Source organism: Pyrus communis, chromosome 13 (genome assembly GCF_963583255.1).
Source record: "Pyrus communis chromosome 13, drPyrComm1.1, whole genome shotgun sequence".
NCBI lineage: Eukaryota > Viridiplantae > Streptophyta > Magnoliopsida > Rosales > Rosaceae > Pyrus > Pyrus communis.
The window spans coordinates 1,053,524-1,193,676 of NC_084815.1; the positions used below are offsets into that span (position 1 = coordinate 1,053,524).

At 37.3% G+C, this 140,153-nt stretch overlaps 15 protein-coding genes, 1 non-coding gene and 1 pseudogene across 24 annotated transcripts; 11 read left to right on the forward strand and 6 right to left on the reverse strand.

The window, feature by feature from the left end:
* The first annotated feature begins 559 nt into the window (after positions 1–559).
* On the forward strand, positions 560–7,316 carry LOC137712891 (glucomannan 4-beta-mannosyltransferase 9-like). The gene is made up of 9 exons (XM_068452076.1): positions 560–1,430; positions 1,560–1,658; positions 2,196–2,448; positions 4,883–4,993; positions 5,449–5,585; positions 5,995–6,108; positions 6,209–6,408; positions 6,510–6,707; positions 6,810–7,316. Exons 1-9 carry the CDS (start codon positions 1,101–1,103, stop codon positions 6,970–6,972), a joined length of 1,605 nt encoding a protein of 534 aa, XP_068308177.1. The 5' UTR covers positions 560–1,100; the 3' UTR covers positions 6,973–7,316.
* A 1,442-nt stretch (positions 7,317–8,758) lies between these two features.
* Positions 8,759–13,151, forward strand: LOC137713153 (pentatricopeptide repeat-containing protein At5g12100, mitochondrial-like). Its single transcript, XM_068452418.1, has 2 exons — positions 8,759–8,940; positions 9,486–13,151. Exon 2 carries the CDS (start codon positions 9,638–9,640, stop codon positions 12,116–12,118), a length of 2,481 nt encoding a protein of 826 aa, XP_068308519.1. The 5' UTR covers positions 8,759–8,940; positions 9,486–9,637; the 3' UTR covers positions 12,119–13,151.
* A 97-nt stretch (positions 13,152–13,248) lies between these two features.
* LOC137713155 (peroxiredoxin-2E-2, chloroplastic-like) lies at positions 13,249–14,362 on the reverse strand. Its single transcript, XM_068452419.1, has one exon. It carries the CDS (start codon positions 14,163–14,165, stop codon positions 13,464–13,466), a length of 702 nt encoding a protein of 233 aa, XP_068308520.1. The 5' UTR covers positions 14,166–14,362; the 3' UTR covers positions 13,249–13,463.
* A 5,038-nt stretch (positions 14,363–19,400) lies between these two features.
* Positions 19,401–23,109, forward strand: LOC137713724 (enolase-like). Its single transcript, XM_068453067.1, has 15 exons — positions 19,401–19,539; positions 19,879–19,942; positions 20,095–20,159; positions 20,263–20,310; positions 20,440–20,526; positions 20,624–20,704; positions 20,880–21,062; positions 21,323–21,397; positions 21,509–21,571; positions 21,666–21,743; positions 21,869–22,063; positions 22,196–22,246; positions 22,345–22,485; positions 22,573–22,629; positions 22,746–23,109. Exons 1-15 carry the CDS (start codon positions 19,474–19,476, stop codon positions 22,824–22,826), a joined length of 1,335 nt encoding a protein of 444 aa, XP_068309168.1. The 5' UTR covers positions 19,401–19,473; the 3' UTR covers positions 22,827–23,109.
* Positions 23,110–23,525: 416 nt separating this feature from the next.
* Positions 23,526–23,608, reverse strand: TRNAL-UAA (transfer RNA leucine (anticodon UAA)). Its single transcript has one exon. It is a non-coding gene; the product is annotated as a tRNA-Leu (tRNA).
* An 85-nt stretch (positions 23,609–23,693) lies between these two features.
* On the forward strand, positions 23,694–26,730 carry LOC137712491 (splicing factor U2af small subunit B-like). Its single transcript, XM_068451562.1, has 5 exons — positions 23,694–24,012; positions 24,122–24,208; positions 24,302–24,383; positions 25,678–25,804; positions 25,893–26,730. Exons 1-5 carry the CDS (start codon positions 23,773–23,775, stop codon positions 26,332–26,334), a joined length of 978 nt encoding a protein of 325 aa, XP_068307663.1. The 5' UTR covers positions 23,694–23,772; the 3' UTR covers positions 26,335–26,730.
* A 602-nt stretch (positions 26,731–27,332) lies between these two features.
* Positions 27,333–31,412, reverse strand: LOC137712492 (histone deacetylase HDT1-like). Its single transcript, XM_068451563.1, has 10 exons — positions 31,233–31,412; positions 29,978–30,045; positions 29,664–29,869; positions 29,527–29,540; positions 29,383–29,436; positions 29,167–29,282; positions 28,479–28,586; positions 28,264–28,351; positions 27,843–27,978; positions 27,333–27,748 (listed from the first exon to the last, which is right to left on the reverse strand). Exons 1-10 carry the CDS (start codon positions 31,243–31,245, stop codon positions 27,685–27,687), a joined length of 867 nt encoding a protein of 288 aa, XP_068307664.1. The 5' UTR covers positions 31,246–31,412; the 3' UTR covers positions 27,333–27,684.
* Positions 31,413–31,828: 416 nt separating this feature from the next.
* On the reverse strand, positions 31,829–34,023 carry LOC137713324 (protein CDI-like). The gene is made up of 2 exons (XM_068452607.1): positions 33,739–34,023; positions 31,829–32,958 (listed from the first exon to the last, which is right to left on the reverse strand). The coding sequence occupies exon 2, from the start codon at positions 32,932–32,934 to the stop codon at positions 32,164–32,166; it is 771 nt and encodes a 256-aa protein (XP_068308708.1). The 5' UTR covers positions 32,935–32,958; positions 33,739–34,023; the 3' UTR covers positions 31,829–32,163.
* Positions 34,024–35,304: 1,281 nt separating this feature from the next.
* LOC137713323 (gamma-tocopherol methyltransferase, chloroplastic) lies at positions 35,305–39,257 on the reverse strand. 2 transcript variants are annotated; one of them, XM_068452605.1, is made up of 7 exons: positions 39,105–39,257; positions 38,638–39,006; positions 38,363–38,535; positions 37,123–37,227; positions 36,613–36,816; positions 36,319–36,421; positions 35,305–36,120 (listed from the first exon to the last, which is right to left on the reverse strand). In XM_068452605.1, the coding sequence occupies exons 2-7, from the start codon at positions 38,999–39,001 to the stop codon at positions 36,017–36,019; spliced, it is 1,053 nt and encodes a 350-aa protein (XP_068308706.1). In that variant the 5' UTR covers positions 39,002–39,006; positions 39,105–39,257; the 3' UTR covers positions 35,305–36,016. The 2 variants fall into 2 exon arrangements, with proteins under 2 accessions (XP_068308706.1, XP_068308707.1); XM_068452606.1 differs by having other exon boundaries at positions 38,638–38,980; positions 39,105–39,245.
* Positions 39,258–40,974: 1,717 nt separating this feature from the next.
* On the forward strand, positions 40,975–46,180 carry LOC137713322 (delta(14)-sterol reductase-like). The gene is made up of 13 exons (XM_068452604.1): positions 40,975–41,131; positions 41,230–41,347; positions 41,473–41,543; positions 42,170–42,226; positions 42,798–42,889; positions 43,515–43,562; positions 43,957–44,077; positions 44,357–44,403; positions 44,818–44,899; positions 45,162–45,238; positions 45,335–45,454; positions 45,721–45,795; positions 45,879–46,180. Exons 1-13 carry the CDS (start codon positions 41,084–41,086, stop codon positions 46,030–46,032), a joined length of 1,110 nt encoding a protein of 369 aa, XP_068308705.1. The 5' UTR covers positions 40,975–41,083; the 3' UTR covers positions 46,033–46,180.
* A 30,734-nt stretch (positions 46,181–76,914) lies between these two features.
* LOC137713569 (DNA glycosylase/AP lyase ROS1-like) lies at positions 76,915–87,253 on the forward strand. Of its 3 annotated transcripts, XM_068452882.1 has the most exons (21): positions 76,915–77,269; positions 77,363–77,895; positions 78,954–80,615; positions 80,705–81,112; positions 81,364–81,454; positions 81,539–82,457; positions 82,530–82,889; positions 82,991–83,070; positions 83,215–83,299; positions 83,375–83,466; positions 83,549–83,617; positions 83,750–83,786; positions 83,869–83,951; positions 84,282–84,803; positions 85,090–85,126; positions 85,241–85,304; positions 85,645–85,784; positions 85,913–85,978; positions 86,075–86,189; positions 86,276–86,314; positions 86,869–87,253. In XM_068452882.1, exons 2-21 carry the CDS (start codon positions 77,520–77,522, stop codon positions 86,982–86,984), a joined length of 5,361 nt encoding a protein of 1,786 aa, XP_068308983.1. In that variant the 5' UTR covers positions 76,915–77,269; positions 77,363–77,519; the 3' UTR covers positions 86,985–87,253. The 3 variants fall into 3 exon arrangements, with proteins under 3 accessions (XP_068308983.1, XP_068308980.1, XP_068308981.1); XM_068452879.1 differs by having other exon boundaries at positions 76,916–77,269; positions 81,539–82,889; XM_068452880.1 differs by having other exon boundaries at positions 76,916–77,260; positions 81,539–82,889.
* Positions 87,254–95,038: 7,785 nt separating this feature from the next.
* LOC137713309 (acyltransferase Pun1-like) lies at positions 95,039–95,871 on the forward strand (annotated as a pseudogene).
* Positions 95,872–100,444: 4,573 nt separating this feature from the next.
* Positions 100,445–103,193, forward strand: LOC137713727 (uncharacterized). Its single transcript, XM_068453070.1, has 4 exons — positions 100,445–100,867; positions 101,496–101,877; positions 102,024–102,587; positions 102,714–103,193. The coding sequence occupies exons 2-4, from the start codon at positions 101,497–101,499 to the stop codon at positions 102,960–102,962; spliced, it is 1,194 nt and encodes a 397-aa protein (XP_068309171.1). The 5' UTR covers positions 100,445–100,867; position 101,496; the 3' UTR covers positions 102,963–103,193.
* Positions 103,194–106,206: 3,013 nt separating this feature from the next.
* Positions 106,207–113,566, forward strand: LOC137712709 (serine/threonine-protein kinase CTR1-like). Of its 4 annotated transcripts, none has more exons than XR_011065236.1 (16): positions 106,207–106,860; positions 107,971–108,272; positions 108,360–108,501; positions 108,966–109,069; positions 109,466–109,674; positions 110,786–111,172; positions 111,326–111,366; positions 111,455–111,523; positions 111,634–111,734; positions 111,883–111,967; positions 112,081–112,179; positions 112,438–112,506; positions 112,586–112,717; positions 112,819–112,913; positions 113,001–113,196; positions 113,310–113,566. XR_011065236.1 is itself a non-coding variant. In XM_068451844.1 (16 exons), exons 1-16 carry the CDS (start codon positions 106,354–106,356, stop codon positions 113,107–113,109), a joined length of 2,349 nt encoding a protein of 782 aa, XP_068307945.1. In that variant the 5' UTR covers positions 106,207–106,353; the 3' UTR covers positions 113,110–113,566. The 4 variants fall into 4 exon arrangements, 3 of the variants coding, with proteins under 3 accessions (XP_068307945.1, XP_068307944.1, XP_068307946.1); XM_068451844.1 differs by having other exon boundaries at positions 110,786–110,911; positions 111,014–111,172; positions 113,001–113,566; XM_068451843.1 differs by having other exon boundaries at positions 113,001–113,566.
* A 4,836-nt stretch (positions 113,567–118,402) lies between these two features.
* LOC137713606 (heat stress transcription factor A-3-like) lies at positions 118,403–122,414 on the forward strand. Its single transcript, XM_068452929.1, has 2 exons — positions 118,403–119,189; positions 120,140–122,414. Exons 1-2 carry the CDS (start codon positions 118,707–118,709, stop codon positions 121,247–121,249), a joined length of 1,593 nt encoding a protein of 530 aa, XP_068309030.1. The 5' UTR covers positions 118,403–118,706; the 3' UTR covers positions 121,250–122,414.
* A 294-nt stretch (positions 122,415–122,708) lies between these two features.
* Positions 122,709–125,678, reverse strand: LOC137713110 (ribosome production factor 2 homolog). The gene is made up of 6 exons (XM_068452366.1): positions 125,490–125,678; positions 125,142–125,345; positions 123,943–124,188; positions 123,615–123,854; positions 123,464–123,529; positions 122,709–123,269 (listed from the first exon to the last, which is right to left on the reverse strand). Exons 1-6 carry the CDS (start codon positions 125,622–125,624, stop codon positions 123,060–123,062), a joined length of 1,101 nt encoding a protein of 366 aa, XP_068308467.1. The 5' UTR covers positions 125,625–125,678; the 3' UTR covers positions 122,709–123,059.
* Positions 125,679–129,176: 3,498 nt separating this feature from the next.
* On the forward strand, positions 129,177–136,330 carry LOC137712766 (polyadenylation and cleavage factor homolog 4-like). Of its 3 annotated transcripts, XR_011065241.1 has the most exons (7): positions 129,178–129,915; positions 131,611–131,712; positions 131,957–132,214; positions 132,786–133,202; positions 133,550–135,481; positions 135,605–135,743; positions 135,911–136,330. XR_011065241.1 is itself a non-coding variant. In XM_068451922.1 (6 exons), the coding sequence occupies exons 1-6, from the start codon at positions 129,550–129,552 to the stop codon at positions 135,617–135,619; spliced, it is 3,081 nt and encodes a 1,026-aa protein (XP_068308023.1). In that variant the 5' UTR covers positions 129,177–129,549; the 3' UTR covers positions 135,620–135,847. The 3 variants fall into 3 exon arrangements, 2 of the variants coding, with proteins under 2 accessions (XP_068308023.1, XP_068308022.1); XM_068451922.1 differs by lacking the exon at positions 135,911–136,330 and having other exon boundaries at positions 129,177–129,915; positions 132,795–133,202; positions 135,605–135,847; XM_068451921.1 differs by lacking the exon at positions 135,911–136,330 and having other exon boundaries at positions 135,605–135,847.
* The last annotated feature ends 3,823 nt before the right edge of the window (positions 136,331–140,153 follow it).

A 140,153-nucleotide genomic window follows, 5' to 3' on the forward strand; every position in this document is an offset into this window, starting at 1 on the left:
ATGGTAGAAAAACCCCATTGTATTGTGTGTTTAGCTATATTTTCTCTATATCTAAAAGCAAAATCCCCATTCCCCATCCAATAGTAGATTGTAATTATGGAAATATAGTTGGAAACATCCCACCTTAAAAAATGATTACTCAAAATTAACTTTTTTAGTCATTTTTATTGGAATTTCTCCAAAAAGACTAACGATCATGAGTGTTAGGTGACAAATTTGGTAAACGGCTGTTGCCGTCATATGACGTCAGCCGCCGGTAAAACCCGCCACCGGCACGTTTGCATTTTTCTCTTTTCTACTTCGAAAAATGCTAAAAAAAAAAAATGAAAAAACTAATAAAAATAGATTGAAAATTTTGAATTTTAATGATAAGGATAAAATAAATAGTATCAGAATTGACTTTTTAGTATAAAAATGTAATTTTTTGTTAAAATGTACCGTACCGAAAACTTTTCTTTAAAGTTTAAAAACAAAAACCATATTTGGGAGGACTGAACTGGAGGCTTATAAAAGAGGTAGAGAGAGAGAGAGAGAGAGAGAGAGAGAGAGAGAGAGAGAGCTCAAAACTGCCAAAACACCCTAAAACCCCAAAGAAATTATAGAGCTTTTTATTTCCATTACATTTTGCAACTAGCCTTTGCCGTTCTGTTTCTGATTTTTCTGTTGCCACATTGTGTGTGTATACACACACGCGCGCGCGCATAGATGCGCTGTTCTTCCTCTGTTTTTTCCTTGTTTTCTGAAGCAGAAAAGCCTCTGTATTTTTAGAAAAAAGGGGGAAAAGAAAAGAAGAGGAGCCTTTTTTTCTTTCCAACACAAACAAATATTCAGGCGGTCGATTGTTTCTGTGTGTTTTCCGTGCATTTGAGCTTGAAATATCAAATGTGGTGGAGGTTGAACCACTGAAACTTCAGCTCTTCTTCCATTTCCATCGTTTTTCCGATCAAACAAGTAAGTTCTCGTGATTTTTTTCCTAAAAATTCACTTTTATCTTCTGGGTTTGTCTCAAAATCCCAAAAGTTTTGGTCTTTGCACTTTTTTTCTCTCCCATTTGCTCCTCCTCTGTTTTCTGCGACGAAAAATCAAAGAAAAACTCCCAAATGGAGCGACTGCCGACGGCGTCGATGCTCCCGGATTCATTTTACGGCGCCAGAGACGACATTTCCATGCAAATGGGGTTGATTTGGGACCAGATCAAGGCCCCATTGATCGTTCCTATGCTGCGACTCGCCGTCGTTCTGTGTCTGATCATGTCGGTGATGCTCTTCGTCGAGCGGCTGTACATGGCGGTCGTCATCGTTCTGATCAAGTTCTTCGGGCGGAAGCCGGAGAAGCGGTACAAATGGGAGCCCATGAAAGATGACGTGGAGCTCGGGAACTCGGCTTATCCAATGGTTCTGGTCCAAATCCCAATGTACAATGAGAGAGAGGTCCTTAACCTTAGTCTTTTCCTTAATTATTTTTTGAGGCGAAACGATAACGGTTTTATTTGCGGTTTTAGTTTTTGAGTTAATAAAATTGATTAAGTTTGTGTTTTGGCGATTTCATTGTTGTTGCAGGTTTATCAGATTTCAATCGGAGCTGCATGTGGGCTTTCATGGCCGTCCGATAGGATCATCGTCCAAGTACTTGATGATTCAACTGATACAACCATCAAGGTCACTAGCAAAAATCTTTTCTTTTTATACGTCTAAACAACCTAAATATTTGGAAAGAGAATTCGAGCTCGGGTTTATTCGGCCACCTAACCAACTGACTCAAACTACGCTTACAAACACTCAAAACATTTCATCAAATTTATACCAAATTTATATTTTCCTATGTTTTGGAATAATTCTCAAAGAAAATTTAGTTGGCTAAGTGAGTGCGTTGGTCCTTTGAATCCAAATTTGAGTCACTTTTTCATAAATTAAAGTATTTGAGTAGTTTAGAATATTTCTCGCAATACAAATTGACGGAAATGATCAGCCTACAAATCTTAAGAGTTGATATAATTATTTTTTTAGAATTGGTGGATATATCGTAAACATTCAATTGATATGTCATCTGCATTTGATTTTAATCAGTTCAGCAATCGAAATTTGTAAAATCATTTTAGTCAACTTCCCTGTAAAAACAACCCAAATGCTCAAATTTTAATTACCAAGTTAAATTTTGGAAATTTGGGTTGTACTAATTGTTATATTAAAATGCAGGAGATGGTGGAGCTGGAGTGCCAAAGATGGGCAAGCAAGGGGATAAACATAAAGTACGAAATAAGAGACAATAGAAATGGCTACAAAGCTGGGGCGCTCAAAGAAGGCATGAAGCGCAGTTACGTCAAAAGCTGCGATTTCGTCGCCATTTTTGACGCCGATTTCCAGCCGGAGCCCGACTTTCTCTGGCGGACCATCCCCTTCCTCCTCCACAACCCTGAGCTCGCCCTCGTCCAGACTCGCTGGAAGTTCGGTTAGTTCTTTAATCCCTCATTAATCTCAATTCTTTGGTTCGTTTGGCCGTTTTGGAATTGCTTTTGGATAAAACACTTATGTTCATACACACTTTTAATAATGGGAACTTTAACAAAAAGATTCTGGTACTGTTTACTTCAACAAAAAAAAATCACATTTTTACATTAAAAAATCAATTCTGATACTATTCACTTTACCCTTTAATTTGTCCTTATCATTAAAACTCAAAATTTTCAAGCTCTTTTAATTAGTTTTTCTTTTAATATAAGTGTTTGTGTAAAAGAAAACACTTTTAACATAAGTGTTTGTGTAAAAGCACGTTGAAATTTATAAATTTTAAGTGCATTCTAGAAAAACATATGATTGAAAATGCTTATTTGAAAAGCATTTTTACGACCTCAGTGATTTAAGTTTTTTTCACCGAAATTAATCAAAATCGCTTGTATAACCAAAAAAGTTTGTAATTATTTCAGAAGTAATTTTTTTAATGTAGTGTTTAATTTGATTTTGGTTTATTTTAGTTGGGTATTAAAATCAAAATAAGGATTTTTTTTATCTTCTTTGTAAGAATTTTAAGAATTTACATATCTTATTTATTTATTATATATTATGCGATCATAAATAATTTTAAATTTTATTATTTAAAATATAAATAATATTCGATGAAAATTATGGTAAACGAAAACGATTCTTAAATTCTGAGAATTGAGGATCCGAATTCCTAAAATCAGGAACTGTCTTGACCTAAAAACTGTCGGTGCCTCTATGCTTGTTTGAGAAGATTTCTCGGAAGTAGGTGGGCCCCCTCCTTGGGTTGTCCTTTTTCCAATTGCTGTGTTTGTCTTCTCGCTGGTTTTGTTTGCCACGTGTCCGAACCTTCTGTCTCTTCTCTTTGCTTTAGAGCTTTGATGTTTTCGAAACACAATCACGTGACATGATCATTTTACTAAAACTATAACACAAATAATTTATATATAGCTGATAAACTATAAAAACAGAACAGTTTGATCTTATTGTTCACATGTATTATAACATGTAAAAAAATATCACTCGTAACAGAGCATTTATGTTACTTGGGACCCACTGTCCAAACCAACCCACATGAAAAAATCGGTGTGGAAAATCAAAATCAATGGCATTGGTGCTATTTCCATCAATGCATGCAATTTTGAGGACCAGAAAACCTAGATGTTATTTTCAGCACTTTGTCTGTTTTAATCCGTCTAATACATTTGTGTTGCTATTAACAATTAATATATTGGTTGTTGGTGGGTTGTGCGCATCTGTGGTCACAAATGGAGAAATGGCACAAGCTCTTAGCTGGATGCATAATCCCCGAACTTTTTTTTTTTTTTGAAAGATACCACGACAGCCTTTTTTTTTTTTTTTTAGGCTAAGATACTAGCTAGTGGTTTTACCACGACAGTTCAATTTTTTTAGAAACTGAAAATACTTAAAAATGTATTTTAGCTTTCTCCTAACAATTATTATGTAATTCACCAAAATTTTGATTTATATTAAATTATTTGACACGTTTTGGCGCCAGTTAATTAGATATTGATAGGTTGACCGTAATTAAGTTTGAAATCATTTAAAGCAAAGCAACTTTTACAGAGGTTTGTTAGTGATAATTCAAAACATTTCAGCTTTGTGGCTGAAGGATTGGATGGACTATGATGAAGGGTAACCTATAAGTCCATGGAGATTAAATTCTAGGTCTTTTTGGGAATGTACTTGGAATTCGAGGTCTGTTTGGCAGAAATAATAAACAGTGCTTCTGAATAGTGTTTAGGGGTTTTTCCAAAAAGAAAGAGATTCTCTTTGGATCTTTTCCATCAAAATCTACTAATCAATTAATTTAGATATTTAAAATTTGATTCAACGATTAAAATTATTATAATTTTTAAAAAAACCCTCTGTTTATAATCGTCAAATCAAATTTTAAAAGTCTGGATTAATTAATTGGTAATCTTTGATGAAAAAGATCCGAAAGGGATCTCTTCCTTTTCCAAAAAAGTACTGGGATTTTCTGAAAAGCATATTGTATGAACACCTTTACCTTTGTCTCTCAAATCTAATCAGAAAAGCATATATCATTCTACAAGTGGAATAATACTTAAAAAAATATTTCTCTTCACTTATATTGCTTCTTGTACGTCGCGTACATTGAAAAATCTTTTTATGTTTGAACATAAAAATTTGCAAAGGCAAGCATTGTAGCATGGGATTCTTCTTCTTTGTTAACCAGGCAGCAGCATGTGGCCATCTTTAATGGTGGACCTCAATTCCTTATATACCCTAGTCACACTCTACCCTCTAACTTTTATACATATTTGACCTAACTTTCTGCTAGCTCATTACTTTTTGAAAACTCCAGCAGAATTTGCAGCAGCTGTTTTCAGACATCTTTTTTTACATATTTACTTTGGCAGTGAATTCAAATGAGTGCTTGATGACAAGAATGCAAGAAATGTCTCTGGATTATCATTTCACTGTCGAACAAGAAGTGGGCTCCTCCACTCACGCCTTCTTTGGATTCAATGGTAATTTCTGCAAATTTTGAGCGGTCAAGTGTTTGAATTGACGGCTAATTCTGTTTTGAAATACAATAATTATATTTAGACGCATAAAATTGACACATTGTCTAATAAAAGTGGCTCCACTATAGGATAATTGTACGTGGGATTCATTTGTATTAGAAAGGGTGTATGTCAGCAAGTGTGTCAGTTTGTCAACTAAGTAGAATTGCTCTTCAGTAGTCATTTAGTTACAGAATGAAAAAAACCAGCACACTCCCTAACAGTGGTGGACCCTATCGTTGTATGCAAAACTCATTTGTATTAAAGAGTGCGTCTAAATAATATTACTCTTCTTAATATATGTACTTTAACAGTCATTTTGTTTTGAAGTGGAAGAAAATTGTATTACCATAAGCTAAATGGGTTGAGGTAGTATTATTAGTATGTATATGCTCAGTTTTGTTGTTATAATGATTTAGGGACTGCTGGTGTATGGAGAATTACTGCAATCAATGAAGCCGGAGGATGGAAGGACCGGACGACAGTGGAAGATATGGATCTGGCCGTTCGAGCGAGTCTCAAGGGCTGGAAATTCGTATATCTTGGTAGTATACAGGTACCATTACTGTCCTGTGCTTGTATCTTTTTCTGCATTAACGTATTTTTGAGTGTTTAACCGATCGATCCAAATGTTGTGTTTTGCTCACTAGTAGGGTTTAGGGTTTAGGGAAGCCAAAAAAAAGTTAATTCTTTTGACTCAACGATGTTCCGACATGAAACCCAACTTGTAGAGAGGGACAGATCTCTTAGCATTTGTATTACGTGAGATGCAAGTCTCATCTGACCTTTGTACGTATAAAACCGATTGTTTTGAATGCATTTTTAAGTTACATTTCATCAACTTTTGATTATGCCTCCACTTTGTTCCTAAAATTGGTAGATTTCAACTCCAAATGTACCGTAAACTTTGGATTCATGACGGATTTTGAGTGAAACATCATATCCTCGTTTCGTTTGCTCTATAGGTGAAGAATGAATTGCCAAGCACTTTCAAGGCCTACCGATACCAACAGCACAGATGGTCTTGCGGTCCAGCTAATCTTTTCAGGAAAATGGTCATGGAAATTGTAAGAAACAAGGTGAGCGTTTTTCATAAATCGTATCAAATTTAACCAATGGTGGGAGGTGAAGTGGAAACGAGTGAATAGCTAACCCTCTACCTTGATATGTTGACTGCAGAAAGTAACGTTCTGGAAGAAGGTGCATGTGATTTACAGCTTCTTCTTTGTCAGGAAGATCATAGCGCATATCAATGCCTTTGTATTTTACTGCATTGTCTTGCCCTCAACTGTCATGGTTCCTGAGGTTGAGGTGCCAAAGTGGGGAGGGATTTATATTCCTTCCATGATTACCATTCTCAATGCAGTTGGCACTCCAAGGTCCGATTTCCTTCGAACTTCGCTTTTTCTTTTTTTCCATTTCAATTTGTTTTTGTCTTGTATTCGGTTCGCATCTGATATTCATATTCTACAATTTGCAGGTCAATCCATTTGCTGGTGTTCTGGATCCTATTTGAGAACGTCATGTCACTACACCGTACGAAGGCTACAATCATTGGTCTGCTAGAGGCTAGTCGAGTGAATGAGTGGATCGTCACTGAGAAACTTGGAGATGCTCTCAGGACTTTGAAGGCAGCCACGAAATTACCCAGAAAATCTCGATTCAGGATCGGAGAAAGGTACACATTCTCGCATATGCTACTTCCCTAAAATGAGAATTTGATGTTCGATAATGCCTGACCGCAATTTGCCATTTGTGTGTGCTGTTTACATGTTAACAGACTTCATGTGTTAGAGCTAGCTGTTGGATTGTACCTCTTCTTCTGTGGCTGCTACGATTTTGTCTTTGGGAAGAACTACTTCTTCATGTTCCTTTACATCCAAGCAACTGCCTTCTTCATCATTGGTTTTGGGTATGTTGGGACATTCGTTCCCAACTCTTAATCTGCAGAAACGCTACGAAATCATTCTCTTCTGCGAAGAACACCAGCGCGATTGTAAAGAGGGAGACCAACAACAAAAGGAAAAATGACGGCCAAATTTTTTACGTACAGCATAAGATATCGAGACTACTCGAAAAATTAGTTCTCTTGTGAATTGTCAAGAAAAGTAAGGAAATTACGTTTTACAGATTGTTGTTATGGGAATGCAACACAAAAGGGGAAATGGCTTTTAGGTTGTAATTGTGAGATTTTTCTTTGATCCTTTTTGTTTTCCATTTTTTGGTTTGATTTTGCTCAAATGAATAAACTCCATGGGAATGGAATATGTCACAATTGTTCTCTCTCTCTCTCTCTCTCTCAAAATATGTACAAGAAAATTTGTTGCTCGGTATGGCTGCATGACTAGGGCATCTGTCCTAACGTGAAGACAAACGAGATTAAAATACAAAGTTTTTTCTGTTACGAGAGATGCCTTATGGATGATGTGATCATATACTCGGTTCGGAATTTTTTCATGGTATTCAGATATAAAAAAAATGATTCACCATCCTCTATCCATTGCAGAAAACAAAGCAGATTGATAATTCCAAACAATTCAACACCCATTCTTCCATTTCTGGATATGATCATAGCAATCTTATTATCTTTCAGAGAAAATACAAAAATAGTAGAAAATGACACATTTCTGTAGCCCCACAAAAGTGGACCAGACATTGAATTACAAAATGTATGGTCTCCTCGCCTATGAGATTTTTAAGTATGCTCCAAAGTATTCTATACTATATAGTTTTTAGCCGTTAAATTCTTGATACAAAGACTAAGTTTTAACGAAATAAATCAATATAAGATACTTGGGAGCATGATACAAATTTATTATGTTGCATGCCTAGCCTGCATAATATTCAGACCAATTAGCTAAAGAACATTTTTGGTTGTAATTATGAAGATCCACCAAAGCGACTAATGACAGAGACAAGTATTTTTCTCAATTATGCAAACTTCAGAGGCTTCACTTTTACAATTTTTTTGTTGGTCCAGCCATAACTGCTGTCAGATGCAAGCATATATACCCTTGAATTAATGCTGGAAAATGGTTTTATGGTACCCACAACCTACTAAAATGCTTGGTTTGGCTGGTGAAGGGGCTGGTGCTATCCACATATTTCCTGTAAATTTTTGTTTGTTGATTATTTTTAATTTATTTGATTCGATGGTTTGAAAAATTAAGAAGTATGTGTGAAAGGTACAACGGGGTGTGTAGATAACACCGTCCTAACCAAGGGTGTTAGAAACATTTGTATTGTTCTTTGGAGGAAGATCTTGTTATTCTATATGCCTTGCCAATTACCATTGACACATTTTGTATTATGGGTAATGGATTTCTTTAAGAGAAATTGGAGTATTGGTCCCTGAACAATAACCGAATTTAAGTTTTAGTCTTTGAATTTAAAATCCAATAAAATTGGTATTTGCATTTGAAAAAAAAATATAGATCATTAATTCCTATGCCAACTCTAAGAATTTCCGTCAAAATTAAGCACTTGAAAAGCAGGTAATCCCCCTTTTAGGAAACAAATTGGAGAAAGAACGTGCTTATCAAGTGCATAAATTTGGCAGAAATCTCACTAGATTGACATCAAAATTTTGATTGAATACACCCTCTTAATTTGTGAATCCAAAATAAACATGGACAAAAAAAAATTAATGGCCCAATGAAAAAGCCCGTTAAAGAGCCTTCAAAGTTCAAAATCCAAAAAGAAATCTCCAATTTTCTTTTGGGTTTTAATTACAATGAGGGTTTTAGAAGGGTTTTACGATCAAATGAAGAACAACAAAAAAATAGGGATTTAGGGTTTTTGAAGGGCCAATCAAAATCCCGACTCCTCTTCCTCTGCGCTCTGGGGTGACTACACCTCTCCTCCACCTCCAGGCGGTGGCTACTCTGGACTGCTGCTAACTCCTTCCTCATGTAAGTGTTTCTTTTTCCTTTTGTTCTTGAATTTCAGGGTTAGCGATTTGTGGAATTGGGGAAATTAGGGACTGGAATTTTGAACCTGAATCACTGAATTCAGTAGTCTTCCTCTCTCTAGCTGCCTAAAAGTCGGAAAATTGACAAAATTAAATCATGAATTATATTGAAAGTAACAAATAAATAACAGATTGACCGAATTTTATGAGGTTTGAAGGAACGATTATTGAATTTGAGTTAAGAAATTTTCAAGTATGTTGTTTTTCTTGAGCATGCGTGTTGGATGCGTCGAATTTAGGTGTTGTGTAGCTCCCATTCGTGACGTTCCGATTTGTATATTTGGATTCTATCCCCTCATTGCAATAGTTGTAGGCTCTGTTTGGGTGAGGGATTTCCAAGTCCCAAGGGATTGATGCCGAGTTTGTAATAAAATGTTAGACAGGAGGGATTAGAAATGCACCATATGTTGACTTCTACGTACGGATTTGCAAATCATTCTCACAGCCTTTGTAATACATCTACACTTTTTTTTTTGTCATCAACAGGTGTGAACTTGGGGGAATGTCGTAGAAACAAAGGAGACTCTGTTGAAAGTTTGACAAACTCCTTCTGCTAATGAAATTTGGATTCGAAGTTCAGCCCTTTGCAGTTTTAATACCTGGGTCCTTGACTGGTTACAGGCTCTGAAAAGTTGAAAATGGAAAGACGTGTCTATCTCCTTCCCAAATCCGTATTGAATGCCATCAACAAACCTCAAAATCCAATCTCAGTCCCTCTATTTTTCAATCTCTGCACAGACTCTGCTGACAACCAAGCTCATCAACCACAGATTGAAGGCCCAACAGAGAACCACAACCCCACCAACATCCATGACCAACAACGCCATGAGCAAGTCCGAAAACTCCGAGTCCTTCTCCAGCAGGGTCGCTCTGAAACAGCACGGAGGCTCATCAAGTCTCTCATTCTCCCTGGTTCACCCTTCTCTTCCCCCATCGAACTCTACACCCTGTTTTCTCTTTCTGCACCCTCCATGAAACCCACATTCTGCGACATGCTTTTAGCAGCTTGTTCTGAGTCTAAGATGCCGAATGAAGCGGTAGAATTGTACGGTTTGATGAGGAAAAGTGGTACACGCCCTTGCTTAGCTTCTGTCAATGTGATACTTGAATCTTTGGTGACTTCAAAACAATTTGGTAAGAGCCTTGAATTGTTTTCGGAGATTTTCGAGTTGGGTCAGGGCATTCGACCTGATAAATTCACTTATGGGAAGGCAATACAAGCTTCTGTAAAGTTAGGGGACCTGGAAAGGGCTGGTCAACTAGTGAATTCAATGAAGATGAAGCGGATGAATCCAGGTGTGTTTGTGTATAATGTTTTACTCGGCGGGTTGTGTAAAGAGAAGAAAATGATGGACGCACAGAAGGTGTTTGATGAAATGATTGAGGGAAAGGTGACCCCGAATTTGGTTACATACAATACGATGATTGATGGGTATTCTAAGGCGGGTGAGTTGGAGAAGGCCCTTGAATTGAGAGAGAGGATGAAGGATGAGAAAGTGGAAGCTAATATGGTCACATATAATACAATGCTCAGTGGACTTTGTCGGGCGAAGAGAATGGAGGACGCAAAAAGGATTTTGGAAGAGATGGATGCTCACAGCTTTGCACCTGATGGTTTTACTTATAGCATCCTCTTTGATGGGCATTTCAGGTGTGGGGATGGTGAGGGGTCACTGGCTTTATTTGAAGAAGCAATTAGGAAAGGTGTGAGGATTAATGGTTATACTTGTAGCATTTTGTTGAATGGGTTGTGCAAGGAAGGAAACATTGAGAAGGCGGAGGAGGTTTTGAAGAAACTAATGGAAACTGGTTTTATTCCAGATGTAGTAGTATATAATACTATTGTCAGTGGTTATTGTCGAAGGGGTGAGATAGACAAAGCCATTTCGGCCATTGAACAAATGGAAGTATGCGGGTTGAAGCCGAACTGCATCACCTTCAATTCTTTGATTGACAAGATCCGTGAGACAAAGGATATGGATATGGCTGGGGAATGGGTGAAGAACATGACAAAGAAGGGAATTTTTCCAAATTTGGAGACGTATAACATCCTTATTAATGGCTACGGGCAGATGTGTGCATTCGATAAGTGTTTCCAGATTGTTGAAGAGATGGAAAATAAGGGGATTAAGCCAAATATTGTGAGCTATGGTTCTCTTGTAAATGGTTTATGCAAGGACGGGAGGCCTCTTGAAGCTGAAATAGTACTGAGGGACATGCTAAGCAGAGGGGTTTTGCCAAATGCACAAATATATAATATCCTCATTGGTGGTTGCTGTACGGTGGGGAATCTGAAAGATGCTTACAGATTCCTTGATGAGATGGCGAAAACTGGGATAAGTCCAACACTTGTAACCTACAATGCACTCATTCATGGACTCTGCAAGAAAGGACGGTTGATGGAAGCTGAAGACTATGTATCTCAAATTACAAGTAGCGGTTATAGCCCGAATGTGATTTCATACAACTCCCTAATTTCAGGTTATTCTGATGCTGGAAACACCCAGAAATGTCTGGAATTGTTTGAAACTATCAAGAGTCTGGGCATGAAACCTACTTTGTATACATTTCATCCTCTAATTAGTAGGTGTATCAGGGAAGATATGGCATTAGCAGAGAAGCTATATAGTGAAATGCTACAGATGGGCTTGGTTCCTGACCGGGTTTTATATAATGCACTCATTCATGGTTACGCAGAGCACGGAGACACTCAAAAGGCACTTGCTTTGCACTCTGAGATGGTAAACCAGAATGTTTATGTTGACAGGATGACATATAATAGCTTGATTCTGGGGCACTTCAAGCAAGGACAAATTTCAGAGGTAAAGGACCTAGTAAATGATATGAAGGCTCAAGGATTGACTCCTAAAGCTGATACGTATAGCTTACTTGTTAAGGGACACTGTGAACTGAAGGACTTCAGTGGTGCCTATTGTTGGTACAGGGAACTGTTTGAGAATGGTTTTCTTCTAAATGCCTCGACGTGCCATGAACTTACATCTGGCCTTCAAAAGGAGGGGAGGTTGCGAGAGGCCGAGATTGTCTGTTCAGAAATGAGCGCCAAAGGAATGAATGACTGCAGCTCTAATGAGGATGTGTTTTCTGTTGCCAACGTCTAGGGAACAGATGTTTGCCGTTCTTGAAGTTCTGCGCACAAGAATTGGCCAAGATATAAGTATCAATGGCGTACATCTCCGCTGGCAGGGCATATCCTTGAAGAAGAGCACAGTAAACTCCAAAAAGGAGTTGGGCCAGATAAGTTCAGAAGTAATCCGGCAAACATTGGCCGGTGGAAGCGAGCAAGGAGCTTTCGTTGTTTCGTGGACTTGGGAGAGAGTTATCGTTGTCAATAAGCTTCGAGCATCCCATATCTTCTCCATAAAAACCCAAAAGGGTATGGTGTCCGTATAAGTTTATGGTGAATTTTAGTGCTGTATATCTTGTTTATCCTATGCGTCGTCAATGTGAATAAACTTTTGGATTGGCGTTCTGAAAAGTTGCAATCTTCAAAGCTGTTTCAAAGCTCTTCGTTTTACTGGAAAATGGAATATATGCTGTCGAACGTTGATGCATCTAATTTGAGCATGGTTTTCTTCTAACCGTCTCCGCGTGCAATGAACTTGCATATGGCCTTCAATAGGAGGTGAGGTTACGACTTACCAGAGCTCGGGATTATCTTCTCAGAAATGACGGTCAACGGAATGGATGATCGCAACTCTAGTGGGGATGTGTTTTCCGTTGCCAAGACGTAGGGATCGGATGTTTTGTGTTCAAGTTCACGGCGCGAGAACTGGCCAAGATCGATGGCCGTATAGAAATGTTGCTAAACCAGTAGCCGGGCAACGAACCTTCATTTCTCTTCAAGTTTTATGCTCTCTGGGAGGGAAAGCAATACATCGGGCTGAAGACGGTTTTTCAAGGGCCACTTCATTGGAAGTGTTCTCTCTGGATCATTAGAAGTTCCTGGCTGCAATGACATGAAATTTTAATGGTTTGCTTTCATTTCTGCCATGTTTGTGATTGCTTCTGCAAGGGCAAAAACCGCTATATGATAGCCAAAGCGCTTCTGCTTGCGTTTTGTAGAAAAACTTAAACGGTGCTTTTGACTCATGGAAGCACTTCTAGCATAAGTGCTTTCTGGAAATGCAATTCCAAACAGGCCATGATACTAAATATTACCATGCCAAAACACAAACAATTCATCACGAAAATTCGAAACCAGAACTTTCTACAACCATCAAATCAGAAAGAAAAAAAACCCAACTGATTTTATTAGATTAGAGGGGTGGAAAATCGAACTCAGTACCTCGGTTGCAAAGCTAATCTTAACCATCTGAGCTACAAGTTCGCAAGAAAGTACTCTACTCATAAATTAAAAACAAAAAACCATACATGAAATAAAAAATAAAAATAAAAACCTTACGAAGCAAACCACCACCGTCAGCACCGCCGCGAGAGGCAAATTCAGAGCACTTTGAGAATGTCCTCAGCTCCACTGGAAGTAAAGGCACCGCCTTCCTCCAAATTCAAGACCTTAACAACGCCATCCTCCGCCAAAAGCGAGTACCTTCTGGACCTGACGCCCAGCCCCACCGGCTTATCGCTCAAATCGAGCTCCGCCCCAATCGCCCTCGTGAAATCGCCGTTCCCATCGGACAGCAGCAGCACCTCGTCGCCGATGTTGAGATTCTCCTTCCACGCCTTGATCACGAAGACGTCGTTGACCGCAATGCAGGCGATGGTCTCGACGCCCTTCGCCTTGAGCTCCCCCGACTTCTCCACGAATCCCGGGACGTGCTTCTGGGAGCAGGTCGGGGTGAAGGCGCCGGGGACGGCAAAGAGGACGGCCTTCTTGGATTTGGTGAGCTCGGAGACAGTCACGGTTTGGACGTCGCCGGCGGCGTCGAGGTACGCGAGGGTGGCTTCGGGGAGCTTGTCGCCGACTGCGATGGTGGCGGATATAGGTTTGGCAGCGGTGGTGGAGAAGCGGAGGAGGGGTTTTGGGTGTGGGGAGTGTTTGAGGGGGAGAGGGGTGTAGGAGCTTTTCGAGGAGAAGGATTTGGGTGAGAAGAGAGACGTTTTGGGTGGTGCGGTGGCGGTGGTGGTGGAGAAAGAGAGGGACTTGGGGGCGGTCAGGAGCCTTGAGACTGTGAGGGAGGCTGCCATTTTTGGTGGTTTGAGTTTTAGAGAGAGAGAGAGTGAGAGTGAGAGTGAGAGAGGAGAGAGAGACCGGTATGCTTTGGCATGCAGGGTTTGCAGGGTACGCTGGGTTTGTTGGGTTTAAGGGTTTTTAGCGGAGGGAACAATGAGAGGTGGTTGTGAAGAGGGTCGGATAGATAGAGGATTTATTGGACCTTTTGTTGTGTGGGCATATGAGTTTCCATATACCTCCAACTTTGCCACCATAAAAAGTATCAACCTATATATGACATGTTCACTCGGATATGTCCTTCTCTCCACAAAGAAACTTGATAATTAGAACGGTTAAAGTAGAATATCGTTGTATTAAAAAAAATTATATAATTTAGTAAAAAAATTTAATAAAAATTTGAATTTTATTCCTCCTTAGTACAATTCATTTCACTTTAAAGGATATCGTCCTATTACATATTAATAAACATGTCATAAAGTACTTGAGTTCTATAACTTGTCTTTAGGGTTAGTTTTGAATGTACTTTTAAAATGATTGAAAATACTTTTGATGAGAGTGCTTTTGAAATCAATCCTTAGTAAAATGCAATTGAATTTTGAAAAATATTTGAAGTGTTTCCTACAAGAAGCACAAGCACTTCAAAAATTATTACACTAAAGCCATAAATTAGAACTCAAGTGTTTAATCTTGATGTAGTCTAACGTATGGTGATTAGTAGCGCTAAAATAGAAAATAGTAAGTCGATAGGCTTTAACCATATTTCTGTGTTTAACTTCACAAAATGAGGGTCTTAGTGTAATGAAAATATTACTTCTTGATGTTATAAAGGTCACGAATTCAAATCGTGAAAACAGTGTTTTAAAAAATAAGAGTAAAACAGCGTAGAATAGACGTTTTCTTTACCTTCGAAAAGCAAAAAGCCTCGTTTGAATATGCTTTTAAAATTACTGAAAGCGCTTTTAGAGAAAATGTTTTTTGGTTTCAAAAACACTGAAAGTGTTTTCTGCAATAAGCACCAGTTATGTGCTTCTTCCAAAAAACACTTTAACTACTTTCCATAATTCACTTACATTTTTACTAAGGATTGGTTCCAAAAAATATTTTTATTAAAAATACTTTTAGTTATTTTAAAAATATATTCAAACGAGTCATTTATTCACCTTTTATCAATAAAAACTTCCAAATTATGGTGCATAACTTGTCAAATGAAGAATTTGTCATATAGTGTCGAGCCACACGTGGTAGCCTAGTAGGTTTATGTCGGCATGTGTCATGTGAGATCACGTGTTGTTCTTGACACCTGTTGAGAGATTTTTCAACGCAATTGGTATAGGGGATAGTACATCACGTGTCATTGTACAAATAATAAGATACGTATGTGAAAAAGTTAATAACTTAAAAAATAAAAATTTTTACAATTTACATAAAAATACATGATGTCCAGTGTTTCTGTAACGATGAAAATTTTCTATTGTTGATATGCTTGCAAGAGTTGCGAATCTACCGAACTTAAAAGAAAACAAAAGTTGCGTGTCTTTGTCAAGCCACGGGTCATAACTTCACAGAATTATAGTATAGGCCATCGATGCTCCTTATTTAGACCCAACCTTAATATAATATGTAGTTAAATTGGTTTGAGCAGTATGCTTTTTTATATGCACACTTAGGTTTGTACTTTCTCCTTTATTTATATTAACTTAAAATATCATTCGGAACTTGAAAAAATAAAAAATAAAAACACTTCAAATATTGGATTAGGTTGCCTTTCTAACTACACGACGTAACACTCAACTACAATTTGAAGCTTCAACTAGCTTTTGATTTAGGATTTATCATTCAAATATGTTACTTTTGAGTTTGATGTTGAGGGTTTGTTTGAGATTGCTTGTGGAATGACTAAAGGCGATGTATTATAATCAAAAGCGTTTGTAACTGTGTTTGACTTAAAAAGTTAAAAAGTGTTTTTTGATCATATAACTGCTTTCTAGAGAATTGAATCTCATATGCTTATTCAAGAAATACTTTCAAGTGTTTCACTTGGATTTTAATAGAAATTTTAATGTGCTTCTAGTGAAAGCACTTTTAACATAAGTGCTTATGAATAAAAAAGCTTCAAACATAAAAATTCTCAAACAAACTATGATGATTTTTGGCTTGCTATTCTTGGGTGATATTATTCAAGCCAATGGTGAATTCTCCAAAGTTCAAGATCGGTCAATTGATCCATGAAGGTCGAAAAAAGTGGATGGATAGTGCCTCTGATAATCCCTTAATCGACTAGATAGTATCCTAATGCATGTAAACTGGTCGACAATTTGCCTAAGTGAGTATTTGACACAGCATGTGCAAGGTTTTAACCTGGCCAAAACGAAGGAAGAATGTTTGTTTGAAAAAATTATCAGTCTATATTATCACTTATCAGTGTTCATGGTTCATTTTTTTTTTAAAAAAAAATCATTATTGACTTGTTTTATAAAACATAAAAACCTTTTTTTTATAAGGTAAAGTGAATAGTACTATGATTAACTTTTGAGTGTAAAAATGTAATTTTTTTTGTTAAAGTAAAGAGTAGTGCGGAGTTTTTCGTTAAAGTTTTTTTTTTTTTTTTTTCCCATCGTCTAAGTTCATAGTTTACGCCAAAAAGTCTTTAAATAAATACAAGCATGCAATCGCATGCGCATTGACCATTTAGCCACCAATTTTCGAATCACAAAATATCTGCGAAAAGAGTAAAAAGACTAAAATATTTTTAGAGAGAGAAGAAAAAATCATGTCCTTTTTGTGTGAGATACGAGAATATTTTTGTTTACTATTCTATTTATTATCGTGAAATGAGTTTGAATTTAAGATGTGTATAATAAATAGACATAAATTTCAAAATTTTTGCTCATCCAATAATGCAAATATAGTGATTAACATTACCACTATTCTAAAATGATGACAAAAATGCGTCCGTGAGATGCCAACCAGGTTGGACTTATGGGTCAAATCACAAACGAAGCGTACAGTTTTGTATTTTTAAAGTAACGATAATTAAAAGAAATAAATGAGGCCAATAACTTAGAAATGGACTCTATTGGATGGAATTAACCCATTTATCCATAATTCTATATAACCATATATATTTTTCAATCGCATAATTATTTTTATTTATGTTCATTTATGCGAGTTCCGTTCTCCAAGATTTTATGATCTAAGAAAATTTTGTTCACGCACCGTTTGAAGTTAATTTAACGATAGAAGAGAAAGCACAACAAGAAAAGTTATAAACAACTACATACCATTAAATTAAAATCAAACAATGTAATGTATAATCACATATTTACCTGGTCATGTAATCTACGGTCATTACACATGTATGTATACGTATACATACACATACACACACACACATATATATATATATATATATATATATATATACATGGAATCCAAAAGCTGATAAGAGAGATGTTGCAGTTTTGTGTTGCGAGTCAACCCGTAACATGCCGCAAGAGAGAATATGCCTTGGCAGCTGAGCATCCTCATCGAAATCCAATAAATTATTAACCAACTGAAATGATGTTGTCATTTTCATTTCTTAATTACACAAATATATGCTTGACCAAAAAAATATTATTAAGAAAACATATGTTTTGAAAAATCAATTTGATACAACACGAGCGTATGTGTGGGTTACACTATTTCACTATCAGTGAGATTCACTATAAATCTACAGACAAGGAGATTTGAGTCGTTCAACAGAGAGGGAAAGATATGGATTTTGTGAAATAAACTAATGGAATTGACTAATAGGGATGTAAGATTGAAATTGTGTGGTCTGGATCTATCTGTCCGTGGGCTCGGGATACAGAAATTTGGAGTAGATTCAATCCATTTCACTAGGACAATGTGAATGTTTCCTTATTCTCATATTTGAATTCGCTCCCTGTAAATTAACACATAATTGAATGAAAAAAATATAAATATAAGTCATGAATGATTCATGAAAGGACATAAGAAAAAAGGTCTAAGTTGAAACTTGAGACAACATCTATAGGAACAAAATGAATGAGTCTTCAAGTGGAACATTACTGAACAAGCAAAATAAATGTTTTTAACCAATTGAGCGACACTCTTATTCCAACACTATTAATTGTAAACGACTGTATCAATCATTAAGAATCTGAATTATGTTTTGTATTTATAACACGTGATATACAAGATGAGTAGAGTAATAATAGCAACTAAATTTTATATTCTTGCCCAATAATTAAAAGCCTTGCATTGCACAACAAATAAAAGCATAAAACAGGATGTTTACCATCAATCATGAACAAATATTTGAGGAGAATAATGAGCAATCTTCGTTCTTGCTCAGCAATCAAATTCCTTGCACAACAATTAAATCCCTTATTTACAAGAAGAAAATGTTTGCAAAACTTCGTGACCATAATTTTTTTTTTTCAAAAAGAAAATGTTTGAAATTATACCACCAATTCCAGAAATAAAAATCATACGTACCACATCACGTGAAACAAGAAAGTCAGATCTGACCTACACATTTTTATTTTTCTGTTTTATTATTATATTCGTTTTGGACAATATATTTAATTTTAGTTCTATCAAAAAATAAATTTATTTTTAGAGTGTCATCCTTTCTTTTACTTTCCACACATATTTATTAATTTTATCTGTTGATCAATATCAATTTTTGGAAGAAAGCTGGAAATTGAGAAAGTATGTGAGATATAAAAATAAGTGTGCCGACCACCAGCCTTTTTCAACTGATTTATAATTTATTTTGTTTGAGGGGTCTTGGATTCTTGGTACTAGTGTATTTTTGCCCACCATCCTCAAAATGCTAATCACTTTGAATGAATTTAAATTTTTATTTTATTTTTATCCACAATACATTTTTTTTAATTTAATAATAAATAAACTCATCTAACAATCATAAATAAAATATTACTCTCAAGCCAGGAGCTAAATAAAAATATTCTTCTTTTGCTACAAATTATTTTTCTTTTCTAAACAAAATTATAAGGAAATTGTTATTGGCACACCAAAAATCTCATTATATATTTCAAATTTTCTATATTTAAAAAGAAAAAAATACATTTATAAGGAGTATAATGAGATTTTTGGAGTGCCACTAACACTCATCAATTATAAATAGTTGCTTAATGAGTCAGCTAAACCTAAATCGGACGGCTGTAATTAACTAATTCCTCTACAAATTGGCCCGTCTCTTCACTCTCCCAAGTAAAGCTCTCACCAAAATCTCTCCCAACTAACTTTCTCCACACTCTCTCACGTCTCTCTCTCTCTCTGCATCCATCCATGGCGACGATCCAGAGCGTCAAGGCTAGGCAGATCTTCGACAGCCGTGGCAATCCCACCGTCGAGGTTCCTCTCTCTCTCTCTCTCTCTCTCTCTCTCTCTCTTCGATACTTTCTAGGTCGCCGATCTACTTGTTCAATCACGGATCGCAATCCTCTTTTCTACTTTTTGTTTTTCACCGATTTGAATTCGATTCGGTTAAAACGATGCGTTTCGTTTGTGATTACGACAGGCAAGAGCGTTAGCTGATTAGATTGATGGTTGCTTGATTATATACGAACATTTGTTTTTATTTTTTCGAATTTAATTTTGCGATCTGTAATTTTGTTGAAATTAATATTCAAATAGATCAATAAATATTTGATTGAAAATTAAAAAAAAAAAATGGATGTGTGTTTGTTGCAGGTCGATATCATTCTGTCAGATGGAACTTTGGCTAGAGCCGCTGTTCCAAGTGGTGCATCCACTGGTAAATTTCTCTGATCGATTTCTCACTTTTTTCGTGTTATTTGAAAGATTTCGATGTTTGGAACTTGTCCGATGGTTCGTGTTTATTGTCTAGTATACATCTTGATAGTCTTATCAAACAAGTGTAATTTATCTTTTGTCAATAACTTGCAGGAGTTTACGAGGCCCTTGAGTTGCGCGATGGAGGCAAAGACTACCTCGGAAAGGGTGTATCGAAGGTGAGGAATCGCTTCGTTGTTAGTTGATTTTGTGTACCACCCAGATTGAACATAGAGTTGATCTTTTTGTGATTGGGTTATTATCTTTTTTTGTTGTGTGTAGGCTGTCAACAATGTCAACACAATCATTGGCCCCGCTTTGATCGGCAAGGTTGGTTGAATCTGCTTGCATTCTATTAGATTATGTGTTCTGTTTTTGTCAATTTAATGTTTGGAACCTTAAGATTGCTGTTTCAGGCGGATGTAATTGTAAACTAATGTTTCTTGTTGCATTGCGCAGGACCCAAGCGAACAGACTGCTATTGACAACTTCATGGTTCAACAGCTCGATGGAACTGTCAACGAGTGGGGTTGGTGCAAGCAAAAGGTATAATATATTTCTGCTTGTTACATTTGGTCTATGTGTAAATCGTTGGTTGTAGGCGTTGTCAATCAAATTAACTGGGATATAATTTGTTTTTCAGCTTGGTGCAAATGCCATCTTGGCCGTGTCTCTTGCAGTCGCCAAGGCTGGTGCTAGCGTCAAGAAAGTTCCTCTCTACAAGGTATAGGGTTTAGGGTTTAAGATCAAATGATATCTATTGCGCTTCTTTTCATTTTTAGTGTTCACTGTTGTGATGTAGGTTTTAAAGGATGGATGAATTGCTTTTTCCTTGTTTAGCTGTTTCTTTTTAATGTTATATGAATCTGTTTTTAATGTTGCTGTCTTTTTCATTGCAGCATATCGCCAATCTTGCTGGCAACAAGAACCTAGTGTTGCCCGTTCCTGCTTTCAATGTCATCAACGGTGGATCACATGCAGGAAACAAGCTTGCAATGCAGGAGTTCATGATTCTTCCTATTGGAGCTTCCTCATTCAAGGAAGCCATGAAGATGGGTGTGGAAGTATATCACAACCTTAAGGTGGGTTACCTTTATTTAAGGGAAGGGGTTTAGAAATTTTTGGGAACGTATTGTTTCTTATTCTATATTCATAAGATCATCATAGGGTCCTTGCGAAGAGGAGATTTTAGTAATTCTCTTCTTGGAATTATCTGCTAAATTATGCCAGTACTTTCCTCTGATATTTTCAGGATTCATGTCCTTGGTATTGTTGAGCATGCTTGTATGATTCAGTTATGCATCTTACTTTCTCACTGACCACTGTCTTTTGTTCTCTATAGTCTGTGATTAAAAAGAAGTACGGTCAGGATGCAACCAATGTTGGTGACGAAGGTGGATTTGCTCCTAACATCCAGGTTAACCATAGTTTTATGTAACCTAATCATTCAATTGAAGTTTTTTCTCGTTACTTTTTATTTCTTTCACATTTGTGTACTGAAATTATCATCATTTTTACATGAATTCAGGAGAACAAGGAAGGTCTTGAATTGCTCAAGACAGCCATCGAGAAGGCTGGATACACCGGCAAAGTAAGTTTGTTTCTAATCCTAATGTTCCATAACAAAGAAAATTTTATGACCCTGCAATAGTTATTAATGGAATTTCTTTTTGTTTTCTCTTCAGGTTGTCATTGGAATGGATGTTGCTGCATCTGAGTTTTATGGATCAGATAAAACCTATGACCTGAACTTCAAGGAAGAGGTTCACCTTTTTACAATCCCCTCCTCTCAATCTGGGTTGCTGCTGTTTGTTTATCCGACCTCTAAAAAAGTTTATTAAGAATTAATTATTAACTTAATCTTCTGCTTTCTTCGTTGTCTTTACAGAAAAATGATGGTTCCCAAAAGATCTCAGGAAATGCTCTCAAGGACCTCTATAAGTCATTTGCAAGTGAGTACCCAATTGTTTCAATTGAAGATCCATTTGACCAAGATGACTGGGAGCACTATGCCAAGATGACAGCTGAAGTTGGAGAAAAAATACAAATTGTGGGAGATGATCTGTTGGTCACCAACCCCAAGGTCGGTTGATCTCTTACAAGCGATATTTTTTCCCATCTTACTTTCTCCCGAGAAAGTTGGGATTCAATTTAAAGTTTCTTTCTGATGTCCTCACTTTATTGACATCTCTACTTTTCCTATTTGTATTTTCAGAGGGTTGAGAAGGCAATCAAGGAGAAATCTTGCAATGCGCTTCTTCTCAAGGTACAACAGGAATCTCACTTCCTAGTTGAAAATACTAGAGCCTGTGGTTTTTACCGTCATGAAAATAATAACCCTTTTTAATCTTGTTTGGAATACAGGTGAATCAAATTGGATCAGTAACTGAGAGTATTGAGGCTGTAAGAATGTCCAAGAAAGCTGGATGGGGTGTGATGACCAGCCACCGCAGTGGAGAAACCGAGGACACCTTCATTGCTGATCTCGCTGTTGGTTTGGCTACGGTAATTATTTGATCTGAAATCTGTGTTATCCCTCAGTTTTCTCCAAACCTCCATTCGATTTCTCACAAGTTTTTATATTTTTTTCAGGGACAAATCAAGACAGGAGCTCCCTGCAGGTCAGAGCGTCTTGCCAAGTACAACCAGGTCTGTACTAGCACCATTTTTCTATTGTGCTCGTATGATTTCGTAAAATTTCTTAGTTCTTTGTTCGTTGAATTCTTCAACTTAGTTTCTGAACATCTCATGTTTTGTAAATGTAGCTCTTGCGAATCGAGGAGGAGCTCGGTGCTGAGGCAGTGTATGCCGGAGCCAAGTTCCGCGTGCCCGTTGAGCCCTATTAGATTATGAAGTGCTTCCAAGGCTTTTGCGGGATATGAGATATCGGAGTTTGACAGTGTTAGGGAATAAGTTTTTATGTAGAATGGCTTAGTTATGTGGAAAACTTGAAACCCTTTTCCAATAACTTTCAGAGTAAGTTTTGTTCTGAGAGCTTGAAAACAGTGCTCCACTGGAAATTTTCGAGTAAGCGTGTTTGACTATGTAATCTGTTTTGAGTTGCCTTCTTAATGTTTGCTACAAGTAAATTTCTGTGTTTTAAGAACAACTTGATCGTCTTCTCTTTTAGCGTTCGCATTAAATCATCGTTACCTGTTTTTCGAGTTTGGTGTGTGCATCATGTTCAATATGCTTCAATGGTTTTAAGTTTTTGATTTCATGACATACTAAAATGAACACCCTAGAATTGTTTTAATCTAATGCAACTTAATAGAAGAAAGTGGGGTGTTAAAATGATAGATATAATTCTGAACACAAGTTATGTGCCTCGCACATGATTTATTTTGGATGGAAAACTTAACGGAGTTAAGATGAGAAGACAAATTGATGATTTCGGAAAGCTGGTATGACAAATTGTTTAAAATTGTAATTTATATGACAAATTGAAATATGAGTACAAGTTTATATGATATTTAAAAAAAAAAATTTAATTTTTATTAGAAGGTTTTAAAAGTTATAAAGAAAAAAAATAAAAATAAAAAGAATGCAGGCTGTGGGGTTCGAACCCACGCGTACTTATGTACAGCAGATCTTAAGTCTGCCCCCTTAACCTCTCGGGCAAACCTGCTTCACGTTTATAATTTACCAAAGGCTTTTATTTATCTAACTTCACTTTGAATACAATTATGCAACATACAAGAATAGCACTGCTGCCGCTGCGCGTTTCGTGAAACTTAAAACCCTAAAACAAAGCAGAATTCGACATCTTCACACTTCGGAGGTTTCACAGCCATGGCGGAGCACTTGGCATCCATCTTCGGCACAGAGAAGGACCGCGTCAACTGCCCCTTCTACTTCAAGATCGGAGCTTGCCGGCACGGAGACCGCTGCTCCCGCCTCCACACCAAGCCCAGCATCAGCCCCACCCTCCTTCTCTCCAACATGTACCAGCGCCCCGATATGCTCACCAACCCGGGCGTCGACCCCCAGGGCCAAGCCCTCGACCCCCGCAAGATCCAGGACAACTTCGAGGTCCGTCAGTCTCTCTCTCTCCCTCTCTCTCTCTCTCTCTCGAATTGGGATTTTGTTTTTGGGTGCAGGATTTTTATGTCTTGAATTGGGATTTTGTTTTTGAGTGCAGGATTTTTATGAGGATCTGTTCGAGGAGCTGAGCAAGTACGGACAGATCGAGAGCTTGAATATCTGTGACAATTTGGCTGACCACATGGTATAATTTTCAATTTCTAGGGTTTTTTTTTGTGTGTAATTTTTTAGTTTTTTATTTTTGTTCGACTAATTGATTGTGTTTTTGCGTGTGTAGGTTGGTAATGTGTACGTTCAGTTCAGGGAGGAAGAACATGCTCAAGCTGCGCTTCAGAATCTCACTGGCAGGTTCTATGCAGGTTAGTTCCCCTTCTTTTTCTTATATTGGTATGTTACGAACATGATGGTCGATATTCGTGATGCTATGGTGGTTTTATCTGCTGCTGTAATTTGTTTCGCCGAAGTCCTTTTGATTGATTCGTGATCGGTAGATGTATTGTGCTACATGACAGTTCAGTGTTTATTTCTCATTATTGCCGAACTTCCAACTTAGAGCCGAGCTATTAATCGATTGATTGAATTTTTAAACATGCTGTCTATCAGGGCTGGCCTTGAGACTGTTGGATTTAGGATGAAAGCAAATCGTGCATTCACACAATCGCACATAAGAAACTTCTTTGTATATTGTTAGAAGACCATACGTATGTAACAGATTTTCAATCATTTGAGTGAGTTGCTCAAATTTTAATATGTGATGGTGTTGCATAATTATTTCCTGGCTTGGCATTATCATAAAGTATGACAGTTCCATGGATAAGATTAAATAATAAATCTGGTTTCAGGTCTTTAGGTATTGAGATTCAAAGTTTCAGACCATGTCCAATTTAGCCCAAGTGGGTTGGAACGGCCGAATTAGGTTTTCTGAGCTACAAGCATTGTACTTTGGTCAGTCTTTTAATCATCTTAGATTATGATTTGATGAACCACATTTGTTCAGGTAACTCATAGTTGTTCAAGGATATGTGTATATTGGATGTACTCTTGTTTTTCCTTTAATTGGACAAACCTTGAATCGATGCTTATCTATTATATAGACGGATTGGTTCTTATATGTTTACATATGTCTAGTTCTACTCGTCCAAACATACTTTATTCATATTTATATCTAGGCCGAAAGGGGGAGTTTCATTCCATTGACCATAATGTTTACCTATTTGTAGATCACAAAATTACTTTAAAGAAGAAATAAAGGATAAAAATGTCGTTGTTACATAATGTTTGTAGAAATGACTGCATGGTTGTCTTATAGTTGTTGGACCATTAAATGAAAGAAAACGTATTTAATTCCTCAGTAACTTCTAAAACTGTTAATCATTACAGCCATTTGCAAGTTAAGGTAATGAAGCTTTATCCTTCGGCATTGAATATATTGGTAGGATTCCATTGAATTTGAGTTATTTTGAATTGTATATGTATGAATCTCGAGATTTTTAAATTTTCTTGTCAGCCGGTGGTGGTGGCAGTCTTATTGTTCTCTGATCTTTTTCATTGTTTTTCTTTCATTACAATGATAGTACTATTAGTATTAGTAGAATTACTGCTATCATGCAGTTACTAACGTTTTGGTAATATGATGAATGTTAAACATTCTAGGGCGTCCCATCATCGTCGACTTTTCCCCCGTGACGGATTTTCGTGAAGCTACCTGTAGGCAGTACGAAGAAAATGTATGCAATCGAGGTGGCTACTGCAACTTCATGCACTTGAAGAAAATTAGCAGGTGAGATGGTACTTTTCTCTTGTTTTGCAAACAGCATGATTTTCATAATGACTTGTTTGTTTATGCACGAACTTGTGTCAATTGTTAGGGAGTTGAGGAGGCGGTTATTTGGGAGAAACAAGCGAAGGCATAGTCGCAGTCGAAGCAGAAGCCGCAGTCCTCAAAGGCATCATCGTGGTGGTTATCAGGAGCGCCCGCATGGAGGTCGTGGTTTTGGTAGAAGAGGAGAAGATGACAGAGATCATCGTTTCAATGATAAGAGCAGGAGGCCTAGAAGCCGCAGTCCTGGGCGTAGAGGAAGAAGTAGAAGCCCTGTAGGTGCTGGGGGAAGGAGGAGGAGTCCTCCAGCCAGGGAAAGTAGTGCCGAAAGAAGGGCTAAGATCGAACAATGGAACAAGGAGCGGGAACAGGTGGACTCTGGAAATAAGTATGATGACAATAATAACAGCAACAATCAGGATGATCAATGGAATGGTTCTGCAGAGAACAATGATCAGTACTACGACGATCCTCATCAGCAGCAGCAGTAGCACGTTAGATACAAAATTAATCTTCCTGCTTCCAAGATCAAGCCTCAGTTATTTCAAGCAGCTTACTGTGCTACTTGTATACAAGATGGCTGTTGTCCAGGAACTATGTCCATTATCTCTAATGTGAACGGTTTTGGAGGCGGTAAGGTAATTTCGCGATCTTGGTGCAGGAGTCTGCCACCTACAATGGTGAGTTTTTATTATAGGAAAGATCCTAGTGTACGTGAAGTAAGAGACATGAATGTTTTTACTGGAATTACAAGATATTTTCTGAGATGTCTTGATTAAGTTCTTCAAACCTATGCTGTTAGAATTGTTAGCGTGATCTTTTGTTGCTGCTTTTCCTAATTCGGGTGACTGACGGTGATTATATTATTATTCCTGCTACTTCCTTTATTCCAGTTTCTGTAGGATATGGCTCCCTAGTAGTTTTTTCCCTGCATATGTGTCTGTAGGCCTTTAGTGCAATTGTAATTCTTGCTGCGGAACAAATCAAATAGCAGTTTATTGTTTTTATCGAAAAATCGCCGTCTCATCAAGTCTCAAAAGTAATTAATAACTGGTTCTGTTTTAACCAGCTTGGATGAGAATTGACTGCAGTTGATATGGGAGGCATTTTCTTATAAAATTGTTCTGAATTCTATGGTTTTCGAATTTGAGACGTTATGAGTAACCGTTGCGTTATTTTACATAGGTGTTCGTTGCTTTCGTTTCTTACCAAGAATTGGTTATTCTCGTGTTTAGAATTTCCAAAAACGGATTTCAGTTAATGGAAAGTTAAGAACACCCAGACACCATGACATTTGAACACATGATATACGAGAAAATACCGTTCTCGTTCCTTGGTTGCCGGCTGCGCTGGTTGGAGTGTTCTTCTGAATCCGCAGGAGCCACAAACAGGCTGCGCTGGTTAGAGTGTTCTGTCTGCGGATTCAGAAGAACCATTGGCAAAATTTTTCGACATGATTCAGAAAATATGCAACATGACGCAAGAAGTCGGACGTTCTTGTCACATTCGACGAGCAAAATACTCTTACCTCAACAATATGAAGAAGTGGAGCGGAGAACACTAGAGCCTAGGTGGGGTCTTTTTTAAGTACTTTTCTCAATGAACTGCAATTTCGTTTTCGGCAATTCTACACACGAGACGACCAGATCTTGGTAAGAAACGAAAGCAACCAACAGCTACGTAAAATAAAGCATCAAAACGTCTTAAATTCTCATCCATGCTGGTTAAAACGGAACCAGTTAGTAACCAATAATCTCCGTTTATCTTGCTAAACCGAACTTCTTTCTTCTGATCAAAATCCCAAAACATCGCCATGTAGAGGGCGGATAATAATCTGCCTTTCACTTTGCAGCACTGTGCTTTGCCTTTGTATGGCTTTGCAATGCACCATCCGAGTTAAACGACCTGCGTGAAGAACAGTGCAAGAAATTACAATTCCGTTTACGAAGAGACAGACACTAGCAAGAATTGAAACTTATTAAAAAAAAATAGAATTTACCTGTTGCAGGGTTGGCAATGGAATGCACCGCCTAATTTAGGAGCCTGCTGCTTTGACTGGTCGGACGTAGCTGGTTTTTTCCCAGTCTGCTTTGAAGGGTGTGGAGTTGCTGTGTGGACGCTGCCTTTCTTGCTACCTGCACCGACAAGTAGCAGTCAATTAAACATCTCTGCTTATATAATGGTCAGACAATCATCTCCATTTCAAATCGCCGCTGTGTGACAGGGAACATATAACATATCCAATTGAAATGATACTACAGACGGCACCCAACACAAAATCCATGTTTACAAGTTAAAATTTGGCAAAGTACATGTTTAAATTTATTAAAACTTTGTAAAATGCGTCATCCACAGCACACACCAAAATGTTTAAAATGGTAACAGAATGAAAAATAGCATCGGAAGACAGAGAACTTTACCAATCTTTTCAGGAGTAACAAACTTTGGCTTCTTGTCATTAGCAGGTGTTTTAGAAGATTCAGCAGGTCGCTTCTTGCCAACATCAGCCTCGACAACAGAACAGATGAATATATTTACTTAGCAATGATAATTTGATAACGAAAACAACACAGAAGAGATATAAGCACTCTCAGACATCAAAAAGTAAAGGCCTTCATAATAGGAGCTTTATTACCTTCTTCGGAGTCTCTTCATCCTCTTCACTGTCATCACTGTCATCGTCACTGTCAGAATCATCATCGCTTTTGTCAAAATCTTTACTGCCATCTGCCTCAGCCAAGGCCTATAAAACAACTCAGCAAGAAGATATATTCAGTACACATTGTCTCTGGATAATACCATGCAAAATCACATCAACAAAGTTAAAACAATAATTTGTAATAAGCCAGAAAAGTTTTAAAAATTCAGTAATCAGTTTCAAATGCAAGAAGTCGATTACTCCAGAGTGTTGTAGACATAAATGCCAAACTTCTAGTAGTCACATCTGGGAAATTTCTGTACACAAGTACGCATGCTCTAGAGCCCAATAATTGTTTCCGATACCCAGAATCTATATTTCTAGAATTAACACCTAAATAAAGCTTTTTCTGTTCATATTTCTTATGGATTAATACCGCAACTAAATATACCTAAAGAACAGAGATTATGGGAACCTTTCTAAACAATTACATAGAAATCGCACGTACAATACATCCCAGAACACAAGTCCAATATCGTATATAACTTGGGCAATGAACATGTTTGTTTCAGATGTACTTTTCTCAGTTAACCACAGTAGGTAAATTACCGTTAGACATTCACATCTGGTAAAATATTTCAGTTATCGAAAAGGATATTCAAACAGAATTGAAAGATGTGAATACCGGATGACCAACAAACTCTTCATCATCAGATTCATCTTCATCATCGCTACTAGCTTCCTTTTGCTCAGATTTAATAGGTTTCTTAGCTACCTCAGTACCATTAACCTTTGCTTTTCCTGCAAGCCAACTCGTTCCAAATCACAATATCAAGTTATTAAAAAGAAGAAAAAAAGCCTCAAATCCCAGTAATAAAAAATGAAGCAGCATTATCTTTACCCTTATCAACCAGAGTAGGTGCCCTAATAGGTGGTGCATCCTCCTCTTCAGAATCTAGAAGAAAAAACAGATCAACAGCTTAAGAATCAAATGCGTTTGGAAGTTAGAATTATGATAAAACCAAATATCAGAATGGTGACTCACCAGACTCCACAATAGTGAAGACAAAACATAGCAGTCAAGGATTTAACAAAAAATTCAATAATCAAGAAAGTAATCTGAGAACAAGTAACATGTAAGACACACCATTTAACATGAAACGTCATTAAAAAAAAGGATATCACAAAGACTTATATCCAGTGAAGTGGACGCTCCCATTTTTCCAGTTATGGGATAGCTCAAATTTCTCATCAAACACAATATCAAACATTAACTGAGGGGATTTCTCAGCAGAAAGAAACCCAAGAACAAGCTTCAGATCGCCAACTTTCGCGAAGAGTGAAATAGAATCGCTTCCCTTCGCTTTCTTAAGGTCATCCAGACAAGCCTGCATTATAAAAATAATTTTTACACAAACTTGCACAACATATTAAAGGCAAAAGAAACAGAAAAATGAAAAAATAACGGTCACAAAATTTTACAGCTAGCTGAGTACCTGCGAAAGATGCAGGAGCTTTTCACCAGGATCGACAACAAGAGACTGACCACTTTTTACCTCAGCACCTGGACATTGAGTCACATTAAGTAGTAATTAATAACTGCAAATTTGAAAGTAAAGAGAAAAAAGGACATTGAGGGAAAAAACGTAAGAGATGCCTATTTTGCAATAAAAATTAAACATGGGAGGGAAAAAACGCAAACGAGATTCCTGAATCACATCAACCCAATGCAAAAACAATTATGGAATAGATATCACATTCTATTCAATAACTTGAAACAGATAACAAATCATCCTTAACATATATCACATACAATTGTATTCACCAGAAGCACATTGCATCGGTTCAAAACGAAATACAATGATTATAATTTTGTTACCATAGCACCATAGCACCTTCAACATGTACAAAGAATTAACACGTGCATTACTGTAACTAAGAAGTAAGAAGCCACATGAAGAAAAATAACATGGAATCTTAAACGTTAACCATCTCAACAAAAGAAAATTAAAACTTATGCTAGAGCAGAAACGCAACGCATGCCAAAAATCCGAGTTAAACATGTCAGCAACTGAAAAAAAACCTTTACAAACTCAGACTAAATATATTTTCCATTTATTTTCTCGGCAAACAAACAGAGTGAATTAAGTTCTAAATAAGCAACAAGAAGCCACAAAAATACTTGTCAAAACATTTTAGAAAGAAACAGAAGCTAAAAAAGTCAAGCGCTACGAAAATTAACCACACTGGTCCTGCCATTTTCCCTAGTTTTCTCAGCAACCAAACAGCAAAAGAATGCTTCATCCAAAAAAAAAAAAAAAAAAAAAAAAAAAAAAGCAAAAGAATGTATGAATTAAAAGCGCAAAACCCATACATGAGTAAACAAAACCCTAAAAAATCAACAATCAAACTTAAATATACTTTCCATTTATTTTCTCAGCAAACAAACAGAGTGGATTAAGTTCTAAACGAAGAACATGGAGCCAGAAAAATACTAACAGCAAAAATAACTTTAAAAACAAAAAAAGGTCTAAAAAAAACCTAGACTCAAGCGCTACAAACTTCCGACCCACAGCATAAAATTTTAACCAGACTAGTACCGTCATTTTCCAGAGTTTTCTCGGCAACCAAACAGCAAAAACGTTACAAATAAAAACGCAAAATTCGTAATGAGAAAACAAAACCCTAACAAATCAAACGATCAGGAAGCGAGAGAAGTTTTCAAAATTACAGAGAGAGACAGAGGAATACCCCAAAACTCCATTGCTTGCTAGTGCTAGGTTTTCTACAAGGCTTTGCGGAATTTTCAATTTATAATTTGCGGTGACAATTTTAATCCTGAGGAATGAGGCGGATCATTTTATATGGAGGCTCCAGCGGGTTCTTCCCTAGAGAGATTTTAATGTGCCCGCGTTATTTGTACGGATTTTTTAAAAAGTTTCCTTTTCCACAATGACATATAATGTAAGTTTACGTGCTCGTGTTACTGATACACTGAAATAATTCTTGTTTTAACAGTGAGATGAAGAGTGAGAACGTTACACATGTCAAAAGGTTAAGCCCCACCGGTTGAGAGAATTTTCAATGAGCCAGTGTCAAGCTTGACTGGTTCAAAGATTTTTAACATGTCTGATCTGATACATCAAATGTAATAATATAATTAAGTAAAAATTTTAAAAAAATTATTTCATCTAATTTTATTATAATATTTGACATGCCGAGCAGTGTTTTCAACAGATTGAAAATTTTCACCGACTGGTTCGGAAACCCAGAGGCTGATGAGTGACCCAGTCGGGGTTAGAGGCCAATAAAGTACGCAAATTTTTAATTTCATAAAATAACCTTCCGATCAAATTTCATAAATACCTTTATTTCCTGGGCAAACAAACTTAAATACAAGGCTTTTGGAAGAAAATAGTAAAAAATAATACAACGAAAATTCCAAGTTATACAACACATTTCCAATCGACGAGGTAAAAAATAGAATTACAAAGAATGTAAATCCTTTTGAACAAACTAAGGTCAATTTGTAGATGGAATTTCTAAATCTTCCTAACTTCTTCTGGGATTCATTCAGCACATTTCACATAAAGAATGGACGAGCAGCAGGATCAAAAGGAACTTCAATAACGAATCGCAAACTTCAAATAAAGTTACGCCAATTGCCAGCTACCGATTCTTTCTATTTCTCTGTTTTCTTCGTTGATTCCTTCACATACTCCTCCTTCTCGTTCAACCACAGGTCTGCAAACTCGCAATGCTTCCAAGCTTCAAACCACGGTCCTCCACGAGTGTAGTGTACAGCCTTGGGTTGTGTTTGAGGATCATTTTCAACAACCTTGTTATGTCCCTCGAGAAAATTCCATACAAACGGGATCGACCCTATTTCATTATCCTCGAGCCACTGAAACCTGTGAAGAAAAGCACCCGTTTCCTTGTTCACAACCTCGGGTGTTAAGACCTTGTTCTTGGGATGCCCACAGTTATACAATACCATGGAAGACCAGTTCTTCCTCGGATACACAGTTTGAACGGCTCCATCCATTTTTGTTGTCTCTTTTGGAGTATAATCATGTTGAACACACATTATAGCGTACTTATCGTCAATCAAGTCCCGCAGCTCCTTAATGTCAGCAAGGTAAAGAAAATCACAATCCACAAACATTGCCCAACCTTCATAATTCGCCAAACGTGGAGTCAAGAACCGAGAAAATGAAAACTCAGTGCTTTCAAACTGCCCTCGTTCACGCCAGTACAGGCCATCCTTTCGCAGATCTGATTGTTTGATTGGTGTGATCTCTACAGGGATTGAAGACCGCTTCAAAATTGAGTGGCGACAGACCTCGTATGCGAGATCTTCACGCGGATCATAACCCACAAAGATCTTAAAGGGTTTTTCCTTAATGTTGCCATTAGAACTCACTGGATGAATCTTCCCATCACTCGAACTCATCTTAGCTGATAAGATGGTACCTCGCTGTTCAGAATCGAAACAACATGCAGATGATTATTCAGACAATGAGTTTACAAATAAGCAATGAAAATCGTTGACGGATACAGAAATTTTCATGACATGGAATAAACCATGGATTATAAGGCAATTTCTCTAAAATCCAAGCAGGGAAATGGCCGATCATACAAATACCGAGTTTAACTAGTCGATTAATTGCTGAACAAGGAAAAGATTATTCCAATCGACATAAGCTGCCACCAAGGCATACAATTCACAGATCTGAATCAAAATTCAAAGACAATAACAAAGGGATTGTTCTTATTTACTAGTTGGAGATCTAAAACATCACAAACAACAACACTAGTGTGTTAGTAAGACCCCTGTTTGGTTACCAAGAAAATGAAGGAAAATTGTGGGTCTTAACACTCTCTGCTGCAATGGGTCAATTATTCATTTTCCAAAAATATGGAATTCTAGTTTCTGAGTCTCAATTTGGCAAAGATTAAGGATCCGAGCATTTAATTCCTAAATTTTCCATCATTTTCAATTAAATTAAACCAAAAACAAAAAAGAAAATTCTGGGTTCTGCGTAATAAACCAAAATCAAATGCATACATCAAATGCAACTTAATCACCATATATCCACGATCAAAGATATTCATACAAGAAATCCAGAAAACCCCATTTTTTGAGTTTTAGAGAAATGCAGAAACACAGAAGCCAAATCGTAAACGTCATAAACCCAGAAATACACACAAAGTTGCAGAACTGGAGAGAGAGAGAGAGAGAGAGAGAGAGCAGTACATGGAGAGTGGAAATGGCGCAGATCTTGCTGCAACTGCGGTGGCGCTTGTATTTTCTTTTCTTTTCTTCAACTTTCCGGGAAAATTTATATGAGACGACTTAGATCAGATATTTTCAATTCAATGGTACAAAAAGAGAGGGAGAGAATTGAGCGGCAGCGGAATGAGTGGCTGGGCTTTGATTTGTGCACATATATAAGGAGGGAGATTTACTATCATATGAGACAGAGATCATGAGATTCACGTTAAATTGACTATCTATATGGCCTCCACCTCGAAAATAATTTACATGAAACGAGCACCATATTATTGTATCGTTGTTAAACCGACACTGAAAAGGTATCTAATTATACCAGTAAATATGTAAATATGTATTATTCTATTATAATACTACCATAAAGATGTATGTAAATCGCTTTCCTTGCTGTGGTGGCGCTTTTTTATTGAGGCCTGGCTTCTCTATCCTCATAATTCTCATACATTTCATTTTTTTTTATTGATACGGTTACGATTAAATCACGTTAATATTTTATATCATTATTATTTTTTATCTTATTATTTTTATAAAAAAAATTAATATAAAATATTGACGTGATTTAATCGTGATCGCACAAAATAAAAAAGGATGTGAGTGGATTGAAACTGAGAGGCCAGTAAAGCCGGTCCTTTTTATTGTTCGGTGCGTGGGGTTACCGCGTATGAATTGTTAAGCCCATTGACATTTTTTTTTTTTTTTGATTGATCAAAGAGATTCATTTAAAAAGGAGACAGAGCTTCAAAATAAAACCAACAGACCAAGACAGCACAGAGCTGAGGCCAGCACAACTATACCACGTCGGTGCGCCTACAAATCTTACTGACCTAGTTACCACGTGTGCATTTAAATATAAACCTGTTTTTTTCTTCTCAAAATTTTTTACCATAAACCTTTCTAAAATAATATATATATATGTATATTAGTTTATCTTAATTATGCATAATAATTTAAAAGAATTGTTATCAGCACTTCAAAATCTCATCTTACATTCTTTACAAATGTATTTTTCTTTATAATTATAGAAAGTTTGAAGTACCAAATGAGATTTTTGGGATGCTAATAACAATTCCCTAATTTAAAAGTAAATGTTATTGACACTTCAAAAATCTCATTCTACACACCTCACAAGTGTATTTTTCTTTTTAAATATAAAAAATTTAAAGTGTAAAATGAAAAATTTGAAATATCAATAACAATTCCGCTAAAGTGTAAAATTTTCATAATTAACACGTACCAATTAGATACCTTTATTTGTAAATTAAATGTTTCAGTTTTTTACTAATATAAATAATGAGTTATGAACGGTGAGAGATTTGATTTCGATCCACAGAAGCCAAATCCTAATTATTAATTTAACTTAAATATCTCATTCTTTCCCAGCCTCGCACGCGCATGAGATGCTTTCCTTCTTACATCCATGGGGCTTTCTTTCGCTTTTACTTTTTTTACTTATTGTATGTTTATCCATGATTATTTAGTCCACACATTATAATGTTAGACACTATTATGTTCGCAGGCGTATCTATTCTATTGAATTTAAATTTCATGGTAGTTGGAGGAGATTCTCTCTTGAAATCAAGAGGAAAATGTTGTAATAGTCCCTCAATTTCACCTGATTGGAGCAATGGTTCTTCAACTAAAAAGGCATGACCAATAGTCCTTAACTCTTTAAAACGTGAAGCTATGGTCATTTTCATCTACTCTATCTGAACTTCTATCAAAACGAGTCATGTTGAAAAAATCATTGTTACAATTGGATTAAAGTTGAGGGATCATTGCTCCAATTAGATTAAAATTGAGGGACCATTTCTCCAAGTACATTAAAATTGAGGTAATTTTGACATAAGTTTTAACGAAATTGACGAAAATAACCATAACTGCACTTTTTGATGCGTTAAGGACCAAATGGTCATAGATTTTTAATTTATGAACTATTGCTCTAATTGGGCAAAATTGAAAGACCATTGCTACAATTTTCCTTGAAATCAATGCGTAATCCCAGTATCGATCTAAAAACAAACAAGAATACATCCCAATATGTGTGTGTTATATTGGGGTTTCCGAATCATTCATTTTCCTATCTTAATCAGAAACAAGATTGTATCAGAAGGAAGTCTAATAATTGTTTCGTAATCGAAACAATGTGGCTCACCAGCACAGATTATTGGGGAAGAACTAGATGTAGCTTTTGATTCTGTTTTTGGCCATCATAGTTTAGAAAAACCCGTTCATACGACAGTGTTTATTCCGGCTTTCGGCACGTAATCACCGAATACTTGATTAGGTCCTTCTTGAATCCTTGGATCATCAATGGCATTACCAATGCTCCTTTTATTGTTTTTATCCCTGCTCAATTCAAATCAAGAAACACAATTATTCCGGCTTTTCGACCAAAAGATTTCGAGAAACGCAATCATATAGATGGAATAAATGACAGTTGAGACTGTATCTGCAACCACAGATAGAAACGTGCAGAAATCAACTGATGTAGTATGAAATGTGCATCACAAAACAATTTATTGGGAAGAAATGCTAAGTTCGTACCAGTGAGTAACAGCGATGTAAAACCCTTCCATGTCAATGCCGAGCGGATAACTGCAGGCCAAAACGGGGCAACATAAGGGGACCAATCTTCCGCCTTGATGTCCTGCCATGGAAGGTTTCAGATGTTATTTCAGGTTGATGTAGAGACACTGAGTTGTTAGCTCAACAAGACTTGACATGTTTTGAAGGGATTTAGTCCAGCCAATATTTGAGCAGGAAGCCATTTTCTCCCCATGCACATGCTTGTTATATGGATCTAGGAAAATCATTTCAATATTTGAGCAAGTAATTTACCTCGAGCGAGTGGGACTCGAGTAATTTGAGATAATCAGCAGTGGAACACCAGGCTGGAAGATAGAATGAATTGCATATCCTGTCCAGGAGACTCTTCTCATCTGGCTTCAGGGTTTTTTCAGAAGCACCAAGATCCCTGTGGCACCATGTGACTATAATTATTGTTGCTCCTGGTGCAGCAACTCGAACCAACTCGTTCACAAACTGCACAGTTTTAAGAAGAGACCGAAGAGAATATTAGGGCAAATATTTATACAAAGAGTTTAACGCAGTCTTTCTACGTTGCAGTTAACTATACTTGCGAACAAAGTACGATGATGTATCATTCCATCGTATTTACCACATATTGACAATTGTAAATTCAGAGTATCAACAATATTAAAGACATGAATAGCATATTTGACTACATATCAAGGCATGCCCGTATTCGAAAAGTGCAATTAACCGCAGCGTAGAAATTTTACAAATCTTGCCGTATTATCAAACCAGTCCAGTGGAAAGAGGTATTACCTTGGCTTTGTCAGGCATGTGCTCTCCACTCTCCATGGACCATACCAGATCAAATTCCCCGTCAGGAAATGGTTGGTCCAGAGCATCTGCAACTTGAAACGAAGCCTGCAAATGATGAACAAAAGTTCCCTTCGTTTAACTGAGTTATGGAACATGTTACATCTCTATCATCAACCAAAAGCTTACATGGGGATCCGTTCACATAATACAGATATACATAGTTGATGTTATTGATAACAATACATACTGGTGCAACGGTGAAACTGAAGAAGTCGCAGGTTCCTACCCACATAAATGGGTCCCACGTGGATCCAAAATATAATTATCCGTTCTCCTGGTCCCCGTAGTCTAAGGATCCAAACTGTTTGTTTACCTTTTGATGTTGTATTTTCTCCTCTGTCGTTGAATTATAGAACGGTCATTGACCACAATTTTTTACCGGAACTCTGATAAATGAACAGGTTTTGACCTGATTTGGTACTGATGTGATTTTGAAAAAAGCTGGTATCAAAAAAAGCTAGGAGCTGTTTTTGTATTTGGTAAACATTCAGCTTCAGCTTTTTTTTCACAGTTTTGGGTGAAAAAAAGCAAAAAACAAGAAGCTGCAAAACTCAACTTTGAAAAATCGGCTTTTTTCACATCTGTTTTACATAAAAGTTTACCAAACATTATAATACTGTTTTTTTTTTCAAAAGCACTTTTACAAAAAAGTTTACCAAACACTCTACTGCTTTATTTCACAGCCGCTTATTCTCACAGCATAGCAGAATCAACTTTTTTTTCAAAGCACAGCAATACCAAACCAGCCATTTGTTTGGGGACTACTATTGGAAGAGCAAAAAGCTGCTTTCCTTTTTGACAACGTCTGGCAAAGATCTTAAAAGTGTTTTTAGATTATAGAAACATTAAGAATTGATTTAATACTGAGGTATTCTTATAAAAAGTAGGTATAAAAATAATTTATTTTCACAGTTTTAGGTAAAAAGAAACTGAAAACATGAAGCAAAAAAATAAACTTATTCTCACGTCACAGCATAAACAATTATTTTTTCAAAGCACAGCAATACCAATCCATTCCTAAATTGGGACGTTTTTCCATGAATCACTTCTAAGTGCTTTTCAATGTGCTTCTCATAAAAGAAGTTCTAACAAAAGCACGCTCGAGCATAAATGCTTCCTACAAAAAGAGTGTTCCAATTAATCGGATTCCGGCTTAACCAACCGATAAGGTGGGGATTACCTGGTTGGCTAACCCTTGAGCAGCAGCAAGAGCATTGGCCCTTTCAGCCTGCACAGGGCTGAGGGTGATGCCTTTGGCATTGGCCCCGTATTTACTAGCCAGATATCTGGAGCTCCCTCCTATCCCGCATCCCACGTCCACCAAATTCTTAGGAATTCTAGTTGGGGGCTCCTCTGCAAAAACCAATTACAAATTTAAATTACACTAATGCCCCAATACTATCACTAATTAATCAAATCACCCACAATTAAAAGATAAGATAGAAGGAGAGTGACCAGAAATGCCGGCGAATCGCAGGACCTCGTCGATCATGCGAATCTGGGCGGCGCGATGGTCGGGAATGGAGACCGAAACGTCGGCGTCTGGGTCGTAGTATCCGTGGTGCATGTGGTCGCCCCAGATGTTCTCCCACAAGCCAGACGACTCGTCGTACAGCTCAGCAATCCCCTTCTTCAGCTCCACTGCCTCCATCGCCGCCGTCTCCGCCACCGCGTTCAGCCTCCTCAATCCTCTTTTCCTGGAGCTCGCTCCGACCACAACTGTACTAGCACGATTGCGACGGTGGCACATGGGAGCCAGCACTGCTCGTGTAGTCGTCGACGATGATAATCCAGCAGTCTGGTACGATAAGCATGCCATCGGCACTAAACAGAACAAATTATTAAAACTCACAGATCAGAAATTCAAATCCAAAAAATATAAGAAAAACCCAACAGATTGAATTGTTTGTGGCAGAAACCACCTTGAAGATTTTAATTAGCAAATCAGTCCTCTGTTATATGGTTTTGCGACGCCGCAGCTCTACCTACAGAAGCTCGATGAGGGAGAGAGAAGGAGAGAGAATATGATACGAGAGATTTGAAAAGTTGGTGGCTCTTGAAAAACCATACGGCACGTGTGGACCCATGTCAGTATAAAATAGTGACGATTGTTTTTAAATCAAAATTATCCTTAAAATTTGCATAACATATTACTTTAGTCCCTAAAATTAAAAATCAATAGAACAACATAATGACCAAAATAATGGATAGCAGACAATCTCAGTGACTACTTCTATTGATTTTCAATCTCAGGAACTAAAGTAATGTGTTATGCAAATCTTAATGACCATTTTGGCTAAAAAGCCATTGTTTTTTAAAGAAGATATCAAAATCATTTTTTTTCCTTTTTGGTCAAACAAGATTACTTCCATTAAAAACTAGTACAAGGCTAAAAAAGAGTCAGGTAAACAATAGCAGATAAAGTAAAAGGCTCAAGTAAAATGAAAGTTGCAACTCCAGACACAACAGGAGGCCTACACAAACTTAGGCCTGATAGTTGCAAGAACAAACAACACAAAACCTTAATCTCAAACAACACCAGACTGCTTCAACTATCATGTCCTCAGAGGAAGCCAAACTCCTAATCGAGAAAGTAGACACCTTATCCAAGTCTCATTTACGAATCCTTGCAAATATATACAAACAAAGTATCTTACGGTAGAAAGTGAGACAAAGGGGTATGTAAAATACCCTAAGTGTGGCGGATGCACATAACACTTGGTCTCGATGGGGATCCCGCATGCCGGTTGGTGGAAGGGAAGTGAAGAAGGGAAGTAGATATGAGATTAATTTATGATCAGAGCCCACAAATCTGAGCACATGAAAGGGTAGGGATGGAATATCACAACTAATGAGCAAGCAAAAAACGTTGAATAATAGGCATGTAGCCCAAATTTGAGACAAGCTCAAGAGATAATTGAGACCAGGCTCAAAAAAAATTGAGATAAAATTTAAGAATAACCAAAATAAAAAAGAAAGGACAAAGACTAGAAAGGGGGAAAGAAGATGAGGTGGGATGGGTAGAGGAGATGAAAGGAGAGGAAAGAAGGGAAATGACAAGGGAGAAGGGAGTAGCGGGCTATCGCCTACCCCGAGCAAGAGCAAGGGGCGGCAGCTGAAACTTTGACACTAGGGTTGAATTTCTTCTGAATCTGAATTTTGAAGAGCAGCGATTGAGAGAGCTCTATTCCCGTCAAAATCATTTCTTATGCAAGTGAAAGATGATGGACAATAAAGTTTGTTTTGGCAAGTTGATGTCAAAATCATTTCATTTTAAACTCTAAGACGAATTAGAATTTACTCTGCTATTATCTTTTTTTTATTTGCACAACAATTAACCTTTTGAAATACGTCCAATTTTTAATGATTTTTGACTTTTGACTTTTGAAATAGGTTCAATTTTTTGTTACTTTGGACCCATATCAAAAGACCCCTTGATTGTAACCTTTAGAAGGAAGCATCTTTGACTCACCTGATGGTCTCATATCCAATCGGAAAAGAGTTCTATCAAATTTAATTAGCTTTGTCTACGTGACACAAATTTGACATCACATCAGTAAAAATATCAGACACGTAATTTACACATTATCAATTAAAAATCATATTAATGAGTTGATTAATGAAGTTCTGACATTCTAACAAATTCGTAAATGAATGTATGACATTACAATGTTCAAAAGATGATAGAAAAAAAAATCATCTTTCCTATATTACTATAGGTGAGGTAGAAAGGTTGAGCGGGCATGAGTTTGTTATTTGACCCAAAATTAGGGTGTTCAAATGTAATTTACCAAAAATGACATGATGCGAGGCGAGCTCCAATAAGCAGAAGGGGTGTCATTGCTGTCAAACAGTAAGGAGCAGAGCAGAGCTACTTGAGCAGCTCTCATTCTCTTCAATCATGGATCTGGGTCATCTTCTACACCTCCTAATTCCCTCATGGAACTCTGTAAGTACCCCTCTCTGAATCAATCTCACCATTCCCCTTAATCCCCACTTACGCTAATTAATTATTAATTAGTCAATTTCTTGATCCGTAATATTCAGGTTGCTATTCTAGCATCGTTCTTCGCTTACTTGGCCATTGCTGGATCTTTACTGCCCGGAAAACTTGTCCCCGGAGCCACCCTACCGGACGGCTCTCGGCTTCATTATCGATGCAATGGTGTGTTTTTTGAATGCATCCTTACTCGTGCACATTACCTGTTTGTTTAAATGCTTGTGCGGAGCTGGTGTGCCTTTGTTTGGAGAGTTTGATGTGTTTTTAACTTGTATTTATTTATTTGTAAGGTCTGCTATCACTTCTATTGCTGGGTGGGCTTCTTGGGATCGGCGCTAAGATGGATATCGTATCGCTTACTGTATGTGGTCACTCCTACTTCAATGTGGTTTTTTTCGGATTGTTAATTTCGTTGTACTGACCATTTGTGTTGATGCTGTGGCGATTTGGTTTTTGTTCTTGAGGGTTCTACTTAATTGCTTGTTCATATTTACATCCAACAAGAACAACAACAACAACAAAGCTTTATCCCACTAAGTCGGCTGTATGAATCCTAGAAAGCCACTGTGCTTGGTTTAACTCCAATTTTTGTTCAAATATGTTGCGAAATTACACTTGCTATCGATCAATTTGTGGAATTGAAGATGATTTCACGACCCACATATTGGAAATTTTTTTAATGATATCAACTGTTATTTAAGACAAATCAATTAAGTAATCCAAACGGGGTTGATGCATACTGGGAAGTAGAAGTTTTTTTCCATATGCATCTAAATTCACCCATTCTCTAAACTTATCAAAATCAATCCATCATAATACATAGTTTAGCTGCTTTCAGTGTTACATCTCTCTCTCTCTCTCTCTCTCTCTTTCTCTTTCTCTCAAAGTTGTGCAAATAAACTTTTGGAGATTATAGTTGCCAAATTTTTGTTATTAGTGTCGCTCCAATTTTGACTGAGTGTATTAACATCATAAGACTGTTTGCAGGCAATATCAGATAGAGGACTCGAGCTGTTATCAACAACCTTTCTGTTTAGTGTTCTGGTAAGTTAGCGAATCTATTCACATAGTTTTCTATGTTCCAGTTACAGCATTTGAAATAGACAGTAATGTCGCTGTTGGTAAAATGCGTGCATAAACCTTGGTATGATTGTTTAAGATAAAACTATCTTTCTATCAACTCAGACAAATGTTATGGGTTAAAAAGTGAGCCGATCAATGTTTCTGGTTTGTTCTCATGTGGAAAAGATTCCATATTGGCATTGCCACAACCTCATTGTAGCTGGGAGAGTGTTCACTTTGAAATACCAAAGATAAGCCAAAACTTCAATATGAAATTAATTGAATGGGAGAATAATTACGTCATTCTGGCATGCAAAGGTATATGGATAAAAAATTTGAGTTTTCAAGTAGTGTTTCATATTAATGTATGCTTCATTTACCTTTTATGGGACCCCACATGGTAAAGAAGAAAATGTCCACATTAACTTTTGTTTAACCATATCTTCCATTTTCAGTGGATGAATAGTAGATCATTATTGTTAGGTTTTCTTCTCTTATCAATACTTATGTTAATTGATATGCATTTGTTTCTTTTAAATGTGTATTATGTTAGGTCACAATCATACTTTACGCTGCGGGCTGCAAGTCAACCAACCGGGGTTCTTCCCTGAAGCCTCATGTCACAGGGAACCTTCTTGAGGACTGGTAGTTTAAACATATTGTCTAACTCATTCCAAGTGATCTCCATTGGGTGAAATGGTTTATATTCATATACGATATACCAACTGGTAAAATTTGTTTATAAATAAAAAAAAAAACATGTATATAGTGGTTTTCTAAAAAAATTCATTTTGCCTCCCTTATGAGAATATTTCCATTTTCTCAATTAGATGAAATTGTATAAAGAAAGTGTTAGGAGCGGATTTATAGAGGGTTTTTAATACTGATACCGTGAAACCTGTCTTATCATTCCTATCCTGGAGTCTGTGCCATCTGCATGATTAAACAACCTGAAAATTCCCTGGTTCTGAAATTCACATGCAGCATTATACTTTAATTATTTAAAAGGGTTTTGATTCAAAAGCAGATTTGTTGAACAATCCTTTGACCGCCGAAAAGAATCCCTGTGTTGTGGTTTAGAACAAACAGAAATAGATTACTATCTTGATTATTTTTGTCTTCACTGCTTCATCATCTGCAATGTGATGCTTGACTACTCTTTCTTTTATTGTCTTAAAATTGAAGTGTGCATTTTCTGTATTTTACTTCAAACCCTTGTCGAATGCATCTTCCAGTTAATTGATATGGACACTCTAACTTTGTTTAATAGGTGGTTTGGAATACAGCTTAATCCTCAGTTTATGGGCATTGACCTCAAGTATGTAATCCAGTCTTCAAATATTCATGACATGTTCTAACACACACCCATAAAGTTAGTATACTACTATGGTCATAACAATCTCTTTTTGTTAATGTCTTAATAATTACTTTTGATTTCAAACCTTTTGTTATCTTTCTTACCTGAAATTTTCCCCTGCCCGTTCTGTACAACAGTTCCCCATCTCTTACTGCAGTCTGAGTTTGACTCCTTTCCTTTTCTATATTTCTTCCCTGTTTCCTCATATTTTTGGCCAGAGCTTGGTCCTCATAATTTTACCATTTCCTCTGATTGCTATTACATTTTATACCTACTTGTATAACTGAGACAAAATTAGCCATATATATATGTGTGTGTATAAAAGAGGCTAACAAAGAGAGATTCTCTTTTGCAGATTTTTCTTTGTTAGAGCCGGAATGATGGGCTGGCTATTTATCAACCTTTCGGTTCTCGCCAGAAGTGTTCAAGATGGTACCTTGAGTCAATCAATGATCCTCTTCCAGTTGTTTTGTGCGGTAATCTGGGACCTTATTTTATTTGTGTATATTGTTTCTCTACATGTTTTAATATGAGGTGCGCACAAAATTATCATGTGGGCATCATCACCCATACTATGATAGGAATTAAGCACGCAACCCTTGTCCTCCACTTGCACATTTCTCCTTCCTGCTCTGTGTGCGCGCGCATGTAAGGACGGATGCATGTTCGCATTTGTATATGTATAAATATTCTTTAGTTTACTTGTTGCAAGTGATTGCTGAAGATTCTGTCATTTTCTCTCTTTTATTTTTCAGTTATACATCTTGGACTACTTTGTTCATGAGGAGTACATGACCTCCACGTAAGTAAATTACCATAACGTCTATCTGAATAATCCTATTTAGTTTTATCCCGTGCCACTGTTTTCTTTTGCACTATCAAATATCTTTTCACAATATGCTTCCCCTGGCAGACTCTGCCTCGTACACATTCTCTGAAAATATGCCTGAGGCACAATTCTGATTGTATCTTTTGTCATTTCCGGATTGCTTGATTTAGCCATTTATTTTGTTTGTTCCTATGTACTTCGAGTTGTATATTCATTTTTATTTTTTATCTTTGGACAGTGAGGAAAGAAGTCATTATGTTTGTTCAGCTATGTTTCTTCATGCTTCCTTTTCATTGTCTTTTTGATGATGAGCAACTTGTCAATTTAAGGCCATTATATGTTGTCTTTTCATATTCGATTTATTTTTACATGGTTCGCCCTTTACAGATGGGACATAATCGCAGAGAGACTAGGCTTCATGCTGGTATTTGGAGATCTAGTCTGGATTCCGTTCACTTTCAGCATCCAGGCATGTAGCCTGAACTAGAGCTTAGATTGCTCAACTGGTTTTTTGCACCCAGACACATTCTTGTGCACACTAAAGACTTGGATTTCTGTGCTTCCATACACTTTGGTTGAGAACTCAGTTTATCTATTGTCAGAACTGTAAAAGATAAAGCACGTTTGGTATAGATTCTATGAAACAGGAGTAATTTAGAAGCAAGGTCGAAACCCTTGGCCATTATTCTTCATTGTTATTAATATCTGCATTGTCATTTCCTTTGGTAAAGGGATGGTGGCTTCTGAGCAATAAGGTGGAGTTAGGAACAGCGGCTGTTGTAGCAAATTGCTTGACATTTCTGATTGGGTAATCGTCCCCTTGTAGTTGGGATTTGAAGCTTTATAACCTAATTACTCTTTGTGCATTTTCCAACATTAAACTTTTCATTTCCATACTGGTCAGGTACCTTGTATTCAGAGGAGCCAACAAGCAAAAGCACGTCTTTAAGAAGAATCCCAAAGCACCCATATGGGGTAAGCCCGCGAGGGTCATTGGGGGAAAGTTGCTTGCTTCTGGTTATTGGTAAGGTTCCATCAATCACATTCCTTATCTTCCTTTCTTTTTCTCATCATTTTTGTCAACCGTCTTCTGATCTCTACATATATAAACTGATAAAAGTAAACAAAATCGTAACCGGACGAACATCACCATGCGAAGACATTATTTTGGACAATGTTGAATCAATTCTGGTACTTCTAGCGGTATAAGGAAATAGAGATGAGAAGAAAGAAAAAATGACTGACTTGAATACGAAGTTCATCATCTACATTCTGATTCTTTTGGTGCAGGGGAATTGCAAGACACTGTAATTACCTCGGGGACTTGTTACTTGCATTGTCTTTCAGCTTGCCTTGCGGGAAAAGGTAGTTTCGCAATTCCTGCAAAAATGCTCCTACAAGTTCCTTACAAAACGATTCTCCATTTGAAATGCCGTTCCATTTTGCAGTTCCCCAGTTCCATACTTCTATCCAATTTATCTTCTTATTCTGCTCATATGGAGAGAAAGACGAGACGAAGCTCGCTGTGCTGAGAAGTATAGAGAGATCTGGGCCGAATACCGCCGGCTTGTTCCATGGAGAATATTACCTTATGTTTATTAAGCTTCCCGACTCTGCACTTGTTAACTCTCATCAAGTTTAACTTGCAGTGGAGATCGTGCTTTCTTGTTTGTACTATAAAAATGCACTTCATCGTGACTGTTGAGTTATTTCAGAAAAAACATAGTGCGTCCTTTTTGACGAAGTGCCTGCACATTTAACTATCTTTGTGAGTTTCGGGAATATCTCATTCATAGGTCCGAGATCCACATCGATGAACTGAAAGGTCCAAATTAACTCTGCAATCAATTGTTAGAAACTAAACGGGGTGTATTCCATCCGCGATTTGGGCCCTTTTTTTTAAGAAAGTTCTAATTTATTTTCCTCATTGTTTTGAGGTAATAGGTATAAGAAACTGGTAAACATCAAGATTCTAATGTGCGCTTGGGTTGGGCTATTTGGCTCACAGTTATTACGTGTCTTTTGATTTTTAACAGATCGATAACAAGACTATTTAATTTGCAGTAAGAATTCAAGCTCGGGGTGTAAGAGGGTGTTCTATTATGGCCGACTGACTTAACCTATTTCTGTATGTTTTTTTTATGACTAGTCCATGCATAATTGAGATAAGGCTTTAGCTTTTACGTTTGGGGAGTAATGATATGAGATGCCATTATATTTAATCGTATAATTTAATAAAAAATTATAATAATCAATCCAAGTGTCATGTACGAAATTAGATTTAATATTTAATGGAGGTGCAAACGTGGCCCTAACCAAACTAAAACCTGGTCACCTAAAAGTCAACAAGTCATAACCTAATGAGTAGAGAAGGGCATTTTATAATGGTTGTAGGGTTGCTTGGTAGTTGAGAAAGCAAAATCCACACACCCACAGAATAACTAAAGAGCGGTGGTGGTGGGGTGTTAGTATGTTACCCCTTTTCTCATCCTTCTGTCATCATTTATCTATTTTTTAATATTTTATTTCTTATACGTATTGAGTCATTTTTTCTTAACTATAATAACGGTTTGTTAGCCTCTCTTGTTGGGCCCATACACGTTGGATTTGTTTTTACAAACGATAGTATTAATTGGTTAAATTGTTAAATATTAAAGGGAAGAGGACAGGTGGGAATCGACACTCAATATAGTGCATAGACATTATTATTTTTTCTCTACTGTGATAAAGTGTCATATGCCCATATATATCGGATTTGATTCTCATAAAGTGGAACCAAACTCACTAAAAAAATCAAAATTTCAAGTCCAATGACTCGTATAACTATTAAACTCACCATCTCTATCACAAAGTTATAAAAAACTAAACTCAAACGATCTAATTCTTATATATGAGAATCAAATTCACATAAAAAACGGAAGACCTTTACTCATTAAGTTAAAAACAAAATAAAAATATATACATATTAAACCGTGATTTGCCTGTAAAAATGATTCTACTTTAAGACAATCAAACATCTTCCAAGTGAAAAAAGGAGGAGGGAATCGGATGCTTCTTTCTGTCAACCTCTTCTGGCCAACATTATGCATTAAAGCTGTGAAAGGGCATGCATGTAAATTAAAACCAAGGCGGGGATGGGGGATGACGTAATGATGAGGTACCAAACAACCCGTGAATGTGATGACGTTTCATTGAAAAAGTGGTCCCCTTCAATAAAACAAGGGAAAAGAGGAGGAAGATATGGTTGTGTTGTGGACCCAGTCGATGCCTAATTGTCCTTGGCTGGGACCTACGCAAATAAAGAGAGAGAGAGAGAGAGAGAGAGAGAGAGAGAGAGAGTTGCTTACAGTTGTGTACATTATTTTTTTTTTTTTATTGTTTCCATTTTTTGGAAAACTTGGAAATTGTAGATAAATCGTCATATTTTGGAAAACTTGTAAAATAATTTTTTTGCTATCCTCAATTGATGATGGTGATGTTCATGTTATATTTATTACAATTATAAATTTTAAAATTTGTGTAATGAATAAATACAAATTTTAAAATTTAAACTCATAAAAAAATAATAAGTAAGATGGTAAGTCATATCTTTCTCAACGTGGATCCCATCCAAACAGGATGAAAGTAACTATAACCGGTTTGGAAGTGAATTTATGAAGGCCCTATTCACTTCTGGACAAAATAACAAGAGAGATGCTTCTTCATAAAATCACTTAAAAATTACTTTAAATAGATTTTATCCAGAAGCATGTGATTTTATCGAGAAGGACATCAAAAGTGCTTCTTTTCATAAATGACTACGACTTTTTCAAAATTACTTTCAAATGAGCCATACATTAAAAGAGTTATCGAACTATATTATTACAATATCTTGTAGAAAAAGTACCTTATAACATAGACTGAGATTCATAGTTGTTGATTCTTTAACCATAAGTCACATGTCCCAATCTATATAATGAGTCGGTCCATACTCGACAAACTTTGTCCTGTAACGTAGGAAACCTAGATCTTCTGAAATCATTTAAGGCACCTCTTAGTGTGAGTTACCTTAAGGTCAAACACTAACAAATTGGTAACATGATGAAAAAGTACCAGGAGGATTCTCGCCGGATCCTCCAATCACATCCGTTCATCGTACATCGTGCGGTCAGAAGTCATTGTAAATTTTTTTATTTAAAATTGAATATAAATAGTACCTGACAAAAATTGGTCGTACGATATACGATGAACATATGTGATTGGAGGATCCCTGGAATCTTCACAAGGAGGATCCGGTGAGGATCCTCACTCTTAGTAGGTCTTTGAGCACCTCTAGTATGTTTTATATTGATGTATCCCACTCTACCTCTCTTTTTGGGTGTCACCTCTAGAGCTCTTTCACATCTTAAGCATTTTGTATTTAAAGAGAAATTCTTGCGTACGACCATTAAAGTATTAAACAACCTCACAAGAGATGGGCCCTACTTGTAGTCCTTAGTTTGGGCACACCTCGATTGTGCTATCGTATATACAGACAACTGGATGCAAGAATTTCTCATTTTATTTACTTCAAAGGCATGATTTGTGGTTCTCTTTCAATAATTATAATGGTAAACTATGTATGATTAGGGTTTATGGTTAATGTACTAAACAACCGCACAAAAAATGGGCCCCTACTTGTAGTCCTTAGTTCGGGCACACCTCGATTATGCTACTGTATACACAGATAGATGGATACAAGAATCTCTTTTTTCCAACTTCAAAAACATAATCGGTGGTTCTCTTTCAATAGTTATAATAATAAACTATGCATGAATAGGATTTAGGGTTAATGTCCTAAACAACCTCAGAAGAAATGGGCCCCTACTTGTAGTCCTCAGTTCGGGCACAGCTGGAATGTGTTATTGTATACACAGACAGCTGAATGCAAGAATTTCTCATTTTTTCAACTTAAAAAACATGATCGGTGGTTCTCTTTCAATAATTATAACTGTAAACTATGCATGAATAGGGTTTAGGGTTAGTGCACTAAACAACCTCACAACAAATGGTCCCCTCCTTGTAGTACTCAGTTCGGACACACCTGGATTGTGTTATCGTATTCACGATAGCTAAATGCAAGAATTTCTCATTTTTGGGACTTCAAAAAAATATTAGTGGTTCTCTTTCAATAATTATAACAATAAACTATGCATGATTCGGGTTTAGGGTTAGGGTTGTCTTTTACAGCAAAGAAAGAAGGTATTGATTTCATCACATTCAGAATGCGTGATTCATCATCTACCATTCAATAAAGGCTTTCCACCGATTCCACGCACTTCACATGCAGATGGTGATGCAGTTTGCAGTAAGCAACTACACTCACTTTTAGATAGACGGACGTTTAAAGCATCTTCTTTTCATACAGTGCTCTTTCCAATTTGTATTTTGAATGTTTGATCATCAAATTCGATACTGATTAATGCCCTAATCTAATATTTAATACAAAATTAATAACCCTAATCCAATTTGTTTTGGTTTTGAAGCTGGACAAATGTACGTACATGTGGACTTGTCGATCTTGCCTGGTTATATACTGATGTGCCACGAATCTCGTTCATCTTGAGTGAGACAGATCATATAGGGTTATATATTTGTTATTCTTAGCAGGGATTTCGCTGTAATGTTCATGAAGCGGGATATCGTAATATCATCATACTTTCCTTTATGTCAAATTTTTAGCTGTATGATATATACGGTACTATGCAGACAACACATGCTCGCCATACATGCATTACGAATATACTCAATCCCGCTATGTGAACAGTGGAGCGAAATCTCTACTAAAAGGAGAGGGAGAGAAGGAAAAGAGGGGGGGGGGGGGGGGGGGCGGCGGCACCCAAGCTGATGAATCATGGGTAGGTAGGGGTACTTGTCAAACTTTGCGTTGCGTATGGTTAACTTATTATTTGCCCACTCTTTTTCCAATTAAGCGTTAAAGCAAGAGAGATACTAATTCATTTGTGAATGGACGGTGGATGTATGAACAATCTATCACCAACTAAAAACTAGGTCAACTGACCTATTAGAAATGTACACAAATCGAGATGAGAGAGAGAGAGAGAGAGAGAGAGATACGACGAACGAAAAAAGTGAGAGTGCAGAATTAATGAGTGGGAGGGATGCACATCGCCTTGCGGCGTTCAACGATAAGCTGACTTTGAAATGAGTGGAGGAATACCACTAAAGTCAACTTATCGTTACAATATTTGACTTACTTATTTTGAAGTCAAATTTATCGTCATGTGTCATGAGATGCATTACCATTTACCAGCATTCATCCCACAAACGCATTGGAACATTTCACAAAAACACAAAAGTACAAGGCCCAATGTATAATATATACAAAAGTCACGCCACGGAAGTAATTCTCTATTTTGTTGAGAAAGATTAAAAAGCTTCATGAAGGGCAATTCAATTGGGATCATCCATCTACTTAATTTAGGACCATAAAAATCTTACAAGGAATTCCCTATTTTGCCCATTACATGAAACAAAGAAGAACAAAACTTCAAAAACTCATGGTCACTCCCTCATCTAACAACACTGCAAAACTCATCCCACTTCCTTACATCATTAGAGCCTTTCCTCGATGAGTAACTCTCTAAGTGGATAAGTGGATCCCATCATAGGGCATCATGGGGCTATCGTTGTCAAGGGAAGGGTTGGCATTTTCATTCTGGTTGGGGTTGAAGTTGGGGCTTTTATTTAAATATTTTTAAGGCAGAAGTGAAAGTTGCAAAAAATGTTGGATCTCAAAAACCAACATTTGGGTCCAATATATTAAATAAGTGTGACATAACAAAATGGCAACATATTTCAGCTAATCAACATTGTGTATCATATCTCAATAATGGTACGACCTATTAATATTTCATCTAATTAGAAATGTGGTACAATATGATGCGAATTGTAAGAGTGAGCCAGTTATATTAGTCTGCGGTTAGTTATTTCGAATTGTGTGTAGAAAAATATTCCTTGTGCGATTAGGATTTTGGTATTTCTAACTATGTTTGTACAACACACATTATAAGCCTATATAGTCCTCCTTGTGGAGGAAATGAAGCATTCAAAATAACCTGCGAGAAGAGTGATCTAGTTGAAGTAATTGTTGAGGGAAACACACTTACAACAAAAAACTTTTGTGTAATAAACCTTCTAGGTCAGAATTCAATGGAAGTGTAATGAAGTATACATTCGTTATACCTTGACAACTTATGCCCATCAGGTCGGGGCGTGGCGAGAAAATAGAACATGAACAGATAGGGTAATTCGGTTGAACCCGAACTAGGACCACAAGTACTCGAACTGGATCATCAAAACCCTAATCGAACCTCGAAATGTCACGCACAAGCTCAAATCAAATAAAAGAGGGCTACTGATGTGAAGTTGGTTTCACATGTGGCACGGGGCCATGTTGATGTATGTAAAAGTCCCACGTTATAAAACTAACCAAACCACAAACTTTGAATGAATGATTTATCTCTACTAATTGCAACGACACATTATATATAAAACCACACATCTATTAAATTGCACGAGTGTAGTTTTTTTTTTTTTTAAATATATTTTTCCTGGTACAACTATATTTTACTCTAAGAGAAGAGGAGGTTAGGTTAGGTCACACAATGTGCCAGATAGTAACCACGTATCGAACTTAACAAACATATAATACGTAATTTCTATTCATGTGAATCGAATCTGAGACCTCTTACTTATAAATGAAAAATGAATATCACCAGACTGTAATACTAGTTGGTACTACATTATAATTAAGTTGGAAACAATATCAATATTGATCGTTGGAAGTATGAACCATCTCTAATATTTTTTTGACATAAATGATTGGGTTAATTTCAGTTTACCATCCTAAAGTTTATTGGTTTTCAACATTTGGTACATGAAGTTTTTTCATCCCAAAGTGGTACATAAAGTTATAATTTTGGGACACTTTTATACATCCGTTAAGGTTGCTGTTAAATTTGCCATTAACTGATGATGTGTCATCCACGTGAACAATGACCGGACGCCATGTGGATATTAAAAAAAAAACAAAAAAAAAAAAACTTTTGGGTGTTTCTCCCTCACCCCTTCCCTTCTCTCCTCTGCACCCACCCTCACAGCCTCACCCTCACAAAATCACTCCCACACTCCCGCAAGATCCCCACTCTCCCTTCCCATTTCGACCTTCCTCTCTCACCAATGGAGGAAGAAGACCAACAAAAAGTTGTAGATCTGATCAAAGAGCTCGTCATCCGCCTCCTCTCCCAAAACCCCATTTTCGAATCTCACCCACCGACTCCAAACTCCCCAGAATTTCAAAGCTCGCTCCTTTACGCTTTCCGCTTGATCTCCAACCGATTAACTCCCTTTGTGGCTCCCGATGCAGCCGACATAACCTAGTCCATCAAGTGTCGCCTTGCCACCCAAGGTAAGTCCTTGCAGTCCCTCACTTTTGCCGACCTTTATACCAAATTCGCATCGAAAATTGGCTTCGGGAGTGTAAATAACAAATGGGCAGTCGTTTATTTGCTCAAAATTGTGTCAGAGGATCGAAAAATGGGAAAACCCAGTTGGATTCTTCAGCTTTGTTGCCTAGGTTGGGGTAAAATGATGCTGAATCGGGGAAGGAGTCGAGGGTTTTGGTGGGTGCAGAGGAGAGAAGGGAGGGGGGTCGGAAGGGGTGAGGGAGAAACACACAAAAGTTTTTATTTTTATTTTTATTTTTTATTTTTTATTTTTTTTAATATCAATGTGGCGTCCAGTCATTGTTCATGTGGATGCCACGTCATCAGTTAACGGCAAATTTAACAGCAACCTTAACATATGTATGAAAGTGTCCCAAAATTATAACTTTATGTACCACTTTGGGATGAAAAAAACTTCATGTACCAAATGTTGAAAACCAAAAAAACTTTAGGGTAGTAAACTGAGATTAACCCTAAATGATCTGGTCTCCTTAATATTTTCTTTTACTTAATAATATAATAAATAAAATGAAAACTAATAAAAAATGTTTAAAAACTTTGAGTTTTAACGATAAGTACAAAATAAAGGGTAAAGTGACTAGTATCATGATTGACTTTTTAGTATAAAAATATGATTTTTCGTTAAAGTGAACATAGTTTTTTTTTTTTTTTTTTAATTTCTATAAATAAATAATAAGAAAAAAGGACAAACATCAGAACAACAATCAAATTAACAATCATTGTCCTTTCAGAAACCTTAAATTACGTCACATCAAATTAAAGCACCTCTATTCATAATTTCATTAAAAAAAACCGCACTAATCTGCCCTCTGAGGAGAAAAAGAGTTTACTTAATTTCAATCCGCAAGAAAAAAGAAATAAATTTTATGTGTAAAGTTAAATAGACCAGTCCTTCATATCACATTAATATATATTATATAACGTACACTTAAATAATAATTAAACAATTAATAATTAACAATCATATCGTATAATTTATAAAATATATTTTAAACTCTTTTATCATTACCCAATTTTCTCCGAGTATCCTCCCACCTGGAGCCCAACTGGTAGATTCATTTTTGTCAGTATCCAGTTATTTAATACTAGATTAGATATCTCCACATGTTTCTCAGTGCCCTAACCTATAGCATATGAGAATTTATATGAAAGTGCATGCCCCTGAAACCTTTTTACTCCAATCATTATTTGACGGTCAAAAATATATTATTTTATGTCATATAATTATTAAACGGTAAAAGAATGTATATTTGTTGCAGTTATATTTAGAATAGCAATGTGATTGTGTAAATTCTAATAGATATAAGAATGTATCTTATATTTCTATTAGGAGTATATTACCTATTAAATGTTGTAATCCTAAAGGGAAAGTTTTTTACCTATCTTACTACTATAACTGGAGGCACAATAAGGTGAATCAAACACACCTCACAATTAAATCACTCTTTCTTTTCTCTAATTGTGGCTGGCCCCCTCTCACTGTCTAAACCCTAGATCGTTCAATCAAATAGGCCTACAACAAGTTATCAGCACGCTCTTGCCAGAAGCTGAGGAATTGACGCATTGTGAGAGAATGCTATCATCCATAAAATTCAAAGGCTTATTTTTGTTTTCTGCTAATTAGGTACGCTTAAAATAAAAGAAGATATTTGAAACGTCCATGAAGCATGAAAACATTCCCCATGATGCATGAACCCCTCTATGTTTATATTTTCCTTATGATATATATATATATATATATATATATTTTTTTTTTTTTTGTTTCATGCATCGCACAATTAACTTGTTATGTGAGTCAATGTATAACAAATTAAATTAGAAGCATATTTAGGGTTTCCTAAACCCTAGGGGATTTTGAAAAAAAAAAAAAAAAAAAAAAAAAAAAAAAAAGAGAGAGGAGAAAAAAGGGAAATTAGACATGGTGTGGCACACCCACCGCACCACCACTATGCACTACAGTTGGCAAGGTTGCTGGCCTAAAGCTCAGCTAACCCTCACAGCAACCAGGCCTCGGCCTAGGTTCAATCTCGACAAGGCCTATAGCCCCGAACCTACCACGCTGTCATGGCCCGACTGCCAGCGAGCCTTTTGTGCTTGCTAGGTATTATTGTTGCCCTGGCCCGCATCCTTTATCCCACCAGCCCAGTTGGTTGGGTTTTTTCCTTGCCCCGACCCACATCACATACAGCCAGCCCTTTGCGGCTGGGCTTCCCATGCGAACCCACAAGCCAGCAAACATGCTAAGCCTGAACCCATGCCCCCCTTCTTTAGCCCAAAATTGAAACGCAGTTGCAGCTAGGGTAACTCCCACACCCCCATGGCCTGCAGCCCACTCCTACGGCCAATTATGGCCCTGCTTTTTACTCAAGGCACCCAACCCGAGCCCAATTATTTTTAGGCAATATTTTTGACCCAAATGCTATTATTTTAGCAGTCTAAATAATTTTAATCCATATGTTAATATTATTTTTGCTTCTACAATTGACCTCGGATGGCCCATTTATTGAATTAATTAAAAGTGACATGTAGTCCATTAATCTGATAATGAATCCAAAATTATTGACCTGAAGATCACTTTTGGACATTAATGATTCAGTAATTTATTTTTATACTTTGAACCGTTGACATACTTTCGTAGTAATTAAGCTCCTACACTTGAGTTCCCGAAAAACCTCAAATCCACTATATTTAAAATTAGTATATTGCATTATGTGTTTCTTGCTGGAACCTGTGACATCCCGTCCCGGAAATGCCGAAACGTACGTATGAAATTACAATTTTACCCCTAGGGTACTTTCGTCACGTTTTGGTTGTTTGGTGTGTCGTGGCATGTGTTTGGAACCTCACACACTCCCACACACACACACAGACACTATCCTTCTCTCTCTCTCCTTCTGTCTTCTCTCTCTCCCGAGCCCTCTATTCTTCTTCTTCCTAAAAACGTACGGACCAACTCACATACCCCTCAAACGGTGGTAGATCGAGGAAACCAAGGACATATTTGAGCTCGTGAGGTCGAGGGGAACACAACCGTAGCATTTTCAGGTGAGAAACACATCGTTTTCACGTCGATTCGACGATGTCCGTTTTGAGTACTGTTCATGCAAAATTTATACATTGAGTTTTTGAACTTTTGAAGCTTGTAGATGTGTTGGTGAAGTCCCAAGGAGTGTCGGAGTAGCTCGTTGGACGAATTTGGACGTCGGGAAGGCCTGGTTCGAAGTTGGCCGGTTTTTGAGTTTTGAGGCAGGTATGATCGCGCGGCTTTTAGCTTTTAAAAGTTGTATAGCGTGATTCTACTAGTTTAGGGCGTTCTTTTGGTCCAAGAATCATAGAAATTGGTTAAGAAACGAAGGAGAATAGTGAGTTTAAAGTTTTCCTCAGTTTCCGGCGACCGGAGTCCGGCGAGGGTAGGCCGGAGAAGAAAGGGGAATATTCCGTTAGGTTTAACGGAATATTCCTAACGGCAGTGACGGCATCCGGTTAGATTTGACGGAATATTCCGTCAGTTTAACGGAATATTCCTGACGGCGTCTGTTGACACCGTCAGTGTGCCTGGCACGTGGCCGCGCGTGGGGGGCGCGTAGGTCCGTGCCTGTGCTGGCGCGTGGGGGCGCGTGCGGGGTCCAAAATTTTTTCTAAAAATATGGTTGTGATCCTGAGGTTGTGTAGAGCACGTGGGTATATTCATTTGTCCATTTTGAGCAATGTATGAGAAGTTATTACGAGAAACGGGTTATGTGCTTTAAAGTTAACGTTTTTATAGTTGTTTCGCATCTAGGTGACACGTACCCAGAGGACGAGCGTGCACACGCGAGACAGGGGGGCTACGACCCTTCTACATACCAGTGAGTGGGCTTTTGTTTTCCGTATATACCTATATACATTTATATTCCCAGAAATTGAATTAAAAAGGGTTATTTGCCTTATGCCATGCATGTTATTGTTATCGTTTATGCATCATTGCACGCATTAGTAGTGGCATACATATATATGCATATTGGGTGCTGTGGACGCACAGGTAAGTGCCAGGTAAGTGGTAAGCATATTTACTTTCAGCAGTAGTTTGAGAGACTTAGAGAGCTCATAACCTGCACCCCCGGTGTTAGTGCTCCCGCCCAGAGTAGGGCACAGTCCTTCACGTGATGTTCACCTCCCGCACCACACGCTCAGCTTGGATCCAAGTTAGGTGCATAGGCCTGTCGTACAGACCACATTAGGTGGTTCCGACTCGTAGGTGACCCGCGATTATTCGCACAGCCTTCACGTGATCGTAGCACTAGAGCGTATATATGTATTACACCCAGGCCTGTCGTACAGACCACCTAGAGTGGTTCCGACTCGTGGGCAGGTTCAGTTGTTGAGTTTGAGATTGAGCTCTATATGCAGCCGTACAGGTCACGTTAGGTGACTCCGGCTGCCAGATGTTATGTTATTGATATGATTCATACCTGAGCACATACATTTCATTACGAGGTTTTGACATGGCATATCTTGAGCATGATTGGCATACCCTTGAGCATGTTGGGCATATCTATACATACGTACATATGTTTATTTCCTGGGAAGTATACAGGTTTTACGGTGAGGGGTTAGAATGTATTTTATGAAATGGTTTTCAAAGAGCTTTGTTTTTGCCCACTCACGCTTTTGTTTTGCGCCCCTCCAGGTTCTAGTTGCTTAGCCGTTGCGGTGGTTTCCCTTGAGAGCTTTCTGGCGTTCTGACAGACACTCCACATTGTAGGGTCGCCTTCGGGCGTACTACTGTTGTCGTTTTATTTGGACTGCTATAGACCTGCTCTGAATTTGTATCGCACTAACTAGCACTTATTCTAGTACTTGTATGCTAGTTTTTAATTATTCGTACCTTTATATTACTACTTACTAGCTTCCGCAGGTGCACATGGCTACGTCACCTTTGAGTAACGGCCAGCACGCTCCGATCTCGGTCGGGGTGTGTCAGAACCTCTCTTTATGAACTACTTGTCATAAAACTAAATTGAACCTGTAGTTTCAAATTTAGTGCCTTTAAAACCCGAAGTTTTCATTCAAAACATACCACATGAAATATGTAGTTTTCATGCATAAATTAAACCAATACATGTCTATATAACCTATATGTTCTACGATATATGTCTATGGCTTACCATATGACTAATCATGTTTTTCCCTCTGTTTTAGGGACATGTCGAACTTTAACAAGCTCGATTTCTTCGCTCTAGAAGTCTCTAGAAAAAAACTATCTGAAATGGGTTCAAGACATGAAGCTCCATTTGACTGCAAAGGGTATTGGAGCCACCATTGAGACACCTATCGTCGACAAACCCATTGATGAAGCTCAGAAGGCTACTGTAATGATCTTTATTTAAAGACACATCCATGATGCACTGCAAACTGAGTATGTCGCTAAGGAGGACCCACGCACCCTCTGGCTTGCTCTGGCCGACCGTTTCGATCACCAGAAAGATATATACTTGCCTGAAGCAAGACATAACTCGCAACATCTTCACTTCCAGAACTTTAAGTCCGTGAATGAATACAACTCTGAAGTTTGTAGATCCGTTCACTGTTGAAATTCAACAAAGTGGAACTAACCGAATCAGATCTCCTGGAGAAGACCTATTCGACCTTCCATGCCACCAATATTATCCTGCAGCAACAATATAGGGCATCATCACCAAGTTTTCGGATTTGATCTCTGTTTTACTTCTCATTGAAAAGTCGCCTTGGCTAATGATTTGGTGAAGAGGTCAGCTAGATTGTCTTGTGAACAAATTTGCGTGACTTCTGATGCTCTTGTTGTTAATGTGAGAAGAAGAACTTCGGCGCAATGTGCTTGATGTTGTCTCATTTGATGTAACCCTTATTGAGATATTCAATGCATGCTGCATTGTCTTCATAGATCGTCGTCGGGATATCAACGATGGGATAAAGATCGTAGGATCTTCGAATATGGCACACAACTGCTCTCAACCAAAAGTATTCCTGAGTTGCTTCATGTAAGGTGTTAATTTCAACATGGTTAGACGAAGTGGTAACTAAGGTCTGTTTAGTTGACCTCCAAGAGATTGCAGTGCTGCTAACGGTAAAGACATAACACGTTTGAGAACGCACCTTATGCAGATTAGATAAGTATCATGCGTCGGCATAACCAACAAGGCAAGAATTGACTCGAAAAGCGGGGGTGCGGCATCACTCAAGGATTCGTAGGGATATAATAAGCCCAAATTCGTAGTACTCTTAAGGTAGCAGAAGATTTCTTTCACACCAGTACAATGTCTGCGTGTTGGTGCATTACTGTATCTTGCCAAAAGATTAACAGCGAAAGAGATATAGGGTCAAGTGCATTGAGTTAAGTATAATAAAGCGCCTATTGCACTTAGATAAGGAACTTCATGCTCCAAAATCTCTTCATCATCCTCTTTCGAACGGAAGGGATCTCGTTTTGCATCTAACGATCGAACAACCATAAGAGTACTCGAAGGCTTCGCTTTATCCTCGTTAAAGCGATGCAACATCTTCTGGGTGTAGTTCGTTTGATGTACTAAGATTCTATCCGAATGATGCTCTATCTCGAGACCGAGACAGTATCGAGTATTTTCTAGATCTTTCATCTCAAATTTTGACTTCAGGTGCTCAGCATTTCTCGCGAGCTCTTTAGGAGTTCCGATAAAGTTCAAGTCATCGACATAAACTGCAACTATCAAACTCGGAATGTGACTTCTTAATGAACACACAAGGGCATAGTTCGTTGTTCATATATCCCTGACTAGTCAAATACTCACTCAGACAGTTATACCACATTTTTTCGGATTGCTTTAAACTGTAGAATGAATGCCTCAACCGAATTGAAAACATGTTCTAAGGTTTGGAAATATTTAATCCAGTCAATGTAAGTTCTTCAGGAACTTTCATATAGATTTCTATATTGAGATCCCCATAAAGATACACAGTTACTATGTTTATCAGCTGTTTTTTTTTTCTTTAGTTTTTCGAAAACTACCAAACTGATAAGGTAGCGAAAAGTAATCACATCTATAACGGGTGAATAAGTTTTGTCATTGTCAATCCCAGGGCGTTGTGAGAAATGTTGTGCAACAAGACGAGCTTTGTAAAGCACAAGTTTGTTCTTCTCAAAACGCTTCCGAACGGAAACCCACTTGTAGCCAACGAGTTTCACATGTGGAGGAGTAGGAGCTACAGGTCTAAACATCTTACGCTTTGAAAGTGAATCGCGTTCGACTTGGATTGCTTGTTTCTAGTTTGACCAATTGGTTATACGTTGACATTCATCAACGAAACGAGGTTTAATGTCATCATTCAACATGATTTCAGTAGCTACTGCATATGCTAATACATCATCGACGATCATCTCATTTCTACACCACACATCATCTAAGCTAGCATAATAGACCGAAATCTCACGATTCTCAGAAGGAGGATTCGTCTCTTCAAGGACGCTTCCATAATCTACAATTTCCTCATGAGTTGGATAGAATGAGTAAGCGACAGTCAGCTTCATGGTAGGCTTTTCAGAAGCTTGTGCCGTGGGTTTCCTTTTCCGAGGGTGTGAATCCTTTAAACCAAGAGGTTTGCCAAGCTTTTGTGTAGAGGCAGATGATTAGCTAGCTGCTAATGCACGTGGATCACCTAAGTTGGCTTCCCAGGCTTCCAGGAGGGAAGTTCATCGTACATTTGGTACATCCATCTTTGCAGGTGTATTCGCAGCTGGAATATGTGATCTTGTCATTTGCGCTAGATCGGTGAAAGCATTTGGCATGCTCTAAGATATACTCTGGAGATCTAATATGCATTGCACTTCAGTTTCAAATTGAGCGGTGTAGGGATCTAAATAAAACAAAATGGGAGTCGTCCACGATAATTCGCGTTGTTCTTAAGGAACGTTGACATTTTTATCTCCCTTTAACGACGGGAAGACTGTCTCATACAAGTGACAATATGTGAAACGAGTGGTAAACAGATTGCCTGTCAAAGGTTCTAAGTAACAAATAATCGAAGAAGAATCATATCTGACATGCCCGACCACGATATTCTCCAAATACTCGAGGTAGGCACGTGCTGGCCGACATCCGAAGGTGATGAAGCCATACCAACATGCATGCGAAGTAATGAACATAAATAAAACTTGTAAATTTAATTATAATGAATAAGCAATTATGGATCGTGTTTAGAGCATACAACTAAATCAAGACACTAGAAAGGAAATAATATAAAATTGAATGAACAAAGAGATAGGTCCTACACCGAGAGAACTCGAAGATGCCAATGTAGGAATGCCTTGACGCCAGGATTGTACGCCTCGATTCTAAGTCCTGAGGGGGCACAAAACAAAAACATGAGTAGACCAAGTTGATAAATACATAGTACTGAAACAATTATTCAATAACGTATTAACCTCTAAAGTTTTAAGGAAACTCAATAGTATAATATGTAATAGGTTTTTCCAAAAACCCTAGCATGCCATAAAACCTTCATAAAACATATATCGTATATAATGTGCTAAATAACGGTATCATAATCGACCGAAGCCACTACATCACCTGACCCGTAGGCCAAATATATGAAATATTTTCTGACCCGTAGGCCACTACATCACCCGACCCGTAGGCCATTACATCACTCCACCCGTAAGCCACCACATCACCTGACCCGTAGGCCAAATATATGACTATCTTCCGACTCATAGGCCACTACATCACCCAACCCGTAGGCCAAAATAAATATCTCCCGACCTGCAAGCCACTACATCACCCGACTGAAGCCAATATAAATATCATCGCCCGTAGGCAGAATAGTGACCACTAGAGAAGCACAAAAACATTGAATATAACATTTCCAACATACATACATATATCTCAAAACATCTTCATAGTATATAGTCATCCATTATATATACTACAAAGAACATAAATTCGATAAAGTATGGTATTCCAAAATATTCTCAGTAAAGCATAATAATCATAAAGTGTAAATCTAATTTACTCATAAAACGTAACCATTAAATCATGCTTTTCATGTATGCATTTCTACTATTAAAGCATGCATTTTAGAAAGGGTCCACTCACAGTTACTTCGTTGTCATAGAGCCATGCAAACTAGCGAAGATGGAAACACCACAATAAATGCACTTAAGCACATAGAGGGTCCAATTAATAAAACACTATCAAAACGATTGAATTTGGGAAAACAGATGTCGAAAACAGATTCAAGACCAATTACCTAAGAAAGGTCCCAGGTAAATTTCGAAAACGTCAACATGAGAATATTCCAAGAATATTCCAACCATGCCGAGTCAGCTAGGTTGGACAGTTAGGCCAAAGGCCTTGGGTTGGATTGAAGGTTGGGTTGGGTCGGGCCACATGGCCCAATGAGTCTAGGCCTAAAACTGAGCCAAGGGTTAATGGGTTTGGGTCGAGTTCCATTTGGGTTTGGTCTTGGGTTGTTATGGCTGGGCTGGGTAGTTAATTAGGTTGGGCCCGGAGTTGGGTTTTGGGCTGGATTTAGGGTGGTGGGTTGGGCTGCATCGGGCCGAGTCTGGCCTGTTAAGCTCGTAGGTCAACGAACCCAGCGAAAGAGAAAGCCGAATTTCAGTTGGGAAACTCTTGAGCTTCGATCGGGCTCAAATCTTAACCAAACCAAGTCATTCCATATATCAAAATGAAGTCCGGAAGACCAGGAATCGAACCATACCTCTAGTTCCCACAATCGTGGCTGAAGTTGGCCAGAAAAGGGCTCGAAACCATCAGATACTTGTTGGAAATATGGAAAAATACTCTCTGAGCTTATCTGTAATCAAACCACTCCAAAATCGTCTTAAACTTCACGTAAACCCCCTACTTAACCCTATCTATGTGTAGTTAGGAGTGGGATCGACTTACTTTGAAGGAAGAACATATGCACAGTGATTGTGCACAGTGCAGAGAAGAACAGAGCATGAGATCGGAGAGGTAAGGGAGAGTCCGAGTGGTGGTGATGGTGGAGTAATGTTTGTTGCCCGTGTGTATGTATGTTTGTGTGTGTGAGTTCGTCGGTGAAGAAGGAAGAGTGAGATCGAGAAAAAGTTTCCGGGAAGAGAGATAAAAGTGTTACGGAAAAATGAAGAAAGAGAAAGAGATGGAAAATGAGCTGGGCACACCAATTAAAGCAAAAAACAACCCAATTCAAAAATATCTAGCCCAAACATAGTGAAATTACGAAAATACCATTTCGTTCTGTAAATTTTGCGACCAGTTGTTACAATTTACCCCTGTTAAGAAAATTAGGTCCCGAAATTTGAAATAACTTGTTACACTGAAAAACTCAAAAATAGGGAGAATGATATATATATATATATATATATAGGGATAGGATTAAGGGATAAAGATTTTGACAAATACTTCTAAACTCCGTTTAAACCCTTAGATTAAACCCATTTTAACGGTTAGGATTGCTTTGATCTATTTACTACTTTGAAATAAGAAAGGAAATTATACATTTATACCTTTGCAATAATGAAAATTATTATGATAATATTTTGATTTCTCTCTTTTCTCATCTTTTCAAATTCGAAAAGAAAAGGTTTATCCCTACCTGGTCCTGCTGATGGTGTGGAGAAGAAGGAAGAAATAGGAAGAGTCGAAATGACATGAGATTCAACTTGTTTGGTTCATAGAGTTCTTGTAGTCACATATCTTATTTTCTTTTCTAATCTTTAGGCATTTGAGAATAAATAAAAGATCAAATTTTGGATTACAAACACCAAAAACAATTGTTTTTTATTTTTTAATTTTAAAACACCTTTTGGAATTGGGGTGAAATGGAGGAATTACAGGCACCATCGCCATAAACCCGAACAACACCAAAATGCTCCAAATCAAACTAAAGAGCCGCTGCTTGTAAACCAGTTGGTCGATGGAAATTCTATATACTTTGATGCTAAATGTATAAGATTTAATGGCGTTAAATCTTTTAAGATATACGTAGGAGATGGAAACACTAATAATAATTTTTCACAATTAATGAATTTTAATTTCCTTTCATATTTCAAATTAGTAAATAAACTAGTGCGATCTTAACTAGATAGTTTTAATCTAAAGGCTCAAAAGAAGTGTACCAAAATTTTTCCCTTGATCATATCCTATATACACACACACACACACACACACACACGTAACGAAGAAATCAAGTCGGGACGGTTGCACAAAAGGGAAAATGCCACCCCGTTGTGATCGGGTTGCAATGATTCCATCTTTCGTGCCTCTAGGTTGGTTCGTACCTTCTTCCCCCATTAGTGTAAAAGTATAAACATACTTTATAAAGATATAAAGTCAAAAACATATAATAATGTAAGGTCAAAAATAGGTATGTATAGCAATATAACTTCAAAATAGGTACATATTGAAATAAAGGTCGAAAACTCGTACTGAAATTACACTGAAAGTGGAAAAGACTCGACCAACATTTGTAACGTCAAAAATACAAATATATAACTATAATAAGGTAAGTTAAAATACTTGTATTGAAAATCCAAATCGAACATGAAAGTGGGTCTCGCCCTAGCATACGTAATGTCACGTACTCCAAGAACAAGTGTGTGTGTCTTTAGGTCGAGCCCTAACAAAAACTAATTAGTAACAATTATCGTCGACGGGTCTACCTATCCACTTGCTTAATGAACCTAACGAAAAAGTTATTGATACAACAGTTGGCCGCCCACGATATTGACCACGAATTGTTGTCTCGATAAGCAAGCAGTAATTTCCCAAGGGTACACAATTTCCCATATCGTAAATTCAATCCTCCGAATACTAGTTTGCAAAACTCCTCTATCAACCAGTGTTGCCTGTAGAAACTCTTGTACCATGTCTCAAAAGTGCCACCCAAAACGGAAATAAAAACCAGCATCATAACCACTTCAAACGAGATCGGTGCAAATTCTAACCATGCTGCAACCACAGAATGAGCAAACACGACACGTCTTCCTAGGTCTAGATAGCTCGTTCAGACGTCTAACCGTCTGGGAATGAAATGCAGTACTAAATAAACAACTTAGTACCTAAGGCCTCTAAGAGAAACTTCACAAAACTTAGAAGTGGAATGCATAACATGATAAGGTATCAAAGTGACGGTATACCCTAAAACCGAAAAAGTAAAACACACAACTAAGTGAGCTGATTCAATGAACATTTCCCTCGAATTTAGCAAATGGCTATTCAGAGAAGGCTAAAAGAACATTCAAGAATTTAAGGGTCAAAACAAGTCCAAAGATAATGGTTCACATCATGCGGTTCCAATTGTCAAGAGGGACACGTGTTACTCGATCCTACTGCATCAACGTGCAACCAACATTTAATAAAACATCACCATAGAAATTCGAAATGTAAAAGCTACGATCAGATGAAACAATACCTCGTTGTCAGAAACTTCGTTCGTCGTTAGCATCGCAATAAAATTGACTGGTTTCTTAACCAAAAAGGAAATAGGTCTAAGCTCAAAGAGTAGTTAAAAACTGTTGATAGGATTTGACGAGGCCAAAGACATTTTGTATATCACAACATCATGTGAGGATTTTCAATTTCTAACAGTCGTAACCTCTTTTGGAAATTGATGAGACTGTTACCAAAAAAAATTCTCAAGAAGAGCATCGACTCTAAACAAAAAGAACGTTCGAAGAATTTGACGTACAATTGACTGTCGATGTTTAGTGAACTCAACTTCGTGGTTGGAGTGAGCAAGAAGGTTATCGATAAAACAATCATCGATTATTGTTCTAAGGATCCACACGAGTTTTCTTAGCGGGAACAAGTCAAAGGACATTGCTTCGATCCCACCAACTAACACTTACTAAACTTCGCAACATCTAGCGCTTACTTGTTCTCTCCAACACGAACTTTGAATGTTTCAAATAACTTCAATAAAGATATGACTATGCCCGCCATTCCTAAGGAACGCATGTCGCATAGTAACATCACTGATTTAGATCTTACAACTCAAACCACTTAAATCCTTTAGTTTCACCATAAATACGACTATGCCCATCTTTCCTGGGGAACACATGTCGCAAAGTAGCATCACTGTTTTGGGTTTCTAGTTAGTCTTAACCACCTCATACCACAAAGATTTTCCATTTCCCAAAACTCGTACGTTGATCCGACTCCGCCCATAATTCCTAGGGAATGCATGGACATCGTTATTTTGGATCTTTAACTGGTCTCAACCAGCCTTCCTCTAATTGAGATTTTCTAAATCACGTCACTTCAATGTAAACACCGACTTTGCCTGGAATTCCTAGGGAACGCATGTTGCAGAGTATCGATTCAATGTTGAAAGTCGTCCAATAATCCGTTACGTCACTGATGAGGCATAATCCTGACATGAATTTTCTTCTTCCTCAATAGGATGTGACTAATCACGCAGAATGAAGGTTGCACAATCGTGCCGAAAGACAACAAATCTGGAAGTCATGACATCCAAATGACATCATGACCGACACACTACTACAGTAACAAAAGATCCTAAGTATGCTTTGCACAAACCATACTAAGTATGTTTTGCATGTGCTGGCCGACACCCGAAGATGACGAAGCCATACTAACATGCATGCGAAGTAATGAACATAAATAAAACTTGTAAATTTAATTATAATGAATAAGCAATTGTGGATCGTGTTCAGAGCATACATCTAAATCAAGGACACTAGAAAGGAAATAATATAAAATTGAATGAACAAAAAGATGGGTCCTACACCAAAATGACTTGAAGATGCCGATGCGGGAGTGCCTTGACACCAGGATTGTACGCCTCGATTCTAAGTCCTGAGGGGGTGCAAAATAAAAACATGAGTGGACCAATTTGATATATAAATAGTACTAAAACAGTTATTCAACAACGTACTAACCCCTAAAGTTTTAAGGAAACTCAATAGTATAATATGTAATAGGTTTTTCTTAAAACCCTAGCATGCCATAAAACCTTCGTAAAACATATATCTTATATAATGTGCTAAATAGTGGTATCATAATTGACCGAAACAACTACATCACCCGACCCGTAGGCCAAATATATGAAATATCTTTCGACCCGTAGGCCATTACATCATCCGTAGGCAGAACAATGACCACTAGATAAGCACAAAAACATTGAATATAATCTTTCCAACATACATACATATATCTCAAAACATCTTCATAGTATATAGTCATCCATCATATATACTACAAAGAGTGTAAAAACATGTTCACAAATAGTATATAGTCATCCATCATATATACTAAAAAGAACATAAATTCGATAAAGTATGGTATTCCAAAATATTCTCAATAAAGCATGATAATCATAAAGTGTAAATCTAACTTACTCATAAAACGTAACCATTAAATCATGTTTTTCATGTATGCATTTCTACTATTAAAACATGTATTTTAAAAGGGGTTCACTCACAGTTACTTCGCTGCAAACTAGCAAAGATAGAAACGCCACAGTAAATGCACCTAAGCATGTAGAGGGTCCAATTAATAAAACACTATCAAAACAATTGAATTTGGGAAAATGGATTCAGGACGTCGAAATACCGTAAGAAAGATCCCGAGTAAATTTCGAAAAAGTCAACAAAAAGTCAACACGAGAATATTCCAAGAATATTCTTAGGAATATTCCATCCGGGTCGAGTCAAACGGGCCGGGTCAGCTGGGCTAGACCTAAAATTGAGCCAAGGGTTAATGGGTTTGGGCCTAAAAGTTTGGGCTGAGTTCCATTTGGGTTTGAGCTTAGGTGGTTAGGGCTGGCCGGGTAGTTAATTGGGTTGGGCCAGGAGCTAGGTTTTGGGCTGGGTTCAAGGTGATAGGAGGTCAGATTTCGATCGGGAAACTCTTGAGCTCCGATCGAGCTCAAATCTTAACCAAACCAAGTCATTCCACATATCAAAACAAGCCCGAAAGACTAGGAATCGAACCATACCTTTGGTTCCCACAGTCGTGGCCGGAAAAGGGCTTGAAGCCACCGAAAACCTGGAAAAATACTCTCCAAGCTTATCTATAATCAAACCACACCAAAATCGTCTCAAACATCACGTAAACACCCTACTTAACCCTAGCTAGGTGTAGTTAGGAATAGGATCGATTTAACTTGAAGGAAGAACATGTGCATAGTGACTGTGCACAATGCAGAGAAAAAGATAGCATGAGATCGGAGAGGTAAATGAGAGAAGGGAGGGTCCGAGTGGTGGTGATGCTGGTGTGATGGTTGTTGCCCATGTGTATATATGTTTGTGTGTGTGAGTTCACCGGTGAGGAAGGAAGAGTGAGGTCAAGAGAGAATTTCGAGAAAGAAAAAGAGAGGGAAAATAGGCCGGGGACAAGAATCAAAGGTGGGCTCCTTGGGCACACCAAACCAATTAAGGCCAAAAACAACCCAATTCAAAAATATCTAGCCCAAACACAGTGAAATTACGAAAATACCCTTTCATTCCGTAAATTTCGAGACGGGTTGTTACAATATTCAACATAAATTCCCATCCTTCATTGAGGCCCCATTTTGTACATAAAGGCGGCGAATCGGCACATAGACCACACAACCAAAAACGCGCAGATGCGATATATTGGGTTCGTATCTGGTAACTAACTAAAGGGCCCTATATGGTTTGGTCGCAACAGGCCTCAGGCGGACCAACATGGCTGAGTGCAATATTACATAGCCCCAAGCAACGATTAGGAGCTTGGTACATATGACTGACGATCGAGCAATCATTTGTAAGCGCTTAATGAATGCCTCTGCCAGGCCATTCTGGGTGTGAACATGGGGTACTAGATGTTCAACTTCAACACCAACCAACATGCAATAGCCATCAAAAGTTTTAGATGTGAATTTTCCAACATTATCCAATCGAATAAATTTGATCAAATAATCAGGGTGGCGAGCCCCGAGCTTGATAACCTGAGCCAACAATTTGGAGAATGCAGCATTCCTTGTGGACAACAAGCACATATGTGACCAATGTGTAGAAGCGTCAACCAAAACAAAAAAATATCTAAATGGTCTGCATGGAGGGTGAATCGGTATATAAATGTCCCCCTGAATTCGTTGTAGAAAAATGGGAGGATTTGAACGAATCTTGTCATGAGAAGGCTTAGTAATAAGTTTTCCCATTGAACATGTTTGACATGCGATTCCTTGAATCGAACCTAAACTTCGGGTTAGTGGATGCTCGTGTGATGATTTGAGGATACGGTGCATTGCTATTCATCCAGGATGTCCCAAACGATTATGCCAAAGTTTAATTTCGTGCGTGGTCTCAGAGGTAAAGCCGGCCACATAGTCTGTCTATGGGGCGTATGGTCGTAGTATACAGACCACTTAGGATACGCTTCTGGCCATATTCGTAGGAAGTTATGCATAGAAATTCAACTCCATTTTCTAAGTGGGTTTCAGCGTGGTAATTGTTATCTCTAATTTCCTTAAAACTCAATAAGACTCTTCCGGAATGTGGAGATTAAAGTGTATCATCAATGGTCAAGATTGTACCATTTGACAATATTATACATGTCTTACCGTATCCTTCGATCAGGTTGGATGGGCCTGAGAGGGTTGTCAGAGGTGCATTCTTAGGTATGAAGTTAGTGCAATAAATGCGTTCACGCAAAACGGTGTGTGTGGTTGCACTATCTGCTAGACAACTAACTTCCCCACTAGTCATACCTAAAATGAAAAATTAATTTGAATTGGTCACATGCATAAAAGTTCTTAAAACAAATATCCATCCAAAATAATTTAAGTATTCAAGGACAGAAATTAATTAAAACTTAATATCCAAAAACAAATCACCAACAAATAATCCAAACATAAAGGAAAATTGTTCAAAATTAACCAAAAACAATGAAGGGGTTCGGGCACTACTATGGAATTCAACCCCATTGTCTTATTTAACTAGAAAATAAGTTTGTCTAAGATTTTAATCTTTTATAGGTGTGGTATCCTCTTGAAAGTTAGAAACCGCCATCTTTGGTACTCTTCGATTCGTCCACTTGCACAAAGTTTGATTCAAACTTCTTACGACAAGAATGATATTCAGCTATAACCTTCTGGGGAACTCAGCAACACAAGACCAGTGGTCCTTAGAACCACAGCGATAGCACATATCCGCATTTATGGTTTCATGTACTTTACTCTTATTCTTGAAGTTTGGCGCCTTGGGAACGAGGTTAGGGCACTTTTGGGCTTTGTTTCCTCCCTTAGATGGAATTCGACCCCATTGTCTTATTTAACTAGAAAATAAGTTTGTCTAAGATTTTAATCTTCTATAGGTGTGGTATCCTCTTGAAAGTTAGAAACCGCCATCTTTGGTACTCTTCGATTCGTCCACTTGCACAAAGTTTGATTCAAACTTCTTATGACAAGAATGATATTCAGCTATAACCTTCTGGGGAACTCGGCAAACACAAGACTAGTGGTCCTTAGAACCACAGCGATATCACATATCCGCATTTATGGTTTCATGTACTTTACCCTTATTCTTGAAGTTTGGCGCCTTGGGAACGAGGTTAGGGCATTTTTGGGCTTTGTTTCCTCCCTTAGATGGGCCTTGGCTCTGTTGACCTTGACAGGATGGCTTCTAGCCACCCCTACCATGCCTCTTTTGATGTTTTGGGTGTTAGTTCATGCTACCGTGTGCTTCAGGCAAAACAGTCACCCTAGTAGGTTGAGCTTGATAATTCTTCATCAACAGATGATTCTGCTTGTTAGCGAGAAGTAAAACAGAGATCAAATCCAAGAACTTGGTGAACTTCTGAGCTCTATATTATTGATGCAGGACAATATTAGTAGCAGAGAATGTCGAATAAATCTTCTCCAAGAGATCATCTTCGGTCAAAGTTTCGTTACAAAACTTGAGAAGTGATCGGAATTGACAAACTTCATAATTATATTCATTCACAGACTTAAAGTCTTGGAAGCTCAAATGTTGTCAATCATGTCTTGCTTAAGTCAAGAAGATGTCCTTTTGGTGATCAAAACAATCAGCCAAAGCGACCCATAGTGCTCGTGGATCCTCCTCAGCAAGGTACTCAGAATGTAGTGCGTCATGAATATGTCTTCGGATGAAGATCATGGCAGTGGCTTTCTCAGCTTCGCCAACCAGGTTGTCCGTCTCATCTTTAATTTTTTTCAATTCAATTCAATGCATATTCAATTCAATTCTTTTAATGCATGGACATATATTTGATGCAATTCATGGCAATATCAAATTCACATAATTCAACAATTATGAATATAATGCATACACAATTTATGTAGAATCTAAAATTCAAAAAATGTAAAGTTGGGTTATGCATTATGGTGAATGTTCATGCTATCAGGGCTGCAAAAATATCGAGATAAAAACCGTTGTTTTGGAAGAACCTGATTGCATGATGATATGGATTAACTAGTTTGATGCAGAAAAAGCTCAAACGTCAGATTCCTAAGCGCAGTGGTAGGAGCGTGCTGATAATGTGTTGTAGCCTATTTTATCTGAATAAGGGGAGAAGGCTGGCAACAAGGGAAGAGAGAGAGGAAAGATGTGTTTGTAGAATCGTAGTGGAATGTGTGTTGAGGATGTGTTATCCCCCTACGTAGTGCCTTTATTTATAGTAATAAGAGAGAGAGGAAATCCTTCATCCCCAAGGAATACAAGTCCATATAGGAAATAATAACTAGAATCAAATCTAATCTACGATTTACACAATCACACTTAATCTAGAAAAGTTCACAACAAGTTTATAATGTGTCTAATTATATATACGTGTATTATAAACTAACAACAAAAATTTTATGTTGTCACATGTAAGTAATGTGTTCGCATTGATGACAAAAGTTCCAACACAATGAGTGATGTAATCAATAAAGTACGAACAATTTTGTTTTATATACAGACAAGTGTTGACAATACATATTTTAAATTGTGCTGACGACAACTATTTTAATGATTCGTGTTGATAATGTATTTTCAAACAATCATTGTAACCATCATGTCAGAACGATCAGGGTCTAAATTTGGGGCCATCAAACAGAAAGAAAGATTACAAACCAATGAAATGGTACACATATTGATGAAGTAATGGTCTTTATGTAAGACCATTTGAACTTCTGTCCAAAATGGTTTCAAGTATGAAATAAGGAATGAAATTTCTAATAGAGTTACTCAAACTATTTCTTGTTTTAATTGAGAAAAAGAAGAGGTCGGATTGTGTTTACATGAAATTGAACAACTAGAATTTGGAGTTTTACAAAAGAGATAAAGAAGGGGGAATATAAAACGTGAATCTTACTTTTATGAAGAAATACAATGCGTAATACAATATGTATTACATGATACAAATAATTCATTTTATTTTAAAGTCATTCTACTTGCATGGACATCGAATGTCAAATCCGCATTTACGACAAATCTCTAATGTGTTCACAATGACGACAAAAGTTCCAAAACAATGAGTGACGTAACCAGTAGAGTGCACACAATTTTGTTTTTTTTATAAAGATTAGTGTTGACGATACATATTTTAAACCGTGTTGACGACGATTATTTCAATAATTTATGTTGACAATGTGTATTCAAACAATCATTATGACCGTTATGTCAGAACTACCGCAGTCAAAATCTTGAGCAACCAAACAAAAAGAAGAATCTCAAACCAATGAAATGATACAAACATTTAGATTGTCTAACCCCACGCCAACACAGATATTTAATCCCTAACCCTAGTAAAAAGTAGGGGAATCCTCCAACCAAGTTGCAGATTTTATTTTTGCACTTTTGGCCATGAGTGTTTGGATAGTGTTCTTGGGGACCTGTCGAGTTTTGTTTGCTTCCCCCGCCCCAAAAACCTTACAACCACAAAGCACGACTGCAACCAATGCATGCCACTTCTACTTTTTTTGTTTGGCCGGCATGCATGACACTTGCCCCCAACAAAACACCAAACCCTAACCCTAATTTCAGTTCCATATTTATCCTCATCTTTTCAGTAATTTCCCTGTCAGCACGGCACTACGAAATAAAGTTGTCACCTACGCGAACTTAATTTAACCAAACTCAGTACGAAAAAACATAAATGACACTGAAAATACAGAAGCAAAGAAAGGAGAGAGTTCTCAATGTCTCCTAAACACAACGCGTCATATGTTATTATATGAGTGAAGGAATACTTAAAAAAGCTTTCTTTCACAAACAATGCTACTATTACCGTCTATTTATACTATCACACAAATAAAGATAAGATATACACACGTTGGCAGATCTTACTTTTATTAAAAAATATTATAAATAGATATTAAATGTACCACCGTATACCAAGTCCATTAAAAAATCTCTCAAAAAAATATAAAAAAAAGCGCAAATATATGTAACTCAATTGGTTACAAGTATTCACTATTACAGACCAATGTCGAGTTCTGACTTCTCTCTTTCCTCTATCACCTAATCAGAAAAAAAAAAAAAAAAAAAAAAAAAGAGGACACGGAAACTGTGACACGTGTCACGAAAAGAGGCATGTACCACGAACATAAGGTGGTGCGATGGGTGAGTGTAGCAAGCGTTTTTCAAGCAGAATAGTCAGGAGAGAAACTTGATGAGATTCTTTGAAATGGCCTTGGAGTCGAGGGTCACGAGCGGTGACCGACAGATTAGCGAGTACGGTCAAGCAAATGGAGGAGTGAGAAAGTAGAGAGAGACAGAGAGGCAGAGATGACGAGATGGAGCACTTTTCTTGCATGAGATCCAAGTGTTGCTGTTGCTGGCAAGCAAACCACCAAAATTATATTTCACATTTCTTCACACACCTCATCACCCTTAAATTTCGGTTTTGATCAAATGGGTTTTTGGATCTTAGCTACCAAAACCCTATCCCTTTCTCATCCAAACAAAAATTAAATAAAAGAAAATATTTTCCAATAAATAAATAAAAAACCAAAAATATTTTTTATTTTCAATTTAATACCTAAACCCAAAAATTATAATCCAGTTAATTACCTCTCAAAAGCAATTTTCAAAACAAATTGATACACGTCACGAACGGTAATAAACTTTATATTCAATTCCCATGGTTAATGAATTCAATATTTAATTATTACAAATTATTTATTATGTGACGTGACTCAATCATTTTATAAACAAAAACCACCTGAAATATGCTAGCATTTATATATGTGTATTTATATGCTTGTATGTGATGTGATGCAGTGATAGTGCTTATGAGGAAGTGTTGGGTTTGAAGATCCCAATAATATGTTGACAGTTAATGTAGTTGGAAGCAATTGGTTTTTCATTTGTGTGAGTGCAAAAGTAGAGACACTAAATAAAGTTAGCGTCTGAAAAAGAGCGGCGGGCTAGACAAAAGAATATAAACATTTTTGAATAAAAGACGCATGATTAATTAATTTAATTTTTTTTTATAAAAGAAGCTGCACATTCTTCCAATCATGGTAAGAGACAGGTGAAATGAAAACAGTTTATATGTTTGACTTTTGTCTAGCAAAAACTTGTTGGAATCTATTGATCATGTGGGACCCGTTTAAGATTTCATCAATTTTAAAACTTAGCTATGATCCGTACGGCACATCGTTACGTAGACGTTCCGGAAATAAACTCGACACAACAACGTACAAAAAATGCATGAACATATAAACTTTCAGATAGGGTAGCCCTATAGTATAGTAGGTTAACCGATCCTTAATAAATCATGAATTATCAACAATATTAAGCATAATTAGTACTAATCAAGATTATATATCCTCACACAAACTCTTTAAATTTCTTAACGACCCACCATGTAATGACCATCATGAACCAATTCCATGCGCGCCAAATTCAATCAACACCCAAAAACCTCCCCACCTAGAAAATGGTGCACCATTTTCTCATCCAATGAGGGGACCACTAAGGGTAGGGGCCAAAATAAAGCAAAATACAACCCCCCTAACTAGCATCGTGTTAATCACCCAATTCCTAACCGTACGACGTCGCATTCGTGCTATGCGGACCCATTATTGACTTTTCCATGCCTGCACGTGCCAAGTGTCAAACTTTGGGCCAACCTCGCCCAGTAAAACCTCTTTAATTTTCTGTTTGGTCTCGTGTATCAGTCAGGATTCGACGCTTCACACGTCGTGGTCGTTGGTCTAAAACCAACTTCACATATTACCCCTGTAGTATCATATAATTACACTACTACCCCCATGTGTACGAATTACACTTTCCATTTCGTACCTGATCCTAAACAGTCACAAATAAATGCAAAGAACTTGTAGCTTAAGTAATATAAAACATTTATCACTGTATTCGTGGTCCTAAGTACGATCCAATGTCCTATGTATTAAAAAAATAAATATACAGAAAGCCAACTTGGCTTGTGGTATTTGCCTTTGTATTGTTTCAAAAAATTTAGAGGGAAGAGAGGCCATTCCGTTCTAAATTTGGGCATACCACGAGCCTTTGTGAGGACTTGCAAACAAGGTCTTAACCTTTTTTTTATATTTTACAAATCGCCACCAAGAGAAATTGCCAACAGTGGAAACTCAAATGTCTTTTGAATTTGACTCAATTAAATGACGAAGATAATATATTTTTTAGTGAGTGAAAATCAACTAGTAGTAAGTCTAGTGTATTTGTCTCAACTCAATCTAAGAGGTCTCAAATTTAACCTACCGAAAAGACGGCGGCTTTATATATATGGGAATCTTTTGATATAGGCGTCTCATTTTTTAATTTTCTAGATCAAACATCCATGCCTTTTAGTGATTTGATTAAACTCTTTTTGTCATAATTTTGGTGTTATATGCACATTATATTGTAACAAATTTCCTATAATCTAGCCTTTTAATTACACTCTCCTCCGTTAGAGATAATTGTAAAAAAAAAAAAAAAAAGTTGGTTAGATTCAATTTATTTTCACAATAATGCTACAATTTAGCAATAATTATCTACGAATTAAGATATTTTCTTTCCAAAATAGTTTAAAATATTCTTAAATCATCCAAAATCAAACATACCGAAATAAGTTTTTCTTTTGGTATGTTAAGAGAAAATAGGATTGAGAATAATATAAACGTACCAATACACAATGTGTACAAAATAAAAATAATGTACCAATATTAACAATAAGTATCAAATCAAACGTACCAAAATTACAAATAAACGTACCAATTAATGATTTTTGTAAATTCAATCATACCCGCAGATAATATATACGTAATGTATTGTACCTAATAATAATTCGTCAACAACTATACTTAAAAAAATACAACCAAAAAAAATATATAATTTCACAAAAAAATTGAAAAAATTCCACGAAGCTTTTATGTTGATCACCAACTATTTGAAAAAGAAAAAACTATTTGTAAAAAGAAATAATATTAAATGTTTGAATAACAAAAAAATTAAAAAAAAACTATGATCGAAAAAACATATTTAGAGGAGAAAATATAGTTTAATTATTAATATCTCCACTAAATAAGCAAAAGTGCATCATGCATATAAAAAGATAAATTCAAAAAGTATTTTAATTTTAAAAAATAGAGGTGACTATTAGCTAAAACACTTTAATCAAATTTTAAAAAAGCACAGATGTTTAATTTGAATGATATAGAAAAAACACTTTAATCAAATTTTAAAAAGGCACAGATATTTAATCTAAATGATATAAAAAAAACAATGATATAGAAAAATGATAGGGGATTCTAATTTTCCATATATATATATATATATATATATACATATATATATTTTTTTTTTTTTTTTTTGAGTGAGTGTAATACTTAGCCCTGCATGCTGTGAATGCATGGCTCCGAGACACCGTGAGTAGATTATAAAGTATTTGTTAATTAATGTACAAATACACAGAAAGAAACAGAAAAGTAAAGTAAAATTAGTTTATATAATTTCGTGTTTAGTATTATTATATTAATATAATAATATTAAAGACCAAGTCGTTTACCGGGAAAAGGTGTTATCAGTTATATCTATTGGCTCCATGGGACTTTGTGTTGTTTGGCTTCTTTCTTCTCTCTTCACATTTCTCTCACTCCCTCAATAACTTTTCAACATTTTCGATTCTTTCTGAGTTGAATGAGATCTGGGCAGTCACTTAAATTCAGGGTAGCTCTATAAATCCTCTCGGTTTTTGCCTTTTTTTTTTAAATATTTTTCTCTGTTCTGTAGATTTCACCAAACAGCAGAGAATAAAGTGGCATTATCCGTGGAGATTTCTGTTTTTCCATCTTATTCAATAAAACTGAATTTTCAGTGATTTAAAGATCTGAATTTTTTCAACCAGATGCTGCTGGGTGTAATGTTTTTGGTGAGCTAGGTAAACTCTGATCGTTTGTTGTGTTGTTAGCTCAAAGCTGGGTTTTTTGAGCTTAAGATTCTCAAAATTTGCCTTCTTTTTTCTTTGTGGCAGGTGATTCGATAAAATGGGGAAGAGAAGGATGAAGAAATCTTGATTTCGAGAAATCGAAATCGAAAAATCCTCTTGGAGAGAACGGAATTGAGCGTGTTAGAAGAAATCTAAGAACTTAACAGGTGGGGTGGGTCCCTCTGAAGGCAGAGGGATCGGCATGGGTGAAGAGGGAGGAGATCGGAGTTCTTGCTGTTGGATGCCAACAACTCCTTACAGGCCTATTCTCCCCAGACTGGAGCCCAAATTGCAGCCGGAGATTGCGACGGCCTCGAGACCCTTGGCGTTCGGGGTAGAAGAAACTCAAGAGAATAGAGTAGTTATAGACTTGGATCCGGATCCGGAGGAAGAGAGCGGATTTGTTTACCAAGGAGCTGGGGCCGGGGCCGGAGCCGAAGCCGGCGTTGAAAGTTCAACGGACGCTTATTTTTGCCGCGTGGCGCAGTGGAGAGATGTTCCTTGTAAAGAGCTCATGATCCTTGCGGTGGCCTCTGCAAATGACGGGAGCGGTGGTGCAGTGCTTGGAGATACTCAGCGTAAGTGCAACCAATTGGGTTTTAATTGTTATTTGTAACACATTTACTGATCGCTGTGAATGGCGGCGCAAGTGCGAACTCACGTGTGTCCGGATCCACATCCGACTCACGTGCGTCTCGACTCACATCCGGGTCCACGTGCGTCTAGCCCTCTAATTATTGGAGAACAGTCGACGCACGTGTTCTTTTATCTTCTTGATTAGGAGAAATTCTTAAGTACGGACTTCCGTATATAGAACCACTCACGAAAAAAGTGGGCCTATAGGACGTCTCTCATTTCTTCTCACGTGATGAGAAATAAAAACACACTAAGGTCAACTAACTTTTCATAGAGTTGTTTAGTGGCGAATGAGTGGAGAGAAACTTACATGTATACTGCTTTTTTCCCTCACGTGAGGAGAGAAGATAGATATAAAAAGGGTACTAACCTGGTTGCAAGGTGAGTCCCATATAAGCTTTATACTTGATTTTTGCTACGAGCTCTAATCTTTTACTATCTTACACCTCAAGCAAAGCATTTTTGAACAAATTCATCCGTCTTGAGAAGTGGAGAACATAGTTACCTTACGAGAAGCAAACTCGGCAGTCACTGAATTTAAGGGCAGGAGAGCCGCCTTAGCGTGGACAGCTAGTTGAAGTGACTACAAATAGCATGAATATGATAGTTGTCAGAACAAATTAAACATCCGAAATGAAAATATTGATAACAAGTTATAGGATTGTTCAGGATTACGATATCTAGAAGATAGTAATGAGCGCTAGATACGTGCACTATGTATGATAGAACAAGTAATGAGCCAGTTTTCACACACGTCATTTGTCATATATTCTGACTGCAATAATGAGTTGTGTATTGATATGTCGTATGAATTTCTGATTCTCGGTATGAATCTCATCTTGGGGAACAAGTTCTCCATGATTAGTTTATTACCACCAATTGTTTTACCAGATGTCAGATTTACGTTAATTTTAAGTGCAACTCTATAAATCAACAACAAAGTTTGTAGTTTGTTTTTGTTACCTTTCTGATCAGTAGATGAACCAATGTTTCTATGCAGATGAATTTTTGTTCCCTGACAACCATCCTTATGATCTGAATGCTCCACCTCCGACTACATATGGCCAATTTGCACCTATAACACCGGATAAGTCCATGAGACTAGACAGTGTTCAAATGTCTCAAATTCCGAGCTCCAACGCAGATGATGGACGAGGCCAGGAGATAGAAGAGCAATGGGATGCTAATTCTGCGACAATTAACATAATTGATCTGGAAAACAATAAAGATATAGAAAAATCTGCCGTGGATTCATCACAAGCTACTTTCTCCACGCAGCTCCAGGAACATTGCAACCCTGACAAGGAGGTGAACATCATTATAGACTTGAACAATACACCACAACCGAAACAAAGAAGGAGAAAGCACAGGCCGAAGGTGATTATAGAAGGCAAGCTGAAAAGAAACCCGCAGCCTTCTGGTTCTATGGAAAATCCAAAACCCAAACGTAAGTATGTGCGGAAGAGTACACTCGAGAAAAACAAAACTCCTCCACCAAAGGAATCTACAGAGCATATTGATTCAAATAATGTGAAGCCTCCGAAGAGATCATGCAGAAGGACTTTAAACTATGCCGACACGGAAGAACCAATAGATGGAATTTCCTCGAGCAAGTCTTTCAATGTGGGTTCACAATCACAGGAGATGAATGTTGGCACCGATGGAGTTCAATCAAATTCAACTGGTCCGTGCAGGAATGAAGTTGAATTGGTGGCAGATAACACCCAAGCAGGCATAGCCCAAGATCTCGTCCGTTCTACAAGCCGAATGCTGAAACATTACTTGTCATTGCCGGACCAGCAACCTCCAATCACACCACAACAAATTAGAGGTTCTACTACATATGTTAATTCCCAAAAGGAGGCTGCAGAAGAAATAGGACAAGTGAGCACTTGTAGTGGACAGGCAAACCCTGCACAAACCATGTTGGATTCTATTCGATCATCCCAACGAAGTGCAAATGATTCCACCTGCAGCACAAATACAGTTCTGGCAACAGAAGAAGAGCAAGCAAAAAGATCAAAGAGAAACTATTCGAATGCTGTTGAGCAAGCAGATCCTAGAACCGGAAATTTGTTGGGGGCTAACTATAATAATTTGCCGGCATACTACAATGTAATGTCCTGGGTGCATTTTCCATACATATACAAGAAGAAGAGGACTGACAAGGCGCAAAATTCTACCATACCAAGCACCTCATATCGTGTGACTATGGCAGAAAATGTATGGAGACCATCGACAGCTGGTTACTTGACTTCTGGTCCTCAAGTGAATGCTGATAATTTTTCAACTGCACTTGGAGAAGCAGGAAAAACCCCTCAGGAGAGACCGCAAGGTGTTCACAGTTTCCTGCCTTTGTATCAGACAGAGAGGTCAACAAAGAGAAGATCTAGTTGCCCTACAAGGGTCCGTGACTTAGCTTCGCTAACCAGAACACCAGAGCACATTCTGCACAGAACCTGTCTCGTCAAACAACCACCCACTGACGGCAATGGTCAAAGAGTGAACCACTTTGACAAATCTCAGACATGCATTGACGCACTAGTGACAGACGTCGGTGCAACACTCGCAAAAAAGAAGAGGACAAAGAGAAATCCACTTTCCAGTTCACAACGAGGTCTTGTAATCTATCAGAACCAGCAATCTTTCGCCACTGCATCAGGTTTGTCAGTACATTATTTGTTTCGGTATGCAGGTTGTTTCCAACTCTGCCAAGCAGCTTTCGTAACTATACTTGATCATCAATCGCAGGTGTTCCTCCAGAAGTACCATTTGAACAACTGCTTTCTGCTATTACTGAGCACTTAAAATGTTTGAACATAAACAGAGAAAATAGCAGCAGATTTGCCTATCATGGGTATAATGTGATCTCTTCTTATAAGGCACAATATCAAGAGCACAATGCACTTGTTCTTTATAGAAGAGATGGCACTGTTGTACCATTTGATGGTTCGTTTGATCCAATTAAGAAACGTAAAGCGCGACCTAAAGTTGACCTTGATCAAGAGACTGATAGAGTATGGAAGCTTCTGCTGGAAAATATAAATAGTGAAGGTATTAATGGAACAGACCAGGAGAAAGAAAAATGGTGGGAAGAAGAGCGTAGAGTGTTCCATGGACGTGCAGACAATTTTATTGCACGAATGCATCTTGTGCAAGGTACAAATTCTTTCATTTTCGGGGAATTCATATTAAGCATATCATTTCAAATCTTATCTCATGACTAGAGTTTCTACGTAGTGCAAGCTACTCGATGAAAAAGAAATATGCATTCTACTGACCATCATGATAGTCTCAAGAACCTTGGGAACTCTCATGCATATGCATTATATACACATAGAATGCTATTCTTTCAATTTTAGATGTAAGTTACAACTTCATATTCTAACAGTATAATATTACTTTAACAGGTGATAGACGCTTCTCTCCGTGGAAGGGATCAGTTCTGGACTCAGTGGTTGGAGTTTTCCTTACACAAAATGTCTCAGACCACCTCTCTAGGTAAAGTGCCATTTCTATAAACTAGAGAATTTGACATTAGATAAATTCCAAGTGAGAAACTCTCTAATCTGCACCTCCTTACAGCTCTGCATTCATGTCAATGGCTGCACATTTTCCCCTGAAGTTGAGGAGCAACGAAAAATCATGTGATGAAGAGGTTGCGAGTTTGGTAGTAGATGAACCAGAAGTGTGCATTAGTGAGAATTCAAACCAGCCAGGTTGCGACTGGAGTTCCCTCACATTCCATGACGCTGAGCATAGTGAAGAAAAAGTTGTCAATGGAAACGAGAACTCTGGAAGCACTACTGAGGGGGTTATCTCAACAAATGAAGCAGAATGCAAGCTATCACATCCATCTGAATCTGGTCCGGGGTTGTACCCTAACTCATTAATGAACAGGTCAACCACCAAGATCACAAGAACAGGATCGTACCTGCAGGAGGATATGAGAACTTATGATGTAGTTTCATCTCAAAATTCTGTGGATTCTTCAACTTCACAAACTGTGGAAAAGACAGGATCATGCGAGAGCAACTCAGAAACAGAGTATCCACCTAATAGATGTGAAAACAGCAGTTTAGATCACTCCACGTCATTTGTGGAACTTTTACAGAGGGCCGAATCAAGTATGCTGCATTACAGTCTCAAGGGCACCCATATGTCCTCTCATGACACATCAAACTGTGGAGGTTACCAACCTGCATGCATGCAGCATAATGATCAAAGACGTGAGATAAACAGAGAAGAAGCATCCCTAGACCCTTCCAGTAACTGTTGTTTGAATCTAACCCCCAACCCAGGAGTACGGCAAGTTGAGTGCTTTGATTTGTTCGCAGAAGTAACCGAGTCTTCTTATACATCCAAAAATAAATGTGAAGACAGTCTGAGTGAAAGAAGTGTACTAACAGCAGAATCTCCCAGTCAAGATGCAATAAATAATAAGCTGACAGCAAATGTTCAAGAAGCACCAAGATGTTCCAGAAATTCGTCCAATAACATTCAGGTAGGCAATAATATGGCCCAGTCTCAACTCGGGTGGGTTGGGAACTTGAATAATGTTGACATACATTCTCAGGAGCAAAACAATAAGATACACCAAAGTTGCTTGAACATTTCTGGAGGGACCACAGATGTTAGGCAGAAGGCAGCAGAGTTGGGTTTAAATGAGCAGAGTAATTCAGTAAGCAAGGAGTTCACTAGTACAAATGCTGCTACCTCCAAAACAAAGAACAGAAGAGCTGGAAAAGAGAAAAATGATCAGCAAGATTGGGACAAATTAAGGAAACAAGCAGAATCAAATGGGAAGAAAAGGGAAAAGACAGAAAATACAATGGATTCCTTGGACTGGGAAGCCGTAAGATGTGCAGATGTTAATGAGATTGCCCAAACCATCAAAGAGCGGGGAATGAATAATATGCTTGCGGAACGAATCAAGGTAAAAGGAACATTAAATATAATTCTCAAATTTTTCAGTGTGCCCATTACACACAGAAGACCTTTTAGATCAGCTGAAGTTGATTGAGAAATTTTGTGCAGGATTTCCTTAACCGACTGCACAGAGAACATGGTAGTGTTAATCTTGAATGGTTGAGGGACGTTCCACCTGACCAAGCAAAGTAAGCTTGCAGAATTATTCCAACCCATTTCTAATTATAAAAAATAAACTCTAAAACTAAATCACTTACCTTGCATGTTATATATGTACTGAACATGCATTATGATTATGTGGTTTGCATTCCATAACTATGTGGTGTCTATAGAGAGTATCTGCTGAGCTTTCGTGGATTGGGGCTGAAAAGCGTGGAGTGTGTGCGGCTTTTGACACTGCACCATCTTGCTTTTCCGGTGAGTACATATTAAAAATATGACTGACCAGCATAGATGCAACAGATCTCAATATATATGGTTGTACCCTTGAAGGTGGACACAAATGTTGGACGTATAGCTGTACGGCTTGGATGGGTACCCCTTCAGCCACTGCCTGAGTCACTGCAGTTGCATCTTCTTGAGTTGTGAGTTTTATGAGCCTCCTCCATGTTGCTTTTGCAAAGCATATCCAATTGGCACTGGAGCTGATCTTTCTGTCTTTTATAGGTACCCAGTGCTGGAATCCATACAAAAGTATTTGTGGCCACGACTGTGCAAGCTTGACCAAAGAACATTGTAAACACAAAATCAGATAAAATCTTCACATTAGGACACTATATTGTATTTATAAGCTTGATTTTGGAAGAGTTGCTCTTCCATGAAAATTGGATACTAACTGGACAAAAACATTTCAATATTTGTGAACAGGTACGAGCTGCATTACCAAATGATAACATTTGGAAAGGTATGCCATCTTATCATTTATGTGAAGTGATTTGTCTTCACCTTCAGACTAAGAACGAATAAAATATCATTCTTTGACACAGGTCTTCTGCACTAAAAGCAAGCCGAATTGTAATGCATGCCCTCTGAGAGCAGAATGTAGGCATTTTGCGAGCGCATTTGCAAGGTTTGCAATTCAATTGTTCCATCCTTTGCATCTAAAAGCCAATCTCCATTATAGTTCCAATAAATAACAAAACAATTTTGTTTGTCCACCACCAATTAGATCCCTTTGGGATGTTAAGCCTGATAAGTAAAAGATAAAGGGAAAAATGGTAAGCATGCACGTAGTTAGAACAAAAAATGGAAGGTCTCATTAATCAGATTATAATGTAATAAAAAAGTGTGAACAAGGAACATCAGATATCCTATTGCAAATCTGCCTTTTACATTCTCATAGAACGTACTGTACTGTAAGATTATCTGATTTGTTACTTACAAAGAATGTTGGATGCAGTGCAAGGCTTGCCCTGCCAGGACCAGAGGAGCAAAGCATAGTGAGTGCAAGTGAAGACAAAACTACCCATCCAAACCCTGCTGGGAACAATAATAGAATGCCCTTGCCCTTCCCTCAGGCAACATACCAGCAATTGGAAGCAAGTCAGAAATCAGAAGTAAAATCTACAGTTGGTCATTGTGAACCTACAACATACCATCAATTGGAAGCAAGCGAGATATCTGAAGTAAAAGCTGCAGTTGGTAACTGTGAACCTATTATTGAAGAACCAGCATCACCAGAGCCAGTGTGTACACAGATATCAGAGGACATTGAGGACTTCTGTGATGATCCTGATGAAATTCCTACTATTAAACTTAACATTGAAGAGTTCACTCAGACTTTGCAAAATTATATGGAAAAAAACATGGAGCTTCAAGAAGGTGACATGTCAAAAGCTTTAGTCTCTCTGACACCAGAAGCTGCATCTTTACCAACTCCCAAGCTTAAGAACGTGAGCCGACTGCGAACTGAGCACCAAGTGTAAGTAGGAGCTTTCATCTCTCCGGTAATTCAAGAAATATCTTGCATGCAGGATTTTGGTATTACTAGGATTAAATGGATTAAGTAATCCAATAAAAATCATACAACATCGCTCTGTCCAAAACTATATTGATTGTGCATCCAAAAAACATAACATCTTCCAAAATAAAGGTAAACATTTGGAACAAAAGCCCTACAGCTTTCTACACCATGATGATTGTGATGAATATTATCACATAAAGCCAAACATCTTATATGTTACTGATTCTTGTTCTTCACAATGCAGCTATGAACTTCCTGATACGCACCCTCTTCTAGAAATGGTTAGTAATACCTACATATCTATCTAATAACATTGTTTAACAACCCCTTCTTTGGGTTTCTATGAGTCCAATAAGTATCTATCCCCAATTTAATATCTGCTTTGCTTAATACAGTTGCATATGGATAAGCGAGAACCTGATGACCCCTGTAATTACCTTCTGGCTATTTGGACTCCAGGTATGCAGACGACAATAAAAACCAACCACTATAATTCTTAAATCTGGCTATCTAATTTTCCTCTTTCACCCCCAAGTTCTCAACCCTCTTTGAGAGTTTAGCCTAGAACAATCTTCCAAAGTGGATAGCATAGCCTTATGAAACCTGACAGTCCCCAATGTCAGAGTGACTACTATTATCATTTGAACCACGAATAAAAACTGGTTTAAGATCAACACTAGAGACATGGCATAGAGCATCTCTACGTTTCTTGGTGGGGTACTGCCCATAGTTAATACCTATACTCTTTTTATATATGTTTACTAGGAAATTCCACTAAATGCCTTGATGTTCATACCAGGTGAAACTCCAAATTCCATTCAACCACCAGAGAAAAGGTGTAGTTCTCAAGAACTTGGCAAGTTGTGTGACGATAAGGAATGTTTCTCATGCAACAGTTCACGGGAAGCAAATTCACAAACAGTCCGAGGGACTCTCTTGGTAAGAATAAGCTAAACGAAACGAACCATGTATAACTTTTACTGCTATACAAAAGAACTAAACATTTGTCACACCAATAGAAGTAAAGACAACAATGATCAGTGGTTACTTGTTCTGATCATGAACAGATACCATGCCGAACAGCAATGAGAGGGAGCTTTCCACTTAATGGAACCTACTTTCAAGTTAACGAGGTGAGATACAGTTTCATTCGGCTCAAGGTGTTTCACATTGTTAAGGCATCTGTTTCCCGTTCGGGTGATATTGATAAAAAATACCGTCCAATGTAGGTATTTGCCGACCATGATTCGAGCATTAACCCAATTGATGTTCCAAGAGCTTGGTTGTGGAAGCTAAATAGGAGAACCGTGTACTTTGGAACCTCGATACCAACAATATTTAAAGGTATAGATTCTGAAATATTATCCTTTGATCCGTTTTTAAATGTTTCTAACAAAAACACTCAATATTCTTCTTCTTCTTCTTGCCAGGGTTATCGACACCAGAAATTCAGCAATGCTTCTGGAGAGGTATGAGAAAATGTCACTTACCCATTCTGTGTGATCCTAGCAGTGTTCAAATGGTTATATGTATGCACTGGCCTTAGTCTATTGTTGAATTATACACCCATTCAAAACCTTACTTGTTAGAAAGGAACATAAGACCTACTTCCCTTGGAATGTTGCAATTTCTAGCACCCATTCAAAAATTACTTGTAAGAAAGGGACATAAGACCTACTTCCTTGGAATGTTGCAACTTCTAACATCTTACCCAAAGAGCTAAGGATATTGTCATATCTTCCTCCTGACATCTACCTAAGACACTACTAATTGCATCTTCAGATATTAGTAGATTACACTTTCCTAACTTCAAATGACAAATGCTGAACTTGCCCGAGGAAGGGATCTACAGGTACAAAGACTATGTTTTCAACGAACTGGAACCTAAAGCATCTTATGGCTAACTCATAGCAAAATCTGCTTTATTTCATTTTTCTATTTGACACGGTCTTGTGGCACAAACTGCCTCTGGGCAAGTTCATAGCAATTTCTGTTTGCTCAAAGCTGCTGGCTTTTTTTGCAGGATTTGTCTGCGTGAGAGGATTTGACCAAAAGACACGAGCACCGCGCCCATTACTGGCCCGACTGCACTTCCCAGCCAGCAAGTTGGCCAGAACAAAAGATAAGAGAGAAGAGTAGCCACCCAGAAGTCTCAAAGCAAGTCTATAGAGCTGCAGATAGCCCACATTGAGCCACCTAGAAATTTCAAAGCAAGTCTATAGAGCTGCACATACCCCACATTGAGTGGCAAAGCATTCAAAACTTGTAAATTGGCTCGTGTAGTAAAGAGTCGAGTTCTAGTTTAGTTGTTTGCTCAACTGAGAGGGCATTTAGCCATTTGTGTAAAAACGGCCAGGATACCATGCGGCTTTATACACTAGCTAGTTTCTTGAGCAAATTTAGTTCAAGGTTGTGAGCTTAGTATCCAAAGATCACACCCCCCCCCCCCCCCAACCCCCAAAAAACACCCCCTAAAAAATCAAAATAATGAGCAAAAGATGGAAATTATGTAGGGACAGGAGACATAAATCTGATTTTACCTTCCAGAACGTCCAACCCCTCCCCCATATCCAGCAGAAATCCTTCTACTTCTTTCTAATCACAGTACCCAAAACATGACCAATACTACACTCCTCAATAGGACAATAAAGAATAAAAGTGATCTGCATTTTCAGTTTCACTCCTACATATCATGCACCAATGGCAAGAAAGACAAACATTGGGCCCTGTTCTCTCAAGGGAATCACAAATATCAACCCAACCAGAGCAATACTTATGAAAGAAAGCGAAACCGAACCCTGGGAGGAGCTTTAGCCTTCCAAACCAAATAAAAATGGATCGAAAAAAGAGATATAGATCGGTAGTCAACTGAAAACCCTCCTAAATATTTGCTACAAGAAAGAAAATCCTGAAGGACTAGAGCACCTTCTATAGAAACCAGGTGTAATCAAAATTACATTTCCTAATGATGAAAGTGAAGGAAGTTGAGGTTCCAATCATAAAACCAATTAACATCGGGAGATTAAACTCCTTATAAGCCCTTGCACAATTTCTTAACTTTCCGATGTAGGACAATACTTGGCATCCTCACATAAAGCTCCGGCACTCACAAGTCAATTAGATTCCTACAGAAGCCAAAACCTAAGCAATTTGGGGAAGAGTTTACTCACATTCATCCCAAAACCTCATTCTTTAGCCTTTTGTCTCCAAACGATTTCTTCTCTTAACACTACTAGCTCTTCAAATTTTAATCCTAATTTTGTCCTCTCACTTTCCCTTCTTGATTCAAATAGTTTTCTTCTTCTATCAAATTCGTTCCTCAATTCTCCTTCTACTCCATTTTTGTGGCGTCAAAAACCTCATTCAAATCCCTCCCACCTTGTTCTTCTCTATCTATCCCTCTGTTAGAAGTGTTCCAGAAATGTGCGACCGAGTAAATAGCTCTACGAACATCATTTAGATTTCTACAGAAGCCAAAACCTAAACAATTTGGGGAAGAGTTTACTAATACTCACATTCCTCCCAAATCCTCATTCTTTAGCCTTTTGTCTCCAGATGATTTCTTCTCTGGCTCTTCAAATTTTAATCTTAATTTTGTCCTCTCATTCCCCCTTCTTCATCCAAACAGTTTTCTTCTTCTGTCAAATTCATTCCTCAATTTTCGCGACAACAAAAACCTCATTCAAATCCCTCCCAAACTTGTTCTTCTCTATTTCACCACCAATCATTAAACAATTGTCTAACTTCCTGATACTTTAAAACTTATATCCGCTTAAAAAATGCATCAAATGTTAAATTCGAGAAGTTCCAGATCTATGAAACATTTCCTAAACTTCTGATGCTTAAAAATTTCTCCTAAATTGAAAATTCCTCAAATTTTAAAATGGAGAAGTTTCAGATATATGATTTTCTTTTTTTTTCTTTTCTTTTTTTTGCCTCGAGATTATACAGACAAACATGCTAAGTATTACTACCGGACTCAAGTTCTGATTCTTCTACGGATCAATTAACGGTGACATATTGGAAATCGATACAATCGAACATGAGCAAGCAAATTTCAAATCGAAAAAGATGCAGATGCAAAAAAATGAAACCGAATGCAATTACAGAGAAAGAAAATCAACTACGATAAGTCGAATCGAAGCATACCGTCGGATTTGAATCTGCTCGCGAGCCGCGAGATGTAGATCGTAGATTTGGAGACTGAACAGCGCTCTCACTAACGCTGATTAAGGTGCAGATGCAGAAAATATGAAATCGAATGCGATTGCAGAGAAAGGAAATCGACCATGACAGTATCGAATCGAAGCGTACCTTCGAATTTTTATATGCTTGCGAGACGCGAAGAGATGGATCGTGGATTCGAAGACTGAAAAGCTCTCTCTCTCTCTCTCTCTTCAGTCGCAGATACAAAGGGGAGTGGAGAAAGAAACGCTCCTTTGCCGCCTTACCGCCATTTTCCTTTTCGGTTTCCCTCCCAAATTTCCCATCTCTTCCCTTTTGTGATTTTAAAGCGAGACGCGTGACGTGGCGAGCTGTAGGCTGTTGTGGAATTACTCGATTGAGTTGTGTAACGCGCGCGCGCATGCGATCTCTTTCTTTTTTCTTTTTCTTTTTCTTTTTTTTTTTTTTGTTTTAAGTAAACTATCGATTTACTTCCTAAACTTTTACTTAGCTTTCGATTTTTCTCTCAAATTTTTCTATTGGAAAATTAAGAACTCAAACTAATTTTTTTAGTTGATTTGCCCCCTACCTTTAGTTTTTCATATATTTCATCCATATTTCTGTTAAGTGAGACTATGTGCACAACAAGTTATAATTCTTTTAAGGTTAGAAAAAGTCATTTAGCAAGACTTTCACACAATATACCCTTTGCACAATCGCTGTTTAGAAATCTAGGGTTTACACACGATTTGCAAGGTGGGTGTTCACTGAAACTTGGGGGAAATTGACTTCATAGTTTGTTGATGGTGGATTCGACAAAATCATTGAGATTACAAAAAGTTTTGAGAGTTGAAGATGCCTTTGGAGGTGCGCAGTGGGGGGAATCGTCCAAAGTATTGTAAGTATATTTTATACCTTTTGTAATTGTTTGTTTAATAGGAAGATGTCGGCTTTACATGGTTTTTTCTCTTTTTTATAGCTTTGTATGAGATTTCTTTTTGGTTTCAAATGGTGGTCAAATGTATATGTGGTCTTAAAGAAAAGCATGTGGACCTTAACACGGAAAGAAGAGGAAGGGAATGGGTGTGCCAGGCAACAATTGGATTTTTTTTTTTTTAACAATTGTGTATTGAATTTTTATGTATTTCTTTTTGGTGAAGAATATATACTTGATTTATTCACAATAGATTTTTAGGTCTAATTGCCATCTACCGCAATCTTATTGATATAGAAGTACAAAATTTAATCACTAAATAATCAGTTTGAGGCTCCACTTGGTTAGCATTTGCCAATTATAACTTGTAGATGATGCGTTCAACAATTTTATGAACTGGTTGGTTACTACCTTGCAGCCGTTTTATTCAGTTTGTCGTCCCATATCTTCTTTTTTTTTCAAGTTTTGGATGAAAAATCTTGTAATACAACTCTGTAGATTCTATTGGAACTTGTGTTTTCTGTGGGACTTGGAGTCCCACATCGCCCAAACACCTTTCATATTAAGTCTTTATAAGTGAGTTCACTCACTTATAGTTTGAAAAGAATTGGGCCAAAGCCATGGACCTTGGGCCTTAGAATTGGAGAGTTTGGGTGTATATATTAAATGTCAAAGATGGGCCTTGGGGCTCGGATGGACGAAAAACACAAGTTACGTTTTTGATTTTTTGGATTCAGTTTTTTCCGAAAGGATAAAACTGATTGAACAGTTACGTTCAGTTTTTATTGAACAGTTGCATTCGGTTTTCTTTTTACAAAAACTGATAAGCCTGAACGGTTGGATAAGTTCGAATCATGCCATTATATATATGGCAATACAAATCAGAAACCAGAATCAAGTTTTTCCATATTCATTCCACCATATTTCACTGAGAACCACACTACCAATTCGCCAAGAATCCAAGTTCGAGTGCAAGAACTTGGATTAGATAGTTGTATCCTGCAAGATAGACGTCCATGTGAACTACTGCACTGGTGTAGGGGCGTATTTCTGTCTTAGGAGATTGTTACTGCAAGCCTCTATCTTCCTAACCAAGTCAGTGTTTTGTGATTCATTAATTCAGTTTTGTAATTGTTTATATTGTGAGATATATATATATATTGTTTCCTTGTGAAATTACTATTCGAAATAAACTGTGCAATTGTTGTATAATATATACACTTGACATTTGATTTGTTCCAACAGATTCTAATACTCTCCATGGGATGTGTTGTGTTATTTTTTTTTTTTTTTGTTTACATTGTAGGGATTTGAACCTTGGACCTTTTATTATTTTTAACAAAAATAGATTTTTAACTATGTGTTTTTATTTTTTTAGCTAAGCCTGATTTATTCACAATGGAGATTCACCATGGAGGTCATCTTAAGGATGGAAAGTATGTTGGTGGTCTTGTACAGTGGGTGGACAACTTCGACGCTGACTTAATGTCTGTGCTAGACACATATGATGTGGCTGTATCACTTGGCTACAACCATCTACAAATAGGGTTTCACTACAAAGACAAAGTAAAGGAGTTTGTCCCTCTTATTGCAGATGCCGATGTTAGTGAATTTGTTTCTCATATACCTTCATTTAGGGTTGAAGTTTTATATTTGACAAATAATGGTCAGCGGGGTGATTGTTGGGATAATTGGTTTGAGACGGAAGTGTTGGCAATTGACTTAGACCTGATTTGGTACTGAGGTGATTCTGAAAAAAGCTGGTATCAAAAAAAGCTGGGAGCTGTTTTTGTGTTTGGTAAACATTCAGCTTCAGCTTTTTTTCACAGTTTTAGGTGAAAAAAAAGCCAAAAACAAGAAGCTTCAAAACCCAGCTTTGAAAAATCGGCTTTTTTTCACATCTGTTTTACATAAAAGTTTACCAAACACTATAATACTGTTTTTTTTTTTTTTTTCAAAAGCACTTTTACAAAAAAGTTTACCAAACACTCTGCTGCTTTATTTCACAGTCGCTTATTCTCACAGCACAGCAGAATCAGCTTTTTTTCAAAGCACAGCAATACCAAACCAGCCCAGGCAACCATCTTGTAGATGCTACAGTACAATGTGAAAAAGGTGTGAATGTTGAAGCTAGTGTGAATCAAAGAGTTGATGTAAAAATAGTTGATGTAGATGCTAACGATGAATATGAAAATGAAGATGATGAAGATGTTGGTGATGATGATGATGAAGAGGGATCAGAGCTTGATAGGTTTGTGGTTGATGAGGCTTCTGAGGCATCGCATAAAGAGCCTGGCAAAATTTCTACTGATGAGTAGAACTTAGAGGAGCTGGTAAGTCTTGATGAAGAGGAGCCTTCAGATGAAGAAGGTATTGTTGTGAAAAAGGTTAAAGGAAAGAGAAAAGCTCTGAGGTTTAAACAATTCAGAAGAGAAACTGACTTGTTAAATCCAACCTTTTATTTGGGTATGGAGTTTCCTGACATGAAGGCATGCAGGGAGGCTGTAAGGTACTATTCGGTTGCTATTAGTAGACCATTGCATTGGGATAAGAATGACCGAACTAGGCTTTGAGTATCATGTTTAGGAACTTCTAAAATAAAATGTCCTTGGTTACTATATGCAGCTCATGTAGGGAGGGGGCCGACTACCAGGATTAAAACATTTGTGCCATAACCTACTTGTGGAAGATTGCAAAAGACAAAGTATGCCACTTCTTCTTGGCTAGCTGAAAATTTTGATGAAGAGCTCAGAGATCATCCAAATATGAGTGTTGGTGGATTCATGAAGCTTGTGAGGAAACACTATGGAAAGTGTAGTTGATCTCCACGTATCATGTGCGTTTCGAGCATAATGTTTGTGCTCTTGTTTTGATAACTAAAACCTTATTTTGCTTGTGTTTGGTTAAATGGAATGCCCATATTTTGTAATCGAGATTCTATGGGTTATATATCTTATGGATGGTAAAATCTCTTATGTTTTCCAACTTCTTAAGGATCATTTTGTGGAATTGTATTGAGATTATTATGACATTATGAAAAGTACGTAATTATCTTGAACATTTTTTATGAGTATTATGAACATGTTTCTTATATTAATGCACTGCTTTGAAGACAATAACATCATGAACATTTGTCAAATTATTAGTTTGTTAGAGAAAATAAAAATGGTAGTACCTGCTTCAAGAAAAAGACGAACTTAGCTACTTAGGAAGACAATAACACCATATGTCATTTCTCATGCATAGGAATGATAGGGAAAAATAAAATTGTGGATAGGAATTAGGGGGAAAAAATAGAGGGAAAGTTTTGTTTTTTTATTTATTTTCAGTTTTTCGATCATTTTTAAGAGTGAAATGACTTAACTACCCTCACTTGTTATGCACATGGTCTCACTTAACAGAAATATGGATGGAATATATGAAAAACCAACAGTAGGGGGGCAAATCGGCTAAAAAAATTAGTTGTAGTCCTTAATTTTCCAATAGAAAAGTTCAGGGAGGAAATCGAAAGCTAAGTGAAAATTCAGGGGGAAATAGATAGTTTACTCTTTTTTTTAACAAACGATATTATCTACACTAAGAAAATTGGGTAAGCTAAGCTTCACAATGACTAGCAATAATCTGAAAAATCGGAGAGGGTATTCCTCATAATGTGGTTCAAATTCGCCATTGACGAGAATCGAACTTAAAACCTCTCATTTACAAATGAAAATGAATACTATTAGATCATAGTAAATATTCAAAACATTGATATTCTTGTTCTAAAATTCTGATTGTGCACCTTAAATTTTCAATATTTAGACAAAAGTACATTTGTGATATGATATATTTTGAGTGACAATAAATTTTCTCAAAATTTATTGGGTTTCATTTTATGTTAAGCGTTTTGAATTCAAATTTTCTATGTACATTTGATTCTATTTTAGTCTATCACGTTATGTTTATAACTTGAAAGATATATTTACTTTTGTTATACTTGGGAGAGTCATATTTTGAATTTATCCTAATTTAAGGTCAATATTGCACTATCGTTCACACTTATATAATAGGAGTGAATTTGTAATGTGACATGCGTCAGTTCACTAAATTAAAATTATTTTTCCAATGTATTTGAATTATATTAAAATATTCATGTTGTTCTGTTAGTTGTTATCTAATAATTATAGGATATCAAGATATCAAGTTTAGTGGTATCTCACCATAATTTTCTAGTAAGAAACAAAACTCTTACATTTTCAAGCAAGCTTAAGTGTAGTCACGCTGTTTAAAATATGTGTTGTGCATTCAAGTTAGCCAATCCCAAAACACTTATAGAGAGACCGAAGGCTGAAAGCCAAAGAACAAAAATCAGCAACTTGCCATTAAGTGGAAACATAAACCTGAAAATAGGAAAACAGCAATGGTGCCACTGAGTGGAGACAGCACTCATGCCACTGTGAGTGGACATATGAGCGGAGACAGCAATAATTTATTCATTCAGTCATCAGCTCAGGAACCTCCCCGTAAACTTCCCCTCCACACACTGCAGCTCTCTCTCTCTCTCTCTCTCTCTCTCTCTCTCTCTCTCTCTCTCATCTTCTCCACTCCTCACTCTGTTAGTTCTATACAACTCGTCCATCGCCCGGGGACTGACCTTGGGCTTTTCAGCTGCCAAGCAACTCCAGCATCTGTTCTGATCAAACTCAAAGTTGTAACTAAGGAGTTTGGATAAAATAAAAAGATGATCAAGGTTGAAGTAATTCACACAGAAATGAGTAATGCTATTTATACCATGTTTTTATACCGTATTTTTATACCACCTTAGGTGACATTTGATGTGAACAGTCACATCATTTGAAAAATTTGCAAAACTCAAGGAAAGGAAGAAGAAAGACTCCTCGTATACTACAATCATCATTTAATTAACTAATTTTTCTTAATTATTAGTTTATTAAATAATAAACTAAATTTAAAAATCTGCTTAATTCAAATGATGTGGTTGTCTACATCAAATGCCACCTATTAAGATGGTATGAAAATATGGTACAAAAACATAGTATGAATAACATTATTCCAAAGAAATTATTAAACCATCCAACTCCTCACCACCTTAGACATGTGTGCCTCTCCCCTTTTGGTTGCTGAAAAGTCCGAGCTTCTGAAGAAATCATTATCTGAGGCCCTCACTATCTTTTACCCTTTTGCGGGGGAATTCAAAAATAACGTTTCCATCAACTGCGATGACCGCGCAGCTCTATTTCTTGAAGCCCAAGTCAACCGTCCCATGTCCAAGATCCTGGACAAACCCGATTCTGAAATCCTGAGACAACTGATTCCAACTGCTATGCGTTCCAAACAAGCACAAGTAGGGCATCTTGTACTAGTCCAGGCCAACGTATTCGAATATGGTGGATTGGCAATTGGCGTCAGCATTTCGCACAAGGTCGCCGATGCCTTTAGCGAACAGCAAATTCATCGAAAGCTGGGCCGAAATTGCCCGCTGCACTGCCAGCACTGCTGACCATCACGTAGTACTTCCTACAGAATTTGGTGTTGCAGCTCTTTTCTTCCCACCACAAGATTTTTTTAAGAAGACCCCCCCTCACGCTACCTTTTATTGACAATGTTATCGGAAGGAGGATTGTGTTTGATGCCTCAAAGATTGCTGCTCTCAAGGCCAAAGCTGCCAGTGCAACAGTGCCAAATCCGACACGAGTTGAAGCAGTTTCCGCACTCATTTGGAAATCCGCATTGGAATCATCAAGATCGAACTTGGGTTTTGCAAGGCCATCCACATGGCGGTCCTTTGTGAACCTGAGGAAAATATTGGCTCAGCCCTTCGCAGAAAACTTACAAGGAAATTTTGTGTTTTCTACCTTGCCGAAGATTGAAGAAAATAAAGAATATGATCTTCAAACCTTGGTTGCAAAAATGAGGAAAAGCGTTTGAGGAATTTAAGGTAAATATGCCAATGAAATTAGAGGGGAGGAAGTAGTTCAATTCCTGAAGGAGCATAGTGAGCTCGTTCAAAAGGATGATATGGAAAACTATATTTGCACCAGTTTGTGTAGGTTTCCTTTCGGCTCGGCCGATTTTGGATGGGGAAAGGCATCATGCATACGCATCCCTTGGAATGAAGATTTCAAGAACAGAATGTTATTGTTGGATGCAAGTGATGGCATTGGCATCGATGCATACATGACACCGAAAAAAGAAGATATGGTCATGATTGAAACCAACGAGGACCTGCTTGCATATGCTTTTCTGCATTAGACCATTACTGAAAGGTAAATCTCGTCTAATCCTTCTCTATAATTACTTAATAAATAAAAGGTTTGCTTCCCTAAGTCATTGGAGATTCAAACTATAAATATCTTTCAAATGTCAGAAAATAAAATGCAACTATACTAAGAGCTAGTTGCCAGTGTTCTTGGGGATTTAGAATTTGTTTGGATGCTATGTTGTAACCTTTGGTGATTTCTTTTGTTGCTTTTGATTCCACAATTTCCTTGTTTTGTGTGAGCAGTGAGTAATGTATTGCTTTTACTATAGACTTTATTTTTCTTTCAATAAAATGGATTTGTTTTATTGCGTATACCTAAGAAAATATAGATCCCTAACAAAAGAAAACGAAAAGAGTGCTGAGAATGCTTTTCTATGAAATAAAATAAAATAAGACTGACTGACTAAGAATGCTTTCAAGTAATTTTTAAAACTAATTTTTATGTTTATCGGAAGGAACACAAGATTACAACACGTGTGATAATATGATGGACGATTGGGTTGATAAATTCTATTTTAAGTAGACTCATATAAAACGGGTTCACCGCCACCCGAAAACCCCAGTTCTAAAACGATGGCCCGAAACCTGCTGAATTTGAATCGAGAACAGCTCACAGCCACAAGGAAATTAGAGACTAGGATAGAGAAAAAAAGGGAGAAAAGAGGCGCGATGAATAAAGGGTAAAGGGAGAAGATGAGTTGATTTAGTCAATTCTGCTCCACTGTGAGGGAGGCGTGTCGGCAATGGGGGATCCAAGATTTGAAACTTGGGTGTCCCAACATTAAAGGTTCACGTTTTTTAAAGGAAGAAAGCGCAAAGCGCGTTAAAAAATCATTTTATTCAACTGAGGCATTTTGTCGAATACTTAGTGGGCTTATTAATGAAACCAAGCCATGTCGCCTATTTGTCAACAAGTTACGATATATGCTGAAGCAATCTGATGAATGCTATCAAGAATATATGTCGAGTGATGTTGATGCAGCATGTCGAGATATATGTACCAAACAATCGAAAAGTCTTCAGAGGACCTTCATATGCATGTTTTCCACCTTCCGACTGGTCCTAGGACCACTTTGGTTCCAATTTACATCCACCATTGCGGTGGCGGTGGGTGGAGTTCAAGAATTCTTGTTGTGGTGTGGCTTTTTTTACTTATCCATTTTTGTTTCTTATATTTTGTTTTCTTAAGTAAATGACTAAGGGTGTGATATCCACACACCACTTTTTACTTTTCACACATCCACTAATTTTTTACTGTCGTATCGAATGAATTGAAGAAGATCAAATGACACAAATTAAGAAGGAATGTGTGAGAAGTAAAAAGAAGTATATGGATATCACACCCCAATAACTAATGTTGATATGGGAAAAATATGATTGGCTAATATCATTTTTAATGTCATCTAGTCATCACAATCTAATAATCTAGTCTAATCTAAGACTAATATCAAAGTATAGAAGTAAAGATAATTAAGTGAAAAACATCTCATCGTTATAAGTTAAAAGGAGCTAAAGTGATATTTGAGATTAGGATAACTCCCCCTTTAGTCTTGATAATAAAAACTGATAAAAATGATCCGGCCGTGAAAATTATTTTAATTTTTCCGAGAAAATTTGTCAATCATCTAATAACCTTTTTTATGTGTATTCACCGGTAAAAAAAAGAAAAGAAAAAAAAGAAAGAGTGAATGTCATGACTCATAATCCCATCATAGCCAATTGCATCGCTGCCCTCCGCCGCCTCGCCCAACTCTAGAATACCTTTTCGGCTAAGTCAAACCAGCAGCAGCAGCACGCCTTTTCTCACTCTAAGCTCCCTCTGGTTCTCTCACTTGCCGTCCCTCCAGTTCGTCAAGTTCGGACCTTTGGCTTCACAAGGCGAGACAGAGACGGCAGAGACGGTGGAGGAGGAGCTTCAGGAGGCTAAATTAGTTGAGGTATTGTTTAATTGTTTTATTTATTTTTCCTGAAATTTTTTAGAATATTTTCTTTTGTTAAATTTCAGAAATGTTTTGAGTTATGGATTGAGATATTGCAGTTTATCAGCAAACTAGAAAGCAGACTAACATGAGATTTTATTTATTTATTTATGGACCAATTGGATAATGTTTTTAAAAAACGATTTTCGCACACCATTTTACTTCCCTTTCATATCTTGTTTGTTTGTTTTTTATATTTGGATTGAATAAATCAAAAGAAAATGATGAATAAAAAATTATGAAAAATAAAATCCTTCCTAAAATATTTTGAAGATGAGAAAATAGGACTTGAAATGAAAGTGGTTTCTTTGTCTAAAGAACAATATTTGACTATTTAAAGATACGTAGGAACTCCCACTCAAAATTTCTCAAAATTGTTCATTATTAATTTATAGAACTTCGTGTTTATAATCAGAACCGTTCATATTATAAATCACCATATAAAGATCGTCTCTGCGAAAAATCAATTAAAACTAAGGTCGTTTAATCATCAAACAATTTAAAAACAAATGAACGGTATTGTTAAAAGAATTATGAACCGTCTATGTATTTGTTACAATAAATTGATTAAACGATCTTAGTTTTAATTTATTTTTTACAAATATATCCTTTTACCGGACGCATCAATTACAGCAAGGCAAGTGAAACCACCTAGAAGGGAACCGAGTCAGCTTAAAGACAACATATTTGAGTCTAGTTCAGTTTTGAAACATAAATTGTAACTTCATTTGTACATCAATCAGTAAGGTAGTAATTTTTGGTGGCCGTGGCTGTTTGCTGTCAACTTTCTTTTCTATTCAGATAACGATATCGCTTTGAGGGAACCATCAAATTTTGTTTAAACTTCGACGAAACGAGATAAATTTATTGATATGATAAAAGAAATTACATTTAGTTACAAGAGACATAAATTTAACTCTTTATAGAACAAGATAAACAAAATACAAGAAAAAAAACGGGACATACACCTTACCCCTCTTGAAAATAAAAATAAAAGAAAAAGAGGGGCATAGACTTTACCTCTCTTGAAAAAGAAGAGTAATGCTACGGATATTAAATTTGTAAACAAAATTTGCAAACTAAATTATGTGTCATTAATAGGAATGAGCACGTTTATCAACGCTTAAGTAATTGTCTAATCATCATCTTTTATGTCATTTAACTTTTTAAATTTTATTTACAAATTTAATCTCTCTAGCATTATCTGCTTGTTTTTATGTTGTTATAACCTAATCGGTCACTAATTCTGTTAAAATGTTCATGTTTAAGTTGTTGTTTTAATATTAATATAATAAAATACCAAGACAAATGCTTGGTGTGTAAGAGGCCCACGAGAGGATCCAATTCCTATATCAATGGTCCATTTCTTTTGGATATTACTAAAAAATATTTATAGTAATTATGGCTAGTTCAATGAAGCATGTTACATTAGTTTACGTCACATTAGAAGATAATTATTGAGGTAGTTTAATTTAAGTAACTATATTAATTCAATTAAAATAATAAATTATGTTTGACTTATGACTCTTTGGCCCTCTTGGTTGGAGATAGTTTTTTGTCACATGACTATGTTTGACCTATAACCCATTGGCCTCTCGGTTGGAGATGGTAAGAAATATGGCTTAACATTGTTCATTAAAATATTAATTTCTTGGAGGGTTATAAGGCTAAAAGAAGCCCTTTGGCCTTCCTTCGATTGGAGATGACCTTATTTGAGTGTCTTATTGACGTGCATCCAATAAGAATTGAACTTACGAATTTGTCAATTATGTGTTAACAGACAGATCAAAGCAACGAACAAGCTAATACAATAAGTGCATCTAGTAAGAATTCAACATACCGATTCGCCAATTATGTGTCAACAGACAGATCAAAACAACGAATAAGCTAATTCGAAAATTATGTATATAAATATGGATTTGGATCCCTTCCGGATCCAAATTGTGGGGATCATCACATCTTAATAATTCATCGTACATCGTGCGGTTAGAAATCATTCGACTTTTTTTATTTAAAATTAAACAAAAATGATACCTGACGAAAACTGACCGCACTATATACGATGAACAGTTGGATGTGAAAATCCTTAAAATCTCTACAAAGTGAATCTGGAGATGATCCTCTTCCTATAAATATAAATTCATGTTAGTCCTTTAAAAGATATGGACAAATTTGCCCTCACCCATGCACTTGATCTTGATAGTTCTTTTTTTTTTTTATTATTTTTTATTTTTAAGGAGAACTGCCAAGTTGCAGTTATCCATCATTTTCGGAGGACCACAGAGTCGACCCCTGGCCACAACTTGATCTTGATAGTTGAGTTTTGTAAGATGGAAGCCTCAAAGGCCTCGGATCGCAACGGCTTATTCAATCACATATTTCTCCTGTAAAATACCATCACACCCCCAACCCCGACACTCCGATCCCGATACGACGTCGTCCGGCAATCAGTGATAGATTTCATAGCTGAACCAGAACTAGCCTTCAAACGGGCCACGTCAGCAAGTCAGTTAGTCGTTAGTTAGTTCCTGGGATCGAGCGGGAAGGAAAGGGAGGGATTATATAAGTGCACCGAAGGTGTTTGATAGAATGTCGCTGAGAGAAAAGATAGAGGCAGAGGCTTCATTCAGGATCAGCAAGAAATTCCCTTTCATCTTCGCGGCACACTCAGGCGGAAAGAAAGGTCAGTTTTTCTGAAGCCTTAGAAATTCTGCAAGATATCCTTACAGGCTTACACAATTTTCTTTCGTTCTCCAGAAAATGTTTATATTTCTTCATGTCTTTTCAAACCATTGAAGAAATCAGCAAGTTTAGTAGTTTTCTTGTGTTTATTCGTTGAATTGTTTAATGGGTTTTCTAAAGATTGCAACTTTCGAGTTTTTTTCGGTAAGAATATGGACTTAGATAGATGTAGAACCAACCCATTCTATAACTTTCCACTCTAAGTTTACGAATAATCATGAGGTAAAAATGTTGTTCTTGGACCTTGGTATAGATAGATTTTCCCATTCTATAACTTTCCATTCTATAACTTTTCCATTGAATTGTTTCTTGTTTTGGAGAAATTTAGAAGGTTGTCGTGTTTCGATCAAAGTTTTAAATTTTTAGAGTTGGCTTGAATTGGCCCTCAATGTGCTTGACTGGGATAAAATGTTCGTAAGGATTGAGCATGACAAGATGTGGCCTTCTTGAGTCTAGTTTTATTTTTCTCATGCCTTTTTTTTTTTTTTTCGGTTTTCTGGGATCAATCCTAGCTGTGCACATGAGAATAGCTTAAATAGTTTAGGTCTTGATATCTTGTGTGAATATAGGATGAAGAATTTGACGGCATCTTTTGAAGCGGAGGCTGGCAATGAACCTGGGAATAGCAGTAGCAGAGAGGAGCCAGTACAAAGCAGTGATGCTATGAGGAAGCCTCGGATTTTACTTGCTGCTACTGGAAGTGTAGCTGCCCTAAAGTTTGTCAGCCTCTGCCAGATTTTTTCTCGATGGGCGGAAGTAAAAGCAGTTGCCACAAGAGCATCTTTGTGTTTCATTGATCGAGCATCGCTTCCAAAGGATGTGATTATTTACACTGATGGGGATGAGTGGTCCAGTTGGAGGAAAATTGGAGATAGCGTGCTTCACATCGAGCTTAAAAAATGGGCTGATATCATGGTTATTTCTCCATTGTCAGCAAACACACTGGGCAAGGTGATATTTCATATTATCTGGAAATATCATTGCTTAAAATTGTTTCCTTGTTTTCTATGTTGTCTGGTTAATTTCATGTATGAAATCTATACTTTTTACTTCTTTATATCTTCTATATTTTAAATAAACGTCCCATGCTTTTGTAGATTGCTGAGAGATTGTGTGACAATCTACTCACCTGTCTTGTAGATGCATGGGACTGGAAAAAGCCTTTGTTTGTTGCGCCGGCCATGAACGCGTTGATGTGGAGCAATCCCTTCACCGAGCTACATGTGATGTCTATTGATAACCTAGGAATTTCACTCATCCCACCTATCCGTGGTGAAATGGCTGAGCCTTCTACAATCAACTCCACTGTAAGACTCTTTTACGCTCACAAATTCAACAGGGTTGCTGCATTGGATGCACTACAAGACAATTCTCTGAGGAAGCCACGGATTCTACTCGCTGCTAGCGGGAGTGTAGCTGCCATAAAGTTTGCTCACCTCTGCCATAGTTTCTCTGGATGGTCAGAAGTAAGAGCAATTGCCACAAGTGCATCTTTTCATTTCATCGGTAGAGCATCACTCCCCAAGGATGTAATACTCTACACCGACGAAGAAGAATTGTCCAGATGGAACACAGAATATGATAGTGCGTGTCCCATTTATCTTCGCCATTGGGCTGATATAATGGTTATTGCCCCATTGTCAGCAAACACACTAGCCAAGGTAAATGTTTAACAATCTTGAATTCTTCGTTACTGGTTTTTCACATGAACTTTGTTTCTTTGATTTATTATCTGGTTTCATGTGTAAAATTTGTATTTTAATCGATAATCTCCTGTATTATTGCAGATTGCCCGGGGATTGTGTGACAATCTACTCTCCTCTGTTGTATATGCATGGGATCACAACAAGCCTTTATATGTTGCACCGGCCATGAACGCCATGATGTGGAACAATCCTTTCACAGAGAAACATTTGAAGACGATTGGGGATGAACTCGGAGTTAAACTCATCCTTCCTCGTACAAAGAATGGTGCAATGGCTGAAATTGATGTGATTGACGGTTTTGTAAAAGACCGTTTACTAGACAAAATTTGATTTGCACCGTACTACTGTAGAATTAGGCAGGTGCATGTAATGTGTTTTGGTATGTGGAACCAGGCGAAACGAATCTGCAGTTGTAATTGGGATTGATTACTTGGTTTCAGGTTGTGATCACTTTCTGCTTAGGTCCTAAATATGTTTCCACTCCACATATCAGAAGAAAATTTTTCTGATCAGTTTGAATGGTAGTTGTGTACTGCAATATATGGTCCTTTAATTCTCAAATTTTTTTAGCAGAGCAGTACTGGTGCAATTGCAGCGGTTGGTAGGAGAGATTCTCTCGTGTAACCAAATTTTAGTATTGTTGTATTTTTCGGCCATCGATGAGATGCAAGTCTTGTATGTCGGAATTCTTGCGTACGAATACAATTGATCATAAGAGCAACTCCAACGTGTGAAACCTCCCCTCAGGCAATACACTGTGCTATCCACCTAATGAACAGTAACTGCCCTTAATGAACAGTAATCGCCTTTTGCATCTCTACTGTTGCACTTCAATAGCCCTGGCAATAGGTAATAAAATATTAGTATTTTTTTATTTATAAAATAATACAAAATAATTTTAATTGTAATTTCCGATAAGATTTTTAATCGTTCTTGTTGCGCCACGTGTCATTATCCGAAGTATTATTAAATAATACAAAATAATTTTATTTGTAATTTTGGATAAAATTTTTAATCGTTCTCGTTGCGCCACTTGACATAAAATACGAAAAGACAATTATTGGGGATGGATTTCCGATAAGATTTTTAATCATACTTGTTGTGTCGCGTGTCATTATCCGAAAATACAATTATTGGTGATGGATTTCTGATAAGATTATTAACCAATCATGTTGCACCACATGTCATAATTTGTTTACAATATTTAAGGATAGATTTCCATCAGATTTTTAACGAATGACGGCATACCATGTGTCATTATCCGAAAATACAATTATTGGTGATGGATTTCTAATAAAATTATTAACCAATCACGTCGCGCCACATGTCATAATCTGTTTACAATCTTTAAGGATAGATTTCCATTAGATTTTTAATGAATGACGGCATGCCACGTGACATTATCTACAACCTAATCATTTCTGAATCCTCCATATAATCCACTATCCATCCTCACAAATCTCACACTAATTTTCTCAAGATCTCTATCATTATTCATAGTTTCTGCTTCACTTTTCACAAAAATCTCTATCATTATTTATAGTTCCTGCTTCTTTCTTACAATGTCTTATTCTTCCTCAAGGATGATGCGGGAACTCAATCAGGAAGAGGAAGAATTGTTTGACCAATCAGAAGGAATGTTCAATCTCCAGGTGGCAAAAAATGAGAGGGAAGAGGATGAAGAGCGTAGAAGGAGAGATGACAAATCAGATTGTACCACGTGTCACAACGGTAACTTTTCTTAATTTTAAAACTATTTTTTCTTTTATTTTTTATTATTTATAAAGCAGATTAATATCAACCGTTGATCTCAGATCAAACAGTTGATATTAAATCAATTTTTTTTATTACCATTGCATATCGGACGGCCCATTTTAAAGAGTCGTTGAGATCGAACGCATTGTGGGAAACAACATGGCTTCCTAACGGTAACATTTTAGTTTGAAAAGTGGGCTGATTTTTTTGAAAATATGTCGAGCGACACGCCCTCACGCGCGAGTGGGGTGCACACGCCTGACAGAAAAAAATTAAAAAAAGGCCTGACACCGGGCTGACATCAGCCCTAGCGTCGCATCCACTCGGGCTGGCAATTCTTCACAGGCCCGAAGCTCAGGCCTCCACCTCCACTTGGGCTCCTTCACGTTGGAGCGAATCCACAAGGCCTCGCCCCCTTTTCTCTGGCCTGTCCCCCGAGCAATCCACCACGGTGGAGTTGCTCTAAGAGTACCTATAAGGCAACGACTTTGGGTATGTTTACTTACATGGTACGTGGATGAGAAGGAATAGGCGTGATAGTGTACGAGGAATGAGTAACAACCACACTCTATGTTAATGAGATCCCTTCATTTTTCATGTAGGCCATGCCCAAAACCTATGAGACTCGCTTATTTTTTCATTATTTGAGTTGTTAGTGAACATGTGAACAAGAATGATACTCATTCTTTTCCATTATATTCTTTGTGAATGAACATATTATTAGTTTTTACCAATACTCTATGTGGGTATAGCACTTGTCACATGACCTCCGCTCACTACAAACATATATTATAACATTTGGATTAGTAACACAAATTTACAATATTATTATCACACTAAAGAATAAGAACGCTTAGAAGGGAAGGAATGCAAATAATTACATTAAATTGCAAATATTTCAGGATTAAAGAAGAAGCGGCCACATTTTCTCATAAACCTATGTCATCGTCGTTTCTAGCAACCTACGTCGTTGTTGTTTCTAGCAACCAAGCCTTTACTACCATGTCTTTCTTTCCTAAGATTTGCCGGGAAGCTCGTAGTGGTTTGGACTTGATTCGTTGAAAATCTGAATCACACCACTATTCGCTATGCACTTGGCTAGCTGCTCAGTGTTTGTCATATACACTACAAATTGTGTGGTTCCAAGTGTCGTTTCTCGATTGAGATATGCAGAGCGGCGAGGACTTCAATCGCTTTTTTTCGACTTATAACTAATAGATCATTAAGAAAGGAAAATGATCCTCATCCTTTTCCTTAGGGATCTCATAGTCGTGACCGTTCATCGTGCATTGTGCGATTATAAATTATTTCAAAATTTAAAATTTAAAATTAAATATAAATAATACCTAACGAAAATTAACCGCATGATGTACAATCAACGATTATGATCACGAAATTCCTAGAATCTCATAACAAGAATCATTCGGGGATCGTTTTCCATTAAAAAATAACAAGCAAATTCAATTAAAGAAAACCATAATAACAAAAGAAACTGACAAGATGCATGCATAGAATTGAACCCAAATTAAAAAAATTTAAAAATAATGCATGTACCTCAACCTAAATAAAGCTGATAAAATCACTAGATTCACTACCCAACTGCCAACTGTCATAACCCTATAATTTATTATCCCCAAAACCCCCATTAAACAAGTCTTAATCGTGGACAAAAGGAAAGAATAAAATTATTCGAGTCGAGCGCGTGTGAAGGAAAAAAATGATTTTAATTAAATAAAAAAAAGATATAAATTAAATTAAAAGAATAATATTAATTACGATGACGCCACCGAATGAAACCTCACTGTCGCTTTCGCTTTTTCTCACTCCGACAGTGGAAGTTCTAGAGAGAGAAACTCAGACCTTCTGTGTAGAGTCCTCTTGAGTCCTCAGACTTCAATTTTTTTGAACGATGACGGGTTTAAGAATTTCTAGGGTTTTCTGACGAACTGATTTGTCCCAAATCTCGATGGAAATGCCCGGTAGGAGATCCAACTACAAGCTTCTGAGCCAAGACCCCGACGACCAGACGGCGGCGTTTTACGAGACGGAGAGCAAGAACAAGGGGAAATGCGACAGAGGGCTCGATTGGGTAACCGGAGCCGATTACCGGGCGAATCAGCAAGCGATTCGTGCCGGGAACCCGTACTCGTCGGCCTGGTTGCAGAGGCAGTCGAGCGGGTTCGGGTACGTGCTGGACGATGTGTTCAAGGTTAGTGGTGTAGGGGGTGAATATCGAATGAAGAGTGTGGATGGAGCTGTTGCGACCACCAGCGGTAGCTGTGGCGGCGACTCGTCTTCCTGGAAGAGCTGGGCTCAGCAGACTGAGGAGAGTTATCAGCTGCAGCTGGCTTTGGCTCTTCGGCTCTCATCGGAGGCCACATGCGTCGATGATCCTAACTTCTTGGATGCAGTGCTCGATGATTCAATGTCTAGGACATGGGGCTCCGTTGTCGCCATTTCGCATCGGTTTTGGGTAAGGTTTATTCTGCTTCTGAGACCATGTTTCATTAGTTGCATGGTTTGCTGCCTTGCTTTGTTAATTGAGTCGGTCTCGTTCTCTAGAGCTGAGTTCTTTGCTTAGTGTGTGAAATATGTTCTAGCATGGTTAGTTATCAACGGAATGGCCGGAGCGATTTCTGAATATTTTTGTGAAAACATTATGCATTTCTTCATGGAATTTGAATTCACAAGCTGCATTATCTCATTATTGCTCTACATTTACATAGCTTGAATTAAATTTCCATTGCGTGTACGAATGACATGTGGGATTTCTAAATACCAGGTTTGAAAAACTAACCTTTATCTCAAATATCCTATTATTTCATTCTTCCACACGCTCCACATCAAACAAGAAAACAATATTTCTGATTGAATTAGATTCCATTTACAATCTAGCGTATTGGTTGAGCGAGCAATTGATCACTGAACAATGTATGACCTCATGTTAACAAAAAATGGGGCAATTCTGACATTATATTATGCATTCTATTTCTTAAAAAATGGTGTTGTATATACTGACATACTGTTTGATCCTATGTCAGATTGCAGCTCTGTTTTTGAGCGGATCTAGATAACATCGTTAAAAGTAAAACTGATCTACCAGATTCACAAAAATGTTATGAAAGAGAACATAATCAGTAATGGAAATTAGTAATATGATGCATTTTGGGTCTAACCGTACGGTAACTGGGATTTTGAAGTTGCCAATGAATCAGGACTCACATAGTACAATCGTTTTTTATGGAAGTTAGGTTTATGTAATAGCTATAACCGTAATACACTTATGTTTATACATGTATATGTATGCAGGGAGTAGTTTTCTCTTGTAAGACAGTATGGTATGCTATGTTGCCAGACTGGATCAAGTGAAATCATGTTATTCGTCAAATTTACAACCTAATAACGTTACATGTCAGATATCTAAAAGGAGATTATTTATTCCATTTTCTTTCTTCCAACCCAAAGTTTCTCAGAAAGATAATTGAGTTTAGAAATGATTTTGAACAACTTTGTTCTTACAAATGGTTTATGTTTTGTGGTGATAGATGAATTAATCCTATCGTATTGATATGATGTGCAACAGGTGAATGGCTGCCTGTCGTACTTTGACAAAGTGCCTGATGGATTTTACCTAATTCATGGAATAGATCAGTATGTATGGACTGTGTGCACTGATCTGCAAGAAAATGGTCGTATACCATCAATTGATTCATTAAGGTCTGTTGATCCTGGCGTTGGTTCAAGTATTGAAGTGGTTTTAATTGATCGACGTAGCGATCCCAGTCTAAAGGAGCTCCAAAATAGGGTTTTAACCATTTCTTGTACTTGCATAACTATGAAAGAGATTGTAGATCAGATGGCAAAACTTGTATGCAGTCGCATGGGGTAAGTTTTCTGTATCTTCTGTCCACTTCTTTCTAGGACATCTATGTCTGCCATTCATATGTAACTGAATTTTGTTGCTATCACAAGGGGTTCAGCTTCCGTAGGAGAGGATGAAATATTGTCCATATGGAGGGAGAGCAGTGATGATCTGAAAGATTGCGGATCTGTAGTTGTTCCAATAGGCAGCCTTTCTGTTGGCCTATGTAGACATCGTGCTTTATTATTCAAAGTAAGGAGCCTGTATGATTTGATATATTTACTTACCTTGAAAGAAGTCTATTTAACTTGATAATTTGTATTTTAGAGCTATATTTTTCATGAAAAGAGAGAATTATTGTTCTCTTTTATTTGATAATAAATAAAACCTTTTTTTTTTTTTTTTTTTTTTTTTCGGTTTGAAGGCTTAGTTTGATAAGGACAGAGAGAATTTAACCCTTGACTTCTATACTAACGGAATTGTTATTGGCACTCCAAAACTCTCGGTTGGCACTCCAATTTTTCTATATTTAGAAAGAAAAATACACTTGTGAGGAGTGCAAATTGAGATTTTTGGAGTGTTAATAACAGTTCCTATATACTAATGGAAATCTTTATCTGTTAATTATAGTTCGTCTGATTCATAAGTTAATATTATTCTTTATTCATTTGATTACAATATGATACTACTAACAAGCTGCGTGTCTATCTTTGAAGGTTCTGGCTGATACTATTGGTTTACCTTGTCGAATTGCCAAAGGCTGTAAATATTGTACAAGGGATGATGCCTCCTCTTGTCTTGTCCGGTTTGAGTGGAACAGGTATGCTATTATTTTTGAACTTTTGTGTTTATCAATAGTTTGAATTGGTAACGCTGTTTACTTTTAGAGCTGCCTGGTGCATAACTGCAAAAATTATTCAAGGTATGCTTTGGTAAAAAGTTATTCATCATATTTGTATTTGTTTGAATTTCTTTGTCTATACCTTTGGTTTTCTGTCGTTCATCAGTCATTGCCACCTTCCTGAACAAGCCCTCGAGCCTGCTTTGCACTGCCTTCCTCCTTTGTGTTAAAAAAATTATATAGGAAAACGAGCATGGTCAAATTAGAGTTGGAGAGAATATTTCTCTATTTGGAGAATCAAGAGTGTGCCAAATTTAATTTCCTTGTTATCAAACTGGTGGAGACATCTGATATGGTGTCTTTGTTTCACTTCAGGGAGTATTTAGTTGATTTGATTGCAAATCCAGGTTACTTGTGCGAGCCTGATTCCTTGCTCAATGGCCCATCATCCATCTCAATTTCTTCACCACTGCGCTTTCCAAGACAAAAGCCAGTTGAACCTACCATTGATTTCAGGTTACTGGCTAATCAGTATTTCTCGGACTGTCAATCGCTTAATCTTGTTTTTGATGAATCTTCTGCAGGTAATTGTTTGATTGTCAAAGCAATGATATATATATATATATATATATTTATGTATGTATGTATGTATGTATGTAAGTATGTACAAAAAATTAAAAAAAAAAAAAAACTGAAATGCTGATCATAGACATATATACAGAGAAATGGTGTCATATGTGATCATTGCTGATTTTTTTATGACAATCTGTTCTTGAATAAACACAATTAGGTATAGACATAATTATAGGATGCAGGTACAGTATGGTGTAGAATTGCAGATACTTTGATCCAGAAAATCCTAAAAGAAAACTTGGAATATGGTTCGATGCATTACTTATATTATGATTACAATTGCAGAACTTGTAATAATATATGCAGACACAGTTGTGACTGTCTCTATGGACACGCATACACACATTTCCATGCATGCTTTGACACATACATTTAATAAATCTACTGTACAGGCTCTTCCACAATAAATAATCTTATTTATTCTAAATTTTAGTTGCCTCAGATTAATGCAAGCGCGCCTTCCCTAGTAACAATAACTTGGAGGTGTCTTATGCTACATACAAGAACTTTCTATGATACCCTCTGCCTGAAAGTAGGACCTCAAAACAATTATATGGTGTGCTGATGCTTCATTTAGTTTGACCTCATTTAACTCTTCTTTATTGATTCTTTGGGGTTAGGATAGATGCATATTAATGTCAGATAACTGCAGATGGTTTTGAAATTTTTAGAATGGAAAATTGAATGTTGATGATCTAGTTGCAAATAAGTGAGCTTTATTTTCTGTTATGCCTTTGCACATGGTTCAAGTAATGGGCATGCCAGTTATATTTACATTGGGATCGTATAAAACGTTATCTATTAATACAACTCCAAATTTCCTCATCTATTCGCCCTTGGCATGTAGAATTCTAGCAATAACTATGTTGTGGTTATGTTTACATTGAACTGTAAATTAGTATTCATCATCATCATCTCTTTTGGATTTTCATTATCTGTTAAACCTGTACCTATAATTCAAGGTATAACTATGTTGTGGTCTTGTCTATATTTTGTCTGGTAAATTGGCATTCATCTGTCATGACGATTCTAATTCACCCATGGTGCTTTCTATCATCACAGGAAGTGCTGTTGATGAGGACAATATGTATCCTAAACAATTTGATAGGAAGAGTACAGAGGGAAAAAACCTTTTTTCAAGTTTCAGTGGCTACACCTCTGCACACGCAAAAATTCCTGAGACAAGTGGTGATGATAGAAATCCCCAATTGTTTAATCGTTCTCAGAATATTGTGCACACACCACCCATGGTAAATGTTCCAATCCCTCTAACACGTATGCCGCCTGTAGGGCATAGAGATGGCCCAAAGGTGGATACAGTTACAAACTCTAGGTTTGTTGAGGGTGTTCGACTGGTTCCTAGTAAACCAAGTAAAGAGCTCGCACTCAATGTAGGGAATTTGGACATCCCATGGAGTGATCTCGTATTAAAAGAGAAAATTGGTGCAGGTATCTTACCCTCCAGTTTCCTTCCATTAATGTTACAAACGTGAAAGCTTATGTAATATCATGAACATGAAGAGCACATATGCCCTTCATGTACGTAATGCAGTTCATATTAGTTAGTTTGAGGCTGTAAAAAATGGCATTGTTCATTTGCAGGTTCTTTTGGAACTGTTCATCGTGCTGATTGGCATGGCTCTGTAAGCACCTAATCTGTTTACACTCTGCCCTCATAACTTCTTGTATAGCCATTTATTCATAATACTGATAAAAAGTTGTACATTTAAGGATGTTGCTGTAAAGATTCTTATGGAGCAAGATTTACATGAAGAACGCTTTAAAGAATTTTTGAGTGAGGTACATGATGGCAGAATGTTTGGACGCATTGAATTTAAGTACATAATTGGTTCCAGTGTACTTTCTTCGTCTTGAATTTGAGATAAGCTTCACCTTCTTTTGTCTGATAGGTGACTATAATGAAGGACCTGCGGCATCCAAACATTGTTCTCTTTATGGGTGCAGTTACCAAGCCCCCAAACTTGTCCATAGTCACGGAATATTTATCAAGGTTTTGTGATGTCCTCTTTTTGTACACCTCCCCACACTGCCATCCCCACAATAGGAACTTTCATATGTATTAGACATTTATACCATGTTAAGAGATTTTTTTTTTTTCAAATTCTTTAATGATCTGAATTGTTGGCTCTTAATTGCAGAGGTAGCTTGTTTACGCTTTTGCAGAAACCTGGCGCAAGGGAGGCATTGGATGAGAACAGCCGCTTGAAAATGGCTCATGATGTGGTGTGTATATGAAGACTTCTTATTATTCTGTAGCATCTTATTATTCCTTTTCAGTTTTTATATTTTAGTTTCTATTCACTGTGTGCTTGTACATGATCTGAAATTTTTCACAGGCAAGGGGAATGAATTATCTTCATAGACACAAACCTCCCATCGTTCATCGTGATTTAAAATCTCCAAATCTGTTGGTAGACAAACATTATACGGTGAAGGTAAGGATCTCCTACAGCATTTAGTTTGCTTATGCTTTGAGCGCTTGGAATGGACCATCGATTTTCATTTAACTGGTTACTGAGCTTGGTGAATGATCAAACTGCTACATGATTTCTCTAGGCTCACAGGAGTTTAATTTTCAGTGGGTCGTGCTCGACTATAAGTTATGTATTTGAAAATGAACATGACTAAGTGCGCCAACATTTGTTTATTTACTGCATTGTTTACACCATTTTCTTACCTGTTTTGTGGTTTAGGTTGGCGATTTTGGTCTTTCCCGTTCGAAGGCAAGCACGTTCCTTTCCTCAAAATCAGCTGCTGGGACTGTAAGTTTTTTTTAACTAGACAAACAACCTGGAAGTTTCAATTATAAGGTGGTTGAAAATTCCCCTCTATTTTCTTTAGGCTGAATGGATGGCACCAGAAGTCCTGCGTAATGAACCGTCAAATGAGAAGGCAGATGTTTACAGTTACGGTGTAATATTGTGGGAACTCGCAACATTGCAACGGCCGTGGGGTAATTTAAATCCACTGCAGGTTTGTGTTATGATGATTATGCTCTTGTAGATTAGAAAAGGGAAATGCGGAATATCTTTTAGACCTGATCACACATAGCCTTTCTATTCTATGTTCCGTAGGTTGTCTCAGCTGTTGCGGTTTATAACAAAAGGCTGGACATTCCGCATGATGTGAATCCACATGTGGCGGCTATAATTGAGGCTTGCTGGGCCAAGTGAGTTTGAGACTCTAATTCAATAAATTAAACTGACTTACATATAAAAATTTCCCTGTTTTCTCTAATAACAAATTCATGCTGCAGCGAACCCTGGAAACGACCTTCATTTGCTAGTATCATGGAATCTTTGACGCCATTGATAAAAGATCCTGTGACTCAAACTAGTCATACAAATATGCCATTACTCACCTGAACGGGAACGAGTCTTATTCATGCACATAATACACCATTCTTTAGAGAATCGATGTGTGGCGGGCATACGTGCTGTTCATAGTCTCGGGTATGCCCATTACTTAGATATGTATTCTTAGTTCTAGTTTGCTTGGTCAGTTTCCGGTCCAATGAACTCGTATGCATAATTTCCGATGCTTGTTCTGTGTCAACTGGTTGCAGAGCCATTGTACATTTCTGTTCTTATCGCCGATTCAGCATTTGGACTCTTTAACCAAATGAAGGCAACTATGAGTGCCAACAGTGTCTGCATTGCCGTCTCTTCTCGCCATCATGGGGAAGTTGTATAATTTCTGTGTTATAACTTTGTACATAAAAGAGCGTTACTAGAATCGATTACATCTTTCCTAGCATGCTTTGTTTCGCATTTACGAGGTAAATTTAGGTCAGGATTTTTCCTGGATTGGTGGGTTGGCTCATCAGATGTGTTTTTTGTTTGTTTAATATTTATAAATTCATTGAATTTAACGGTTAAGATCTAATATCATCAAATCCAACGGTAAAAGAAAAAGATCTAACGGTTCAAATTTAAATTGGTTTAGTAATTTTTTAATATTTATTGCAATCTAAATATTTTTAAGTTAAAATGTTCATAAAATAAAATTAGGCCTTTAATATTAGCACTCCACAAAATGTTGAATGCACCTCACATTAAAATTTAATATTAAATAACTTATTTATCCCACTATGCAATGTCAATTTTGACCTTATTAGGTTAAAAAATAAAAATAAAAAAATTCTAAATACATTCCAAATCACTTTTAGCGTATTATTCCTCTTCAACTATTAAAACCCCTTCCACTCTCAATTATGGAACGAAATCTTAACCAATGAAATTACATATATGTTGATTGAGAAAAATTATTTTTGATGAATGCACACGAAATCAATGTACCTTCCACATGTATTGAGAGAAGGTAATTTCGAAAGTCTAATGAAATTATTTGGTGCCAATCCCCATCAAATTTGTTGGTTCTTTTATGTTATTTGTATGAGAAAGATGGAGACCTAGTTCTTCAATATATGAATGACAACTTATGTCTAGGAAAACCTATCTTGTCATCCCAAAGAGAAAAGTTTAGCGATTAAGAAAGGCAACATTTTATGTGGCCACCCTTGAGAAAAAGGGTAGCAACTATAGGAATCTATTTCAATTGAATGTTAGTCAGTGTCAAAGAATGTGAAATGCAGTTAAAAGACACATAACCCTCTAGCCAAGAGAAATCAAAGAAAATGTCAACATTCAACAAGAAGGGTCATTCTTTAAGTCATTGGAAACCGAGACCCAAAGCAATTCCCAATACTTATCCTTTATTTTTTAATTCAGTCTCCAAATTTATGATTAAACATCCTAGTATTTATTTCTAGACAAACCATCCAGAACATTACCATTGCACCAGTCCTATAAAACTCTTACCTTTTTTCTCTAATCTAAACATTTTTCGAATCGTTCATTTTGAAATCATTCAGCAAACTAAACATTCAAATGTTTAGATTCAATCCCTGAAAATTAAAAATGATTGTTATAAGATTTGAGAAATGTGGTGTATAGAAAATGTGAGGTGTATGAAGAAAATATAAGGTGTATATTGAGAATGTGAGGTGTGGGGGTATTATGGGGAAATATTTGAGGTGCATTAAGATAATTTTTAAGTGAAAAAGCAAATGTGGGGTGTATTAAGTATGTGGGGTTTATTCAACAATTTGTGGGGTGTTAATATACTAAGCCTAAAATTAAGATAGTCTACATAATTTATTTATTTTTTAAAAGTTAATTTAAGAAAAAAATTATTTTTTAATAATCTCGTGTTAAAAATTTAGTTCAAAAAGATTGAACCAAAAAAAAACTATTTTTCGTTTATCAATTTTTTGTGTTAAAAAATTCAGATTTTAACCCAGATGTTCTTAACTCAACCTAAAAAGTTTGCAAATCGAATTCCATTACCATTTTTTAATAAATGTAGAGTGTTTATTATATTCAAGCTTTGCTTTTTGCTTGTTGAATTGTGTGACATATTCGATGTACCTGACCAAAGTAATATTATAAAAGATAAGTTTCAGTTTACTACTCTCAAGTTTTTTGGTTTTTAATATTTAATATATAAAGTTTTTTTGGTTCCAGAGTCATACCTAAAATGTTAATTTTGAAACAGTCTCATACATCCGTTAGTTTGACTAAGTTTTCCATTAACTGATGATGTAACGTCCATGTTGACAATGACCGGACGTCAGGTGGAAATTAAAAATTCAAAAAAAAAAAAAAAAACCAAAAATTCAAAAAAAACCAAAAGATTTAAAAAAATTCAAAAATTCAAAAAAATTAAAAAAACTAAACCTAAATCGGAACTAGTTTGTTACATGTCCTTGATGTTGAAGGAAACAGATTTTTGGGTCAAGTTCCTTTGTTTTTGGGAGGAATGAGGAGCTTGAAGGTGTTGTCTTTGGGTAGGAATTTATTTTCCGATGACATTCCAGCGAGTTTAGGAGCACTTTCGCAGCTCGAATCCTTGAATTTGGGCAACAACAATCTGACCGGGAAAGTTCCAGATGAGCTCATGATGCAACTAAGCAACTTGACTAGTTTGAATCTGAGTAACAACAGATTTTCTGGTGAGATTATTAATGTTGGAGATTTGAAGAGCTTGCAGGTTTTGAATTTGAGCAATTGGGGGTTTTCCGGGAGCGTTCCTGCCAGCGTTGGTGGTTTGGTGAAGCTTGAAACACTGGATTTGAGTAAGCAGAAGCTTTCCGGGGAGTTGTCGGTTCGGATTTTCGAATTACCGAATTTACAAGTGGTTGCTCTGCAGGAGAATCACTTATCTGGAGATATCCCTCAAGGTTTCCCCATCGCCCAGACCCCTTCTTCCTCCTTCGTCCTCGCCAACTCGATTTCCCTCCTCCGTCCCTCTCCCCACTCGCACTCGTCGTTCTCCGAACCCGACCCATCCCTTCCCTAGTCCCTCCATACCCAACCCCTCCCATCCCTCCCCTAATCCTTCCATACCCAACCCAACCTGACTCGGTCTCCCTGTGTTCGAAATCGAGAAGGCCCTGACCTCGCTGATGAAGATCACGCAGACCAGAGATGATGCGCGGGCCCGACTCTGCACCTTGCAGTGCGTGGTCCTTGGAATTGGTCTGCTATTCCAATGGCAGAGAGCTTCTTTGGTGCAGATCTCCTTTTTTTTTTTTTCAGTTGCAAATCTCCAGAGACCTATGGGCTATGACCTTCTACTCTGGTTTTGAATCTCCGCGATGAATGCCTCGTTGTTGTTGTCGACAGAGAAGAAAGAGAGAGAACCCAGGCCGTGGTGGTGCTGATTTTCAGATCAGCTTTGGTGGTTGTCGAAGAGAAGAAGAAAAAGCGTTGGTGCGGGTGGAGGAAAGGGAACGCCCGCATCCCTGGTTATTTTTTAATTTTTTAAATCCGACTACGAGACGGAAAAAAATTTATGTAATAAATGTTCAAAATCACGAAATTTAAAAGTAGTAAACTGAGATTTCTTGTATTATAAAATTCAAAAAATGATTATAACATTAAGATTTTGGACCGTTATTTTCATCTTGTAAATGATATTTTAAGCACTACGTATTTAATTTTAACCAGTTTGTAAATTCCAGCCTGAGTTGGCATTCATGTGACAAGTGAGTGGCATTCATGTGACAACTGTGTCCAAGTTGGCAATGGCATACATGTGATCAGTGTGCTACAGCAATTAAATTTCAAACAAAAAGTCGTTTTCCTTCCCCTTTTTTTTTTGCCTTTTTGGGAAAGATCTGGCATAAAAGGTTGAATTAGATTTTTTTAAAATTATTATTATTATTAAGTGTTATTTTGAAACTATTATAATAATTTTTTTTTGAACAAAAGATATTTTCTAACTAAAGAAGTGGGGATTGGGAGCCTCACAATGGACCAGACATAGTAATTTGCATTTGATGAGAATCAAACCTAAAACATCTAACTTATAAGTGAAAAAGAATACTACAAACCGTATAATTAAGTAACGAAACTATTACAATAATTAGAAAATATAGAAATTTTGGACCCAGAACACATCGATCATATCACTATGATATTGATTAGATATAAAGAAAATAAATTCTCTATTTAATTAATTATAGGTCAAACAATTTGACAAAAATTAGAGTAGTTGTATCATTTTAGCATTATTAAATGAAGATTTTTTATGAAATGGTCAAAATGAGAAAAGGGGAACAAACTCAGAAATTAATTCTATTCGCTTCAAATTTCAGAGATCAAAATAAAGAGTTATGTAAATTTCAAACATCATTTTTGCCAAAAAGTCTATTAATTATTTGTTTTCTCGCCCAACATTCGGCGACGAAGAAAATAATTATCCATTTCTTAAATCAGCCAGTAGGACGTAGACACGCTAATCACGCGTCGAACCCGCGTCCCCAAATCTAACACCTGACCAAATGGCGTGTCCTGATTGGTCCTCCCCGCTACCTTCATCACCAAGTATAACACGGCGACCTACCGTATCACTTTCAAAATCGCACGGGGTCCAGACAGAATATCAAGAGACAAAAATATCTCCAGCCCAGCGGGCCCCTTTCAAAGTACAACCACCATAACTGTTTTTCAAAACAACGTTGCACCCTGGAAACTCTCTCTCTCTCTCTCTCTCTCTCTCTCTCTCTCTCTCTCTCCCTAGGTCGGTGCTGAAAACGCCCTCAAATTTCAGGGAGCCCCACATGGATCGGAGCTGGGATGACCAAGAAGGCGACTGTTACAGTAGAAAAACCTCCACCGCCTTTGACCGAACTTTCAGGATTTTTATCGAAGAGGGGAACAAACTCAGAAATTAATTCTATTCGCTTCAAATTTCAGAGATCAAAATAAAGAGTTATGTAAATTTCAAACATCATTTTTGCCAAAAAGTCTATTAATTATTTGTTTTCTCGCCCAACATTCGGCGACGAAGAAAATAATTATCCATTTCTTAAATCAGCCAGTAGGACGTAGACACGCTAATCACGCGTCGAACCCGCGTCCCCAAATCTAACACCTGACCAAATGGCGTGTCCTGATTGGTCCTCCCCGCTACCTTCATCACCAAGTATAACACGGCGACCTACCGTATCACTTTCAAAATCGCACGGGGTCCAGACAGAATATCAAGAGACAAAAATATCTCCAGCCCAGCGGGCCCCTTTCAAAGTACAACCACCATAACTGTTTTTCAAAACAACGTTGCACCCTGGAAACTCTCTCTCTCTCTCTCTCTCTCTCTCTCTCTCTCTCCCTAGGTCGGTGCTGAAAACGCCCTCAAATTTCAGGGAGCCCCACATGGATCGGAGCTGGGATGACCAAGAAGGCGACTGTTACAGTAGAAAAACCTCCACCGCCTTTGACCGAACTTTCAGGATTTTTATCGAAGACCTAGTCGGCGTAACTATTCGAACCCCTTATATACCCACTCCCAAGCTCCCCAAACCGCCATTTTCACCCACCACACCCACCTTCCCCTCCCTCTCTCTCTCTGTCTTACCCAGTTCACTGCCATTAACAAAGAGTGAGAATTTCGTTCTATGAGCCCAAAAGACAAGAGCCACCCAAAGTCTCCACCCACTTCAGCTGAATTCGACCCGGAATCAATTGGGTTATCGGAATTTCGACTCGAAGTGTCGGAACCGTTACTGGGTTCTCAGCCGATTCCTTCGTTCACTTCTCCTGTAATGGAATTCGAAGCCTTCTCTTCTGTAAACCCATTGGGTGCTTTTGACTTCACTGAAAAAGTTTCAATTCCAACGTCGTCTATGGGCGGCGGTGGTGCGGAGGACGTGGTTGTTCCGCCGCAGCCACTGGAATGTCTGCAGGGCACTCTGGTGCCTCCATTTCTGTCCAAGACTTTCGATTTGGTCGAGGACCCCTCGCTGGATTCGATCATATCGTGGGGCTCCGGCGGCCACAGCTTCGTGGTGTGGGACCCATCGGAGTTTTCCAGATTCATCTTACCGAGGAACTTCAAGCACAACAATTTCTCAAGTTTTGTGCGGCAGCTTAATACTTATGTGGGTATTTTGCAGTAACACAGCCTGTATTGGCTGCTGTGATCTGTATGTAATTTTTTTTTCTTGTTCTTTAATTCTTTAATTTGTTTTTCTTTCTGTGTTTTAAATTTGTTGTTTGTTGTCTGAATTGGGTTTGATGAGGTTAATTCTGTATAGATGTAGCCGAGGCAATTAGTATTTGTATTAAGCTCGCGATGTAAGATTCTGTAGGAGATGGTGTTGTATTCTTAACTCCCAATTTGTTGTATGTGTAGAGATTCATATGTAATTGACCAAAATGAAATAATAAAAGGATTCTTTTGTGAGAAAAAGGTTTCTTCGATGAAAAGCTTGGCGATTTGTTTTCCAGTTTCCAATAGTTTACGCAGGTGAAGTGACAGAAGAAATGAATTGCTGCTTTTGTTGTTCTTGATGATGATGATGATGTTTATGATGTTGTTGACGCTGATGATGATTGATGTTGTTGATGATATAAGGATGATGTGGTTCTACTTTAATGGGCATGTAATCATCTCATCTCTCTGGATAATATAAGATGTTTTTTAGGATTGTCTTTAATCATGAAGCTTAGAATAGTGAATCTAAATGGAAATGGTAGAGGTTGTTCTTTTATTTATTTAGTAGTTAGGATCGGAGGCTTCTACGAGAAGAACATCTTCCCCTCTTGAGTATGTACTGGAGAGGGGAGTCCGTCAAGTAGAATTCAGGTTCCCTTCGAAATCTGTTATTATACAAGTGTATATTACCCCATTAAAATTTCTCTGATTGTTTTTTATGTGATTTACAGATTGTAAGCGAGGTTCAGTTCTTCATATGCATGAAAGTTGATGGCCTCACATTGTCTTTTGTGATGATTAGATTGCTAATTGAATGATTGTATATATCTTTTGATTTCTGTTATATCGCCTTCCCATTCATTTTTTTAATTATTTTGGGTCTCGCATTCACAGGGTTTTCGCAAGGTTGACACAGATAAGTGGGAGTTTGCGAATGAAGCTTTTCAGAAGGGCAAAAGACATTTGTTGAAGAGGATCCAGAGGCGCAGGTCACCTCAGTCTCTGCAAGTTGGGAGCTTTACTGGGCCTTCTGCGGAAGCAGGGAAGTCTGGAGTCGAAGGTCAGATAGAGACATTGCGGAAAGAGAGGAGTATGTTAATGCAGGAGGTTGTTGAATTGCAGCAGCAGCAGCGGGGCACAGTTGACCATGTGAAGGTAGTGAATCAGAGGCTTCAGTCTGCGGAGCAGAGACAGAAGCAGATGGTTTCTTTCTTGGCCAAGATGCTTCAGAACCCGGCATTCATGGCCCGACTTCAACAAAAGACTGGACAGAAAGACAGAGGCTCTTCAAGGGTGAGGAGGAAATTTGTTAAGCATCAGCAGCATGAACTCAGTAAGTCAGATTCAGATATGGAAGGCCAGATTGTGAAGTACCAGCCTGCTTGGAGAAACCAAACCATATCCTCTACAGCGCCGGATTCAAATCCAGTTCCTTTTGAACAATCTCCTCATTATCCTTCACAAGTTACGACAGGAAAACTGTGTTTGGATGCTGAAAGCACGGCATTCCAATTTGTGGACGCTGCACTAGATGAATTAGCAATCACACAAGGATTTCTTGAAACACCAGAGCAAGAAGGCAAAGGGGCGTCAAGCATGGTAACTGAAGATCCTTTTTTCAAAGGGAAGAGTGTTCTAAGCCCACAACAAGAGGCTAATCCCGAGCATTATGTCTCTTTCGAGGAAGGTTTGTTGAAGGACAGGACTTTTCCAGAACTGTTTTCTCCAGGGATGGAGAGCATGATTAAACAAGAAGACATATGGAGCATGGATTTTGATGTCAGTGCCGGTATGTCAACTTCTATGAATGAGTTATGGGGTAATCCAGTCAACTATGATGTGCCAGAGGTGGGAGTGACCGGTGGATTGTTAGATGTCTGGGATATCGATCCCCTGCAAGAGGCAGGAGGGTTGGGAATCAATAAGTGGCCAGCCCATGAATCTGCATTTGATGAGCCTCAGAGTCAAGGTGTCCAGTCTGCATCTAAAACTACTGATCCGTAGGGCTGCATTTGCTGCCCTTTCGGATCCTAGTCATTTTAAGTTGCAGGGGTCTATTATATGGACGGTTTATTAATGAATATATTAATTTGATAACAAAGTCTTACTCTTTCTTAATCATCCGCTTTTATTCCTTAAATCTTCGATTTCCGTCCTGATATTTGTTCTTTTCCCAACTCTGTTCTCACCTATTTTGTAGGTTGCGTTCCTTCTAGTTGTAGGCTCCATTAATCTCAAAGTTCTGTTGCTAACAAATAATAGAGCTGTGAAACTGCAGGTCTTTATCCTCTGGAAAGGTAGCTCGCTTCCGCCGGGGAAACGGGGTCGTGCGTATCGGATTTTGCCCTTCTGAGCTCGTGAAATTCCAGAAAGGTGAACTGTTTGAGTTTAACAGGTACAGAAATTAGTAGGCCAATCTGTTGAGATCATTCTTCTTCTCGTTGGTCTCCCAACTTTTAACGTTTACAATTTTTTGGACTGGATTTCTCCAGTTGGTGTACGAATACAAACACCGAAGAAGCATTGATGTGCATTACATTAGTGAAGAGTTGCTTTGAAGAACTGCCAGCCTTCTCAAAAACAGTGAGAAGAAGATTAGCGAACGTTCAAACTTGAAGCCGGCGAAATGGGTTAAGATTAGGCTAAATCAAAGATTCAGATGTCCACTGTCACCATATGGTACTTTATATTTTTGGGTTCATCTTTGGTAGTCCGGACTACCGGGTAGTTCAAACTTGAACATCAATTTTTCATACAATTGGATAGCGCCTAAATTAGCCCATGCCCAACGCGATTTTAAACCTGATTGGGCTGGTTAGAATGAAGTAATAACCTGCTCAAATTCAATCCGACCTTTACCCAATCATTTATTGTGTTGGGTCCATGTCAACCCAAATTCAACTCAATTTTTATCTTAAATTGCTCGTGCAGATATTTACCTTATCACACTTCATATTATATTGGGAGGGCTATACTTGAAATTTGATTTCTGGTTTTTAGTTGAACAATGAATGATAGTGTTGCTTTTACGTTTCTTCTGGTTAAAACTTTGGTGTTGTTTTGTAATTAATTTCAACTTTGCATATTTTAATAATGTAGTACAATATTAAACTTGATAGAGTTAGGCAAATTTGAACCAAACCTTTGTAAGCTCGAACCCAATTTATATCCGGATAAACCAACATGAACTCGAAGTCAACCCAAGCTTGAATTATGAATTTCAGATTAGAATTGGGTTGACCATCTAAACCTCCCAACCCACCCGAATTGCATCCCTACTACTCGACTATTTTAGAAAAGTTGTATATTTTGTGCTTTTATTTAGTTCAAGTTCAACTCTGAAAAAGGAGTCATTAGCATCAGAGATGGCAAAAGTTGATCTGAATTGTATCTGCTATTACTTGAACAATTGAATTAAGTCATATTTAGTTAAATGTGGCAAGCAAACTTTCAGAAATATAACTAAAGAAAGAGAAAACAGTACATAACATAAAGCCAATCTTGACATTGGAATGTCGAATAACAGAGCCTTTCAGGCAACAAATTGCTGACGCAGTAACTAATTTTAACTCGCGGAGACGGAAGAGGCTATGGAAGCAGAAGGAATACAACAGATATAACTCATTCTGGGAATGCAACTAATTATATAAGCTAGATCTGTGAAATATGGGAAGAACAAAAATCCCGAGCTCCGCGGAGATCCATTACACCTGCTGACTCTAATCCTTGCAAGCACTGGCCGAAAAGCCGAAGTCTGTTAGTAGCAAGAGAGTAACTCAACTTAACCCCCTGCAGAGTCCGTTTGTCCGAAGACTCACTCGGCATAATTGGTTGTTGTAGGATCATGGCGCTCCCTTTTAAGTTTTTTTGCTTTCTTGGGCTCTAGCATGTGTTGAACCTTTGGTGTACGCTCATTACCCTCGTGTTTCATTCTAGCTTCGCGTCGCTCCCTTTTAACTCCCTTCGTTTTGCTAGGCACAAATGTATCACCAACCTTTGTGTGATAATACACCGTATCTCCAATCTAAACAGAGAGTTTGTCAACAAAAACGATAAAGAAATATTAGTTAGACATTCTTAACATCAGCGTACTGGACAAAATGTACAGTAGAAAAAGACAGCAAGTAGAGAAGAAATGGTTCAGGTCATGTAAACTAACACTCGCCCTCTAGACCACAGAACAACCGCTATATGAAATAATCTATGTTCGCCGTTTACCTTTTGATCTGGGATGTTGATTTTCCCAACCTTGCCCCGCAGTAGGTCCTGTTTAATATTCTTGTCCTGGAAGGAATAAGAGGAATTGCGTTACAGACATGTTACATGCAAAAGAAACCAGAGAAATCAGAAGGAGATCTAGTATTTCAACCTTCTTAGGCTGATTTTTGCCTTCTCTCATTGCTTCTTTCCTTAGGCTTTCATTAGGAAGGCGATGCCGACGAACTACTAAATCCATGGAGGGGCCAACTTCAACTAGCTCCATCCGTGGAACTACTGTGCCAGATTTTTTAAGTCGCAGTGCACATTGAGTAAGAACCACTTTTTTAGAAGATATAGCTGTACATACATATACATGATCTAAACCGGCAAGATTTAATTTCTCTACAACCTGCACATATCATTTTTATGCATATATTAACATCCCTCACTAAATTAAAAAACGAGTAACGTGCAACAAAATGGCAGCAGAGATAAACCTCTCCTCGCAACAGATCAAGCAAAACTTCCTTCAAATGTTGCAGCTCTCCTGCGCTTTCAAATCCTTCTCCAATAAAGCAAATGAAAGGTTTCGTCCCCACCCGTGGTGCTAGTTTCTTGTCATATGTAAACGATTCCAATGGTTTGTAGTTTTCAACACCAACCTCTACAAGATCATATACATGGTGATCATAAGTTCTCCCTATGACAAGATTGTCAGGCCGCTTCTTTGAGTGAGAGCCAAACTGCAATATAAGAGCAATTAACAACTTCAAAATTACATTTGAGAAATCGGGAAATAAACACAAACATAAGATACAGTGCCTGATCTTATTTAGGCAGCACAGGGGCTCAGCATTCTAAATAGGGCGAGTCAAGAACTCAGTTCAGAAAATGGGATAAACATCGATCATCATGCATACATTTTGAAAAATGAGTAGATGTAGTTGGAATATATAAAATTCAAGATATAGGCTTGCATTCAAGATAAAGTCCACATCAAAACTAAAAAGGTAAAATGGGACTAACAAGCGGGAAACGAGCATCCTTGGCATTCCAAAATGAAGGATGATAGATAGAAATAAATACAAATACTTTCATTGGTTGTCAGCTGGTTTTAGTTATTCTGTGTTACGAATTCTGCGTCTGCAATGTCCAAACATATAACTAAACTAGTTTGTCACCTACCAAATCCATTGCAAATGCCACAACAGGATCAAAGAGGCAGGTTCATCATAGAAACATAAACTGAAAAAATCAAAGATTTTTAGAACATTGAAAGAATAGTAACAAATTGAAACCAAAGATTTCTACCAGAAACGCATTCGTTCTAATGAGCAACTCAAAGAAATAACAGAAAACAAGCAAACATCTTCCAAAACGTTCATCAATGCTAGCAAATAAATCCTGTAAAACTAAGCAAATGCTGCAACACTATCGAAATCCAAATAACCTTTCAAATCCAAAACAGAAAACAGTTGCATAACACACACACACACACACTCATATATATATATATATATATATTTATTTATTCATACACACACACACACACACATATATATATATATATATATATTTATTTATTTATTTATCATACACACAAACACACACATATATATTTATTTATTATTCATACCAAGCTCACATGAAATCAAATTATTGGAGAAGCAAAATGCTGAAGTAGTTTTATACTTACGACGAAAATGCTGCAATCGGTTTTGTGAGAGAAGAACTCAAGGGAAGTATCACCCCCACTTTCAAAAGGGCTAATATCCTCATTCCTGCGGCTGAATTTCACAGCACTGTCCTTCTTCAAATGGTAAAGGTCCGATAACGCAGAATTAATCACACTGCTCGTCTTCCTACCGTGAAGAATCAACGTCTTCTTCCCCGTCTCAACCTTTAAAATCATACAAAACCCAATTGAAAAATCAATACAAAATTCGAAAAAACCAATATCCAAGTTGAAAAATCTGAACTTTTGCTTTTGGACACGAGAAAAGTACAAATTTTCCCAAGAAACAAACAGATGAGAGGAACTTACGATCTTGGGGGCACGTTTCTCTAGCTCTCTTCTGGCCCTTCCACTCTTGGGAGTTCTCACTTGCAACAAGGTTGGCTGCGAACCCTCTGGCTCTCTTGTGGCCTTTCCTTTCTGGGCAGTTTTCACAGGCAACATGGTTGACTGCAAAATGTAAAACCCTTTGAGAAATACAGTTGCAGGACTTTGGAAGGGAAGCTAGGGTTTTATTCCAAACCGACGGTGACGACTGTGGGCTCTGATATGATGTCATTAGGGTTTTGTGGGCTCGTATGGACTCGGAAAATTTGCTACTTTACTCGGCCTTCTTCGGCCCATCATTTGTAACCCAGCTTAAGCCCAATCTCTTTTTTCTCTTTCCCTTTCTCTTTCTGTCGAATCTCAATCGTTCACTCATGAAAAAATAAAATGTGAGAGCGAGAATTTCCGTTGTAGCCTCATAGGTGTTACATAAAGAAATTGTCGTTATGTTGATTAAGAGTATTTGTTTGCATATGAGCCTAAGGTTCTAAATTCGGTTTTTCTGTCATCCAATATAGGTAGTTAGTGTTGTCTTTTCTATTTCAATATAACTCAAGCATTTAAAATATTGAAATTATACTAAAGATATTACGTACAACTATTGTAATTTGACGTATGTCATTTTAGCGGCAAATGTTAAGTGTAACCAGGTATATATAAAAAAAAAAACCTATTACACAATATAATTTCTTCACCTTATACAAGTTACACATACTTACACATGAGAGTGCTCCTTGATTACCAAATAATATGGTTATACGCTGCCTAAATGTTTCCCCAAAAATTTGTACATGCGTTAATACCCCACCGCCATTGCCACCATGCCTTCACTGCCACTGAAACCACCGTTGTCTCCACCACCGTTGCCCCTTATCATGACCATCACCACTAACATCACACATGATGACCCATCATTATTTTGAATATTGAATATTTAAAACTAGTGGAAATGCCCATTAAATAAGCCATTAAAAAGTTCATTATTTGAATATTAGAAATTTAAAACTAGTTGAAATGGCCATTAAAAGTTCATTATTCATTATTTTGAATGTTGAAAACCTAAAACCAGTGGAAATGCCATATTAAATAAGCCATTAAAAAGTTCATGAGAATCCACGAGAATACACTAAAATTCAAAATAAAATCCTCACAAAATCCATGAATTTCCATAAGTTTATAACTTGCTCACAATCCCTTAAACTTTTATTTGAATATCATAGTTTGTAAAATACAAAAAATATGTAAAAAATACGTGAGCATATTATTCGACATTAGAAAGAAAGTTTGAAAAATTCGACCTTTTTAAAATTTTAATATTTATTTAAATAATATAATTTTTGTTTTTCAATAGTATTTTAAAAATACGTATATAATATACAAATTTTATGTGCATTATTATTCGGTATAGGCTACCGAACCGAAATTTTTATCCCGATTCCTAAACCGAAATTTTCGGGATTTCCAATTTCAAGACCGATTCCAAATCAAATTTTCAGAATCCGAATTTTCGGAAATCCATAAATAATTTTGGACTTTTGGGCTATAATAACTTGCTGTGCACTGTGCAGTATGGGCTATAATAACTTGTTGTGCAGTGTGCATAATAGCCAATTTGCATATCTATCGTTTCCAAGCATGAACCAAGTGATCAAGTCATTCTGTGTTGAAATAAAATAAAATCAAAATCCTTGCATATATCTGCCTATCTACCGAACCGAAACGTAAATGCAGACACTACCATCACAAAATTCACGCTTCACAAGCTCAAAAAATGGTTTAAAAATTGAAACTTTTGAAAGGAAAAACAATGCGGACGAAAGCAAAAACGAACCTATTGTGTGAAAGCCTTGGGAATTCGCATGGTGGTGTTAAATAGGCCCTTACTCTTTGAAGGAGGATTCTCTACCCTCCTATTCCGATCCTCTTCCATCCCCTCCTCTCACACATTGTTTTTGGTCTTATTATCTCTATAAAAAAAATCAATATAAAATGTTAACGTGGCTTAACCGTGACCGTTCAAATAAGAGGGCATGAAAGGGTAAAGAAATTAGGAGGGTAGAGAATCCTCCTCTTTCCTCCCCATCCTGCCATAACCGATAAATGGTTTCCACCCTATCCCGACTTATCCCAATTAACTAAAAGCATTTTACTTCTTTCACCTCTCGCAAATTTAACAACAAATGAACAAAACATCCCCAACAAAAGTAATCACAATTACCGATAAGAATCGTATAAATAGACCAAACAAGGTTTGCCAACGAAAATAGAGATATTTTTTTAGAACAAACTACACACCCTCCTCCTAATCCCCAAATTAATCAAGCATTTGTTCTATAAAAAATGTTATGATTCGATTGAAACCTGAACAAAAAATGATTGTTTAATTCAATCCATTAACAAACCTGCCTACAGAAAGCTGCAAACAAATTGAAAACACAAAATATAAAAGCAAAATATTTCAGCCCCTAAATGTCAACCCCTAAATTTCAAGTTCAACCAGTAAGGTATATTTCCTCAACCCCTAAATTAAATTTCAACCCCTAAACCCAAATCTAGAATTCCAACCCTAATTGAATTTCAAACCCTAAATTAATTCTAAAATTTACTTGATCTAGGGAGAAGAGAATCGGTGCACAGTCAGTCGACGTCGAGAGAGAAAGGCTCCTCCATTGTCTTTGAGGGATGAGAAGTCGAGAGAGACTCAGAGAGAGATCAGAGATCACAGAGGGGATTTGTGACTCAAGTGAGTCACTTGTGTGGCCGGATTTGAAAACGGAGAGAGAAATCGGCAAGGAAGGTGGTGACAGCGAGCAAGGTTTGAGTTGAGAGTGAATAGTTATGTTCTTCGGTAGGTTTGATAAGATTCAACGGTTGAGATTAAATCTCAACCGAATTCAACAGCTATTAAAATTCTAAATATATATTTAAAAATTAAATAATATATATTTTTTTTTCGGTTCTGTTTGGGATTATCAAAACCCCAAAAACTTGAGACCGATTCTCGTACTGAAATTTCGGGATTGGTTAGGTATTGGGTACTGAAATTTTCGGTTTGGGATTTTTTCGGTTCGGTTTCGGGAATTTTTTTGGTTTGGTTTGAGATTTTTGGTATTTTTTTTCCGGCCCTAGAAAATATATCTAAATAACGCGCATTAGACGTGAAAAATATGTAAGTACGTGTATCATATGTTGGAGTATTATAAGATGTGCAATTTAACAAATCATTGATATTTGTACAAAAAATGTAAGTATTTTTAAAAAATATGTTCGTACGTACATGTATGATACGTTAACTTTATCTTATCATGAGGGCCAACTTATGGGGAAGTGATCATTTCTGGATCTTTCCCATCAAAGCCCACCAATCAAATAATTCGGAATTTTAAAAGTTGATTTAACGGATATAAACAGAAGATCATTTTAAAAATTATAATAATTTTAACCGTTGGATCAGATTTTAAAACTCTGGATTGATTGATTGGTGGGGAAGAGATCCGCCCCAACTTTTGTTTGAAAAAGAAAATTCAAAATAACCTTTTGTATTTTAAGTAAAAAAAAGAGGAAAAGAAAATAACCCTTATTTTATTTCTCGATTGAAAGCTCATTTTCCAATTTTTTTTTTCTTTTTAATTTTAATTGTCTTTAAACGACCTTCCCCGCTATATAATATATCTTCCTCACACACAGATGCACACACTTTTCCTCCCCATGTCCTTGTTCTAAATCTAACCCTAATTCCCAATTCCCTAATCTTCTTATTCCACCAATAACCCTCCAATCTCCGCTCCAATTTTTCGATTTTGTTTTTGCTTTTATTTTTTCAATTTAATTTGTATACCTGTAATAAGAATCAGGGTTTATATTGATAATTATCCATGTATTTAGGGATTTTTGATTTTCTTCATTATCGTGTCGATAACTAGGCCTTTCGCTGTTGGTAGTATACAATTTTGGATTAATTTTTTGTTTTATTTTTATAGATGGCTGATTTGTAATCGAAGATTAGGGATTTAGGGTTAGGGTTTTGATTTCTGAGACTGTGATGGAAATGGAGAGCTCGCGTAGGCCGTTTAGCGGATCGAATGAACCAGGCTTGAAGAAGCCCCGATTGGCCGAAAACCCGAATGGACGAGCTTTTGGGCAGAGACCTGGTGGGGGAGCTAATCCAGTGCTGTCAAGATTCAGAGTGACTGATAAAGACACCGGGAGCGATGACCCGAATCGCGGGGGTGGGGGCTATGTGCCGCAGCCACTGCAGCATCAGGAGCTTGTGAGCCAGTACAAGACGGCGTTGGCGGAGCTCACCTTCAATTCAAAGCCAATTATTACCAATCTGACGATAATTGCCGGTGAGAACCTCCACGCGGCGAAGGCGGTGGCGGCAACTGTATGCAGCCACATTATTGAGGTGAAACTCAGCTTTACACTGTATATAGCTGTATTTGTGTTTTATATTTTTGGTTATGGCACCGGTTGTTTGAATTCGACTTGTACAATGAAAAAGAAAGGGATGGAGGTGCGAAAGGAGAACTAAAATGTGTTAGTGCTCGCTCTTACTCATGTTTTATGTTATGCCGATAATTTAGTGAAATTTTTTTGTTCCGAAAGCTTGTTCCCAGTTAAATGTTTGTTTAATTTCCTGATGCAAATAATAAAGGTTTGCTATGTGTGGTGATCTAGTTTTGACTGAGTGAGAATGTTTGTATTCGCCAGTGAGCCTATCGAAGTAATGAACATCCAATTTCATTCTTATTTTTCCCGTATGATATTGAGTTGAGGGGTTGGCTGCAGTTAACATTGGTCAGGCATTGCACGTGTAATCAATATGTTTTCCTGACATTCCCCCAGGTTTGACAAGTTCCACTTCATCATTTTCTGGTTGCCTGCGTGGAATTTGTTTAATCCATTGCACGCAAATGAGGCTGTATGTAGCTACATGAGAATAGTTTTGACATTCTGTGATTAAATGGGTTTTGTGGAATGAGCTGTAGCACGTTTCAAAACCGAATGAATAAATCACATCCTTATGGTTATGGCCTACGGGTTTCACAGAAAATCTCTGCATATAGCTGTTTTATTCTTGTTACAACAACGCTGCAGCATTTGAAAGGGGAGGAAAACCACTTTCATAGCCTTACAGATGCCGCTATGTTTAGAAAATCAGCATTATATGTTGTGGTTGTATGTAAGAACCTTATTCAGATAGAGTTTTGGGGAGTTTTTAGACCTGATGGTAATGCCTTACAAGACTTCGATAGCTGACTCTGCAGGTGCATGATCTCATATGGTTTTGCTCAGTGGTAATTATCTTGCTATACTGATCTTCTGGTGGTAATTAAAGACTGTCAGATTGACAAAACAGAGAATACATACAAACCTCAGGTTTTGTTAGAGCACTAAAGTGATGGTGCCAATTTCATTGACATCCTTACATTTGAAAGATGGAGGGCATATTTGATTTATCAGTGTGATTACCACCAAAATATACGATGTACAGTACATTTATATACACTTATATACGTCAAATAGATTTAGATGTTCAGTTGATTATTGCACTCTGGAATTGCTCTCCTTTATGGTTCTGATAGTACACATTCCATTTCTAGCTGAGCGTATCTTCTGATTATTAGGTGCCTGGAGATGTTTCTATACATGTTATATTATCTAGGAGTGGCAGAGTGAAGGATGTCTTGTTAGTTAGTTTTCATTGTTCCCATAAGGAAATGACTCAAATCCTTGTGAGACAGAAACTAGAGTGAGAAAGCCAAGTTTTTTGAGGACACACGAGAAAACAAGTCATAAAATATGACTGTAAAAATAAATGAATGAATATCACTCGCATTATTCTAGTTACTGTATTTTCTCCTAAGAGCCTAAGTTTTGCCCCCCCCAATGGGATAGTTTAGAAGTGATTATACGTGCAGTTTATGTTGCTTTTGATATCTTATAAATGTGTTTGAAGAGTCTAAACTGACACAAATTCTCCTTCCCCTTCCACACTCTCTTGTTGGTTCTAGGCCATTGGTTTATTAATTGCTTATTTGTTTAAACAATACTGGCTGCATCTAGTGTATAATATCTAATTCTAGAAAGTAATTTGCAGGTTCCTAGCGAGCAGAAGTTACCATCACTTTATCTTTTGGACAGTATTGTAAAGAATATCGGAAGGGATTATATCAAATATTTTGCTGTCAGACTCCCTGAGGTTAATTTCTTTCTTGATTCTCAGCATGCTTTGTCTAGTTGATGGAAAGCATGCTTTTTTTTTTTTCTTTTGACATGTATTGTTCCTGATCTTCACCGCTAACCCATTACCTGGTATCTTTCAAATAAAAAAGATGTTTGTTTGCACACTACATCCTTGCTACCCGTATTTGTCACAACTCACGGTAGACTTGATTCTTTGTTAGTTACTTTGCCAATTCTTTGCCTTTCTCTTGAACTTATAGGTGTTCTGCAAGGCATATAGGCAGGTTGAACCTCCTATACATCAAAGTATGCGACATCTTTTTGGAACATGGAAAGGAGTGTTTCCTGCTCAGACACTTCAGATGATTGAGAAAGAACTTGGATTTTCTTCTACGGCAAATGGTTCATCCACTGGAGCAGCAACATCAAGACCAGATTCGCAGTCACAGCGACAAGCACATAGCATTCATGTGAATCCCAAATATTTGGAAAGGCAACGTCTTCAGCAGCCAACTAGGGTAAGTGGAGTTCTGAAGTCAATTATGGATGTGGATTCACATCTCTTGAGTTTTGACCACCTAGTATTGATGTTCCAAGATTTAGTGGTGGATTGTTAAAAGTTATCACAAATAAATAATAACATCAGAAAACTATACTCTGATGAGCTTTTTTAACACTGGAAACTAGAACTCTTATAGTAGGTTCTAAAACTTCTATGTTGCTCTTTTTATTTATTCAGGGAGTTTATTCATAGAATATTGCTCTTATAGTTTGGAGTTATGCTATATTTTCCAGAAGTATCTTGATCCTTTACCAGATGACTTGATATCTGAGAATATATGTTTTCTTCGTACAACCTTGATTTACCCACATGCTCCTTATGAAAAGATAAGTGCTTTTACTTATTTCGTTTATGCTGGTTTTTGGTATGAAGGCAAAAAGAATGGCTAGTGACTTTTCTAGGGCTATGGCAAACTCAATTGATGATGATCCTGCTGTTAAAATGCATGAATGTTAAGTAAAATTTGATATTATGTGCGTATTATTGTCCTTTTTTTTTTCACAGCTCATGATAGGTAACATTTGCAGAATTTGCAGCAGTCCAATGCAGATGCACTAAGCGAGCGTGTTCATGAGAAGAACATTGATGCTGAATATGGAGAATATGAATATGGTTCTGATCTTCCCGGGAATTCAAACCCAGGAATTGGAAGAATTGGTGGGAAGATTACAGAAACACTACCCACCCAAAGAAATGGTGTTAATATCAGGCATGGACTTGCAAGTTACTCGGCACCTAAATCTGCTAATGCTGATCCTCGCTTAAAGGCAGCACCAGGCATTGCAACTAGAAACGGTGGTGGGCTTTCTAGTAGCTGGAAGAATTCTGAGGAAGAGGAGTTCATGTGGGATGATATGAACTCAAGATCAACAGATCATGGCCCCTCAGATATTTCTAGTAACTCAAGAAAAGATCACTGGGCCTCTGATGATTCAGAGAGATTGGTAAGCTCCAATTGCTTGTACTGATTGAAAAATTGGGACCTGAAGGTTGATTACCTACCGGTTCACATGTTAATTTCTCAGCCACAAAGTGTGGAGGTAGATACAAGGACAAGTTTTTTTGTGCTTCAGTTTTTTTGGATAGCTGGCTAAATCTCAGAAGAGTTTACAGTTTACACAATACTGACATAGTTACTGGGCAGATCCCTGTTGGGATCAATACAATGATTTTACTTTCACACTTATCTTAACCTCTAGGATGCACAAACTGCCTCTTACATTTAAGGATATTTTTTTTTTTGAAAAAAAAAGAAGAAAATCTTATTATTTGAAATTGCTCATATTCTCAGGGGTTTGGAGGTCATTTTCGTAAACCAAAAACTGTAAATGATTATGCATCAACAGCTGATCCGGATACCTCTGCTGACCCTACTGAACAGAAAGACCCATCTGCTTTTGGTCACCGGATTTCATCACCTTGGACATTGCAGGACTCTATCGGTGTTGACAGGCTGACCCCTTCTGGTACTCCTGTCATTAGTTCGGTTCACTCAGATCGTTATGCTTCAAGTTTAAGTGGGCTATCGACAAGTGGAGATTTTTCTGTGGCCAGGATGGGAAGTAGAGCACAAGTAGCATCTTCTCGCGTTGGAGCGTTAAGCATCGGATTTAGTGCAGCATCAGGGCCTACTGGAGCTTTAGGGAAACAGCAGCAACTTCAGTCTGTGAGAGCTGCATCACCATCTGGGCAGTCACTGATGCACCAGTATTCTCCCTCACCTACATCAACAGTACAACACCCTCGTCATCATTTGCAAAGTTTAGCTGAGCAAGACCTTGCCGAGGACCCTTTGCCAATCCCAACTCCCAATGCTCGACTGGGTAGCAAAGCAAAATCACAGCCTCAAGATTTATCTTTGTCAATTCCTGCCATCCAATCAAGGCACAAATATGCCTCTCGACAACAACCAGACAGTATAGAGTCTGAATCTTTCGGTCACACTAAGAAGCCCCATGTGCTACCGGTCTCCACTTTTTCAACTCCGTCAACTGTTGGAGATTCTATACCAGATCATTCAAATGTCATTGCTGCAGAAACCTCAGGACAGTTGAGCACTAGTAGTTTGTTGGCTGCCGTTATGAAGACTGGAATTTTATCTGACAAATCAATTACTGGTAGCCTACCGAATTTGAATCTTCGGGACATGGGACATATTCCATCACTGCCAGGTTTTCAGTCTCCCTTTCCAAGTGGACCTCCCCCTACTCAGGTTGCACTCCCAGGGTCCAAGGTTGCCTCAGCACTTACATCAGGTCACCTTTCTGGTGATAACTCGCCGGCTGCCTCAAATGTATCACAGAAGGAGGTAGGCCATCTGCCACTTCCACATAGCCAACCTCCTTCATCTCTCGAGGGTAGTGCGTCAGCAAGTTCTTCAACTGTGGTGAATAATTCCTCGGATCCAATTTCTAGCCTTTTAAGCTCCTTAGTTGCAAAGGGTTTGATATCTGCATCAAAGTCAGAGTCGCTCGCTCCTGTGCCATCCCAAAAGCCAACTGAACCGCAAAACAAGAGCCTTGGTGGACCTGCCACCAGTTTAGTGTCAGTGTCTCCAGTTTCAGTTTCAACAAGTCTTCCTGTTTCATCTCGAACTGATGATGCATCTCTCCCAGAACCTGCAGCTAAAACATCTGCTGCCTTACCTCAAATTACGAAGACAGAAATAAGAAACCTCATTGGCGTTGAGTTTAAGCCAGATAAAATCCGAGAATTCCATCCAGCCGTGATTGATGAACTTTTTAATGACCTTCCACATAAGTGTAGCATATGTGGCCTTAAGCTCAAACTTAGAGAACGACTTGAGAGACACTTGGAATGGCATGCTTCGAAAAATCCCAAAGCCAATGGTTCAGCTATGGCATCAAGGAAGTGGTATCCAAATTTAACCAGCTGGGTTGCTGGAAAAGCAGGACCCCCTTTGGTACCTGAGGCCAACAATTCAATAGACGAGCCTAATGAGACGATGGACATTGATGAGCCCATGGTTCCCGCAGACGAAAACCAATGTGCATGTGTTATATGTGGCAATATTTTTGAAGATTTTTATCGTCAAGAAAGGGATGAATGGATGTTCAAAGGAGCTTCGTACATGAGTATTCCATCTGGGGCCGGTGAGATGGAAACCACAGAGGAGAGTGTTTTGAAGGGTCCCATTGTGCATGTAAATTGTACAGTGGAAAGTTCACTCTCTGATTTGGGATTGCCGGGCCATGTTAAATTGGTAAGCTCTTGTTAGTTAAGTGTGGGCAAAATAATTGTCAATGTTTTGGCCCTTCTTTTATTAGTCTTCTACCATAAACTATCGATTTTAGATGTTAAGATGTTGCCTCTTACTTTTTGCAAGGAACCGGAAATTTAGCGCTCGAAGTTGAAGAGACAAAACTCCATGCATTCTGAACTTTTGAGGGAATTCCAGGTTTTAGATTAATGTGTCTTTAGATGTGAATCTTCGATGCCTATTTTTCGTGCTCCACAAAATAGTGGTGAGAGCTTTCAACTAGCTCCTCCTCTACAATTTTCTTCTTGTTTAATTCAAAGTTTTCGAGGAAAAGAAATACATCCCGTTGCCAGATAGTTTCCATCTCAATGATTTCTCTTATGTGCTTTTGATGTTTTGCTATATTTGTTCTTGTTTTTGACTTCTGTGAAGCGATTTGCACTTGGTACCATAGTCGTCGTCCGATCTTAGTGCAACAACGAAAACACCTCCGATCCTCCGAACGAAACCATTCCAGCTTCACAATCGGCATGTGTTTGTGGCCCTTGAGGGATGCCTCTGTATCATGCTACCATTAGTGGAGCAATGTTTTTACAATTTATGTTTTAAATTTTCACCTTTTTATTTTTGTCGGTGTAGTTTATAGCATTTGGAGTTGAATACTGTCTACTTTCGATGCTTGTGGAAAGATAATGGATAAATGTTACTTTACCTTCCCAAACTTTGTAGGATAGCATCTTTTCATCATATAATTTAGTGTGCCATTTTTTTGCCTTTTGTGTCGTGTTTGCTTTTTGACTCGTCTTGGGTTGAATTGGAATGGGTAAACTACTATATTGAAGGTATCTCCAAAACAAGTAAAGAAAAAAATTGTATCCAACTTGAAGGTAGAAGATGAAATATTCGTTTAAAAAGTTCATCTATTCCAATGCTCCGCAAAGTTGGTGGATTAGAAGGGATTGGTTTTTTTTTCATGTCTAATTCCGTTCTAATTTCTCTCAAAATAAAAAATTATTATTCTCTTATCTCAAGAATACCTTGATTATAAAGTGATCCTTTACGATTCAATTCTAGACAGCAAATGAGGCATAATTGCACCCGTAAAAGGGTTATGTTCATGTCAATACCAAAGTAGTTTTGATCAATCCTAGACAACAAACCGACGAGGCTTAATCGTAAAGGGTTATGTTCTTGTCGATACACAAGGAGTTTTGATCACAAATGGTCTTGGACGTTAGAAAACAAGTTAGGGTGGTACTATTCAAGCACTATTTGTTAATTTTTGTTATTTGATATTATTCAATTCTTTTAATCTGACGATTGTAAAAAGTAAAAACCGCATAAGAAGTTAGCGTCATGTATTACGTTATGTTTCGTACATCAATCTCTTTCATGCCGACTAGTTCTGCAAGAAATTTTGTTACGGTGGTGACATGGTACGTGTGTGGAGCCTGCAAGTGCCCCCACATGCATGAATGATGAAAACGTTTTTCTTATTCCACATGCACTTTCTTACATCCCTCATCCCACTTTGAATGATTCTCTCTCTCAATAATTCAGTATTATTATTTGCTCAATTATTTAGCGTCATGAATTCCTCTTTCTGAGAATGTGATCCTAAATTAATTATAAAAAAATTTCAATGGTAAGGATTTTGCTCCCAAAATTGTTTCTACTTCGAATTATGATCTTTCGTTAACATTTTCGTACTTCTGTTTTAATCTTCTATGCTTAAAATATAAAAAAAGTGTCTATGAAAAAATAAAGTGCGGAAATTACTTATTGACGTAAAAATTATCACAATAATGAAGGAAGAAATAGTAAATGGCAACTTTGATATTATATAACTTGTTTGGATGTGCTTTTAAAATGACTGAAAGTGCTTTTGATGAAAATGTTTTTAGAACCAATCTTTAGTAAAAATACAAGTGAATCCTGAAAAAGCACTTCAAATGCTTCCTGGAAAAAGCACATAAATGATGGTTCTTGCAGAAAGCACTTCAAGTGTTTTTGGAACCTAAAACAATTTCATCTAAAAGCACTTTCAGTCATTTTAAAAGCACATCTAAATAAGTTTATATTTTCTTACACAAAAAAATAAACAATTATTTCTTATACACAACTTTTATGCGAAAATCCATCTTATTTCTTATACAACTTTGATGCGAAAATCCAAAGTCTATGGCTTATGGTTTTGGGTGTAAATATAATCCAAGTGAGCTTCAGCAATCATCCTTCTCTGCAGACACTCTTCATCATTTTCATCACATTCTTCTGCTCCCATCAGCTGTGGAAAATTAAAATGAAAATTACCACGAACCCAACAAACAATTAATCAAAGAAGAACATCAAAATATAATAATTAACTAACGAAAACGCAAAAAAAATCATAGATAAATTAAAACGGGGGAGGGAGGGATATATATTTATTATCTTACATTTGCAATATCATCGGCTCCAGTTAGTGAAGCTTTGTTTTGTTGCAGAAGACGACCACGAGCAGATGATGAGTTGAAGAGAAGAAGAAAAACAAAGAGAGAAAATATGAGAAAGTTTTGGTTATTCTTCATCTGCTTGATGGGTTCTCTTCTCTATTTGGCTTTTGGCTTTTGGCTTTTGGGTGGTGAGTGTGTGTTCTGAGAAAAAAGGGAAGGAGAAGCAAAGCAGTGTATAAATAAGATGAATAAAACTAAGCCAGTGTTTCAGTCACATGGAAGGCCAAGCAAGCACTACAAGCAGTACAGTTTGTGGGGTCTACCCACTTCCTTCCCTTTGTTTGTTTATGACAAGAAATAAAATTTAGGAATTTTCATGCTATGGTAATTCTTCTTCATACGGGAGGCTTATGTTCAAATGTTGAAATACTTCAGTAAATTTTTTCTGAGTCTTGAAAGAGTAGATTGTCGTGTGGCTTCGTCATCAATTGGTTTCTTTTAATAAAAAAATGCAAGGAAACTAGAGAAATGGTAAATTATAATAAACGTAATTGATGCCGGATTCAATTGAAATAGGGAAATTATGAATACAAGATATAAGAAATATGGAAGAGAGGGATTGAGAATGCGATTAACTATTTTTTTCTAATTAATTTTTGACATGTTTATTTACTTGGAACGGTACGAAATTATTCTAATTCTTCACTTCTCATGTGTTTTCTAAAATATTACTTCAATCAAGAATGAGTTTACTAACGTGTACAAAACAAAAAAAATATATGGCTCGCATATTACAGTCCGTGATGAGTTGATATCCCTTTTCTTCTGTCCTCTAAATCCCACTTCACTAATTCATGATTTCTATAATTTCAAAAGTAAATTTCATTAGTTCAATTGATTTTTTCTTTCAGATATTGTATTGCGTACTTTTTAAATTCTTATGTATTTGTAATGAGATTATATACGCCTGTTTTATGTAAATGTTTTTTCATTTTTCATATATAAAGTACTTATAAAAGATAATTGTTGAACCAAATAGAAAACTTGGAGTATATAGAGCTAACGGAAGATTTGATGTAAAACCGAAAGCAGTAACATTTTAAGATTTATACCGTCTGAACAAAATAAATATAATATACACAGTACAGGTAAACCACGGTGTGGTATAGTGTGTGAGATAAAGAATTTCGTGTTTACTACGTGTTCGTCATTGTTATGGTCATTGCTGATGCTTCTGTGCTTTCTCTTTGGATGCACAGAAAGAAAGAGAACCGCAGGTCTTTCCACAAAGACAAAAATCGTCAACCAAGTCAACTTTTGGACTGCCTTCCCTGACATGCACGCATGCCCGACAAGCTGTTTTCCATTTGAAAATTTGCAACCTAACTTATTAACTTTGTCCCAAATTTCTACAAACCCTCCAAACACGTACGTGATTAACTATCCTTTCTAACGTTGGAGGACATATTCGACTCCTTAATTATAAGGAGTATTTTAGAAATTGATAGAATTTATGACGTTCACAATGTCCAGTTAAATCTCTACGTTTCACCCTGACGCATTAAATCTTCTTGTTTCTTCATAACTCGTCATTCGTCAAATCTTTTCGTTTCCTTGTGTCTCGTTACAGAGCAGTTTCTTTACTTTCATTTTCTGTTTACAAGAGCTATAAGAGAAAGCTAACATGGAGAGAAATGTTACAACCTTGACAAGCCTCCCTTCATATCGCTCACACTTTTATTTATCTTCGAGTCAGATTTTTTACAGAGTCACATGTGCTCGTGGAAATCCAATGGAATTTCACCACTTTGTATATAAAAATCCAAACTTTAATTGTTCAGATTCAAATACACAAAGATTGAAGATGGTGACTTTTATTAAATGTTGTAACAATTAGAGAGAGAAACTAATTATATTAGTCTGTGAAACTGAAAATTAATAAAATTTCAGTGAAGCCCTCCTCCTGCCTCTCATACCAAAGTTCCATCTGAGATTTGGTTAAATGTTGATGGGTTTATTCATATCGGGAAATTGAAAATTTCCATGAAACCCTCCTCTATCTCCTACCTGCGTCTCCAGCCCCGCCCTTTACCTGCATCCGGATATCTGAACGAGGAAACCAGAGAGTGGGAGATAAAGACAAGTGTAAATTTTTGTCCACATGTCCTTGAAAGCTGTCCTCTAATTGCTCGACGAATTGCCACTTGAGGTCTGGGGTAGGGTAGCTGCTAGCGTCATGC

Excerpts from the sequence above, each read along its gene's own strand:
- LOC137712891 (XM_068452076.1), top strand. The coding sequence starts at position 1,101 with ATGGAGCGACTGCCGACGGCGTCGATGCTCCCGGATTCATTTTACGGC. Across the intron at positions 1,431-1,559 it reads CAATGTACAATGAGAGAGAG|GTTTATCAGATTTCAATCGG; the intron begins GTCCTTAACCTT and ends TTGTTGTTGCAG. Across the intron at positions 4,994-5,448 it reads CGCCTTCTTTGGATTCAATG|GGACTGCTGGTGTATGGAGA; the intron begins GTAATTTCTGCA and ends ATAATGATTTAG.
- LOC137713153 (XM_068452418.1), top strand. The coding sequence starts at position 9,638 with ATGGAAAGACGTGTCTATCTCCTTCCCAAATCCGTATTGAATGCCATC.
- LOC137713155 (XM_068452419.1), bottom strand. The coding sequence starts at position 14,165 with ATGGCAGCCTCCCTCACAGTCTCAAGGCTCCTGACCGCCCCCAAGTCC.
- LOC137713724 (XM_068453067.1), top strand. The coding sequence starts at position 19,474 with ATGGCGACGATCCAGAGCGTCAAGGCTAGGCAGATCTTCGACAGCCGT. Across the intron at positions 21,063-21,322 it reads AAGTATATCACAACCTTAAG|TCTGTGATTAAAAAGAAGTA; the intron begins GTGGGTTACCTT and ends TGTTCTCTATAG. Across the intron at positions 22,064-22,195 it reads TGTTGGTCACCAACCCCAAG|AGGGTTGAGAAGGCAATCAA; the intron begins GTCGGTTGATCT and ends TTGTATTTTCAG.
- LOC137712491 (XM_068451562.1), top strand. The coding sequence starts at position 23,773 with ATGGCGGAGCACTTGGCATCCATCTTCGGCACAGAGAAGGACCGCGTC. Across the intron at positions 24,384-25,677 it reads CACTGGCAGGTTCTATGCAG|GGCGTCCCATCATCGTCGAC; the intron begins GTTAGTTCCCCT and ends TAAACATTCTAG. Across the intron at positions 25,805-25,892 it reads CACTTGAAGAAAATTAGCAG|GGAGTTGAGGAGGCGGTTAT; the intron begins GTGAGATGGTAC and ends GTCAATTGTTAG.
- LOC137712492 (XM_068451563.1), bottom strand. Across the intron at positions 29,283-29,382 it reads ACCTACTCTGGTTGATAAGG|GAAAAGCAAAGGTTAATGGT; the intron begins GTAAAGATAATG and ends GTTGGCTTGCAG. Across the intron at positions 27,749-27,842 it reads CATTGCCAACCCTGCAACAG|GTCGTTTAACTCGGATGGTG; the intron begins GTAAATTCTATT and ends TTCTTCACGCAG.
- LOC137713324 (XM_068452607.1), bottom strand. The coding sequence starts at position 32,934 with ATGAGTTCGAGTGATGGGAAGATTCATCCAGTGAGTTCTAATGGCAAC.
- LOC137713323 (XM_068452605.1), bottom strand. The coding sequence starts at position 39,001 with ATGGCATGCTTATCGTACCAGACTGCTGGATTATCATCGTCGACGACT. Across the intron at positions 38,536-38,637 it reads GCGATTCGCCGGCATTTCTG|AGGAGCCCCCAACTAGAATT; the intron begins GTCACTCTCCTT and ends TGGTTTTTGCAG. Across the intron at positions 36,817-37,122 it reads ACATGCCTGACAAAGCCAAG|TTTGTGAACGAGTTGGTTCG; the intron begins GTAATACCTCTT and ends AAAACTGTGCAG.
- LOC137713322 (XM_068452604.1), top strand. The coding sequence starts at position 41,084 with ATGGATCTGGGTCATCTTCTACACCTCCTAATTCCCTCATGGAACTCT. Across the intron at positions 41,348-41,472 it reads GCTTCATTATCGATGCAATG|GTCTGCTATCACTTCTATTG; the intron begins GTGTGTTTTTTG and ends TTTATTTGTAAG. Across the intron at positions 44,404-44,817 it reads GAGGAGTACATGACCTCCAC|ATGGGACATAATCGCAGAGA; the intron begins GTAAGTAAATTA and ends CGCCCTTTACAG.
- LOC137713569 (XM_068452879.1), top strand. The coding sequence starts at position 77,520 with ATGGGTGAAGAGGGAGGAGATCGGAGTTCTTGCTGTTGGATGCCAACA. Across the intron at positions 81,113-81,363 it reads ACGAATGCATCTTGTGCAAG|GTGATAGACGCTTCTCTCCG; the intron begins GTACAAATTCTT and ends TTACTTTAACAG. Across the intron at positions 83,300-83,374 it reads TGCACCATCTTGCTTTTCCG|GTGGACACAAATGTTGGACG; the intron begins GTGAGTACATAT and ends GTACCCTTGAAG.
- LOC137713727 (XM_068453070.1), top strand. The coding sequence starts at position 101,497 with ATGAAGAATTTGACGGCATCTTTTGAAGCGGAGGCTGGCAATGAACCT. Across the intron at positions 101,878-102,023 it reads CAGCAAACACACTGGGCAAG|ATTGCTGAGAGATTGTGTGA; the intron begins GTGATATTTCAT and ends ATGCTTTTGTAG. Across the intron at positions 102,588-102,713 it reads CAGCAAACACACTAGCCAAG|ATTGCCCGGGGATTGTGTGA; the intron begins GTAAATGTTTAA and ends GTATTATTGCAG.
- LOC137712709 (XM_068451843.1), top strand. The coding sequence starts at position 106,354 with ATGGAAATGCCCGGTAGGAGATCCAACTACAAGCTTCTGAGCCAAGAC. Across the intron at positions 111,735-111,882 it reads GTCACGGAATATTTATCAAG|AGGTAGCTTGTTTACGCTTT; the intron begins GTTTTGTGATGT and ends TCTTAATTGCAG. Across the intron at positions 112,718-112,818 it reads GTAATTTAAATCCACTGCAG|GTTGTCTCAGCTGTTGCGGT; the intron begins GTTTGTGTTATG and ends TATGTTCCGTAG.
- LOC137713606 (XM_068452929.1), top strand. The coding sequence starts at position 118,707 with ATGAGCCCAAAAGACAAGAGCCACCCAAAGTCTCCACCCACTTCAGCT. Across the intron at positions 119,190-120,139 it reads TGCGGCAGCTTAATACTTAT|GGTTTTCGCAAGGTTGACAC; the intron begins GTGGGTATTTTG and ends TCGCATTCACAG.
- LOC137713110 (XM_068452366.1), bottom strand. The coding sequence starts at position 125,624 with ATGTTGCCTGTGAAAACTGCCCAGAAAGGAAAGGCCACAAGAGAGCCA. Across the intron at positions 124,189-125,141 it reads CCGATTGCAGCATTTTCGTC|TTTGGCTCTCACTCAAAGAA; the intron begins GTAAGTATAAAA and ends CTTATATTGCAG. Across the intron at positions 123,270-123,463 it reads TCAACATCCCAGATCAAAAG|ATTGGAGATACGGTGTATTA; the intron begins GTAAACGGCGAA and ends CTCTCTGTTTAG.
- LOC137712766 (XM_068451921.1), top strand. The coding sequence starts at position 129,550 with ATGGAAATGGAGAGCTCGCGTAGGCCGTTTAGCGGATCGAATGAACCA. Across the intron at positions 129,916-131,610 it reads TATGCAGCCACATTATTGAG|GTTCCTAGCGAGCAGAAGTT; the intron begins GTGAAACTCAGC and ends AGTAATTTGCAG. Across the intron at positions 132,215-132,785 it reads GTCTTCAGCAGCCAACTAGG|AATTTGCAGCAGTCCAATGC; the intron begins GTAAGTGGAGTT and ends TAACATTTGCAG.